Source organism: Salmo trutta, chromosome 27 (genome assembly GCF_901001165.1).
Source record: "Salmo trutta chromosome 27, fSalTru1.1, whole genome shotgun sequence".
NCBI lineage: Eukaryota > Metazoa > Chordata > Actinopteri > Salmoniformes > Salmonidae > Salmo > Salmo trutta.
In genome coordinates, this window is record NC_042983.1 from 32796240 (window position 1) to 32898077 (window position 101838).

Here is a 101838-nt window from a genome sequence, read left to right on the forward strand (position 1 = left end):
CGATAGCCTTTAGCCGTACCCTCATCCTACTCCTCCTCTGTTCCTCGGGTGATGTGGAGGTAAACCCAGGCCCTGCATGTCCCCAGGCACCCTCATTTGTTGACTTCTGTGATCGAAAAAGCCTTGGTTTCATGCATGTCAACATCAGAAGCCTCCTCCCTAAGTTTGTTTTACTCACTGCTTTAGCACACTCCGCCAACCCTGATGTCCTTGCCGTGTCTGAATCCTGGCTTAGGAAGGCCACCAATAATTCTGAGATTTCTATACCCAACTACAACTTTTTCAGTCAAGATAGAACTGCCAAAGGGGGAGGAGTTGCAATCTACTGCAGAGATAGCCTGCAAAGTTCTGTCATACTTTCCAGGTCTATACCCAAAGAGCTCAAACTTCTAATTTTAAAAATTAATCTCTCCAGAAATAAGTCTCTCACTATTGCCGCTGGCAAACGACCCCCCTCCGCTCCCAGCTGTGCCCTGGACACCATTTGTGAATTGATCGCCCCCCATCTAGCCTCAGAGTTCATTCTGTTAGGTGACCTAAACTGGGATATGCTTAACACCCTGGCAGTCCTACAATCTAAGCTAGAGGCCCTCAATCTCACACAAATCATCAAGGAACCCACCAGGTACAACCCTAAATCCATAAACATGGGCACCCTCATAGACATTATCCTGACCAACTTGCCCTCCAAAAGCAAAGGCTAGCTTTTTTAAGCAGAAATCTGCATCCTGTAGCACTAATTCCAAAAGGTTTTGGGACACTGTAAACTCCATGGAGAACAAGAGCACCTCCTCCCAGCTGCCCACTGCACTGAGGCTAGGTAACACGGTCACCACGATAAAGCCATGATAATCGAAAATTTCAATAAGCATTTCTCAACGGCTGGCCATGCCTTCCTCCTGGCTACTCCAACCCTGGCCAACAGCTCCCACCCCCCACCCACCCCCCCAGCTACTCGCCCAAGCCTCCCCAGCTTCTCCTTCACCCAAATCCAGATAGCAGATGTTCTAAAAGAGCTGCAAAACCTGGACCCGTACAAATCAGCCGGGCTAGACAATCTGGACCCTCACTTTCTAAAACTATCCGCCGCCATTGTTGCAACCCCTATTACCAGCCTGTTCAACCTCTCTTTCGTATCGTCCGAGATCTCTAAAGATTGGAGAGCTGCCGCGGTCATCCCCCTCTTCAAAGGGGTGACACCCTAGATCCAAACTGTTACAGACCTATTTCCATCCTGCCCTGCCTATCTAAAGTCTTTGAAAGCCAAGATAATAAACAGATCACTGACCATTTCGAATCCCACTGTACCTTCTTCGCTGTACAATCCGGTTTCCGAGCCAGTCACGGGTGCACCTCAGCCACGCTCAAGGTACTAAACGAAATCATAACCACCATCGATAAAAGATAGTACTGTACAGCCGTCTTCATCGACCTGGCCAAGGCTATCGACTCTGTCAATCACCGTATTCTTATCGGCAGACTCAATAGCCTTGATTTTCTAATGACTGCCTCGCCTGGTTCACCAACTACTTTGCAGACAGAGTTCAATGTGTCAAATCGGAGGGCATGTTGTCCGGACCTCTGGCAGTCTCTATGGGGGTACCACAGGGTTCAATTCTCTGGCCGACTCTTTTCTCTGTATATATCAATGATGTCGCTCTTGCTGCGGGCGACTCCCTGATCCACCTCTACGCAGACGACTCCATTCTGTATGCTTCTGGCCCTTCCTTGGACACTGTTCTAACAAACCTCCAAACGAGCTTCAATGCCATACAACACTCCTTCCGTGGCCTCCAACTGCTCTTAAACACTAGTAAAACCAAATGCATGCTTTTCAACCGTTCGCTGCCCACACCTGCCCGCCCGGCTAGCATCACCACCCTGGACGGTTCTGACCTAGAATATGTGGACAACTACAAATACCTTGGTGTCTGGTTAGACTGTAAACTCTCCTTCCAGACTCATATTAAACATCTCCAATCCAAAATCAAATCTAGAATCGGATTTCTATTTCGCAACAAAGCCTCCTTCACTCACACCGCCAAACTTACCCTAGTAAAACTGACTATCCTACCGATCCTCGACTTCGGCGATGTCATCTACAAAATAGCTTCCATTACTCTACTCAGCAAACTGGATGCAGTCTATCACAGTGCCATCCATTTTGTTACCAAATCACCTTATACCACGCACCACTGCGACCTGTATGCTCTAGTCGGCTGGCCCTTGCTACATATTCATCGCCAGACCCACTAGCTCCAGGTCATCTATAAATCTATGCTAGGTAAAGCGCCGCCTTATCTCAGTTCACTGGTCACGATAACAACACCCACCCGTAGCACATGTTCCAGCAGGTATATCTCACTGATCATCCCCAAAGCCAACACCTCATTTGGCCGCCTTTCCTTCCAAATCTCTGCTGCCAGTGACGGGAACGAATTGCAAAAATCGCTGAAGTTGGAGACTTTTATTTCCCTCACCAACTTTAAACATCAGCTACCTGAGCTGCTAACCGATCGCAGCAGCTGTACATAGTCCATCTGTAAATTGCCCACCCAATCTACATACCTCATCCCCATACTGTTTTTATTTTATTTACTTTTCTGCTCTTTTGCACACCAGTATTTCTATTTGCACATCATCATATGCTCATTTATCACTCCAGTGTTAATCTGCTAAATTGTAATTATTCGCTCCTATGGCCTATTTATTGCCTACCTCCTCATGCCTTTTGCACACACTGTATATAGACTTTCTTTTTTTTCTACTGTGTCATTGACTTGTTTATTGTGTTATTGGCTTGTTTATTGTTTACTCCATGTGTAACTCTGTGTTGTTGTCTGTGTCACACTGCTTTGCTTCATCTTGGCCAGGTCGCAGTTGTAAATGAGAACTTGGTCTCAACTTGCCTACCTGGTTAAATAAAGGTGAAAAAAACAAATAAAAAAGGGAGACCACGTGGAGATAAAGAATAACAAAATATATTTATTAACTGAAGTAAACTAAATACAATTAAAAATGGTGTGTGTAGTCAGTAATCAGTAGTGTAAGTGAGTGTTTGCGTGCATAAATGTGATAATGAGGGGTGTTGAAAGGTGCCAAAGCAAACAAACAAAATGGCCACAACAAAAATATATCAGTGTCTGCATGGAGTGAGTCTCCTCAATAAATGGGGAAGAGGTGTATTTATCCCGGGACACACCGGAGCCCAGGTGTGTCCCATTTTGCTGACGACCCTCCCGGCTCCGCCCACCGACATCCTATTAAGGAAAACAAGAGCAAAAAGAAATAATTTGGCAGACAGAGAGGGAGGGTCGTCACATACTGGTAAAACTGTTCTCGCAATGCCTCTTTGTGTATGTGGAGGAATGGCCTCGCCACCCACTGGATGCTCATAACAATTTTAGAGGATGTGGAAAGATTAACGAGATCAAGCATAATTCTGTCGAAATGACTCAGTATGTTTAGCATTTGAAAGATGCATAGATTAGTTTCAGGCACATATTGACCGGGCTACACAAACAACCATGAAACGTTTTAGGATTAGGCCAAAACTTTCTGTCTCTGCAAAGAAATACCAGCAGACCTACATGTTGTTTTTGTATGTATTTTTTATCTCAACCTTGAAAGACCCTTCGCTGATAATTATTATTAGTAGTAGTAGTATTTATTACATGAATAGCAATATCAAGTTCTTGCCGAAATAACTTTTAAGCCTGATTGATGCACAAAAAGACACTCTTTGTTTGATGTAGGCATCGAATCGGGATGCCAGTGGCTGACTGGTTAACCACCCTTTATAAATTTGTCGGTTAAGCTTATCAGTTTAATGGTTCATTTGCACTATTTATGGATGTTTGCATAAGGTAAATTGTATTAGTGAACATTGCAGGACACTGTGAAAGCTGAAAATAGTTTTGAAGACCACAAGGGGTCACAAAGGTGTAATAAGTAAGATACGGGGCAAGAAGACAGGTGAAGGGGTCTGAAGAAAGTTTAAAGTTACACTACAGCTGTTTTTATCTGAATATCAAATAATTTCAGGGAAACAATTAAGTACCTTACTGTGATTGTTGTCAATTAAAATGGTCAAAAAGAAACAAAATAGCATCTTAGCAAAAAGAGCAATTTCTCAAGCAAGAATATTGCTAGGACTGATAGTGTGGAAATATAAAACACAGAGAAATCAGGTTTTCTACTGCAGTGGGCCTTTAAGGTTCTGTAAAATTAGGCCAAGCTGCTAGTTTTGACTATGATTAAATACCTCGAATAGATATTCATTCAGGCTTTATATGCATGATATTAGTATGAGTATTCAGGGGTGATTGTGTAGACCTGAACTTTTTGGCATGGATAACTGGTTTTCAACTGTTAAAAAAACTGGGCACTCACTTACAGTTGAAGTCCGAAGTTTACATACAACTTAGCCAAATACATTTAAACTCAGTTTTTCGCAAATCCTGATATTTAATTCTAGTAAAAATCCCTGTTTTAGGTCAGTTAGGATCACCACGTTATTTTAAGAATGTGAAATGTCAGAATAATAGTAGAGATAATTATTTATTTCAGCTTTTATTTCTTTCATCACATTCCCAGTGGGTCAGAAGTATACATACACTCAATTAGTATTTGGTACTATTGACTTTAAATTGTTCAACTTGGGTCAAATGTTTCGGGTAGCCTTCCCCAAGCTTCCCACAATAAGTTGGGTGAATTTTGGCCTATTCCTCCTGACAGAGCTGGTGTAACTGAGTCAGGTTTGTAGGCCACCATGCTTGCACACGCTTTTTCAGTTCTGCCGACACATTTTCTATATGATGAGGTCAGGGCTTTGTGATGGCCACTCCAATACCTTGACTTTGTTGTCCTTTAGCCATTTTGCCACAACTTTGGAAGTATGCTTGGGGTCATTGTCCATTTGAAAGACTCATTTGAGACCAAGATTTAACTTCCTGACTGATGTCTTGAGATGTTGCTTCAATACATCCACATAATTTCCCCCCTCATGATGCCATCTATTTTGTGAAGTGCACCAGTCCCTCCTGCAGCAAAGCACCCCCACAACATGGTGCTGCCACCCCCGTGCTTCACGGTTGGGATGGTGCTCTTTGGCTTGCAAGCCTCCCCCTTTTCCCTCCAAACATTACAATGGTCATTATGGCCAAACAGTTCTATTTTTGTTTCATCAGACCAGAGGACATTTCTCCAAAAAGTACGGTCTTTGTCCCCATGTGCAGTTGCAAACCATAGTCTGGCATTTTTTTATGGCGGTTTTGGAGCAGTGGCTTCTTCCTTGCTGAGCGGCCTTTCAGGTTATGTCAATATAGGACTCGTTTTACTGTGGATATAGATACTTTGTACCTGTTTCCTCCAGCATCTTCACAAGGTCCTTTGCTGTTGTTCTGGGATTGATTTGCACTTTTAGCACCAAAGTACGTTCATCTCTAGGAGACAGAACACGTCTCCTTCCTGAGCGGTATGACGGCTGCGTGGTCCCATGGTGTTTATACTTGCGCACTATTGTTTGTACAGATGAACGTGGTACCTTCAGGCGTTTGGAAATTGCTCCCAAGGATGAACCAGACTTGTTGAGGTCTAAAAAAAAATATCTGAGGTCTTGGCTGATTTCTTTTGATTTTCCCATGATGTCAAGCAAAGAGGCACTGAGTTTGAAGGTAGGCCTTGAAGTACATCCACAGGTATACCTCCAAATTGACTCAAATGATGTCAATTAGCCTATCAGAAGCTTCTAAAGCCATCACATAATTTTCTGTAATTTTCCAAGCTGTTTAAAGGCACAGTCAACTTAGCGTATGTAAACTTCTGACCCACTGGAATTGTGATACAGTGAATTATAAGGGAAATAATCTGTCTGTAAACAATTGTTGGAAAAATTACTTTTGTCATGCACAAAGTAGGTCCTAACTGACTTGCCAAAACTCTAGTTTGTTAACAAGAAATTTGTGGAGTGGTTGAAAAACAAGTTTTAATGACTCCAACCTTAGTGTATGTAAACTTAGGACTTCAACTGTACCTAAGTATCATACATATTGATACATGTATGATGTCAATGATGTCAAAATCATAATAATATTAATTCAATATAATGTTGACATATGACATTTTGACAATAATAATGGTGGTAGGGAGGTCAATGAATAGGATCATTCTAATGTTGACAACTACCATATTAGGGCTTCATTGGCTGCTGCACTAACCTGTGGGTTTACTTCTGGTCTGGAGAGGGCTTCTTGACCTTTGACTCTGGGCTCTGGTGGTAACAGAGCCCATGCTTGCGGCTGGGCAACACATCTTTGCTATCACGCACAGCGTCCTCCATAGAGCTCATCTGGCTTGAAATGTCTGGGTGACAAACACACACACACAAATTACATGCAAGACACCCTCTCAAAGCTGTTGGTGGTGTCAGTAGTCAGAGGTGATGTATTTACTTTAAGTCAGTTTGGCTGTAAATTGATTAAGGGGGGCATTAACATGTAATTTGATATAAGGGCCATTCAGGGCCACATTCTTTGATAAGCTCATTCATTCACAATGCCAGAAAACACACCAAGGTTATGAAAAGGTTTATGAAATGTCTATAAAAAAGGTGATTGTACGAAACCAGATTACACCTACGTATACAACTGCCCCTTGAGGTTTAATTCACATGTATCAAATGACTGTGTCTAAGGTCCTATTATCCTAACCCTAACATGCTGACCAAACCGGACGCGCGCATCCGTCCATGTGCGCACTTTGATTTTGTTCACCCACACCAGAAGCGATCAGGACACGCAGGTTGAAATATCAAAACAAACTCTGAACCAATTATATTAATTTGGGGACAAGTCAAAAAGCATTGAACATTTATGGCAATTTAGCTTACTGTTGCTAGCTAATTTGTCCTGGTCTATAAACATTGGGTTGTTATTTTACCTGAAATGCACAAGGTCCACTACTACGACAATTAATCCACAGATAAAACAGTAAACCGAATGTGTTTCTCGTCATCTCTCCTCCTTCCTTAAGGCTTATTTTTCTTCTTTGGAGTTGGCAACAAACTTTACAACATTACCACAACCTACCGGAATGTGGACCTAAGTTCATCTTTCAATCACCCACGTGTGTCAAGTCCTGACCAGTAAAAGGGGTTCTTGGTTATTGTAGTTTGGTCAGGGCGTGGCAGGGGGTGTTTTTCTGTGTGTTGTGGGGTTTTGGGCATTGTATGTTCTATTTTCTATATTTTGTATTTCTTTGTTTTGGCCTGGTATGGCTCTCAATCAGGGACAGCTGTACTTTGTTGTCGCTGATTGGGAGCCATACTTAGGTAGCCCTTTTTCCCACCTGTCCTTGTGGGTAGTTAACTTTGTTTGTGGCACTTTGCCCTGTAAGCTTCACGGTCGGCACATTGGTATATGCTCCTAAAACCAAAGAAGAGCACGTTGAGCGTCACAAATAGAACCAATTTCTATTTTAGCACCTGGCCATGCAGACGCTCGCTGACGCCCACGAGCAGTGTGGGTGCAATGATTGAATAACATCTATGTGCAAATTTATTTAGCAACGCTCGCGAACGGGATGCGAGCGGTGTGGTCAGCATGTAATTCTTTACTCCAACCCGGGTCCTAACCGTAATCCTTTACTCCAACCCGGGTCCTAAACCTAATTCTTTACTTCAACCTGGGTCCTAAACCAAATTCACTTACCTGTCCTACTGTCTCCTTTGTAGAGTAAATGGGGGACATTTTTGGGAGGATGACCTCAGAAAATCTCTTGACCCCTGATGACCTCTACAGACATCCACTGACTAAAGATCTCACATTCCACACAAGCCCACGCATACACTGATAAACCATAAACCAACACATTGAAGAAAAACACAGACACACACCTAGCCATAGTCCTCTAAACCCTGTTACGGTTTCATGCTGAGACAGGGAACTGCCAGTCTCGTGATGAGTGATGGTCAGAAATGATTTAGGTCAACTGATCTCAAGGAAAGTGACTGGCCACGGTTGATGAACTGAGATGCTGAAAACCTCCCCAGGTTGTAACCACTCTGTTTCCACCTTTAAACCTTTTCCCCCTTCATCCATAGGAGAGCAGGGGTGATAATGTAGAGCCTAATTTAATGTAGCCTACATACATTATAGAATATACAAGGGGGTCATCTGGGGATGCCATAGATTTAAAGGTCTGTCATAGTCTAAAGGATAACCCCTCATCATCCCCACTTCCCTCTCTCTACCCTCCTCAGACTCCTACCCTCCTTCCCTCCCTACCCTTCCCTCTCTCAACCCTGACACTCCCTCCTTCGTTTCCACTCCATAGGTCTTTGGGTCCTAAATGTACTTCCTGTAGGAGTGTGTCATAGAGTCACATGTAGACATTTACAGAGTACAGACAAAATGACAGGAAAATTATAGGCTAGATTTCCTTTTTCCCTGACACTTGTCTGTCTGTCATCCTACTCTCTCTTATCAGGCCATAATCAAGAGGAAAGCATAAACCAGGACACTCACAGAGGGACATGGGTTAACTAGGGTCAAAACAGCCACATGGGCTTACTCTGGTCTGGTCATGTTCACAGACAAACACAAAAACACAGAAGAAGCTGGTGTGCAGACACATATGGCGACAGACTTTCATTTGAATATTCTAAAATCAGCATAAAGAAAATAGGCACAGTTTCCCTCCAGTGGTGTTTCCACGAAATGGACTTGTTGCTGAGAAAAATCAGTGTGTGATTACAAAGTACACACAAAATTTTATTTTTATGTGCTGAATAAAAATGTAAAGTCAAGCATTGATCATCATGTCACCAAAATAAGACCCTCAATATTTATTGGAAAGGAGTACCAAGCTTATCATCAGGCACTTTCCCCACACTGTGAAGTTCATTGTAACTTAATCTGTAGCCTATTAAACTGCACGGTTTCCCCAGTTGTAGTGGGAGGACCACACACCATATCATCGCGTTGACTCCAAGTTTGATACGATATGATGGTTATTATAATCCGTATTTGCGCATAAAGGCATTTCCACCACCATTTCTAGCAAAATTAACTTTACCGACACAAAACGATCCCACCATGTCGAATGAACAAATTACCTGTAAGACTTTACTTGCATGAAAACAGTGGATGCTTTATAAACACACAAACACTGCATGAGCCCGTCTGAGAATATATAGTCAGTTTGAGAATATTGAACAGTGCTAACACACACACACACACACACACACACACACACACACACACACACACACACACACACACACACACACGATAGACCGATCCATTGGACAGAGCCACCACAACTAATCCCGATGCTACAGTACAGATGAGAGAACCATGACTGTGTTGCGTTTCAAAACCGCCTGCTCCATCCCTGCTGGGTTTGGACCAGACACAAGGAGGCCCCGGTTCCCCCTGTACAGTAGAGACAGGGGGGTGGCTCTCTCTGACGCAGACAGGGGACCTCCTCGCAGGCGGACGTGCTGAACCCCTTGGAAGCAGAGAGGACTACACACGGTGGGTTTATGACTCACTGGTGAGAGCTTTCCAGGCATCCAATACCCCAGGCAATGGCGTTTCAATCTAAACCGCTGTTCAAACATCAGTGCTGTTGCCATGTGGAGTTTATGGAGCAGTAAAAATGAACATGGATAAACTTGGGAGCTCGCAGACATGGACTGGGAGAGCCTGACCTATATGTCGTCATGGTAATTCATATCACGACCTATGACATCATGAGCAGTAAAGGGAATGGGCGAAAAATGAAACCCAGTTGAACTCCCCACCCAAACTGTTGCTTGTACTCGTGGTGCTGGAGTGGACCAATAAGAGTGTTGGTCACACTACTGTAACTTAATAGAGCACACATGAATCAGATTCTACCACAGGTAGAAGCTGCTATGTCAGTGTTCCAGAACTGCACAGTGATCTAGAAAGCTATAGGTGAACCCTGTGGTTAAGAATGCTTCTTGGCAACTCTGTGGGTGTCGGCTAAGGCAAAATGACACTTCCACAGACCAATGGGGTGCTTGATTGATTGACACACAATGTCCTTTTATAGTCATACTCCAAATTCCAAATGGACTCCTAGACCCAATCCCCTATACCCCTGTGGAGATCTGAAAGGATAGGATAGGTACATTCAATATGGTAAAAGCATCTCCTTGTGTTCTGATGGGGTGGGTGAGATTTTAACAATATTTCTTAAACCTATTCAACCCTTTCAACTAAAAAACACAAGTGCATTTATTTGTGAATTGGCATGTGCCATGCTGCATCTTGGGGGAACCAATGGAAGTGGGAACCAATGGAAGAACACCTATGGAAAAAAGCTAACGTAATGATAGAGTGCCACAGAATCAACATCAACAGTGTGTTTTAGGGAAATTCATTAGTCAAGCCTTGTCATGGTGTCCAAATTACAATGAGTTTCAGTATTTGGCTGCTGTATTCATGGTGGAAAAAAATTGGAATATCAGAATAGAAACACACACACACCTCTGATGAGCACGGTGGGTGCCTGAGATGGGTGGAAGCTCTGAGGCAGGTCCTCCTCCTCCTCCTTAATGCTGTCGCCAGCCTTGGATTTGACAGTTACCCCAGTTACCCTACAGAGAGACAGAATGAGGGAGAAGAGACAAAGAGAGAGAGAGGGATCACTCACTGAGGCATCACACTTTATTTGGGGACATCATTGACATCTCTCTCAATAATTAGATATTTTTTTGACATCTGTTTATCTTTTTCTGACATTAGCAATCGATTAAAATGTAATTAAAAATCTCAACAGATTTTCCTGGTTACATAAGCAACTAAATTAAGTAAAATTCAATCCAAGACCATGAGGGACAGCAAGACAGCCAAGCAACTAAATGATGTGTAAAATCTACTATTCCGATAGTATTCCATGTAGAGCTTTCAATGTAGTATGGACTGGACTGAAGGGAGATATAAAAGTTATTAGCCACTGTCTGCTCAGTTACACACACACAGACAGAGACAGACACACACACACACACACACACACACACACACACACACACACACACACACACACACACACACACACACACACACACACAGAGCTCTGGGTTGGGCTGAGCCACTTGGGCATCTAACTAACTTCAACAGTAGGGTGGCTGTCTTTCCACTTTGGGTTGACTATGGCTACAGCTCACTCAGAGGCATGATGAAATATATATAACGTCCATCATTGTAGGTTTTTGTCCGTCAAAAGTACAACTCAATTCAACTACTTTCAGACAAGTTAGTCCCTCAAAAGACACCGATTGTACGTTTTCTTTTTTTATAGGACAATCATCATGCGGCGGCCTATGTCAGAAACTGACAAGCTGGTAAAGAGACAGGGGTGCCGGGGACATGAAGACAGACAAAACAAAGAACCTGACAGTGTGTTGGAATATGCAGTTGTTGTCCAACCGGTGGTTCTCCTGCTCTTCCACCCCCTGATCCAGCTGCTGTTGGACGTGTCTGATGGTGTCCTGCAGGGCCCTGATCTTGGCCTTCTTCTCATTGAGCAGCATGATGAAACGAGAGAACAGGTCTCCCTCCATCGTCTCCATCTCCTGGACATGCTTCTCCAGACTGGGGATCACAGGTGGTATCATCACATTAGTGGTGTGTGTGTACGCACACTATTAATGCCACAATGTCATAGAGAGAAAGAGAGAGAGAGAGAGAGAGAGAGAGAGAGAGAGAGAGAGAGAGAGAGAAAGAGAGAGAGAGAGAGAGAGAGAGACTGGAATATATAAGGTCTGAGGTCATCTGCTTTTTGCCTAAAGAGCAGGAGCCAAGACTTCACCATAAGAAATCAGAAATGGAGACATTGCCAATACTTATTTTAGACATGTCTAAAGATGCATGATATGAAAAAAATGTAGTCTATTTCAGAAGAACAGAATAGCATACTCTGAGTTGTCCTTAAGTTAGGTCCTGATCTGGCTATGCCAAATGGCTACGGGCTACACTAGTTCATTTAGCAGACAGGATTTGCTTAGAATTCCGTGACATTATTTTATTTGATAGTATGAAGAATACAATTGAACAAAGCTGAATAAAATATAAAAGCATATTTTCTCCAAACGATTTGAGGGAGTGCGCAAATGCTGCTATTCTGTGTTTTAATTTATTTAACCTTTATTTGAGCGGTTAACAAAGAAATCGGTACTCCTATATGCTTAATTTAGAGTTATTAATGTAACTTTAGTTATTCTACAAACATTGGGCTATATGTTTAGATTGTTTTACATTGTAAGGCTGTGTGATGCGACAATAATCATGATTTGAAAAAAGTAGCTTGAAAGGCATTAGCTCTGTTTTGTTTTTTTGTGCAGGCTGTACACACTTGCACAGGTGGTCTCTCATTCACAATTTGACAAGCACTTGATAATGCCTCGAATTTCACGGTGGCATCCACTTTGTGTGGCAGTAATGCACCCTAAAAAAATCCATCCCGGAGTGCTGTGTCGTGCCCTTCTCCCTGAGTGCTGCTAGCTCCGAAGCACCTCTCACTCACATGGCTTTCCCTCACGTGATCGGGTCTTTCTCACAGGCTAAAAGTGAAAACAGACACATCAGAGACGCAACAGTCCCTGGCCTTATCCAATTCTGAGGTGCAAATTGAAGATATTCATCAGCCAACAAGATGAGTAGGCCTAACAAACAGCAAAAGCACTAGCCTATGTCAATCTACTATTCCTCATAGTACAAAAGTTGACCTATTCTATTCTGTGCAATAAATAAATATTCCAAACATAGTCTGTGACAGTTGTGGGATGTGATAGATCCCAAATGAATATAATCACTAGCATCAGCAAACCTTTATTACGCAATGTGGCTGACGCAACAGATCTGAATGTTTAGCTTAAAATGTTGATAAACGATTAGGCTATTTCTTCACATTATAAGCACAGCAATGCGCACATAGCAGTAGGCTATACGTGCGAATGTTCCATTAGTGGGAAAACACCATTATCAAAAGTGACCGCAAATGCGATTATGCATGGAATGCTTTTATTATAAAGGTGCATTTTTATGGTGAAAATGTTCTTCTACAAAGTTGAAACTCATGCGCTACTTATGTATGTCAGTTAGGCTCTACACTTCTTGTAAAGCGGATGAATGTGCTTAATTTTAAGAAGTTATTTGGCCTATATAGGCCTATGGGCTAGGCTACATGAGGTGTGCAACTATGATACAAAAAAAGGCGCAAAAAAAGGCATTGTCCAATAATCTAGAGGGCGAGATCAGAGAATTCATGCAATCCGCCTCGAAACTTTCTATAGAGACTGTAAACAAGGTGGCTTTCCACCGAGTACACAGACTTGGAGCTAGGAACGACAAGACCAAGGGTTCCCCAACCGATCATCGCAAAATTTGAACACTACCAACAAAAGGAGTTGATCAAAAGCAGGGGAAGGGAGCTTTAAGGGACCAAAGTTCGTTCTCAATGACCAATTTCCAAGGGAGATAAACAAACGTCGCAAGAAACTGTATCCAAAATCAAATAAATCAAATTTATTTGTCACATACACATGGTTAGCAGATGTTAATGCAAGTGTAGCGAAATGCTTGTGCTTCTAGTTCTGACCATGCAGTAATATCTAACAAGTAATATAACCTAACAATTACACAACAACTACCTTATACACACAAGTGTAAAGGAATGAATACGAATATGTACATAAAAATATATAAATGAGTGATGGCTGAACGGCATAGGTAAGATGCAGTAGATGGTAAGAGTACAGTATATACATATGAGATAAGAAATGTAGGGTATGAAACATAAAGCGGCATTGTTTAAAGTGGCTAGTGATACATTACATCAAGATGGCAAGATGCAGTAGATGGTATAGTGTACAGTATATACATATGAGATGAGTAATGTAGGGTATGAAAACATTATATAAAGTGGCATTGTTTAAAGTGGCTAGTGATACATTTAATTACATCAAGATGGCAAGATGCAGTAGATGGTATAGCGTACAGTATATACATATGAGATGAGTAATGTATGGTATGTAAACATTATATAAAGTGGCTATTGATAAATTGATTACATCAATTTTTCCTTTATTAAAGTGGCTGGAGTTGAGTCAGTATGTTGGCAGCAGCCACTCAATGTTAGTGATGGCTGTTTAACAGTCTGATGGCCTTGAGATAGAAGCTGTTTTTCAGTCTCTCGGTCCCCGCTTTGATGCATCTGTACTAACCTCGCCTTCTGGATGATAGCGGGGTGAACAGGCAGTGGCTCGGGTGGTTGTTGTCCTTAATGATCTTTTTGGCCTTCTTGTGACATCGGGTGGTGTAGGTGTCCTGGAGGGCAGGTAGTTTGCACCCAGTGATGCGTTGTGCAGACCTCACTACCCTCTGGAGAGCCTTACGGTTATGGGCGGAGCAGCTGCCGTACCAGGCGGTAATACAGCCCGACAGGATGCTCTCGATTGTGCATCTGTAAAAGCTTGTGAGTGTTTTTGGTGACAAGCCGCATTTCTTCAGCCTCCTGAGGTTGAAGAGGCGCTGCTGCGCCTTCTTCACCACAATGTCTGTGTTTGGTGGACCATTTCAGTTTGTCTGTGATGTGTACGCCGAGGAACTTAAAACTCTCCACCCTCTCCACTACTGTCTCGTCAATGTAGATAGGGGGCTGCTCTGCTGTTTCCTGAAGTTCACGATCATCTCCTTTGTTTTGTTGAAATTGAGTGAGAGGTTATTTTCCTGACACCACACTCCGGGCCCTCACCTCCTCCCTGTAGGCTGTCTCGTCATTGTTGGTAATCAAGCTTACCACTGTAGTGTCGTCTGCAAACTTGATGATTGAGTTGGAAGCGTGCATGGCCACGCAGTCATGGGTGACCAGGGAGTACAGGACAGGGCTGAGAACGCACCCTTGTGGGGCCACAGTGTTGAGGATCAGTGGGGTGGAAATGTTGTTCCCTACCTTCACCACCTGAGGGCGGCCCGTCAGAAAGTCCAGGACCAGGTTGCACAGGGCAGGGCCGAGACCCAGGGTCTTGAGCTTGATGACGAGTTTGGAGGGTATTATGGTGTTAAATGCTGAGCTGTAGTCAATGCACAGGTGATATGGTCATGGATATGGAGGTGATATGATCCTTGACAAGTCTCTCAAAGCACTTCATGATGACAGAAGTGAGTGCAATGGGGCGATAGTCATTTAGTTCAGTTACTTTAGCTTTCTTGGGGACAGGAACAATGGTGGCCATCTTGAAGCATGTAAGGACACGACTGGGATAAGGATTGGTTGAATATGTCCGTAAACACACCAGCCAACTGGTCTGTGCATGCTCTGAGGACGCGGCTAGGGATGCCATCTGGGCCGGCAGCCTTGCGAGGGTTAACACGTTTAAATGTTTTACTCATGTTGGCCACGGTGAAGGAGAGCCCAAAGGTTTTAGTAGCGGGCCGTGTCAGTGGCACTGTATTGTCCTCAAAGTGAGCAAAGAAGTTGTTTAATTTGTCTGGTAGCAAGACGTCGGTGTCCACGACGGGCTGGTTTTCTTTTTGTAATCTGTGATTGACTGTAGACCCTGCCACATTCACCTCGTGTTTGAGCCGTTGAACTGCAACTCATCTTTGTCTCTATACTGACGCTTTGCTTGTTTGATTGCCTTGCGGAGGGACTAGCTGCACTGTTTGTATTCGGTCATGTTTCCGGTCACCTTGTCATGAGTAAAAGCGGTGGTTAGCGCTTTCAGTTTCGCACAAATGCTGCCATCAATCCATGGTTTTTGGTTAGGGAAGGTTTTAAATGGTCACAGAGGGAACGACATCTCCGATGCACTTCCTAATAAACTCGCTTACTGAGTCAGCGTAAACGTCAATGTTATTGTCTGAGGCTATCCCGAACATATCCCAGTCCACGTGTTCAAAGCAATCTTGAATCGTGGAATCCGATTGGTCAGACCAGCATTGTATTGACCTGAGCACGGGTGTTTCCTGTTTTAGTTTCTGTCTACAGGCTGGGAGCAACAAAATGGAGTCATGGTCAGATTTTCCGAAGGCAGGGCGGGGGAGGGCTTTGTATGCATCGCGGAAGATCGAGTAGCAATGATCCAGAAAGCTACCAGCTCTTGTCGCGCATTCGATATGCTGATACAATTTAGGAAGTATAGTTCTTAGGTTAGCTTTGTTAAAATCCCCAGCTACAATAAATGCAGCCTCAGGATGTATGGTTTCCAGTTTACATAGAGTCCAGTGAAGTTCTTTCAGGGCCAATGAGGGATCTGCTTGGTGGGGGGGATATACATGGCTGTGACTATAATCGAAGAGAATTCTCTTGGAAGATAATGCGGTCGGCATTTGATTGTAAGGAATTCTATGTTGGGTGAACAAAAGGACTTAAGTTCCTGTATGTTGTTGTGATTACACCATGAGTCGTTAATCATAAAGCATACACCCCCACCCTTCTTCTTACCAGAGAGATGTTTGTTTCTGTCGGCGCGATACGTGAAGAAACCGGGTGGCTGAACCAACTCTGACAACATATCCCGAGTGAGCCATGTTTCCGTGAAACAGAGAATGATACAATCTCTGATGTCTCTCTGGAAGGCAACTCGTGCCCTAATTTCGTCCACCTTTTTATCTAGAGATTGAACATTTGTGAGTAATATGCTCGGAAGCTGTAGATGGTATGCTCGCCTTCTGAGTCTGACCAGTAGGCCGCTACGTCTGCGTCTCCTGCGGCGACTGCGTTGTTTTGGGTCAGCCTCTGGGATAAGATCGCATGTCCAGGGTGGAGGTCCGAACAAAGGATTCGCTTCGGGAAAGACGTATTCCTGGTCGTAATGTTGGTAAGTTGACATCGCTTTTATATCCAATAGTTCTTCCCGGCTGTATGTAATAACACTTGAGATTTTCTGGGCTAACAATATAAGAAATAATACATAAAAAACAAATAACTGCATAGTTTTCTAAGGACCTGAAGCGAGGTGACCATCTCTGTCGGCTCCATCTTGCTGATCAATTACTAATATACTAATACTCTAAGTAAAAGTATTTATCTTCAACTCGCAATCTGTGGTTTCTATTCGATTAGATAGATTGAAATTGTACATTAAACATCATAGCATAGTTGAAAGATATATGTTGCGCAGAATTCCGAAGAGGGTGGCCAGCAGAGATAGGTGGGATGGGCTGAGGGAAGCAGAGGGTTGGGATGTGGAATTGGAGACAAGTGGGATGGGAGTTGTTGTGCGGGAGATAGAATGATGGTCAAAGATAAAATAAAAAAATAAAGTCAATGACACTAAGGGGCAGTGTTTTTTACAGCTAATGACGGTTTGCTTGAGACTGATACCGTGCAGGTGCTTGTACACATGCATATACACACACTCTCATTCAAATACACACATACACGGACACACACACTTAATAGGGCCAGACATGCACTCAAACATATACAGTTGGCATTAGTGTTATGATTTTAGTTGTCCTTGATGTCCTTTGTCTTAGTTTTTTTCTTGCATTTTTGTTTTCTGCTTTCTTTTGTATTTTTCTTTTTTCTCTTTAGTTCATTTTCTTGGTTGTTGGTGCATTGGGGGTTATTGGGGGTGGGGAATGGAATTAATTGTATTTGTCGGATGGTTGAGGGACAGCTATTGGGGAACTGTGGGGGGATCTTGGAGGGTTCGGGTCCCCGTGTTTTTGGCCTGTTGGGAGATCTGTTGATGTGCCCTTGGGCAGGGCATTGACCCTGGATGCTTCGGTATGTCGTTCTGAATGGGAGTCTGTTGGATGACTGGTGTGGTGTAGTTGTTGAGCGGCTTCACTGCAAGTATATTGTATGTTTTGGATATTAAAAAAAAAAAAGGGGAAAAAAATAAATAAAATAAATAAAGGCATTGTTTCTTGCCTTATGCTGGACATCATTCACAAGTGATAATATCTAAGTGATAGGCTAATATTGTCACCCATCAGACTATTCTTGATTTAATCTCGTCTTTACATATACTAAATAATATATGTGTGACATTTGTTTTGAATTTGAATGGACCATTATCATGCACGTCTCGAAACACAGGCAGCGTGGAAACGCTTTTCCCGTGGTTCATTTTCATGACAGCCAGGTAGGCTATACTCCTGTTGTAAAGATAAGCAACGTGCTTAATATTAGAAAAGTTGAGAAATAAAAATATAGTAGGTCTAGCCTATAGAAAGCTGATGGGATCCTCCTCTTTTTAATATCGGCCATCACTGTTTTCTCTCGCAATTGCATAGCCTACAGAAATGTTGCCCAACATTTGCTCAATTGGCTCTCATTAAATGTTTTATTAGATTTAACGATTACATTTGCATTGATGTCAGAGTGATTAGAGGGACAATAGAGTGCCCAGTACCAGGCAGTTAGCAAGTTTGGTTGGCTACTAATGACCATCAGCAGCATCAGAGCTTGGAGAAGCCTAATCACCGTGACTAAAAGGTCAGGTGGAATTTGACTGCCTTCATGACTCACAACTCGTGATCGCCGGTGTGGTGGTAATATGGTCACTGCAACAGCCCTACCCAGGGACATGTACTAGTTCATGGGGACCTAAATGCCAGAACTGGACGAGACCCTGACACCCTCAGCACACAGGGGGACAATCACCTACCTGGAGGTGACAGCATTCCCTCACAAATATGCCCCCCTAGACAACTAGGTCAAAACAACCAACAAAAATGGGTCACAACTCTTGCAGTTCTGTCACACACTGGGTCTGTACATCGTCAACAGTAGACTTCGAGGGGACTCCTATGGTAAGTACACATACAGCTCATCCCTAGGCAGTAGTACTGTAGACTACTTTATCACCGACCTCAACCCAGAGTCTCTCAGAGCGTTCACAGTCAGCCAACTAACACCGCTATCTGATTTATACCACAGCAAAATCACAATCTACTTGAACAGAGCAACCATGAGTTATCGAAGCCGAACAAACTGGGTAGTGTAGTGTAGAAACCTCCCAAAACCTCCCAAAAAAACTATTGGCCAACAACAAATTGGCCAACAATCCAATCCCTCCTAGACAACTTCCAGGACAAAATGTTTAGGAAGCCTGAACATAATATTTGACCTAACAGCTAACATATTGTTAATCAAGCAATTATTTTTTATTAGTCACATACACAGCATTGCAGATGTAATTGCAGGGTACAATGAAATGTTTATGTTCTGAGCACCAACATTGCGGGTCAAAAATAGAAGTGAAAGAAATAATAATAACCCCCCCAAAAAAATATATATTATTATATGTCCAGTGGGGGGGGGGGGGGCTGGGCAGGGTAAATTACATCTCAAGGATGATCAGTTGAAATTGGATGCACCTGAGCTCAATTTGGAGTGACATAGCAAAAAGGTGTGAATACTTATGTAAAATAGTTATTTCTGTATTCAATAAATTAGTAAAATATCAAAAAACATGCTGTTTTCTCATTCTCATTAGGGCTTGTGTGTAATCCCCACTCAGTAACACAACAAAATGTGGAATAAGTCAAGGGATATGAATACTTTCTGAAGGCACTGTATGTGGTCTGTCGTACGATATTTACTGTAGGTAAGAAACCAATTTGACATTTGCTCAGGACATTGTTTTCATTGAGGAAATGTTGGAGTCTGCTGTTGATGATACTGCAGAGGATTTTTCCGAGCTTACTGTTGATGCAGATTCCACGGTAGTTACTGTGGTCAAATTTAGCTCTACTTTTGTGAGTTTGGATGATCAGGCCTTGGTTCCAAATATTGGGGAAGATGCCAGTCCTGAGGATAATGTTGAAGACTAAGAATAGCCTATTTGAATTTGTGGTCTGTATATTTTATTATTTAGTTTAGTATACCATCAAATCCACAGGCCTTTTTGGGTTGGAGGGTCTGTATTTGTCCTGTAGCTCATCCAATGTAATTGGAGAATCTAGCGGGTTCTGGTAGTCTTTAAATATCTTATTCTAAGTTCGGCAAATGATCATGTACTGTATATGTGTCTGCGCTTGGTTCTTTGTTATATGGTCAAAAAGGTTGGAGAAGTGGTTTATTGCAAAAATGTCTAAAAACATGTTCTCACTTTGCCATTATGGGTTATTGGGTGTAGATGAGTGAAAAAAAATCTGTAACACAACAAAATGTGGAATAAGTCAAGGGGTATGAATACTTTCTGAAGGCACTGTATACACCCTACACACTCCAATTGACAAACAAACCAAACCAAAAGCAAAGTCTTCTCATGCTTAGCTGATTTCAAAAAAGCTTTTGACTCAATTTGGCATGACGGTCTGCTATACTAATTGTTGGAAAGCTGTGTTGAGTGCAAAACATACACTATTATAAAATGAATGTACACAAACAAGTGTGCAGTTAAAATTGTCAATAAACACACAGATTTCTTTCCTCAGGTCCGTGGGATGAGACAAGGATGCACCTTGAGCCCCACCCTCTTCAATATATATATATTAATGAATTCTCGAGGGCACTAAAACAGTCTGCAGCACCCGGCCTCACCTTACTAGACTCTGAAGTCAAATGTTTAGTGTTTGCAGATGATCTGCTTCTATCCCCAACCAAGGAGGGCCTCCAGCAGTGATCATCAACAAGATTCAGCCGAGGGGGGTAATTGTTTTCTTGAGCGTATGGTCAGGGGGCCGGAACATTATTACAAATAATTTGTAGACTAACAATTGACCGCAAGAAGCCCAAACAGATATATTTCACTAAAATGTAATAATTTCAAACCTTGCTTACATTTGTATACGATCACATATCACATCTTTTATGCGTGGCAATACTTTGGAACAGATTTCCGAAATTAAATCATTTGGAGCTGATTTGCTGGTGTTTTTAACACTATTTTATGTCCAACATATTCACACCCCATTTTTTTGGGGGGACAAATAAACTTGGGGGGCCAAATTTGATCCACGGGCCGCCAGTTGGGGAACTTTGGCCTACAGCATCACCTAGATCTTCTGCACATATTCTGTCAGACTTGGGCCCTGACAGTAAATCTCACTAAGACAAAAATAAAGTTGTTCCAAAAAATGTCCAGTTGCCAAAAAATGTCCAGTTGCCATTCTATCTAGACACTTTTGCCCTAGAGCACACAAATAATTATACCTATCTCGGCCTAAACATCAACACCACAGGTAACTTCCACAAGGCTGTGAACGATCTAAGAGACAAGGAAAGAAGGGCTTTTTATGCCATCAAAAGGAACATAAAACTCAACCTCCCAATTAGGATTTGACTAAAAATACTTGAATCAGTTATAGATCCCAGGGCTCTACAGTGCGAGTATTTCACTCGCATTTGCCCCTAAAAATAGATATGTGCGAACCGGAAAAAATATTTACAAGCACAGTGTGCGATTAAAGATTACAACCTACCGTAAACTATTTTTCCCCCACTGCTATTTGTTTCAAAACTACAAGTCCCACATTCCACAAGCGGCATGCGCCAACCACAGTAGAGTTTTCTGTGATGACGCAGTCCAGTCAGAGAGAGAAAGGTGAACACTGGAAAATAGTATCGGTATAGGCTATAAGTTAATGTGCAGACATCGCTAAAAATGAAGCCCATTCAATGTTATTTTAAGCGAAGAAGAGACGAGGAGAAAGAGGAATCCAGCGAGGGGGATTCGCAAGGTTCAACTAATAAAGCCTCTTCACAAGGAATACCTGAGGCGGCTAACGTTGACATGGCGGCTAACGTTAGCAAAGCTACCGTGACCCCCGCTGTCACTTCAACATCCACTGTAGCCGGTGGAGGGAGAACATATAGATTCAATGCGAATTGGCTCAAAATGTTCCCATGGCTAGAGTTCGAAAACAACGTCATGTTCTGCAAATATTGTAGAGGGCAGAAACAGGCGGGCAACTCATCCTTCGTGTCAGGAAACCCACATCTGAAAAGAGATAGCGTAGCGAAACATAACATATCGTGGCGGCATATCCAGTGCAGAGATCTGTACCTGTTGAGACAGGAGAAACCATCATGCACGGTGTCAGCAGCCTTGAGGAGGCAAGTGCTGCTGTCTGGGGAGGAGAAGAGGAGGCAGCTGAAAATAAAGATAAACATCGCATACTTCATTGCGAAAGAAGAAGAACCTTTCGTCAAATTTGGGCCGTTTATCAGACTCCACTACAAACGGAGTTGACATTAATCCCACATACGACAATGATGTAAGATGTGCGGAGATGATCGGTCAAATTGCTGATATAATGAGAGAGAGCCTGTCAGCGAAGGCCGCAAAGTATCTTGCCGTTCTAATAGACGGAGACACTGATATATCCAACAACCGAATGCAAGATTGTCTACGTACGCTTGTTGGAGGATGGGAAGCCAGTCAATCTCCTGGGCGGACAACAGACCCTTGAGCACTCTCATGCCATTGGTAAGTTGTTCCTCTTTATAGGCTTTATTCTTGTGTAAAGTTTAATCATTATTCATAATGGAGATAATTGAATTTAGTTTGTCAGAAATACTTTTGAAAAAAAAAAAGTTTTTTTGTGTTGTCATTCGAGGTGTTTTGGATGCAACCAAGGCCACATTTCGTGCTGTTTGCCCAGAGGAGGATGGCGGGTCATGGGTGAAGAAGTGCATCTGCTTCGGGGCAGATGGTGCCTCTGTGAAGGCATATAATCCCAATCCACTGTATGCCACATAGGTTTGTAACTAATACATTCTCTATGAATTAGTTTTATTTGCTAGCAGAGAATGTTAAACAATACTGTGAGTGTGTGTGTCTGTGTGCGTGCGCTAAGTGCTGGAATGGTTAATACCACAGAATTATTGTTTTCTGTTGGCACAAGAGACAGGGGGGAAGGAGTCGGTGAATTGTTTGAAAGATTCTGTTCTGACTTTCACAGACTAGAGCTGTCGTTCAGAGTGCTAAACCCTGACACATGGCCAGAAGACCAGGCCAGCCTTCTCACCTTTGGCGATGATGGTGTGGCATACCTGATGAGGCATTTCAAGGAGCCTCTAGAGAGGTAAGAATTTATTTGACACTGCATTGCCATATGAGACAATGTTATGTTTGCATATTTGCAAACTCACTTGCTCTGTTCAATCCTGCAAATTGGGGTGTAACATGGCTGCAATCCAGGATGAGTGGCAGGGGCTGAAAATCCTGGTCAGCCACAATTTCAAGGACAAGTCCTAAAGTGGCCTGTGGGAGGCCATGTTGACAAAGGACCCCTACAGGCACGATTACAAGGTAGACTAACAGTCCTGAGTGGTTATGTATGGTATCCTATGGTTGGTTTTGATAAGTTAATGGTAAGAGTTTAACCTGTCTGGGCTAGGGGGCAGTATTGAGAATTTTGGAAAAAATATGTTCCCATTTTTAACTGCCTCCTACACCAACTCAGAAGCTAGAATATGCATATTATTGTTCAGGTTTGGATAGAAAACACTCTGAATTTTCTAAAACTGTTTGAATGGTGTCTGTGAGTATAACAGAACTCCTATGGCAGGCAAAAACCTGACAAGGTTTCAAGCAGGAAGTACCCTGTCTGACAAGGAGTCGTGCGTCTTACATCTTTTTATTGAAAAGTAAGGATCTTAGCTGTAACGTGACAATTCCAAGGGCTCCGATAGGCTCTCAGAGCCCGGGAAATAACTGAAGGTTTACGAGGGAGTCTCAGGCTGAAACACATTATCACCTTTTGTAAGTGGCTGCTCCGAGGACCTTTGAATGAGGCGCGTGCACGAGTCGCTTCTGAGGAGACATTTTATTCGGCTGTTTAGGCTCAATGCATACTCCCGGTCGGAATATTATCACTTATCTACGAGATAACTGGCATAAAAATTGGTTTTAAACAGCGGTTGACATGCTTCGAAGTACGGTAATGGAATATTTAGACATTTTTGACACGCCAATGCGCCATGCGCGGGACCGTGAAGAAGCATTCTGATAGTGTCTAGAACTCACGAACAAAACGTCGCTGTTTGGATATAACGATGGATTATTTGGGACCAAACCAACATTTGTTATTGAAGTAGAAGTCCTGGCAGTGTATTCTGATGAAGAACAAGCAAGGTAAGAACATTTTTCTTATAGGAAATGTGATTTTGGTGGAGGCTGACCTGGGTGGGTATCTAAATAGCTAGCCCTGTAATGCCGGGCTATGTACTTAGATTATTGCAAAATGTGCTTCATCCGAAAAGCTATTTTAAAATCGGACATATCGAGTGCATAGAGGAGTAATGTATCTATAATTCTTAAAATAATTGTTATGCTTTTTGTGAACGTTTATCGTGAGTAATTTAGCAAACTAAATTCCCCGGAAGTTTGCGGGGGTTATGCTTTCCTCTGTCGAGGAGTTGGATCCCACTCCTGCCGTGGACCGCTGGCTGACCTCTAAGCGTGCCAGACGGCCAACATACAAAAGCAGCTGGACAACTGATATCCTTTGCGTCTAGTAGGCATGGGTCAATGTGTGATTTTGGTGGTATGTGCTGTTCCACAGATGTGTGTCCCTTAGTACATGCAAACACACTCACACACGCAGTATAAATATGTATGTAATACATTTTTGTTAATAAACTCTGTGTTACATTTTTCACTATGCTCCTAAATTTCTTTTTGTGCTCCTACATTTTTTCATTTAGGAGCGCATGTACTCCTTGGGAAAAAGGTTAGCGTAGAGCCCTGGAACCCATTGCTCTCTAAGGTTCTGAGGTATGTGGACCACTCACCAACCAAGAATTCCCAACATGGGGAAATTATCATTCATGTACAACGCAAAACACCAAACACTGCATGCACAGAGCAGAATTAGGACTATACCCGCTAAATATTAAAATCCAGAAAGAACTGTTAAATTCTACAACCACAAAGCTCCCACCTACAGAGAGATGAACCTAGAGAAGAGACCCCTCAGCCAGCTGGTTCTAGGGCTCTGTTCAGAAACACAAACAGACCCCACAGAACCCCAGGACAGCAACACAATTTGAGCCAACCCCCCAAAAAATATATAGAAAAAATAACTATTTGACACACTATTTGGAAAGAATCAAACAAAAAACTGAGCAAACTGGAATACTATCTGGCCCTAAACAGAGAATACACAGTAGCAGAATACCTGACCACCGTGACTGACCCAAAATTAAGTAAATCCTTGACTATGTACAGACCCCGTGAGAGAGGCCGCCATACCCTTTCTTCTCTAGCCAGGTATGCCTATGTGCCCACTGCCCAAATAAATGAGATAGAAACTGATCTACACTTCCTTACCAATTGCCAAAGTTATGACCATATTACAGGCACATATTTCCCACAGATCACACAGATTCACAAAGAATTTGAAAACAAATCAAACATTGATAAACCACCATATCTGTAAAGATAAATACCGCAATATGCAATCACAGCAGCAAGATTTGTGACTCATCACCATGAAAACAGGGCAACCAGTGGAGCACAAACAACATTGTAAATACAACCTATATTTATCTGTGTACTTATCTTCCCCTACTATTCGTACTACAACTACGTACACATTGTTAAAAACATTGTACAAAGCTGGTAATAATACTTTTGAAACATTTATCTGTGTAGCTGTGAATAGCCCCCATGATATGCAACTTTTTAGGAAAGTTAGGAACAAATATACACAGGCAGTTAGGAAAGCTAAGGCTAGCTTTTTCAAACAGAAATGTGCATCCTGTAGCACAAACTCAAAAAAGTTCTGGGACACTGTAAAGTCCATGGAGAATAAGAGTACCTCCTCCCAGCTGCCCACTGCACTGAGGCTAGGAAATACTGTCACCAACGATAAATCCACTATAATTGAGAATTTCAATAAGCATTTTTATACGGCTGGGCATGCTTTCCACCTGGCTACCCCTACCCCGTCAACAGCCCTGCACTCCCCACAGCTACTCGCCCAAGCCTCCCCCATTTCTCCTTCACTCAAATCCAGATAGCTGATGTTCTTAAAGTACTGCAAAAACTGGACCCCTACAAATCAGCCGGGCTAGACAATCTGGACCCTCTCTTTCTAAAATTATTTGCCGAAATTGTTGCAACCCCTATTACTAACCTGTTCAAACTGTCTTTCGTATCGTCTGAGATTCCCAAAGATTGGAAAGCTGACGTGGTCATCCCCCTCTTCAAAGGAGGAGACACTCTAGACCCAAATTTCTACAGACCTATATCTATCCTACCCTGCCTTTCTAAGGTATTCGAAAGCCAAGTTAACAAACAGATTACCGACCATTTCGAATCCCACCGTACCTTCTCCGCTATGCAATCTGGTTTCAGAGCTGGTCATGGGTGCACCTCAGCCACGCTCAAGGTCCTAAACAATATCTTAAATAACCGCCATCGATAAGAGACATTACTGTGCAGCCGTATTCATCAACCTGGCCAAGGCTTTCGACTCTGTCAATCACCACATTCTTACTGGCAGACTCAACAGCCTTGGTTTCTCAAATGATTGCCTCGCCTGGTTCACCAACTACTTCTCTGATAGAGTTCAGTGTGTCAAATCGGAGGGCATGTTATCCGGACCTCTGGCAGTCCCTATGGGGGTACCATAGGGTTCAATTCTCGGGCCGACTCTCTCCTCTGTATACATCAATGATGTCGCTCTCGCTGCTGGTGATTCTCTGATCCACCTCTAAGCAGACGACACCATTCTGTATACTTCTGGCCCTTATTTGGATACTGTGTTAACTAACCTCCAGACAAGCTTCAATGCCATAGAACTCTCTTTCCGTGGCCTCCAACTGCTCTTAAATGCAAGTAAAACTAAATGCATGCTCTTCAACCGATCACTGCCCGCACCTGCCGACCGGTCCAGCATCACTACTCTGGACGGCTCTGACTTAGAATATGTGGACAAGTACAAATACCTAGGTGTCTGGTTAGACTGTAAACTCTCCTTCCAGACTCACATTAAGCATTTCCAATCCAAAATGACATCTAGAATCGGCTTCCTATTTCGCAACAAAGCATCCTTCACTCATGCTGCCAAACATACTCTCGTAAAACTGACCATCCTACCGATCCTTGACTTCGGCGAAGTCATCTATAAAATAGCCTCCAACACTCTACTCAACAAATTGGATGCAGTCTATCACAGTGCCATCCGTTTTGTCACCAAAGCCCCATATATTACCCAGCACTTCGACCTGTACGCTTTCGTTGGCTGGCCATCGCTTCATACTTGTCGCCAAACCCACTGGCTCCAGGTCATCTACAAGTCTCTGCTAGGTAAAGCCCCGCCTTATCTCAGCTCACTGGTCACCATAGCAGCACTCACCCGTAGCACGCACTCCAGCAGGTATATCTCACTGGTCACCCCCAAAGCCAATTCCTCCTTTGGTCGCCTTTCCTTCCAGTTCTCTGCTGCCAATGACTGGAACGAACTGCAAAAATCACTGAAGCCTGAGACTCATATCTCCCTCACTAGCTTTAAGCACCAGCTGTCAGAGCAGCTCACAGATCACTGCACCTGTACATAGCCCATCTGTAAACAGCCCATCTATCTACCTCATCCCCATACTGTATTTATTTATTTATCTTGCTCCTTTGCACCCCAGTATCTCTACTTGCACATTAATCTTCTGCACATCTACCATCCAGTGTCTAATTGCAATATTGTAATTACTTCGCCACCATGGTCTATTTATTGCCTTACCTCCCTTATCTTACCTCATTTGCACTCACTGTATATAGATTTTAATTTTTTTCTACTGTTTTATTGACTGAATGTTTGTTTATTCCTTGTGTAACACTGTGTTGTTGTATGTGTCGAACTGCTGTGCTTTATCTTGGCCAGGTTGAGAACTTGTTCTCAACAAGCCTACCTGGTTAAATAAAGGTGAAATAAAAAAATAATGAAAACATATTTATCCTTTTGAAACCTTTCTGTGCAATGTTAACTGTATATTTTTGTAATGTTTTTTTATGTGCTTTTTTGTTCCTTCCCACTTTTGTTAATGGTTTATTTCACTTGCTTTAAAGCCACTTTGAATTGAATTGAGAGAGAGAACTTTGGGTGGGTGTTTTTGGGATGATGATGTGCCCCACCCTGGCCAGACATGAGCCACTCTACTGTCTGGCTTTTTCAGCTACTCAAGGGATCAGGGAGGGAAAAAAAAATGTTAAGAGGAAAAACAAAACAAATAAGAAATTAATTAATTAATTGAAGTCAATTCCCAGAAATCCCCAATAGCCTTTGTGGCCTGGACGTGGAAAACCCTCTCCTCTCACTTGGGCGGCTAGTGATGATGTTATTGAGTGATGATGCCATTGTTGAGTCTCTGGGGAAAGAGGGATAGGGAGTAGACCTAAGACGAGGAGCACGGGCACAACAACCCACAGACAAGTGGACTGCATCGTAAAAGTGGGAAGTTACTTCCTTTTTTCGTGCCCTCAATCTAAACATACACATGCACGCGTGCACACATACACAGTCCTTACTCTGCAAGGAGGTGCTGCCGCTCCTGCCGGAGTGTCTGGTTCTTCTCCTGCAGCCGTCTGTTCTCTGCCTCCAGGTCAGCGCTGTGCTCCAGAGTGTGGGCTATCATCTCCCTGTTGAGATCCACAGGGGCAGGGTGCAGCTCCACTGCACCCATGTTCACCTACACATAGAGACATACAACAGACAGAGAGATGGTTGGGAAAGTAGAGAGAGAGAGAAACAGACAGAAACAGACAGAGAAATGGTTGGGAATGTAAAGGGAGAGAAAGAAACAGACAGAAATAGACAGAGAGACGGTTGGGAAAGTAGAGGGAGAGAGAGAAACAGACAGAAACAGACAGAGAGATGCTATACTTTCAGGATCTAGGACTCGGTGGCTTGAAGACAAGATGTAAAGTTCCAAAGCTCCCTCTCTCTTGCTTCATCTCACTTCCTCCTTTGTGAGAGGGAATGATGTAGGGAAAGAGAGGACAAAGGCAAGGAGGTGAGATTGAATAGGTAAAATAAATCTTCCAAGCTTTTTCTCGTCTCCTCTCTTGTCCCCCTCACCATCCCCACTCCTTGTAAACAAGGTATAACAGTCAACTTAATTCATCGGTCCAGACACATCTAGCTACAGTACTGTACCTCCTAGGGGCTCTTGACTGACGTGTCATTATGGGACATCCCATAATCGTCATTCTCTGTTTTTATACACTAACAACACAGGAATGCCTGTACATGCGAACATCCATTGATCTGAGCGCATAGACAGAGAGCAGCCAAATATAGGGAGCCTTTCAAAAAGGATAAGAAAATAAGTCATCAAATGGTGCCAAGGTGAGGTCATCAGACAGAGACAGGGTGGGAGTTGGTTTACTGCATTTCCCTCTCTTTCTGTAACATGTTGAACCTTCTAAGCTTCACTCTCTCAGGTAATGAGGTAGCCCGCTGTGTGTCTGCTGTTGTTTCCTGAAGGAGACAGACTGGTGGTACAGTGAGTGTTCCTTATAAACCTGTCAGCTTGAGGGGGGCTGTCTCCGCTTCTGGCTAGCCGTCTCCCATCTTTCACCCTCCTACGAATGGGCACTTGTCTGGGTCAAATCTACTAGCCTATAAGCATCCAAAAAAGTACCTTTAAAATCTGTATGGCAAAGTGACCTGTGATGGTCCTTACTAGTGCATGTAGCTATAACAAAGTGGAATTGTAGCTACAGTAGTAACTCAATCACATCAATTGGGTTATGCTAGCTAATATGTTGTCAAAGATTGTGATGTTGTTGAGGTCAAGGTGGCTGGAGTAGCTAACTGAATGACATAATGCACAGCTCCACCCTCTCTCTCAGTCACTCTATCCCTCTCTATGAAGTGGTCTAAATACCGGATGGAGCTAGCTGGATGAATTAGCTAGCTAGCTATGTTAGCTAGTTAGGCCATGGCTAGTAGTACCTTTTATTGGTTTCTCGCAGTCATAGACTTAATTGTACATATACTTACAATTATAAAATCAATCATAAATAATGATCAAATTGTAAAATTCTAAACCAGCAAAACACCTGAGTAGTCAGGGTTTGAGTGAGGCCAGGGTGCCAGGGACAGCATACTCCAGAACTGGTTTTACGTAGCAGATGTAGATGGACAGTAGGTCTACTGTGGTTACAGAGAAGTGCTTAATGCGCTTGAGGAGGAACTGCTTCCTGTTGGTGCTTGTGGTCATGGTGTCAACCTGGCCGCTCCTGTGCAAGTCCTGCTGGACAGTGAGACCCAGCACCCTGAACTTTGATGTCTCTGACAGGGGGACACTGTTGATGAAGAGGGGTGGTGCAGGCTGGGTTTTCAGAGAAGGTGACATGCATCACTACACATATATTCTCATTGAGAAGCATGTCATTGGTAGCGGTCCAGGTGCTGAGATCATTCAGTTGCCTCTGCATTGATGATGGTTGCTGCAGTTTCGTGATTTCAAGCAGATTCATGTCATATTTCCACACGGTTGGCAGCTTCATGTGAAGCATCATTGATGAGGGCAAGGAAAATGACAGGGTCAAGGAGGGTCCGAGATTAGAAGGTCAGCTAGCAAAATTGCAACAAGGATGCATCCACCAGATGCGGTAGCAATTGAGCCTAGGGACGAGGTTATGGTTAAGGATAGGTAGCTAACAGGCTAATACTTCATTAGCTAGCTAGCTAGATAGATAGACTCACAATATTTCACTAGTAAACATAGCTAGCTTTACGTAACGTTCCCTCGAGCTATCAAGCATTGTTTCATGATAACATTTGGTAGCAAGAAAACCAGAGAAGGCTGGTGGGAGGAGCTACAGTATAGGAGGATGGGCTCATTCTAATGTATGGAATGGAATAAAAGGAATGGTATCAAACACATCAAATTAATTGAGGCTATTCTCAACCGTATCTTACGGCAAAAAAAAGCTTCTGGATATCAGGACAGCGATCACTCGCAATCTCTATTGCACTCCACTGCCCTTTCCCACCTGGACAAAAGGAACACCTATGTGAGAATGCTATTCATTGACTACAGCTCAGCGTTCAACACCATAGGACCCTCAAAGCTCATCACTAAGCTAAGGATCTTGGGACTAAACAGTCCCGTGTGGCTCAGTTGGTAGAGCATGGTGTTTGCAACACCAGGGGTGTGGGTTCGATTCCCACGGGGGACCAGTACGGGAAAAAAGAAAATGTATGAAATGTATGCATTCACTACTGTAAGTCGCTCTGGATAAGAGCGTCTGCTAAATGACTAAAATGTAAATGTAAATGTAAACACCTCTCTCTGCAACTGGATCCTGGACTTCCTGATGGGCTGCCACCAGGTGGTGAGGGTAGGTAGCAACACATCTGTCACGCTGAACCTAAACATTGGAGCCCCCCAGGGGTGCGTGCTCAGTCCCCTCTTGTACTCCCTGATGGGACCGAGCACGCCCCCATCCTCATCAATGGGGCTGTAGCGGAGCAGGTTGAGAACTTCAAGTTCCTTGGTGTCCACATCACCAACAAACTAGAATAGTCCAAACACACCAAGACAGTTGTGAAGAGGGCACGACAAAGCCTATTCCCCCTCAGGAAACTAAAAAGATTTGGCATGGGTCCTGAGATCCTCAAAAGGTTCTACAGCTGCAACATCGAGAGCATCCTGACTGGTTGCATCACTGCCTGGTACGGCAATTGCTTGGCCTCCGACCGCAAGGCACTACAGAGGGTAGTGCGTACAGCCCAGTACATCACTGCCTGCCATCCAGGACCTCTACACCAGGCGGTGTCAAGGAAGGCCCTAAAAATTGTCAAAGACCCCAGCCACCCCAGTCATAGATTGTTCTCTCTACTACCGCATGGCAAGCGGTACCGGAGTGCCAAGTCTAGGACTAAAAGGCTTCTCAACAGTTTTTACCCCCAAGCCATAAGACTCCTGAACAGGTAATCAAATGGCTACCCGGACTATCTGCATTGTGCGCCCCCCTCCAACCCCTCTTTTATGCTGCTGCTACTCTCTGTTTATCATATATGCATAGTCACTTTAACTATACATTCATGTACATACTACCTCAATTGGCCCGACAAACCAGTGCTCCCGTACATTGGCTAACCGGGCTATCTGCATTGTGTCCCGCCACCCACCACCCGCCAACCCCTCTTTTACGCTACTGCTACTCTCTGTTCATCATATATGCATAGTCACTTTAACCATATCTACATGTACATACTACCTCCATCAGCCCAACTAACCAGTGTCTGTATGTAGCCTCGCTACTTTTATAGCCTCGCTACTGTATATAGCCTCGCTGCTGTTATTTTTCACTGCTATTTATTTCTTTACTTACCTATTGTTCACCTAATACCGTTTTTGCACTATTGGTTAGAGCCTGTAAGTAAGCATTTCACTGTAAGGGCTACACCTGTTGTATTCGGCGCACGTGACAAACTTTGATTTAATTTGAAGACAAAAGAAGAGAGGTCAATCTTGAGGATAGAGCTTGCTCAAAAGGGGTGCTTGCAAGTTAACCGTGCTTGCTCAATAACTATTTTGGCTTGCCAGATGGTGTATTCATGACAAGTCGGAAAATCTGAACCTCAGAGTTAAAATTAAGTTATTTGCGTAGAGCTTCCAATTGGTTGATTTTGATACTTTCCTAGTGGGAAACTCAGGCCTCACAGCCATAAAGTCATAAACCCCACCTATTTCTACATTTTATCTTCTTGAAATCTGATTTTATCTAACCCTAACCTTAAATCTAACCCTAAACTTAACCACACTGCTAACCTTATGCCTAACCCTAACCTTAAATTAAGACCAAACAGCAAATTTTTGTTTTCATAAATTTATTTAGGATATAGAGCCCTACAGTGGAGGTGTCATAATACCCATAAAACCTAGCGGTCAAACAGGGAAAAGGTTCCAATCGTTTTTCTACCATTAATTTTTCCCATAGGGAATTTTAGAAACGCTTAAAATAAGGGCTGTGTTTCGTGTATCCTTACACTGGCATGACGTTTTGATAACCATGTAAATCTCTCGCAGACAAGGTGACTTTTATCAATTTATTCACCTCTATTTACTCTCAGATTCAAAAATGCTAATAAGCATCAAAGTAGACATCATGCAAAACTACAAATCCCTGCAAGCTCCTGCACGTAATCTCTAGCTGACACCTTTGCTAACAGGTATTGTGTCAATTTAAAAGATAAACAAGATAGTTCACAGAATTGTCCATTTAAAGAAATGTAGCCAAATGCTTACTTGCAGGTTCCTTCTCGACAATGCAACAGCAATTACAAATGAAAAAACATAAGAATACGAACATAAAGTAAATGGCTCGGTAGAATAGAATAAACCTTTTATCATAAGTATAATACAGGAAGGCACAATATTTACAGATCTCAGGGAAGGGGGGATTGGGGGGCAAGTGTTTAAATTGTTCAGTATTAACAATAGTAAGTAAGAGTCTGGTAGCAGCAGTTGTGATGTGTGTGTAGCAGGAATGTATTTGTGTGTGTGTGTGTGTGTGTGTGTGTGTGTGTGTGTGTGTGGGTGTGTGGGTGGGTGGGTGGGTGGGTGGGTGTTATATGACTGGTTTCAAATTTGTTTCACCGACTATAAGTTAAAATAGATCTAAAACAAGTGTCATTTTGTGACGACCCTCCCGCTCTGTCTGCTGTATTTTCTCTCTTTGCTCTTGTTCCTTATTAGGATGCCGGTGGGCGGAGTTGGAAGGGTCGTCAGCTTGATGGGAAACACCTGGGCTCGGGTGTGTCCCAGGATAAAGACACCTCTTCCACAGTCATTGAGGAGACTCTCTCCATGCAGACACCTTGTTTTTGGTTGTGCTAGTTATGGTATCGAATAAATATATATTTTTAATACTCCTTGTCTCCACGTTGTCTCCCTTTTGTTGCGAACTCTGAGCCGGTTCGTAACAATTTTATATTTACAATCCCCTTATCCAAACAGATTAGTCATTTACCTAGGTCTTATTAATAGCTCTTATCAAGTTGTAAATTACAGTGCATGGAGAATGGTGTTTTTTCTATCAGAAAAAAGAAAGTTGATGTTTTTCCACTTGGAACCGACAGGTTGCTGGACCTTATTCATGGTTTCCTCACGTGTAAAGGTGGTGGAATTATGAGAGAATTAATACATGCATTTCCCCATGCTCAAATTCAAGAGGGAAGTGTGTGAAAAAGGAATTAAGTTAATTTTACGTATGCATACCTCAGGTCTGAGGATGCAATGCCTCATGATGAGTTGGGAAACCAGATGGTAGTGAGGTGCTAAATCTTTGCTGGGCTGTGTTGGGGTCATTGACCCACTGTAATAAAGGCTGGCGTCTTCAAAAGCTCTCATTAAATGCTTGTAATTTTTGTCTAGGCCAGAGTTGTCCTGGCAGGCCACACAGCTGTTTTCTCCTGGCACGGTGAACCTGATCGTGTCAAAGTAGACACTCCTCATCATCACCGTCCTCTTTACGTTTCCCTTCCTGCTCTCTGTTGGTCTCTTTCTCCCTGTGTATTCCCTCTCACAAAGAAGAAGAAAACAGAAGCAGAAATCTGACTTGTGAGAACCTGCACACCACACTTTTCAGAAAATACTCAGGCCTAGTCACAGTAAAATTAAGGAAACCTGAACACAAGTTTGTGAGAAGTTATATGTGTACAATGTTCCTAATTTTTACTGTGACTAGACCATGCTAGTTCACTCTTATACAGTATTTAAATAACTTGCACAATGCTAGTTTATTCTGACTTCTGCTAGTCATTTCAATTTTGGAAAAACATAATGATTGTTTATTTCATTTTGATATAATGCAACTATTGTCCAATACTTGACATTTCTTTCCACCAGTGTTTGTATTTCATGGTACTAAAATCAATGTTTAATTCCTGTAAGGATTTCATTGTGTTTGGAGATCACTGATTTGGTTTATATGTTATTCAATACTTTGGCTTGCAGAATAGGGCCCTTTAAACAGCTCTGCCTCATTAATTTCTCAATAAACAAGTTATGCTCTTCTGTTTTCAATATACGGCATAATATGTTATTGTTCACTAACTATATAGCTTTCAACACTCAAAAACATGACAATACAAAGCTAAAACACCACAATGCACATTAACCCCCCTCAGACTCCCTGTCCTTGTTTTGTGTGATTGCTAACCTAAGCGCTGCCATCCGCCTTGGTGTTGCCAAACAGCCGATGTACCGGCTGTGAAAGAGCCCCAACAACGAGGGCTGATTACGACATGGCCATGTAAATCAGTACTTTAACAATGCACTAATGGCTTCAGGATTCGCAGGAGACCACCCAGGTTATATTGAAAGACAGCTTCCCAACCTCGTAAAAATAAGACCAAAATGAAGATGTTTCTGACTGATCCTATGCAGGCTGAGCCTCACAGCCTGAGAGTCTATGAAACTGTAGGCGTGCTTAATAAGAGATGATAAAAGTAATGTGCAGAGTTTCAAATGAGAGAGCTGTTTAACTAGAGGGTGTTTGTACACAGGTCTGTGTGAGTGACCGTTACATGTTTGAACGCGCCAAGGTGAATCTGAGCAAAGGTTTAGAAAGTGTACGTGTGTTCAGGTAATGATGTGTCACACTGAGTCCCACTTAAGTAAGGCTTTGTTCTTACTATAACTCCAACCCCCTTCACTTCTTCCCTCAGATCTCCCCCTTCACACCCATGCCAGGGCAGAGTGTCAGTCAGCTCAGTGTAGCTAATCACAGGTCAGTCTATCTATACTGTAAAGTACATCTCTGTGACCCCGTGGTTCATCCCTGGTTCACATTACTCTGCCTGTATGATGTGCTGTTTCATTTATCACTATAATGACAGGTTAGGGGAGTAGAAGAGGTCATAATAGCATGGGGTAAACTATAACCCGCCTCACCCAACGTGGCGTGGATCTGTTTTTTTTTCTAAAGTATTTCTATTTACTTCGGATCTGGAATCCCTCAACTGAAGCTAGCCAGCTAACTACCTACCAGCTATCAGTTAGCAAACCCCTGCTAGCGGTCATCAGCTAACCTTTAGCTCGGAAAGCTCTCGCCAGTTCGTACAACGTGACTCAAACCAGAGCATAACGGACCTATTTTTTTCTCTCCATATCCCCGGATTCCTACTGCAAACTCTGAACCTTTTCATCTGGATCTTCGCAACTAGCTAACTGCAATCCCGGGTGACTACTCCTGGCTAGCGTTTTCATCCCGGAGCAAGCACCAATTAGCCTGAAGCTAGCCCGGGTAGGGCTCCTGTGCTACCACTGAAGCCCACTCCTGGGCTACAATATCCGGACCCCTTCTACTGCCGGTACGGGGCACGGAACCCCGCCGATCCTCTACGACTGGAATACCGACATAATCTACCCGAGGATTCCAACAGGCCCCTCAGGCGCGACGTCCACTGAAGGCCCATTCTGCTAACCGCGGCCTGCTAGCTACCTAGAGCTACTTGGAACCCTACTAATCCACGTCTTGTCTATCGACGTCACAGCACAAAGAGGCAACTGCTTGCTTGGTAACCCGGTCTGCTAACTGCTAGCTTGTTTAGCCCCGGCCTACTAACTGCTAGCTTGTTTAGCCCCGGCCTACTAACTGCTAGCTTGTTAGCACCAGCCTGCTAACTGTCTGAATCGCGGTGTCCCCAACCAGCCCAACCACTCACTGGACCCATATGTTCACTTGGCTACGCATGCCTCTCTCTAATATCAATATGCCTCGTCCATTACTGTCCTGGTTAGTGATTACTGTCTTATTTCACTGTAGAGCCTCTAGCCCTGCTCAATATGCCTTAACCAGCCATGTTGTTCCACCTCCTACATATGCGATGACATCACCTGGTTTAAACGTCTCTAGAGACTATATCTCTCTCATCATTACTCAATGCCTAGGTTTACCTCCAATGTACACACATCCTACCTGTCACGTCCTGGCCAGTAAAAGGGGTTATTTGTCATTGTAGTTGGTCAGGGCGTGGCAGGGGGTGTTTGTTTTGTGTGGTTGGGTATTGTGGGTTTAGGTTTTAGTTTTGTCATTTCTATGTTTATCTAGCTTTTCTAGTTCTATGTGAGTTTTGTCAATGACCTCCAATTAGAGGCAGCTGGTTGTTGTTGTCTCTAATTGGAGGCCATATTTAGTTGTGTTTGTTTTCACTGGGTTTTGTGGGTGGTTGTTTCTAGTATGTCTATGCACCTTACTGGACTGTTTTCGTCGTTTGTTTTGTATTGATTAAGTGTTTTCTTTAATAAAGAAGAGGATGAGCACTTTACCCGCTGCGTTTTGGTCCCCCTTCAACAACGAGTGTTACACTACCTTACCTTTGTCTGTACACTATGCCTTGAATCTATGCTATCGTGCCCAGAAACCTGCTCCTTTTACTCTCTGTTCTGAACGTGCTAGACGGCCAGTTAGTATAGCCTTTAACCGTACCCTTATCCTACTTCTCCTCTGTTCCTCTGGTGATGTAGAGGTTAATCCAGGTCCTGCCGTGCCTAGCTCCACTCCCACTCCCCAGGTGCTCTCATTTGTTGACTTCTGTAACCGTAAAAGCCTTGGTTTCATGCATGTCAACATTAGAAGCCTACTCCCTAAGTTTGTTTTACTCACTGCTTTAGCACACTCTGCCAACCCGGATGTCTTAGCCGTGTCTGAATCCTGGCTAAGGAAAACCACCAAAAACCCTGAAATCTCCATCCCTAACTATAACATTTTCCACCAAGATAGAACTGCCAAAGGGGGTGGTGTTGCAATCTACTGCAAAGATAGCCTGCAGAGTTCTGTATTACTATCCACGTCTGTACCGAAACAATATGAGCTTCTACTTCTAAAAATGCACCTTTCCAGAAACAAGTCTCTCACTGTTGCCGCTTACTATAGACCACCCTCATAGCAGCACCCACTCATAGCACGCGCTCCAGCAGGTATATCTCACTGGTCACCCCCAAAGCCAATTCCTCCTTTGGTCGCCTTTCCTTCCAGTTCTCTGCTGCCAATGACTGGAACGAACTGCAAAAATCACTGAAGCTGGAGATTCATATCTCCCTCACTAGTTTTAAACATCAGCTGTCAGAGCAGCTCACAGATCACTGCACCTGTACATAGCCCATCTATCTACCTCATCCCCATACTGTATTTATTTATTTATCTTCCTTCTTTGCACCCCAGTATCTCTACTTGCACATTCATCTCCTGCACATCTACCATTCCAGTGTTTAATTGCTATATTGTAATTACTTCACCACCATGGCCTATTTATTGCTTTAACTCCCTTATCTTACCTCATTTGCACTAACTGTATATATAGTGAGGGAAAAAAGTATTTGATCCCCTGCTTATTTTGTACGTTTGCCCACTGACAAAGAAATTATCAGTCTATAATTTAAATGGTAGGTGTATTTGAACAGTGAGAGACAGAATAACAACAAAAAAATCAAGATAAACGAATGTCAAAAATTTACTAAAATGATTTGCATTTTAATGATGGAAATAAGTAATTGACCCCTCTGCAAAACATGACTTAGTACTTGGTGGCAAAACCCTTGTTGGCAATCACAGAGGTCAGACGTTTCTTGTAGTTGGCCACCAGGTTTGCACACATCTCAGGAGGGATTTTGTCCCACTCATCTTTGCAGATCTTCTCCAAGTCATTAAGGTTTCGAGGCTGACTTTTGGCAACTCGAACCTTCAGCTCCCTCCACAGATTTTCTATGGGATTGGCCACTCCAGGACCTTAATGTCCTTCTTCTTGAGCCACTCCTTTGTTAACTTGGCCGTGTGTTTTGGATCATTGTCATGCTGGAATACCCATCCACGACCCATTTTCAATGCCCTGGCTGAGGGAAGGAGGTTCTCACCCAAGATTTGACGGTACATGGCCCCGTCCATCGTCCCTTTGATGCGGTGAAGTTGTCCTGTCCCCTTAGCAGAAAAACACCCCCAAAGCATAATGTTTCCACCTCCGTGTTTGACGGTGGGGATGGTGTTCTTGGGGTCATAGGCAGCATTCCTCCTCCTCCAAACACGGCGAGTTGAGTTGATGCCAAAGAGCTCCATCTTGGTCTCATCTGACAACAACACTTTCACCCAGTTGTCCTCTGAATCATTCAGATGTTCATTGGCAAACTTCAGACGGGCATGTATATGTGCTTTTTGAGCAGGGGGACCTTGCGGGTGCTGCAGGATTTCAGTCCTTCACGGCGTAGTGTGTTACCAATTGTTTTCTTGGTGACTATGGTCCCAGCTGCCTTGAGATCATTGACAAGATCCTCCCGTGTAGTTCTGGGCTGATTCCTCACCGTTCTCATGATCATTGCAACTCCACGAGGTGAGATCTTGCATGGAGCCCCAGGCCGAGGGAGATTGACAATTCTTTTGTGTTTCTTCCATTTGCGAATAATCGCACCAACTGTTACCTTTTCACCAAGCTGCTTGGCGATGGTTTTGTAGCCCATTCCAGCCTTGTGTAGGTCTACAATCTTGTCCCTGACATCCTTGGAGAGCTCTTTGGTCTTGGCCATGGTGGAGAGTTTGGAATCTGATTGATTGATTGTTTCTGTGGACAGGTGTCTTTTATATAGGTAACAAACTGAGATTAGGAGCACTCCCTTTAAGAGTGTGCTCCTAATCTCAGCTCGTTACCTGTATAAAAGACACCTGGGAGCCAGAAATCTTTCTGATTGAGAGGGGGTCAAATACTTATTCCCCTTATTCGCATTTTTGACATGCGTTTTTCTGGATTTTTTTGTTGTTATTCTGTCTCTCACTGTTCAAATAAACATACCATTCAAATTATAGACTGATCATTTCTTTGTCAGTGGGCAAACGTACAAAATCAGCAGGGGATCAAATACTTTTTTCCCCTCACTGTAGACTCCCCCCCCCCCTACTGTATAATTGACTGTATGTTTGTTTATTCTATGTGTAACTCTGTGTTGTTGTATGTGTCGGATTCTATGCTTTATCTTGGCCAGGTCGCAGTTGCAAATGAGTGTAACTGACAATTAACCTGTAAGTCTATGTCATTGTTTTTTGTTTGAATTGTTTAAGTGTTTGCTATGCGGGGGAAATGATAAGACAAGCGGAACTACGTAGCTAATAACTGTTATAGCGGGGAACATTATTGTAGCAACACACCTTTGGAGGGAAGGCAATCCCGCGCTGTTAGCTAAGTTTTCATATCATCGGGTGTAGTTCGTAAAGGTTGAAGTGTGTATGTTAGGATGGTAATGTTATAATAATTAAGGATGAAGTGTGAATTCATGCCAGGAATAATAAGTGTGAAGTTTGATTTCCTCCCTTCTGTAATAAGCAGCCAATGAGGTATTTTTCCTTTATTCATGTCTTTAATCTGATACTGTTATAGCTCCGGCTAAACTGTTTATGTATGTAAGCACTTCAGCGTTATACTAAGCTAATAAGTCACTCGTAAGATAAGAAGGTTGTAAGAGTGTGCTTAACTGTATTTTCATTTACTTTATAGTTCTCACGGAAGGTGATAATTCTGACTAAACTACAGAATAAAGCCGCCAGTAAAAAAATCAAGGAACGGTTGTGCTCGTGGTTACTGGAGGGAGCTACAATGAGAACTTGTTCTCAACTAGCTTACCTGGTTAAATAAAGGTGAAATAAAAAACAACCCTTGTGTACACTAACACGCTGAGCATTGCTGACAAGTCACAGTGAGCCCTGAACTCGACTGCAGCTTGGCTACTCCTGTTCTGGGCCTCTTGTATTCAGTTGGTTTTGCAGCTCATTATATTTCGAAGATCATTATGTGCACATTTGTTTCTCTGCTCTCATTCTGACGACAAACTGTTTCCTTGACACAAGTCCTTCTTGCCAGTGACCAACGTAATGTGTTTAGGCTATGTTGGGTCCATATTGTCCTGTGAGTGGATGTTTAAAGCCCTGGGGGCCAGTCACTGGGCATCCTGGGACCCCTGTCCAGGTAGAAAGAGGGAGGGCTGGGGGGTAAGAAGCGCTGTTAGCAGAGGCATAAAGAATCTATTTATGAAGTAGGGCCGGCTCCATCTAAGACATTTTGAGACAAAAGGTCAGTTACACAGGACTAATGCAAACAATGAGTATGGTTACATAATGTGATTATTGTGGAAAGTCAGATGAATATAATAGTTCAAATGAAAACGTTTACATGCTTTGGAAGAAGAACGATTTCCTTAATATTCCTGTTTACATGGACACATCTGAAATCAGGCTACCTGATGGCACTCTGATAAATGCCGAAAATCGCCAATCAAACTAAACGTTCTACCACAGCAACCATGTTATTTTTGGGACATATAAAGCTTGTATGTGAAAACTACTTCTAAGATGCATACATTCAGTTGTTCTGAACTCACTTTACTCACACTAGAGAGGGAGGCTCGCTCGGCTGGTGCCAACACATAAGCAGATCAAATACACTGCTTAAACACCGATTAAGGTGTTTCTATGTCCTAATAATTCGAAAGACTGCCCTGAAAACCAGGTGTTTTAATCGGCGTAAGTTTACTTTGATTTTGACCTTACGCCGATTAGATAAGCAGAGTAAGATGTCTACATGACTATTGCATAATCAGTTTATTATCGAATTATTACTGTGCATGTAAACGTACTCAGTGTGTGTGTGTGTGTGTGTGTGTGTGTGTGTGTGTGTGTGTGTGTGTGTGTGTGTGTGTGATGCACACCATGAAAAACAAAACATATTGCAGACTTGTTGAGCAGAACAGCCATTCTTTCAGGAACTGTTGATTTCTCCATCTCAGAAAATCCCCAAAGGATCACCACATCGTATTATAATAGAAGAGGTGCAGAAAGACGGACAGCATGAAGTCTCCGTGGAAAGACGGACAGCATGAAGTCTCCGTGGAAAGACGGACAGCATGAAGTCTCCGTGGAAAGACGGACAGCATGAAGTCTCCGTGGAAAGACGGACAGGATGAAGTCTCCGTGGAAAGACGGACAGCATGAAGTCTCTATGGAAAGACAGACAGCATGAAGTCTCCGTGGAAAGACGGACAGCATGAAGTCTCTATGGAAAGACAGACAGCATGAAGTCTCCGTGGAAAGACAGACAGGATGAAGTCTCCATGGAAAGACGGACAGCATGAAGTCTCCGTGGAAAGACGGACAGCATGAAGTCTCCGTGGAAAGACGGACAGCATGAAGTCTCCGTGGAAAGACGGAGACTGTGTGACCGATATAGGCTACCCTTTCACAGAGAGCTGGAGTATTGAGTCCGCAAGGTGAAACCCCATTGATTGCTTAATATACAGTACACATTACAACAGACAGGACTTAGTAGGCAGAACAAATTATTACAACAGACAGGACTTAGTAGACAGTACACATTATTTCAACAGACAGGACTTAGTAGACAGTACATTTTATTACAACTGACAGGATTTAGTAGAGAGTACACATTATTACAACAGACAGGACTTAATAGACAGTATATATTATTACAACAGACAGGATTTAGTAGACAGCATATATTATTACAAAAGACAGGACTAAGTAGACAGTATACATTATTTCAACAGACAGGACTTAGTCAGACAGTACACATTATTACAACAGACAGGATTACTGTTGGAGCCCACGCAACCATTAATCATAGCCATATCCCCCTTTCCTAGCTCAAAATGGCATGTATCTCTGGAAAACAATGATGTGTGTGTGTGTGTGTGTGTGTGTGTATACGTGCGTGTGTGATCGTATAGCACTGTATGTGTGTTTTGGGGTGGGAGGGGGTCTTTATTATGGGAAGCGTGGGCATCTAGCGGAAAGCTTGCCCTGTCAGCAGCAGATCCACCTAGCAGAGGCTGTGAGGAAGATAATGAGACGGAAGTGAGAGGCGGCAATGCCCTGATAAAGACTGACCATTTGAGCCTTTCTAAACAGTTTAGTGTGTGTGTGTTAAACAGGGGGAGGACATGCAAGTCTCTCCTGTTATGCGTGTAATATGCCAGCAGCCACAGAAGACCTGTTTCTCTTAAGAATAGATCTTGCCATGGAACATGATGACACTATTGGGTGGTCACATTTCTGATTGTACCAGAAAGACTCCAGCAAGATTGTGGGAGAAATCTGCACGTCAAAATTAATGCAGTTCTTTAATAAATACATGTAAGTGCAACTTGTGCAAACAGATAAAAAGATGAATGATGGACACCCAGACAGACCACATGGATTAGCCCTAAATTGTATCCTCCATCTTCATTTTCAGCTTTCTTCCAATTGTCATACAGAACTGGCCGTCTCAATTTCTTTGTAATTTGCAAGCAAATACACAATTTGTGTTGTATTAATTGTCCTACTTTTCAGTCACTCTGGTCCCTGTCTGCTTTTGTTGGTTTAGCGATTTAACACAAATTAGCGTCATCGCACCACTTCACAAAACTGTGAAAATGGAAACACAAAACAGGATGCCATTATTTCTTGGAGAGGATACTATTGTATCCGAGAGGGGTCTGGCATAAGACTGAAATGATTCTGTTATTCACCACTACTTGTTCTGCCCAACACTGAACATGTTCAACACTGAACATGTTCTTAATAAGACATTATCTACAGTTCTTTAAGTAAAACAGACATCTAGACATTTTCCCTGCAGTGTTACCTGTATCAGAGATTGTCTGTTTCAGTTGGCAAGCTCAAGAGTCAAGTCACCCTGCGTATCTATCAATGCATTCTGCCTAACAAAAGCCACAGCATCCTAGACATGGGCACCATTATATGACTGTTTGCCAACAATGACGTGTCTGTGGTATTCACAGACGTGTTTGGTTTTGGGCTGGGTGGGGACAATTCATTTTCATTTCAATCACACTGTTTTCTTTAGTTTCCTTCGCTGTTCTTCCTCTTTTCTGCCACAGAAGCAGGCATTGGAGCAGCTCCATGCCCAGTAGAGACAGCGGTATCATTGGTACAGAATGGGTTGGACATTATATGGACCTTTAGACAACCTACAGTAGTACAATAGCATGGATACTGGTAACACAGTAAGAAAGGCCATGTATAGTCTAGTCATAATATAGATAAGTACAATCTTTAATGTGAGTTAATGTAGCGCAAAGAAAAGGACAGGGAACTTTCCTAGTCCATATTAATCCAATAGGAAGCATCATAATCCGCAAAAAAATAAATACAAAATTATGTTTTTCCTCTCAGACCAAAGGTTGAGAGAATGCCAAGAGTGTGCAAAGCTGTCATCAATGCAAAGGGTGGCTACTTTGATGAATCTCAAATATAAAATATATTTTGATTTGTTTAACACTTTCTTGGTTACTACATGATTCCATATGTGTTATTTCATAGCTTTGATGTCTTCACTATTATTCTACAATGTAGAAAATAGTCAAAATAAAGAAAAACCCTTGAATGAGTAGGTATGTCCAAACTTTTGACAGGTACTGTATATATATAAAAAAAGATTTGTCTGACATGGTAAAGCAGTTATCCCACAGCCTGATAGTTCTCTAGAACACCTGACAGAAGATGTCGCTGACAATATCCTGACAGTATCCAACTTCACCTCAACACCAAACTACCACATCTCTATTCGTTCAAGTATTACTTTCACAGAGGAGCATCAACGAGTCAACTGAAGATCCAAACAAGAGAACCTGAACATGTGTCAAGTGCAGTGTACTGTAGGTATTTATCTAAATATATGGCTCTGGGCAATGCATGCAAGTGAGCGGCTGCAAGAATGCCCTTGCCACAAGTCATGGGTCAAATCAAATCAAAGTTTATTTGTCACATGCGCCAAATACAACAGCTGTAGACCTTACAGTGAAATGCTTACTTACAGGCTCTAACCAACAGTGCAAAAAAGGTATAAGGTGAACAATAGGTAAGTAAAGACATAAAAACAACAGTAAAAAGACAAAAAAATAACAGCAGCGAGGCTACATACAGTAGCGAGGATATAAAAGTAGCGAGGCTACATACAGACACCGGTTAGTCAGGCTGATTGAGGTAGTATGTACATGTAGATATGGTTAAAGTGACTATGCATATATGATGAACAGAGAGTAGCAGTAGCGTAAAAGAGGGGTTGGCGGGTGGTGGGTGGCGGGACACAATGCAGATAGCCCGGTTAGCCAATGTGCGGAAGCACTGGTTGGTCGGGCCAATTGAGGTAGTATGTATATGAATGTATAGTTAAAGTGACTATGCATATACGATAAACAGAGAGTAGAAGCAGCGTAAAAGAGAGGTTGGGCACACAATGCAGATAGTTCGGGTAGCCATTTGAGTACCTGTTCAGGAGTCTTATGGCTTGGGGGTAAAAACTGTTGAAAAGCCTTTTTGTCCAAGACTTGGCACTCCGGTACCGCTTGCCATGCGATAGTAGAGAGAACAGTCTATGACTGGGGTGGCTGAGGTCTTTGACAATTTTTAGGGCCTTCCTCTGACACCACCTGGCGTAGAGGTCCTGGATGGCAGGCAGCTTAGCCCCAGTGATGAACTGGGCCGTATGCACTACCCTCTGTAGTGCCTTGTGGTCGAAGGCCAAGCAATTGCCGTACCAGGCAGTGATGCAACCAGTCAGGATGCTCTCGATGTTGCAGCTGTAGAACCTTTTGAGGATCTCAGGAACCATGCCAAATCTTTTTAGTTTCCTGAGAGGGAATAGGCTTTGTCATGCCCTCTTCACGACTGTCTTGGTGTGTTTGGACCATTCTAGTTTGTTGGTGATGTGGACACCAAGGAACTTGAAGCTCTCAATCTGCTCCACTACAGCCCCGTCAATGAGAATGGGGGAATGCTCGGTCCTCCTTTTCCTGTAGTCCACAATCATCTCCTTAGTCTTGGTTACGTTGAGAGATAGGTTGTTATTCTGGCACCACCCGGCCATGTCTCTGACCTCCTCCCTATAGGCTGTCTCGTCATTGTCGGTGATCAGGCCTACCACTGTTGTGTCGTCTGCAAACTTAATGATGGTGTTGGAGTCGTTCCTGGCCATGCAGTCGTGGGTGAACAGGGAGTATAGGAGGGGACTGAGCACGCACCCCCGGGGGGCTCCAGTGTTGAGGGTCAGCGTGTTCCTACCTACCCTCACCACCTGGGGGCGGACCATCAGGAAGTCCATGATCCAGTCGCAGAGTGATCCTTAGCTTAGTGATGAGCTTTGAGGGTCCTATGGTATTGAACGCTGAGCTGTAGTCAATGAATAGCATTCTCACATAGGTGTTCCTTTAGTCCAGGTGAGAGAGGGCAGTGTGGAGTGCAATAGAGATTGCATCATCTGTGAATCTGTTTGGGCGGTATGTAAATTGGAATGGGTCTAGGGTTTCTGGGATAATGGTGTTAATGTGAGCCATTACCAGCCTTTCAAAGCACTTCATGGCTACAGATGTGAGTGCTACGGGTCTGTAGTCATTTAGGCAGGTTGCCTTTGTGTTCTTGGGAACAGGGACTATGGTGGTCTGCTTGAAACATGTTGGTATTACAGACTCAATCAGGGACATGTTGAAAATGTCAGTGAAGACACCTGCCAGTTGTTCAGCACATGCCTGGTGCACACGTCCTGGTAATCCGTCTGGCCCAGCAGCCTTGTGAATGTTGACCTGTTTAAAGGTTTTACTCACGTCGGCTACGGAGAGCGTGATCACACAGTTGTCTGGAACAGCTGATGCTCTCATGCATGCCTCAGTGTTGCTTGCCTCGAAGCGAGCATAGAAGTGATTTAGCTCGTCTGGTAGGCTCGTGTCACTAGGCAGCTCATGGCTGTGCTTCCCTTTGTAGTCTGTAATAGTTTGCAAGCCCTGCCACATAAGACGAGCGTCGAAGTCGGTGTTGTATAATTCAATCTTAGCCCTGTATTGATGCTTTGCCTGTTTGATGGTTCGTCGCAGGGCATAGCAGGATTTCTTATAAGCTTCCGGGTTAGAATCCCGCACCTTGAACGCGGCAGCCTTACCCTTTAGCTCAGTGCGAATGTTGCCTGTTATCCATGGCTTCTTGTTGGGGTATGCACGTACAGTCACTACGGGGACGACGTCCTCGATGCACTTATTGATAAAGCCAGTGACTGATGTGGTGTACTCCTCAATGCCATCAGAAGAATCCCGGAACATGTTCCAGTCTGTGATAGCAAAACAGTACTGTAGTTTAGCATCTGCTTCATCTGACCACTTTTTTGTAGACCGAGTCACTGGTGCTTCCTGCTTTAATTTTTGCGTGTAAGCAGGAATCAGGAGGATAGAGTTGTGGTCGGATTTACCAAATGGAGGGCGAAGGAGAGCTTTGTACACGTCTCTGTGTGTGGAGTACAGGTGATCTAGAATTTTTTCCCTCTGGTTGCACATTTAACATTTGGGAGAACTGATTTAAGTTTCCCTGCATTAAAGTCTCCGACCACTAGGAGCGCCGCCTCTGGGTGAATGGTTTCCTGTTTGCTTATTTCCTTATACAGCTGACTGAGTGCGGTCTTAGTGCCAGCATCTGTCTGTAGTGGTAAATAAACAGCCAGGAAAGTATAGCTGAAAACTCTCTAGGCAAGTAGCGTGGCCTGCAATTTATCACAATATACTCTACTTCAGGCGAGCAAAATCTAAAGACTTCCTTAGATTTCGTGCAACAGCTGTTGTTTACAAATATGCACAGACCGCCCCCCCCCCTCGTCTTAACGGAGTGTGCTGTTCTATCTTGCCGGTGCAGCGTATATCCCACTAGCAGAATATCCATGTCATCATTCAGCCACGATTCCGTGAAACATAGGATATTACAGTTTTTGATGTCCCGTTGGTAGGATATTCTTCATCGTTCCTCGTCTAATTTATTGTCCAATGATTGCACGTTGGCGAGTAATATTGACGGTAATGGCAGCTTTCCCACTCGCTTTCTGCGGATCCTCACGAGGCATCCCGCTCTGTATCCTCTGTACCTGCGTCTCTTCCTCTTGCAAATAACTGGGATGTTGGCCTTGTCAGGTGTTAGGAGAATGTCCTGTGCGTCCTGCTTGTTGAAGAAAAAAATCTTCTTCTAATCCGAGGTGAGTGATCGCTGTCCTGATATCCAGAAGCTCTTTTTTGCCGTAAGATTTGGTTGCAGAAACATTATGTATAAAATAAGTTACAAATAACGCGAAAAAAAACATATAATAGCACAATTGGTTTGGCGCCCGTAAAACGGCTGCCACTTCTTCCAGCGCCATTTTTCAATGTGTATGAGAGAAGTGACTCAACACGCAAAACCTCCAAACATTGGAGAGCCTCCATAGGAAGCCTCTGGGAATTCCCTGGGACTGGATGCTCCTGGACCTGCCCTGTCCTCTGGGAGGAAGAGGAGCAGTGACAGTCAGGGTGTTCCCCCCTCAGCTAGGCTAGCCAACAACATCAGCCACACATCAGCCTGTGGTCTGTGTGGAATGGTGACAACTCAGGCAGGCCTGTCATGGGGGAACATAGTGTGGAGTGTGTGCCATATACAGAACATGGGGGTGCTATTTCCCCAGGCATGGCAGTTTGTGCGAATGGGGAAAAAGCATACAGTGCTTAGTGCATTGTGTAGAAGGGGAAAGAGTGATTCATAAGGTAGGGAGGCTCTACAAGAGGATAGTCCAACATACCGTAGTACACAGCACTCCTTTACTGAAGCACAACAAATCAATAGGTATTGTGTTGATTGCATATGAACGCATTCACAGTATGTGTAACTATGCTTGAAATCAATGCAAGCAATGGGTGACAATGCTTAAGAAGGAGCGTAGGAAACTAAACAAAATACCTAAATCACTAATCAATGTGCTTCAGAAAAAGGCATTAACACCTTCAGGAAACTACCCCAGAAATGGAACTGTCCTGTAGGTGTTTATAAAGCAGGAAGGGAATCCCAGACAAGGTATAGTCATGTTTAACTAGCCTATACAGTATGCTACTGTACAAAACCATGAGTTGGTGTCTGTTGAAATGAAGACCCTCATCATCCCTTCTACCCTATGTGATAATCTACTGACATCTACAATTCAACGAAGCATGTAGTATGTCAGTATAATCTGCACTCATACACTATATGACCAAAAGTATGTAGACACCTGCTCGTCAAACATCAAAATCATGGGCATTAATATGGAGTTTTGCTGCTATAACATCCTCCACTATTCTGGGAAGGCTTTCCACTAGATGTTGGAACATTGCTGCGGGGACTTGCTTCCATTCATCCACAAGAGCATTAGTGAGGTCGGGCACTGATGTTGGGCGATTAGGCCAGGCTCGCAGTCGGCGTTCCAATTCATCCCAAAGGTGTTCGATGGGGTTGAGGTCAGGTCTCTGTGCAGGCCAGTCAAGTTCTTCCACACCGATCTCGATAAACCATTTCTGTATGGACCTCGCTGTGTGCATTGTCATGGTGAAACAGGTAAGGGCCTTCCCAAAACTGTTGCCACAAATTTGGAAGCAAAGAATTGTCTAGAATGTCACTGTATACTGTAGCGTTAAGATTTCCCTTCACTGGAACTAAAGGGCCTGGCCTGAACCATGAAAAACAGCCCCAGGCCATTATTCCTCCTCTGCCAAACTTTACAGTTGGCACTATGCATTCGGGCAGCTAGTTTTCTCTTGGCATACGCCAACCTCAGATTCGTCCGTCGGACTGCCAGATGGTGAAGCATGATTCATCACTCCACACACCACTCTTTATAGCTATCTGTCACTGTTCTCATTGTCAACTAGACCATACTACTGAGTACTGTTGTTAACTTAACATTTACAGGCAATGTAAAATGTTACACATTTTACAGAGATAGTCCCCTATTCAGCAGAGACTGGGTGTGTGCGCCTATAGATTAATAGATTGTGTGATCAGCGTTCCTGATCCTAGATCAGAGTTTACGAGCATAGTGAATGTGATAGCAATAGCACCCAGGTTGTTTCTTTTGCAAACACTCTGACTTTACATAGCTATATCATAAAAATCACTAGTGTGAAGGGACGCTGTGTTGACATAATGATTGGGCAAGCTGCTGTGGACATTCAACCCAAAATGAGGAATATCACCTGGTGCCACAATGCTACCTCAGACTCTGAAGCAACAGGTGTAGACTGTTAACCACCTGGCAAGACACAGAGGGACCACGCTCAACCAGTGCGCGCATCTCTCTCTCTCTCTCTCTAACAGTGATTTAACTCAAGCAATATCAATAGCATACTGTATCATGAACTACCAATATAACAGTATTAAAAAAAAGATGCGCCTTAGCCTACATTGCTAACACACAATCTTTTCCACCAGCAACGGTAAGGCAGTAAAATGCACCGTTAGGGGTTTAATGTCAGAGTAAGTCATCTAAAACACAGGCTTAAGAGCAGTTTAACGGCAAAACCGTATATTATATATAGTGTATCATTACAACTTCTAGGGGTCATGTGCATCAGATATTAATGTCAGGTTAAGTTCAACACCTGTTTTGTACTCTTTCTTCTCCTTTCTTCTGCTCCCGAAGGAAACTTGCCTCATCTTAGTCACTTTTGTACCCTAAAATTATCTCGCTAAGAAGACATGTTACACTTTTCAACTTCTGTGTGTGTTGAAAAAGAATGAGAGAAAAAAAGCTAAGAAAAGAAGCAGGTGATAACCCAGCTAAGTTGTTAAAGTTTAATGCAAACAGACCCCAGGAATCCTCAATAAAGGTCACACACACACACACACACACACACACACACACACACACACACACACACACACACACACACACACTTTATATTAGTCCTCTGTAACTGACCTTTTGTCTCACATTGTCTTAGATGGAGCCGGCCCTAGTTCATAAACAGGTTATTTATGGCCCCTGCTAACAGAGCTTCTTACCCTCCAGCTCTCCCTCCCTCTCTCTACCAGGACAGGGGTCCCAGGACGCCCAGTGACCTGGCCCCCAGGGCTTTAAACACCCACTCACAGGACAATATGGACCAAATCCTACCTTGAGATCTGTGCAAAGACTAAGAATGTTCTCACAAATCCCCCATTGATTTCAATGCATGATTTACGCACAGGGACTAAACCATTCCGTTCTGATAAGATGGGTAATAAATTGCCAGATTGTTATCTTGGTTTCTCCTCAAGTGGCCCTCAAGGGAACACAACCTTCTTTATCCTGGATTGTGGAGAAACAATACATCTTATCTTTAAACAGCCCCTTGTAAACCCTCTTAGTGACTTCCTGTACATTTCTTGTGTGTGGCTAGAGACCAACGTCCTTGGGGCATCATGGGAAATGAAGTGTGTGGTCAAATTGAGCCGCACATAAGAAAAACCTATGGGAAACCAGAAGACTAAAGGATCTTGCAATGAGAGCCATTAGGCCTAGTATCAGTTTACATTTGGGGACATGTTCACAGGCCCAGATTAAGCCTACTTTCAAATCCTTGACTAAAAAGAATGTTGAATGGAAACTCTCCATTGGTCCAGGATGTAGGATCTTAATTTGGACCAGTTTGCTACAGCAGGAAAATAAATCTGCAGCAACAGGAACTGTGAATTATAATAAATTGACATTTTTGTAGGGGTGGATACATTTTTCGTAAGGTAAAATCAAGTCTGAAATTTCAAAGTGGAAATTACGAACAACAGAATACTTTTTAAACCTGAAATTAACTATATGTTTTAAATGTCCTGTATTGCAGGAAAGTTATCCTGCAACAGTGTGATCAAATTCATATCCTACATCTGAATGAGTAAAACAAGCAGTGGATTGGGCTACTATTCTACCTGGTATGTTAGCATAGATATTGGGATGTAGCCTGTATCTCCATCTGAAAGGGAAGGAGTCATGTGGGGTGTCATGCTATAGTAGCCATGGCTGACACTTACCAAAACACCTCTCTGGGTCTTCTTGTCATACGACAGACAACCGTGGTCAGAGGAGAGGTGGAACAGGGACTCCTCCTTTTCTGCCACTCCTCCTCTTCCTCTTCTGCTTTCTCCTCCTCCGGTCAGTGCCTGATGAAGATCTTCCACATATTTCTCCCTTTTCACTCCCAACTCTGTGGCTTTCCTCGTCATCTCCTCCTCTGATACTGTAAGAGTACAAAGCAGGGGTTAAAACAAGAAGACACAACTTTAGTCCCCAAGGTTTCTTCTGGCATTGATCCTCACTTTTCAATCAGAGACTGATTTCTACTTAGCTACCTACATGTAGGTGTGTGGACTGGCCAGTCAATGATATTGATGCCAGTAAATAGGACTGGAGTTGTATAAAATCGCTGACGTGACTATACTGAAGTCTCACTGGAAGGACAATGCATACTTTAAATGCATGTATAAAGGAGGCTTAAAGATTAGGGGAAAATTTGCATTAGGGGAAACAGCGCCACTGTTCGCCCCAGCGCCTTTGCTATTGTTTTTGTTTTGTTGATGAAAAACAATGTAGAGGAGCATTCGGCAGCGTGAAAAAAATCTAAAAATCAGTGCACTGCTGTCCTATCCCGTGTGCAACGATGTCAGAGGGAGGGAAAAAACGGTTAATTTTTCAGTAAGTTCTTTGTTGTTGTAATATCCCAAACAGACGTGGCAGTCTCACCAATTAAGAATTCCAGCTTTAAGGAAAGCATGCAAGGAAGCCAAGAAGAAGATCATTAGCTGGTGCACAGCTGCTCTCTAAGGGGCCAGGGGCCCAATTAACACAGGTTCAAACACACACACTCACACATGCACGTGCATATCTGTCACAATGCCGTTACTGCCTGTCATCTCCCAGATGGACAGCTAGAGAAGAGAGTAGCTATGTTCCATGTGTACATGAAAGCAAACATAGCAGTGCTTTGTTGCCATTCCTAAATGACACAAAACAAATGGTGCACTAAGTAACTTCTTAGTTGAAAGACACAGTGTGGCATTCACTCGGACACCCCTCAACACACACACACACACACACACACACACACACACACACACACACACACACACACACACACACACACACACACACACACACACACACACACACACACACACACACACACACACACACACACACACACACACACACACACAAAGACAGGCCTTGTAAGGCTTCATCAATGTAATACACCTGTAAGCTGCACCATATGAGTGAATATGGATGATGAAACAAGCCCGCTGCTGTCCCTCTGGCTAACAGACCTGCAGTCACAGTGCTATGAGTCGAGGTACATAGTTGGGCCAGGTGCCTACTTAAGAAGCCTCATGAAGAGAACCCCAAACACACCTGGTGACAACACAGTCTGGAGGATGGTGAAGGAGTCGGGCCTCTACCATGGACTTACTTTGTCTGTGTGTGAGTGTGAGTGTGAGTGTGTGTGTGTGTGTGTGCACGTATCTACATCCATGCTTGTGTAAGCCACATCTAGCCCTTACCTTCTCCGATCCAGGACGAGCTGCCGTCACTGAGGGCGAGAGTGAACCCAGCACCCAGGTCTTCGGCCCAGTCCACCCGCAGGAAATAGGGGATGCTCGGGTCCAACACCACACTGATCTGACGGACCGTACCACTCATGCCTCCCAAATACCTTCTAGCTCCAGATCTGCAGAGATAGAGACCCAAGGGACCGACTTTAGACAAGGACAATCTTCATCAAGGTAGAGTATAGTGTCCACTGTACATAAAACACTCTTGATGTGACAACTTAAAAATAATTGTACTTTTTCTGTTATGAATTTGGATTATTAACAGTGGTTGCATCAATGCCGGGCATTGTTTTATAGCTCATGGTTTACTGTGAATACAAGCCCCCATGCAAATTCACTCAGGGATTGGGCAGTGCCATACAGTGTGTTTCAACAATGGGCCTTTTAGGAGGTTGAATATATATGTGTGTGTGTGACGTTAAAACCACAGGGGATATCCATGGGGTCTGGCATTGGGGTTTTGGCTCTCTAACCACCAACAAAGTGCAGAATAAAAGAAAAGAGCACAACATCCTGGTTGTTTAACAGCTAACACAATTAGAATGTTGTGTATCAAAACATATAGGTTAGGCCTAGGCTGAATCACTTGAATCCCTGCAGCTTTTGCCAGACAAAGATTTATCCTCAATCACAAAAATGATAATCTGAGGTTTACAAGCCAATCTCAGATTCCCCTACCTGCAACATTTCTTCAAATCTCCCATTACAGAAACCATTGATGAATTAGAAATGTAGTGGAAAATGTGTTTTCCTTGACAAAGCCAGGGAAACTTTTACTTGATTACGAATGTCCATGCCAAAAAGCATGATTACAGCTTCCAGGTGAAGTGAGAGGTGAGATGGACTATTGCCTGCCAAAGTATAGGGCTGAGTGAAAAGAACTGCTTCATTGGCAGTTGGCCATTTGGACACGTTTGAAGAAATGAAAAGGAGCCCATTCGGAGAGGGAGCCAAAAGTTATGTGTCCACACATTTTTTTCTCTCCCTAAAGAAGCCCAAGGAGCAGGTCAAGGTGATTCAAAATCAGTGGTACAGCTGAGACCTGTCCTCTCTCACACACACACACACACACAGACACACACACCCGCCCCTCTCAGCAGATTAAAGTTGACCATTTGTGCTCTGAGGAGGGTTTGGTTAGGCAGGATGGAGGGGTAAAGGATAAGGAGAGAAGGGGGTGGGGTCAACTTTAACCTCATAAAGAGAGCCCAGCTTCTCATTAGTTACTGTAACATCTGTCTGAAGGGACGATGACCCTGCAGTAATGACAGAAGGACACTCCAATTAAATAAACACTGTGCTGACTCTCAGGAATGGAGCAATGCCCATAGAGCTTCAAAGCCAATGCTGGAATTCTGGCCATGTCATCCTCATATCCCTTAAACACAATCATCCCTGTATCCCTAAATCATGACACAAACTCCCTCCCTTTCACCTCCAGCCCCTCACTCCTCTATTCTCCTCTCACTAACTCTGTAATTCTTTGTTCACTCCTCCCCTCTTTCCCAATGCTATGTTCTGTCCTTTCTCTTCTGAAGCACGTTTGACAGGGTCTCAATGGTTGAAGTCTCAACGGTGCAGTACCCTAATGTAGGGGTCATCAAAAGTTACCGCAGCCACAAAGTATACCCTCCCTATATCTTCAATTTCTCATCTTAAAATTGTATTTTAAACCTAACACTAACCTTAACCACACTCCTAACCATATGCCTAACCCTAACCTTAAATTAAGACCAAAAAGCTAATTGTTTAAAAACAATTCTAATAAATGCAACAGTCGGAAAATCGTCAAAGATACTCCAAACTTTTGAATTTTTATAATCCATCAGATATTGACTAAATTATAGCAGACAAAGAATATTTTACTGCCGCGAACGTAATGTTTAGGGATTTTGGTTGGAATTCATGTGTAAAATGTATTGTCAAAATGTATTCTTAGAATGAAATCATATATACATTTTCTTATTGTATCAGGTATATTTTTTTTTATATATTAGTGTAAAAAAAAGATTATATGTTCCTCATTTCCATAAATACACAGGGTATATTTACATATATGAACACATTAGCAAAAAAGGGGTGGAACAGGGCTGCACCCAGCACTCACCTCTGAACTGCCTAAACTGCCTCAATTACTTATTCAACAAGTGTGTCAATAGCAGGATACCCTCAGAGTAAAAATCAACACGCTTGATTACACCTATCTAAACATCAAATCAAATTGTATTGGTCACATACACATATTTAGCAGATATTTTTTTTAATTACGGGGAGCCGTTATTGCGGGTGTAGCTAAATGCCTTCCATTGTTTGCAAGTTTAGACATAATAATCACTATTATCATTTTCGGAAGTTGCTTTCATTTCAGCACATCTAATTTGTAAACATTTCAACCAATTTCGAATAATGTTTATAAAAACGTTACCTTGTCTATTAAGACAAAAAACAGGGGGTAAATAAAAAAAGGGGGGGAATACATCTTGTGAATGAAATATTTTGTCATGATGAAATCTTGGAAATAAAAACAATGAAATATTTTTGGGGGTTAAATCCAACAAGCACTTGTTCTTTATAATAATCACTGTAACTTGATTCCTGAATAGACCACACTGTGTTTTTCGTTTTTTTCCCTTCATTTTATTATTTAATTTTTTATTTGGTTGAAAACTGTTTTCTGCCCCTCCCAAAAGATAGAATTTGTAGATAATTGGCCCTCTTTCTGGGACTCACCCACAAACAGGACCAAGCCTGGCCTGTTGAGGAGTGACGGACTCCATCCTAGCTGGAGGGGTGCTCTCATCTTATCTATGAACATAGACAGGGCTCTAACTCCTCTAGCTCCACAATGAAATAGGGTGCAGGCCAGGCAGCAGGCTGTTAGCCAGCCTGCCAGCTTAGTGGAGTCTGCCACTAGCACAGTCAGTGTAGTCAGCTCAGCTATCCCCATTGAGACCGTGCCTTTTGCCTTGGGCAAAATTAAAGATGGCGGTGTTCGCCTTAGCAATCTCACTAGTATAAAAACCTCCTCCATCCCTGCCATTATTGAAAGAGATTGTGACACCTCACATCTCAAAATAGGACTACTTAATGTTAGATCCCTCACTTCAAAGGCAGTTATAGTCAATGAACTAATCACTGATCATAATCTTGATGTGATTGGTCTGACTGAAACATGGCTTAAGCCTGATGAATTTACTGTGTTAAATGAGGCCTCACCCCCTGGTTACACTAGTGACCATATCCCCCGCGCATCCCGCAAAGGCGGAGGTGTTGCTAACATTTACGATAGCAAATTTAAATTTACCAACAAAAAAACCAACAACAACGTTTTCGTCTATTGAGCTTCTAGTCATGAAATCTATGCAGCCTACTCAATCACTTTTTATAGCTACTGTTTACAGGCCTCCTGGGCCATATGCAGCGTTCATCACTGAGTTCCCTGAATTCCTATCGGACCTTGTAGTCATCGCAGATAATATTCACATTTTTGGTGACTTTAATATTCACATGGAAAAGTCCACAGACCCACTCCAAAAGGCTTTCGGAGCCATCATCGACTCAGTGGGTTTTGTCCAACATGTCTCTGGACCTACTCACTGCCACAGTCATACTCTGGACCTAGTTTTGTCCCATGGAATAAATGTTGTGGATCTTAATGTTTTTCCTCATAATCCTGGGCTATCGGACCACCATTTTATTACGTTCGCAATCGCAACAAATAATCTGCTCAGACCCCAACCAAGAAGCATTAAAAGTCGTGCTATAAATTCTCAGACAACCCAAAGATTCCTTGATGCCCTTCCAGACTCTCTCTGCCTACCCAAGGACGTCAGAGGACAAAAATCAGTTAACCACCTAACCGAGGAACTCAATTTAACCTTGCGCAATACCCTAGATGAAGTTGCACCCCTAAAAACTAAAAACATTTGTCATAAGAAACTAGCTCCCTGGTATACAGAAAATACACGAGCTCTGAAGCAAGCTTCCAGAAAATTGGAACGGAAATGGCGCCACACCAAACTGGAAGTCTTCCGACTAGCTTGGAAAGACAGTACCGTGCAGTATCGAAGAGCCCTCACTGCTGCTCGATCAGCCTATTTTTCCAACTTAATTGAGGAAAATAAGAACAATCCTAAATTTATTTTTGATATGGTCGCAAAGGTAACTACAAAGCAGCATTCCAATTTGTAAGTCGCTCTGGATAAGAGCGTCTGCTAAATGACTTAAATGTAAATGTAATTCCCCAAGAGAGGATGGCTCTCACTTAAGCAGTAATGAATTCATGAACTTCTTTGAGGAAAAGATCATTATCATCAGAAAGCAAATTACGGACTCCTCTTTAAATCTGCGTATTCCTCCAAAGCTCCATTGTCCTGAGTCTGCACAACCCTGCCAGGACCTAGGATCAAGGGAGACACTAAAGTGTTTTAGTAATATATCTCTTGACACAATGATGAAAATAATCATGGCCTCTAAACCTTCAAGCTGCATACTGGACCCTATTCCAACTAAACTACTGAAAGAGCTGCTTTCTGTGCTTGGCCCTCCTATGTTGAACATAATAAATGTCTCTCTAACCACCGGATGTGTACCAAACTCACTAAAAGTGGCAGTAATAAAGCCTCTCTTGAAAAAGCCAAATCTTGACCCAGAAATTATAAAAAACTATCGGCCTATATCGAATCTTCCATTCCTCTCAAAAAAAATTGAAAAAGCTGTTGCGCAGCAACTCACTGCCTTCCTGAAGACAAACAAAGTATACGAAACGCTTCAGTCTGGTTTTAGACCCCATCATAGCACTGACTGCACTTGTGAAGGTGGTAAATTACCTTTTAATGACGTCAGACCGAGGCTCTGCGTCTGTCCTCCTTGATCTTAGTGCTGCCTATGATACCATTGATCACCACATTCTTTTGGAGAGATTGGAAACCCAATTGGTCTACATGGACAAGTTCTGGCCTGGTTTAGGTCTTATCTGTCGGAAAGATATCAGTTTGTCTCTGTGAATGGTTTGTCCTCTGACAAATCAACTGTAAATTTCGGTGTTCCTCAAGGTTCCGTTTTAGGACCACTATTGTTTTCACTATATATGTCATTCGATAACATTATGTTAAATATCACTGTTATGCGGATGACACAGAGCTGTACATTTCAATGAAACATGGTGAAGCCCCAAAATTGCCCTCGCTAGAAGCCTGTGTCTCAGACATAAGGAAGTGGATGGCTGCAAACTTTCTACTTTTAAACTCGGACAAAACAGAGATGCTTGTTCTAGGTCCCAAGAAACGAAGAGATCTTCTGTTGAATCTGACAATTAATCTGTATGGTTGTACAGTCGTCTCAAATAAAACTGTGAAGGACCTCGGCGTTACTCTGGACCCTGATCTCCCTTTTGAAGAACATATCAAGACTGTTTCAAAGACAGCTTTTTTCCATCTACGTAACATTGCAAAAATCAGAAACTTTGTATCCAAAAATTACGCAGAAAAATTAATCCATCTCTTTGTTACTTCTAGGCTGGACTACTGCAATGCTCTACTTTCCGTCTACCCGGATAAAGCACTAAATAAACTTCAGTTAGTGCTAAATACGGCTGCTAGAAATCTGACTAGAACCAAAAAATGACTCCAGTGCTAGCCTCCCTACACTGGCTTCCTGTTAAGGCAAGGGATGATTTCAAGGTTTTATTGCAAACCTACAAAGCATTACATGGGCTTGCTCCTACCTATCTTTCCGATTTGGTCCTGCCGTACATACCTACACGTACGCGACGGTCACAAGACGCGGGCCTCCTAATAGTTCCTAGAATTTCTAAGCAAACAGCTGGAGGCAGGACTTTCTCCTATAGAGCTCCATTTTTATGGAATAGTCTGTCTACCCATGTGAGAGACGCAGACTCAGTCTCAACCTTTGTCTTTACTGAAGACTCATCTCTTCAGTAGGTCCTATGATTAAGTGTAGTCTGGCCCAGGGGTGTGAAGGTGAACGGAAAGGCTGGAGCAACGATCCGCCCTTGCTGTCTCTGCCTGGCCGGTTTCCCCTCTTTCCACTGGGATTCTCTGCCTCTACCCCTATTACGGGGGCTGAGTCACTGGCTTACTGGAGTTCTTCCATGCCGTCCCTGGGAGGGTGCGTCACTTGAGCGGGTTGAGTCACTGACGTGGTCTTCCTGTCTGGGTTGGCGCCCCCCCCCCTTGGGTTGTGCCGTGGCAGAGATCTTTGTGGGCTATACTCGGCCTTGTCCCGGGATGGTATGTTGGTGGTTGGAGATATCCCTCCAGTGGTGTGGAGGCTGTGCTTTGGCAAAGTGGGTGGGGTTATATCCTACCTGTTTGGCCCTGTCTGGGGGTTTCATCGGATGGGGCCACAGTGTCACCTGACCCCTCCTGTCTCAGCCTCCAGTATTTATGCTGCAGTAGTTTATGTGTCGGGGGGCTAGGGTCAGTCTGTCACATCTGGAGTATTTCTCTTGTCTTTTCCGGTGTCCTGTGTGAATTTAAATATGCTCTCTATAATTCTCTCTTTCTCTCCTTCTTTCTTTCTCTCTCTCGGAGGACCTGAGCCCTAGGACCATGCCTCAGGACTACCTGGCTTGATGACTCCTTGCTGTCCCCAGTTCACCTGGCCGTGCTGCTGCTCCAGTTCCAACTGTTCTGCCTGCAGCTATGGAACCCTGACCTGTTCACCGGACGTGCTACCTGTCCCAGACCTGCTGTTTTCAACTCTCTAGAGACAGCAGGAGCGGTAGAGATACTCTCAAAGATCGGCTATGAAAAAGCCAACTGACACTTACTCTTGTGTTACTGACTTGTTGCACCCTCGACAACTACTATGATTATTATTATTTGACAATGCTGGTCATTTATGAACATTTGAACATCTTGGCCATGTGCTGTTATAATCTCCACCCGGCACAGCCAGGAGAGGACTGGCCACCCCTCATAGTCTGGTTCCTCTCTAGGTTTCTTCCTAGGTTTTGGCCTTTCTAGGGAGTTTTTCCTAGCCACCGTGATTCCACACCTGCATTGCTTGCTGTTTGGGGTTTTAGGCTGGGTTTCTGTACAGCACTTTGAGATATCAGCTGATGTAAGAAGGGCTATATAAATAAATTTGATTTGATTTACTTTTCTTTTCTACACGTTTGCTCTGCCTGTTCATTGAAAGGTATGGTAATTCTATATGTAAAATACACCTGTAAGATTTTTTTATGTATATATATATATATATATATATATACATACAAATGTTTGGATGCACCTGCTCATTCAAGGGTTTTTCTTTATTTTTAATATTTTCTACATTGTAGAATAATAGTGAAGACATCAGCACTATGAAATAACACATTTGGAATCATGTAGTAATCAAAAAAAAGTGTTAAACATATCAAAATATGTTTTATGAGATTCTTCAAAGTAGCCACTCTTTGCCTTGATGACAAATTTGCACACTCTTGGCGTTCTCTCAACCAGATTCCCCTGGAATGCTTTTCCAACAGTCTTGAAGGAGTTCCCACATATGCTGAGCACTTGTTGGCTGCTTTTCCTTCACTCTGTGGTCCAACTCATCCCAAACCATCTCAGTTGGTTTGACGGCGGGTGACTGTGGAGGCCAGGTCATCTGATGCAGCATTCCATCACTTTACTTCTTGGTCAAATAGCCCTTACACAGCCTGGAGGTGTGTAGGGTCATTGTCCTGTTGAAAAACAAATGACAGTCCCACTAAGCGCGAACCAGATGGGGTGGCATATTGCTGCAGAACGCTGTGGTAGCCATACTGGTTAAGTGTGCCTTGAATTCTAAATAAATAGCAGACAGTGTCAACAGTAAAGCACCCTCACACCTTCACACCTCCTTCATGCTTCACAGTGGGAACCACACATGCGGAGATCATCCGTTCACCTACTCTGCATCTCACAAAGACACAGCGGTTGGAACCAAAAATCTCAAATTTGGACTCATCAGACCAAAGGACAGATTTCCACCAGTCTAATGTCCATTGCTCGTGTGTTTTGGCCCACGCAAGTCTCTTCTTATTATTGGTGTCCTTTAGTAGTTGTTTGTTTGCACCAAATCGACCATGAAGGCCTGATTCATGCAGTCTCCTCTGAACAGTTGATGTTGAGATGTGTCTATTACTTGAACTCTGCGAAGCATTTATGTGGGCTGCAATTTCTGAGGCTGGTAACTCTAATGAACTTGTCCTCTGTGGCAGAGGTAACTCTGGGTCTTCCTTTCCTGTAGCCCCGCCGATCCATCACAACTGGTCTGCCGATGTAATCGTCCGATGTGGTTTCAACAGGCTTTTCCGTTGCGATGTCGCTGAAGACCCATCTGCTAGCCCCAGACCGCTAGCTTTCTGAACGCCGTGCCTCCCACTCGCCTAGCATAGTACCTACTACCGAACGGCTCCCTGACTCACCTAATGCTGCTCAGTGGACCGTATGATCACTCAGCTACACATGCCTCTCTCTAACGTCAATATGTCTTGTTTTCTTCTGTTTCGGTTAGTTATTATTGCTTTATTTCACTGTAGAGCCCCTAGTCCAGCTCAATATGCCTTAGATTGCTCTCTTGCCACACACCCCATTTATGGGGTGACCTCACCAGGCTTAACTGGTGTCTCCAGAGATGCAAGCTCTCTCATCGTCACTCAATGCCTAGGTTTGCCCGAATGCCCCAATGCCAAGGTTTGCCTCATCGTCACTCAATGCCCCACTGTAATCACATCCTACCATACAATTGTCTGTACATTATGCCCTGAACCTATTCTACCAAGCCCCGAAATCTGCTCCTTTTATTCTGTTCCCAACGCACTAGACGACCAGTTCTTAAAGCCTTCAGCCGTACCCTTATCCAACTCCTCCTCTGTTCCTCTGGTGATGTAGAGGTTAACCCAGGCCCTGTATTCCCCAGCATTACACCTATTCCCCAGGCGCTCTCATTTCTTAATTTCTGTCACCGTAAAAGCCTTAGTTTCATGCATGTTAACATCAGAAGCCTCTTCCGTAAATGTGTTTAATTCACTGCTTTAGCACACTCCACCAACCCGGATGTCCTAGCCATGTCTGAATCCTGGCTTAGGAAGGCCACCAAAAGTTCCGAAATTTCCATCCCTAACTGTAACATTTTCCATCAAGATAGAACTGCCAAAGTGGGCGGAGTTGCAATCTACTGCAGAGATAGCCTGCAGAGTTCTGCCATACTATCCAGGTCTGTGCAAAAACAGTTAGAGCTTCTACTTTTAAAAATCCACCTTTCAAGAAATAAATCTCTCAGCGTTGCCACTTGTTATAGACCCCCCTCAGCCCCCAGCTGTGCTCTGGACACCATGTGAATTGATTGCCCCCCATCTATCTTCAGAGTTCGTACTGTTAGGTGACCTAAACTGGGATATAATTAGCACCCCGGCCATCCTACAATCTAAACTAGATGCCCTCAATCTCACACAAATTATCAAGGAACCTACCAGGTACAACCCTAAATCCGTAAACATGGGCACCCTCATAGATATCATCCTGACCAACTTGCCCTCTGAATACGTCTCTGCTGTCTTCAACCAGGATCTCAGCGATCACTGCCTCATTGCCTGCATCCGTAATGGCCCCGGAGTCAAACGACCACCCCTTGTCATTGTCAAACGCTCCCTAAAACACTTCAGCAGGCAGGCCTTTCTAATAGACCTGGCCCTTGTATTCTGGAAGGATATTGACCTCATCCTGTCAGTAGATGATGACTGGTTATTCTTTAAAAGTGCTTTCCTCACCATCTTAAATTAGCATGCCCCATTCAAAAAATGTAGAATTAAGAACAGATATAGCCCATGGTTCACTCCAGACTTGACTGCCCTTGACCAGCACAAAAACATCCTGTGGCGTTCTGCATTAGCATCGAATATCCCCCACGATATGCAACTTTTCAGGGAAGTCAGGAAGCAATATACACAGTCAGTTAGGAAAGCTAAGGCTAGCTTTTTCAAGCAGAAATCTGCATCCTGTAGCACTAATTCCAAAAAGTTTTGGGACACCCCGTAAAGTCCATGGAAAATAAGAGCACCTCCTCCCAGCTGCCCACTGTACTGAGGCTAGGAAACACTGTCACCACTGATAAATCTACGATAATTGAGACTTTCAATAAGCATTTTTCTATGGCTGGCCATGCTTTCCACCTGGCTACCCCTACCCCGGCCAACAGCTCTGCACCCCATGCAGCAACATGCCCAACCCCCCCTATTGTTGCAACCCCTAATTCAAGCCTGTTCAACCTCTCTTTCATATCGTCTGAGATCCCTAAAGATTGGAAAGCTGCCGCGGTCATCCCCCTCTTCAAAGGGGGAGACACTCTAGACCCAAACTGTTAAAGGCCTATATCCATCCTGCCCTGCCTTTCTAAAGTCTTCAAAAGCCAGCTGGTCATGGGTGCACCTCAGCCACGCTCAAGGTCCTAAACGATATCATAACCGCCATCAATAAGAGACATTACTGTGCAGCCGTATTCATCGACCTGGCCAAGGCTCTTGACTCTGTCAATCACCACATTATCGGCAGACTCAATAGCCTTGGTTTCTCAAATGACTGCCTTGCCTGGTTCACCAACTACTTCTCAGATAGCGTTCAGTGTGTCAAATCGGAGGGCCTGTTGTCCGGACCTCTGGCAGGCTCTATGTGGGTACCACAGGTTTCAATTCTCGGGCCTACTCTTTTCTCTGTATATATCAATGATGTCGCACTTGCTGCTGGTGATTCTCTGATCCACTTCTACACAGACAACACCATTCTGTATACATCTGGCCCTTCCTTTGACACTGTATTAACAAACCTCCAAACAAGCTTCAATGCCATACAACACTCCTTCCGCGGCCTCCAACTGCTCAGCGCTGATCCCGTAATCGGGATCAACATCCAGCGGAAAATCTGAGCGCCATAATCATAACCAAATATAATAATTTCTGTTTGTCAAACATAGGACTATTTTACACCGTTTTATAGATACACTTCTCCTGAATCGAACCACGTCCGATTTCAAAAAGGCTTTACAGCGAAAGCAAAACATTACATTATGTTAGGAGAGTACATTGTCAAAATAGCCACACCGCCATTTTCCGACCAACCACATGCATCACAAATAACCAAAAAACAGCTAAATGAAGAACTAACCTTTGACAATCTTCACCAGATGACACTCCTAGGACATCATGTTACACAATACATGCATTCTTTTGTTCAATAAAGTTCATATTTATATACAAAAACAGCATTTTACATCGGCGCATGATGTTCAGAAAATATTTTCCCTCAAATGCATCCGGTGAATCAGCACTACAATTTACTAAATTACTATTCGAAAACATTTGTAAAATGTAATATTGTCATTCAAAGAATGCAACCGCATTGCCAGATTTAAAAACAACTTTACTGGGAAATCACACTTTGCAATAAACGAGGTGCTATGCTCAGAAAAATAGGCTAGGCGATGCAGGTTAGCGCCATCTTGGAACCATCTAATATCAAATATACTATTGTAAATATTCCCTTACCTTTGATTATCTTCATCAGAAGGCACTTCCAGAAATCCCAGGTCCACAACAAATGTAGTTTTGTTCGAAAAAGTTAATAATTTATGTCCCAATAGCTCGTTCTTGTTAGCGCGTTACGATGGCTACACAAAATGTACTGAAGTGCGCGGGACTTGTCGTCACGAATGTGCAAAAAATATATATTTACGTTCGTTCAAACATGTCAAACGTTGTATAACATAACTCTTTAGGGCCTTTTTCAACCAGAGCATCAATAATATTCAAGGCGGACGATTGCATTGTCTTACTAAACGTTTCGGAACGAAAGGGTACCCACGGGCGCCCGCGTCATAGTAGTAATGGCCCTCCCCCTATGACCAACTTTCCAGGCCTCTCGTTCGGTCAGTTTCTACCGGAGAAGACTCAAACCACTTTGTAAAGACTGTTGACATCTAGTGGAAGCCTTAGGAAGTGCTCAATGAATTCTAACTCATGGTGTGTTTCATAGGCAAAGACTTGAAAGTGATTCCACAAATCAGATTTCCACTTCCTGTTAGGATCTGTCTCGGGGTTTTGACTGCCATATGAGTTATGTTATACTCACAGACACCATTCAAACAGTTTTAGAAACTTTAGAGTGTTTTCTATCCAAATCTACTAATTATATGCGTATCCTAGCTTCTGAGTTTGAGTAGGAGGCCGTTTAAAATGGGCACGTATTTTTTTCAAAATTCGCTATAGCGCCCCCTTTCCTTAACGTGCGTCAAGAGGTTAAATGCTAGTAAAACCAAATGCATGCTCTTCAACCGATTGCTGCCCGCACCCGCCCGCCAATCATCACTACTCTGGACGGTTCTGACTTAGAATATGTGGACAACTACAAATACCTAGGTGTCTGGTTAGACTGTAAACTCTCCTTCCAGACTCACATTAAGCATCTCCAATCCAAAATTAAATCTAGAATTGGCTTCCTATTTCTCAACAAAACCTCCTTCACTCATGCTGCCAAACATACCCTCGTAAAACTGACTATCCTACCGATCCTTGACTTCGGCGATGTCATTTACAAAATAGGCTCCAACACTTTACTCAGCAAATTGGATGTACACTACCGGTCAAAAGTTTTAGAACACCTACTCATTCAAGGGTTTTTCTTTATTTTTACTATTTTCTACATTGTAGTATAATAGTGAAGACATCAAAACTATTCAATAGCACATATGGAATCATGTAATAATCAAAACAGTGTTAAACAAATCAAAATATATTTTATATTTGAGATTCTTCAAGTAGCCATCCTTTGCCTTGATGAGAGCTTTGCCCACTCTTGGCATTCTCTCAACCAGCTTCACCTGGAATGCTTTTCCAACAGTCTTGAAGGAGTTCCCACATATGCTAAGCACTTGTTGGCCGCGTTTCCTTCACTCTGAAGTCCGACTCATCAAAAAAACATCTCAATTTGGTTGAGGTCGGGGGATTGTGGAGGCCAGGTCATCTGATGCAGCACTCCATCACCCTCCTTTGTGGTAAAATAGCCCTTACACAGCCTGTTAGGTGTGTTTGGTCATTGTCCTGTTGAAAAACAAATTATAGTCCCACTAAGCCCAAACCAGATGGGATGGCGTATTGCTGCAGAATGCTGAGGTAGCCATGCTGGTTAAGTGTGCCTTGAATTCAAAATAAATTGCAGACAGTGTCACCAGCAAAGCACACCCACACCATAACACCTCCTCCTCCATGCTTTACTGTGGGAAATACACATGCAGAGATCATCTGTTCACCCACACTTCGTCTCACAAAGACATGGCAGTTGGAACCAAAAATCTCCAATTTGGACTCTAGACCAAAGGACAAATTTCCACCAGTCTAATGTCCATTACTCGTGTTTCTTGGCCCAAGCAAGTATCTTCTTCTTATTGGTGTCCTTTAGTAGTGGTTTCTCTGCAGCAATTCGACCATGAAGGCCTCATTCACGCAGTCTCCTCTGAACAGTTGATATTGAGATGTGTCTGTTACTTGAACTCTGTGAAGCATTTATTTGGGCTGCAATTTCTGAGGCAGGTAAGTCTAATGAACTTATCCTCTACAGAAGAGGCAACTCTGGGTCTTCCTTTCCTGTGGCGGTCCTCATGAGAGTTTCATCATAGCACTTGATGGTTTTTGCGACTGCACTTGAAGACACTTTCAAACTTCTTGAAATGTTCCGTATTGACTGATATTCATGTCTTAAAGTAATGATGGACTGTCGTTTCTCTTTGCTTATTTGAGAAGTTCTTGCCATAATATGGACTTGGTCTTTTACCAAATAGGGCTATCTTCTGTATACCCCCTTACCTTGTCACAACACAACTGATTGGCTCAAATGCATTAAACTGTTAGGGCTAGGGGGCAGTATTTACACGGCCGGATAAAAAACGTACCCGATTTAATCTGGTTACTACTCCTACCCAGTAACTAGAATATGCATATAATTATTGGCTTTGGATAGAAAACACCCTAAAGTTTCTAAAACTGTTTGAATGGTGTCTGTGAGTATAACAGAACTCATATGGCAGGCAAAAACCTGAGAAGATTCCTTACAGGAAGTGCCCTCTCTGACAAGATCTTGTTCTTCTTGCCTCTGTTTATTGAAGACTGAGGATCTTTGCTGTAACGTGACACTTCCTACGGCTCCCATAGGCTCTCAGAGCCCGGGAAAAAGCTGAATGATATCGAGGCAGCCCCAGGCTGAAACACATTTGCGCTTTTGGCAAGTGGCCAATCAGAGGACAATGGGCTTAGGCGCGTGCACGAGTCGACCCCGTGCTTTATTTTCTTTCGTCTTTTTACCTAAACGCAGATTTCCGGTCGGAATATTATCGCTTTTTTACGAGAAAAATGGCATAAAAATTGATTTTAAACAGCGGTTGACATGCTTCGAAGTACGCTAATGGAATATTTAGAAATGTTTTGTCACGAAATGCGTCGTGCTCGTCACCCTTCTTTACCCTTTCGGATAGTGTCTTGAACGCACGAACAAAACGCCGCTGTTTGGATATAACTATGGATTATTTGGGACCAAACCAACATTTGTTATTGAAGTAGAAGTCCTGGGAGTGCATTCTGACAAAGAACACCAAAGGTAATCAAACTTTTCTAATAGTAAATCGGAGTTTGGTGAAGGCTAAACTTGCTGGGTGTCTAAATAGCTAGCCCTGTGATGCCGGGCTATCTACTTAGAATATTGCAAAATGTGCTTTCACCAAAAAGCTATTTTAAAATCGGACATATCGAGTGCATAGAGGAGTAATGTATCTATAATTCTTAAAATAATTGTTATGCTTTTTGTGAACGTTTATCGTGAGTAATTTAGTAAATTGTTGGTAAATTCGCCGGAAGTTTGCGGGGGGTATGCTAGTTCTGAACGTCACATGCTAATGTAAAAAGCTGGTTTTTGATATAAATATGAACTTGATTGAACAAAACATGCATGTATTGTATAACATAATGTCCTAGGTGTGTCATCTGATGAAGATCATCAAAGGTTAGTGCTGCATTTAGCTGTCTTCTGGGTTTTTGTGACATTATATGCTAGCTTGAAAAATGGGTGTCTGATTATTTCTGGCTGGGTACTCTGCTGACATAATCTAATGTTTTGCTTTCGTTGTAAAGCCTTTTTGAAATCGGACAGTGTGGTTAGATTAACGAGAGTCTTGTCTTTAAATAGCTGTAAAATAGTCATATGTTTGAGAAATTGAAGTAATAGCATTTCAAAGGTATTTGAAAATCGCGCCACAGGATTCAACTGGCTGTTACGTAGGTGGGACGAATTCGTCCCGCCGGTCCTAGAGAAGTTAAGAAGGGAAGAAATTCCACAAATTAACTTTGAACAAGGCACACCTTTTAATTGAAATGCATTCCAGGTGACTACCTCATGAAGCTGGTTGAGAGAATGCCAAGAATGTGCAAAGCTGTCATCAAGGCAAAGGGTGGCTACTTTGAAGAATCTCAAATATAAAATATATTTTTATTTGTTTAACACTTTTTTGGTTACTACATGATTCCATATGTGTTATTTCATAGCTTTGATGTCTTCACTATTATTCTACAATGTAGATAATGGTAAAAATAAAGAAAAACCCTTGAATGAGTAGGTGTTCTAAAACTTTTGACCGGTATTGTAGTCTATCACAGTGCCATCCGTTTTGTCACCAAAGCCCCATATACTACCCACCACTGCGGCCTGTATGCTCTCGTTGGCTGGCCCTCGCTACATATTCGTTGCCAAACCCACTGGCTCCAGGTCATCTATAAGTCTTTGCTAGTTAAAGCCCCACCTTATCTCAGCTCACTGGTCACCATAGCAACACCCACCTGTAGCACACGTTCCAGCAGGTATATCTCACTGGTCACCCCCAAAGCCAACACCTGCTTTGGCCGCCTTTCCTTCCAGTTATCTGCTGCAAATGACTGGAACGAATTGCAAAAATCACATAAAATGTACATCTCCCTCACTAACTTTAAGCATCACCTGTCAGAGCAGCTTACCGATCACTGAACCTGTACACAGCCCATCTGTAAATAGCCCACCCACCCAACTACCTCATCCCCATATTGTTATTTATTTTTTTGCTCTTTTGCACCCCAGTAGCTCTACTTGCACATCATCGTCTGCACATCTATCACTCCAGTGTTAATGCTAAATTGTAATTATTTCACCACTATGGCCTATTTATTGCCTTACCTCCCTAATCTTACATTTGCACACACTGTACATTGATTTTTATTTTGTGTTATTGACTGTACGTTTGCTTATCCCATGTGTAACTCTGTGTTGTTGTTTTTGCCACACTGCTTTGCTTTATCTTGGCCAGGTTGCAGTTGTAAATGAGAACTTGTTCTCAACTGGCCTACCTGGTTAAATAAAGGTGAAATGTAAAAAAAAATTAAAATCAACATTACAAACTGTTGTATGCAAATCTCTTTTGATACAAGGGAAATGATTTTGTCAAAATCAAAACAAATGTACCAGAAATAAATAAAGATTATGGGCATGTGACACTCTGTATAGGGCACATTGAGCTGCCTGAAAAATGTGAACTAGGCCTAGGTGATAAAAGGTAATTCTCCATAGAGGATGAGTTATGGAGGATGTGAAGTCAAACAACCCCAGCCACTAATTCAAGGTGCTTCCAAGAGATAAGTGATTCTCTAATTACATATACCCAAGTCACTGCAGCCAAGGCCTGGACAACCAGCAGTGTAATTAACTGACATTCCCAACATGCTCTGCACTTGCAAAACTGATGATTTGCCTATGGGCAGAAACATCAGAGAATAATTTTGGCGGCATGACAACAGCACTGTGATATATTAGGACTTTGTTTTGCTACTAGGCCTATTTCATGAAGTCGCCCGCCCCTCCCCCAACAGTCCTTCATGATCAGCCCATGGGAGTTTGAACAGATTGGGCATGATTGAAAAATATGGTGTCTCAATATTTTTTGTTAAAAGTGACGCTTCAGGGCATATCAAGTGGCACTGAAACCCATGTAAATGGGCATTACATTGGCAGGTGAATTGTCTACATGGTATATAGTCCCACCTGTCCATGGCTTGCACAATGTTGTAGATATGCTCATTAACTATGGATATTACTTTGTAGCTTCCTTTTTGCATATCTAAATCATGGAAAATGAAAATATTTAATTGTGTAGGCCTAAATACATAAACCACGAGACATCACAGTTGAAACGAGAATTTGTACCAACACTGCAACACTTTATTTACCTGACTAATTGTGTAACATACTAGTCAGTGGAACACCAGGTGTGTATTCATTAGTCGCACACCGTAGCAAAACTTTTGGACCATAGCGAAAGGTTTTGCAATGAAAACTCCTATTGGACAAATTCCAGTAGGTCCCTCCCCATTTGGTTCCTAATGAATACCCCCCTGGGAACTTTGATTATTGTTTCTTGTCGACTCATGACCAGGACCTTAAATGATTTAATCAAGGACATGTCTTTTTAATATGAATAACAACTAGGTGAAGAAGGCTAGTGTGCAGTGTGTTATTTAAAAGAGATTGAATTACAACAAACATTCCAAATCCGATTCAAATAAACACTTCTGGAGCTAACAAGTCTCAACTCCAAGAAATCATGACCAAATTCCCATCTGCATTTTACTGTAGAACACAGTTGATTTATGTGTGGTTTCGATTCAAAATTCTTGCATTAATGGTACATTAGGAGTGTCTAAGAGGCAGGCGTTTGGGAGATCATAAAACATGGTTTAAATGCAATCATGTCAAGATGTCTTCTAGGTATGGTCGGAGGGAGGGGGCATATTGTGAAAACTTGTGACGTGAGGAAATGACCACAAACATGTCGAACGTCAGAGAAAAAGAGAGCACATCATTGCCAGTAACCTTCAATGTAGTAATTTTAGTAATGTCCAATTGTTAAACTTCTTCTTCCCTGCCTACATGATTGTAAACTGTCGGGAAAACTGTCACTGTACGCTGAGAGCTTTACTATAAATAATATAACCTATGACTGTGTTGTATCGAACTTTTGGTAACTAGTTAGTATCGTTCACTGTTTTTCCTCCATTGAAATGTATGTTGTCGTAGCTCATTTGATATTGACCACCACATCTTCATCAGGAAGTAAGCAAGCAATTTCTCAATCAACTTTGCACGCATTCATTATGAATAAAAACATTTTCCGATATACATCACATGTAGCCTACATGACCCAAGAGAAACAAATCTTACATGAAACTTGCCTCTTATGAATGAGTTCACCTCAGAGTAATACCTTGACTTCCGCGTTTCAGAAGTAGGTTAGGTATTGTCACTGTCTCTGGCGTTTAAACTGTACACCACTGAAATAAATTATGCACTGGCTGCATGTGTTTTCGACACTAAAGAAACCAACCGAAGTAGCTAGCTAGCTATTGCCCACATACTTTAAATACTACACTTCAGAGAATCAACGCATGTTTTGAAAGCAAAGATATTTGAAGTTTGATAACTAAGCCCACAAAATGTGTGGTAAATGGTTAGCCAATCAGGGAAGGGCTTGTGTGAGTACGTAATGACGCACTAGTAACTAGGTCATTTCTGAGGACGAAGAGGAAGTGTGATGTGGCTTTGAGAAATTTAGCTACAAAAATGGTAAGAGTGAGAGTTGTTTAACTTTTCAATATCAATTCGTGACAATGGTTGATATAGGTTTTCGTATATAGTATCCAATTACCTCTATATGACATGAGTAGCTGGTAAATGTTTCTGCAGACAGTATGTTAGCAAACAGTACTGTAACGTTAGCTAGCTTTGCCAACAAGGGCAATAAATCAAGACAAAAACATCTCGATCTGTGTTGTCTCAGTTTCTCCTATCATACTGACCTAACTGTTTCATTTAATGGCCTATTTGTTAGATGTTTCATTTAGATATCGATTGCATATCCACATGGTAGATGCCAATCAGTGTAACAGTTCGCAAACTCGACGAAATTGTGCCACGTCTGGTGCTTTAAAGACAACCGGGTTTGGGAACTCAAAAAGAGGTCAAATGATGACGTCAGTGATCTTCGGGTTGAAAAGTGGGAACTCTAGAAAGAGGCCCAAGTTTCCGGCTTGTAATTTCGAGTTGGATGACCGTTCAAAAGATTTTTCCCATTCGGAACTCGTTTTTTTCCGATTTCCCAGTTGTTTTCTAACGAGGCATTAGCCTTTCCGTTCCGGGCCACCAATGTAGCATGCATTTGTGTTTCATGCCGCATTCATGTGCTAGTCAGAACTTGAACATTTCCGACTTTCTAACTGGTTATATTTATACACGAGCAGCGTTCAACGAATCAGCAAGTCGAAAACGTCCGAGTTTCCCAGTTCCGACTAGCATGTGAAGGCGGCATTATACGCCGTTTACATCGTGACCTATTTCATTACGCCTTACATCATCTTCACTGACTCTTTGCCTGTGTTTAGAATTACGACTTACATGATCTTCACTGAGTCATTGCCTGGTGGCGTAGTCTTTGTAACGCAATATGGAGGAGAGTCTGTCTCATCAGATAGCGAAATATGTGGCAGGTTCCAGCAGGAATCTGTCAAAAACTTCGTAAAATACAAGGTTGCCAACAAACAACGCATACAAAGTAACATGATCAATCCACCTAGCTAACTAGCTGCCGAATAGTCATCAAGATATTCTTAGTTTGTCGATAGGCTACCAGAGTGAGTACAGGCATTTTTCGGGAATAAACATTGTGAGTAAAAAACGTAATTAAATAGCCCAATCCCTACCCCGGTATTTTATTCTGCCGCTATACAACTTTGTGTGCGTTGTTTGTTGGCAACCTTGTTATTTACAACGTTTTTGGAACGGATTCTTGTTGGAATGTTCCACAAATTATACCCACCGCAAAATATGACTTTTTCGTTCAAGACAGGATGCATATTGTTTCAGGTGAAAATATAAAATGTTTTGTAAAGTTACTTTTTTCTCAACTTGTTTATAAATGAAATTAAAGAAACCTGGTGGTTTGATCCCTGGATGCTGATTGGCAGAACATATGACAAATTACTTTTTACTCTTCTAATTACATTGGTACAACTAGTTTATAATCACAATAAGGCTCCTCTGGGATTTGTGGTATATGGCCAATATAAAATGGCTGTATCTACGCCGTATACCACAGCCCTAAGCTGTGGTATATTGGCCACATACCACCCCCTTGGGCCTTAACGTTTAAATATAGCAAGTCAAGCTAGCTGGCTAAAAGGTAGGCTAGGTTGAAGATTCCATTGTAGCTAGCGACCCCCCCCCCCCCCCCCACCACCACCAACACCACCACCTAATAATTAGCATCAAAAACGTCATTACCATCACATTAAACTTAAACGGGAGGCAACAGTCATATAATTGTCTTAACAGCCAATGCATATTATTTAACATTACTATTAAAATGGTACTTATTTATAGGAATGGTTAATTGTTTACAAGTTGCTAGCTATCCCATAAAGCCATCACTGAAAACCACATATTTTCATCTTCTGTGGTTTGGTAACTTCCTGTTCTTCAACAGTCTGGCTGGACTGAAGATGATGCAAAGTTTGGAAAGTTTCCAAGTATGCAGCCTCAGTCTGGCAATGGAGCCTTCCATTTTCACTCTGTTGTGGATGTCCCCGTTGAAATGCATGACATCCGGCGCAACATAACTGAGTGCTTATGGGTAATGGGAACGAGGCTTGACATGCTGACTATACCGGCCATGCGCGCCATCATGCGCATGTGTATTTTGTCTATCCCCACCAGACACAATCATGACGTGCAGGTTAAAATACCAAATTCAACTGTGAATCAATTCTATTAATTTCTGGGCAGGTCGAAACACACATTCAACATTAATTGACATTTAGCTAGCTAGCTGTTGCTAGCCTGTTTGTCCAGGGAGATTAACATTTGGTTATTTTACTTGATATGCATATGGGACCCCCTTTTAGTTGGTTATTTGTAGAATTTTGACCTGGAGTCATACAAATTGTGAGTTTCTCTACTCCAATGCTTAATCCACATATGTTTTATATTAGGCTATTATTTTTGTTTCATTCACTTCCCTTTGACCTGCACTGTTGGAGCTCGGCGCATAAAAATCTCATTGTACCCTACAATAACATCTGCAACCCTGTGCATGTGACTCATAAATTCTGCAAATCTAAAAAAGAAAAGCTTTTTAGTTCTCTTTTAATCTCGTCTTATTTGTCTTTCAAGCATCCACATGGGTTTATCTTCCTGAAATCCAGTAAGGAGGGGACTTGTGGAGCGTCTCAAACAGACCCAAGTTGTATTCTAGCGATGCCTATGCAAATGCTCGTTCACACGAGCGAGCGGTGTGGTTAAAATTATTGAATAACATGTATGTGTTAAATATGCAGCACACGCCACATGTACGATGAGGTTTGCACGTTATGTTGTCTACAGGAGGATGCCCAACTGCTGAACGTTTTTGAGAAGGTCCTCAGCAAAGGCAGCCACTAGCTAATGTTAAAGGCTTAGGCTAGGTTTAGAGCCTTTATACCAGATCAAACTTTATTTCAATATCTCCTTCAAAAAGTGTATGCCCATTTGTTGGGATGCTAAGAATTTGTTTTAAATGTTAATTTTTTTAATTTAAATACCTGTTTTCTTTGAAAATTTTAGTCTGATACATTTCTTTCATTTGTCACTCTCTCTTCTTGCAGTCTGCCATTTTCAACTTCCAGAGTCTTCTGACTGTGATTCTTCTGCTCATCTGTACATGTGCCTACATCAGAGCTCTAGCCCCCAGCCTGCTAGACAAGAACAAGTCAGGGTAGGTACCATTTGAGTCCAGTTTATACATTTAAGGGCAACTCGGGGTGTTAGCCCATGTTACAGACCTCGATGAACAAGGTCTATGAGTATATCACAAGCAAACCATGCAACTTAATTCCCGACCAGTGATTGTACTGTTTGCGACAAGTTCTGATTTTAAAAAGGCATTATTTACAGTGCCCAATAAATAATGAAATCCAATTGTTAGATGCTACCAGGGCCTAAAATGTACTTTTTGGACCACCAGCCACTGTGGCAGGTAGATTTTAAACAATCTAGAAGCCACTCAGATTTTTTCCCAGACAAAATATATTTTTGTCATGCATACATATTTTTTGTCATGCATACATCAAAGAACAAACTAAAAGCAGATGACCATGCTTTGTAATGTTTCTAAAACAAGACATTTCTTAGTAAAGACACGAGCCTACCAGACGAGCTAAATTACTTATATGCTTGCTTCGAGGCAAGCAACACTGAAGCATACATGAGAGCATCAACCGTTCCGGATGACTTTGTAATCACTCTCTCCGTTGCCAATGTAAGACCTTTAAACAGGTCAACATTCACACGCATTGCCAGGGTGTGTACTCTGAGCATGCTCTGACTAGGGCGTCTCTTTGCTGTCAGTGGAAGCAGAAGACTCAAACTAGCATTGAAAACAACCAAGCTTGTGAGCAAAACAATGTAAATAGCAAAGAAACACGAGGACAAAGTAACTTTGTAGACTTGCACATAAATTAGACCCATTTTTATGCCTGTGCGCAGCACCTCCAACAATCTATATCAGCACTTCGCGGGATTTTTCTGTTAGCGTCTAACAACTGGATTTAATACTTTTTTGTGCACTGCTCAGTGATGCCAATTTAATAACAACAGCCTACCGACTATCGATATACATTCTAATGTGGGACGCATCTCCAATGTTATTCCCTAAGACGGAATGTTACTGTTGTAATAACTACACTGGGCTACCAGATATAATGCAGTTATAAGGACAAAGCAGTGTACCATACATTTCAGCTAGAAGAACAAGACTTCTTCTATTAACCTGCCTCTAGATAGCCTTGTTTGTTAGCTATTGACAGTGACACATTAATACTTGTGTTAAACTATTTTGTTTTATTTCTCAACAAATAAACAACTTGTCAGAGAATGTTAGACCAGCCTATTCTCATCTCCATTGGGTCATTATTTTTCTTGGGAGAACACAGTCCATGATTCACTTTAATGAGGCTGAGGTAACCTAGTTTCACGCAGCTAGAGCTAGGAGGGACGCAGTATTTTGCTCAAGAATGATTTGTTGGCTTGAGTGTTTTTGGTTGTGATGTGCCACAGCAAATGTTTCATCATGGGTCCAATGCGTGTTGCGATTGATTGAATCTCTGAGGCTACCATCACGGCTACATCGACCAATATCCTTATCTCTATAAAAAGGATGTTGGTGATAACCTAAAAGAACACTTGTTTCCTGTACTACACTCTTTCAGTGGCAAAATAAAACAATCACTGGAAAACATTCTGTTTGCCCCAAAAACATTTCCTTCAGATACATGAGCTAATTTATTTCACAGTGCAAGAGTTTAGAATGGAAAAGCCTGCTCTGGTCATTGAGGGATTGAGTTGGAGAGGTGCTGTTGGCCAACTAGCACACACACACACACACACACACACACACACACACACACACACACACACAGGAGCATAATCTGTCTGACCACACACACACCTAAATATTCAATATGTGGATGAAAATGCAGTCGTAGAAATGCCAGTTGTGGAATTCAAATCAAATTGTATTAGTCACATGCGCCGAATACAACAGGTGTAGACCTTACAGTGAAATGCTTATTTACGAGCCCCTAACCGACAGTGCACTTTCAAAAAATATGGATAAGTAATTTAAAGAGGATCAGTAAAAAATAACAATATATACAGGGGGGTGCCGGTACAGAGTCATTGTGCGGGGGCACCGGTTAGTTGAGGTAGTATGTTCATGTTGGTAGAGTTAAGTGACTATGCATAGATGACAACCGAGAGTGGGGGGGGGGGCAAATGTGAATAGTCTGGGTAGCCATTTGACTAGATGTTCAGCAGTCTTATGGCTTGGGGGGTAGAAGCTGTTTAGAAGCCTCTTGGACCTAGACTTGGTGCTTCGGTACCGCTTGCCGTGTGGTAGCAGAGAGAACAGTCTCTGACTAGGGTGGCTGGAGTCTTTGACAATTTTCATGGCCTTCCTCTGACACCGCCTGGTATAGAGGTCCTGGATGGCAGGAAGTCTGGCCCCAGTGATGTACTGGGACGTTCGCACTACCCTCTGTAGTGCCTTGCGGTGGGAGGCCGAGTAGTTGCCATACCAGGCAGTGATGCAACCAGTCAGGATGCTCTCGATGGTGCAGCTGTAGAACCTTTTGAGGATCTGAGGACCCATGCCAAATCTTTTCTCCTGAGGGGGAATCGGTTTTACAGGGCCTTCAGAAAGTATTCACACTCCTTGACTTTTTCCACATTTTGTTGTACAGCCTGAATTTAAAATGAATTAAACTGAGATGTTTTGTCACTGGCCTACACACAATACCCCATAACTGAAAGTGGAATTATGTTTTTTAATTAACGGAAAAGCTGAAATGTCTTTGAGTCATTAAGTATTCAACCTCTTTGTTATGACAAGCCTAAAATAAGTTAGAGTAAAAATGTGATTTGCTTATCAAGTCACATAAGTTGCATGGATTCACTCTGTGTGCAATAATAGTGTTTAACATGATTTTTGAATGACTACCTAATCTCTGTACCTCACACAGACACTTATCTGTAAAGTCCCTCAATCAAGCAGTGAATTTCAAACACCGATTCAACCACAAAGACCAGGGATCTTTTCCAATGCCTTGCAAAGGGCACCTATTGGTAGATTGTAAAAAAAACATTGAATGTCCCTTTGAGCATGGTGAAGTTATTAATTACACTTTGCATGGTGTATCAATACACCCAGTCACTTCAAAGATACAGGCGTCCTTCCTAACTCCATTGCCGGATTTCACCATGAGGCCAATATTGACTTTAAAACAGAGTTTAATGGCTGTGATAGGAGAAAACCGAGGATGGCTCAACTGCATTGTAGTTACTTAAGGATCAACAACATTGTAGTCACAATACTAACCAATTTGATAAAGTGAAAAGAAGGAAACCTGTGCAGAACAAATATTCCAAAACATGCATCCTGTTCGCAACAAGGCACTAAAGTAATAATGCAAAAAATGTGGGGAACATTTATTTGTCCTGAATAAAAAGTGTTATGTTTGGGGCAAATCCAGTATAACACATTACTGAGTACCACTCTCCATATTTTCAAGCATAGTGGTGGCTTCGTCATGTTATGGGTATGCTTGTATTTGTTAAAGACTGGGGAGTTTGTATTTGTTAAAGAATGGGGAGTTTTTCAGGAGAAAAAATGTATTCACCTTTCAGCAGGACAATAACCTAAAACACAAGGCCAAATCTACACTGGAGTTGCTTACCAAGAAGACAGTGAATGTTCCTTAGTGTTGACTTAAATCTACTTAAATGTCTTTGGCAAGAAAATGGTTGTCTAGCAATGATCAGCAACCAATTTGACAGAGCTTGAATAATTTTGAAAAGAATGTGAAATGTTGCACAATCCGGGTGTGTAAAGCTGTTAGAGACGTACCCAGAAAGACTCACAGCTGTAATCACTGCCAACGGTGCTTCTACAAAGTTTTGACTCAGAGGTGTGAATACTTATGTAAATTATATATCTGTATTTCACATTCAATAAATGTGCAAACATTTCTACAAACATGTTTTCACTTTGTCATTAAAGGGTATTGTGTGTAGATGATGAAGAGAAAAAAAAGATTTTGATTTCAGGCTGTAACACAACAAAATGTGGAAAACTTTCTGAAGGCACTGTAGGTGTCTAGTCCTGCTGTGAGTATAATTAATATCATGGAGCTTCTTCAGAAAGGAGGCGCCATTGCCTCCTCTTCTACCGCCACGATAAGAGCCCGTACATATTCACGGATGTGAACTGGCTGGCCTGTCTGTGTCTCCTCTGTGGAGATAACACAGGAGAGACACTGGACAGGAGCATTATCACACACAGTGGAGCTGTGAAAGAGGCCTGCCTGGTTGCCACCTCATGGCTCAGTAGCTCATCCTCAACCCCTGGCTATAGGCCCCCTACAGCAGCAGGGATGTGATAGGACTTGGCCGCTATCTTCAGACTCAAGTATTTCTGTCCTTCCTTTTGATGTGGCTTAGGGGAAAGGCACGAGGAGGGATTGTGTAGGGTTTGGCCACCATGTTTAATTATAAAGTTATACATTTTTTATTGAGCTGTTGAATTAAATATATGTTGTTCCCTTTCAGAATTTTGGGAATATTCTGGAAGTGTGCCAGAATAGGTAAGCTATGTACAGCCTTTTTTTCTTAATTGTTAAGATGATTGCTAATATGTCGATTTGCTATATAAGAGTAATTGTGACCGAACACAGTCTTATAACTCTTCCTTTTTCTCTCTTGCCCTCTTTTTTTTAGGTGAACGTAAGAGTCCCTGGGTGGCTTTTTGCTGTGTCTTGATGGCTTTCAGTATCCTGTTTGTACAGTAGCACACCAGACGAGGAGGGGAGAAGAAGAACGAGAAAGGAGAAGAAGCATCAAATGGACTGTATGATCCACAAGGCACAGCAGAACCTGGATAGAGAGAAAGGAGAAACCCATCTCCACCATAGTAATGGATAGAGCGAGGGGTCTGTGTATGAGGCTGGGGTAAAGTCAGTGGTTGTCCCCTCGCCCATAAGGAGTGTGTGAAATTCACCAGGTACTCTAGTCAGTGTGTGTAATGTTTACTCCAGTCATGGGGGGGGGGGGGCAATATCTCCTCCACTGTTCAGTCAAATGCTTTAATGACTCAGTTTCACCCTCTCTTTGTTCATGGGATCAAAACATAGTTTCCTCTCTTGTGCTAGAGGTTGGTCATAGAATTTCAAACATATCGTGAAAGACAGTGGTTTGTATTTTGCCTTGATTGGGCACTAAACTAACTTTACTGTGTTTTTGTAATTGAGACGGGTCGTTTTTTTGAGGACATGTATGCTTTCCCCATGAAAATGATATTGCGATCGGGGAACACCTGTTTCATGGGGGATTTTATATTTGTTAATTGAACTGCAACGTGGAGAGTTTATAATGCATTTACAACACAAGCTCATAGTCATATCTTCTTTATATTACTGAGAGGTTATTGTTGGAAGTCAATGTGATCAAAATAACATGACACCCAGCAGACATAAGGCTGATTGTCTTAACTACATGTCAGTTTCACAGAGCGGTGTATTTTTTTGTGTTGTAATGGGTCTATTTATTAAATAACCTTTTTTGAAACTGTTTGAGGTGCCCAGTTTGTTACATACGTCAAGTACTTTAAGATCCATGCATCTATGCTTATTTCATATTTGTACCTGTTTCCTCCAGCATCTTCACAAGGTCCTTTGTTGTTCTGGGATCGATTTGCACTTTTCGCTCCAAAGTACGTTCATCTCTAGGAGACAGAACGTGTTTCCTTCCTGAGCGGATTTGTCTGTTAACAATTGTTGGACAAATTGTGTCATGCACAAAGTAGATGTCCTAACCGACTTGCCAAAACTATAGTTTGTTAACAAGACATTTGTGGAGTGGTTGAAAAACAAGTTTTAACGACTCCTACCTAAGTGTATGTAAATTTCCACAGTATGTCCATTGTAATGTTTACAGTAGGGTCATATGAGGATAATGTGCTTACCCTATCTGAGCTCCTCTGGATTCTGTCCTGACTGAGGGAGACAGTGAGGGGATTTTGATGCCCTTGTGTTTTCGGCTATGACCTCACATTCATCACTCTTCTATTGCTAAGGTTGTAGCACTCCGGTGAGGATGACAAACGATACAAGACGCCACTTTTCATTTCTGCACCCTTAATGCAGTAGTGCTCTGTTCCTGTTTAGTCTTCTACTTTTAAAGTGCAGAGGAAACTTTTTCTCAATTCGTTTTGAACCTTTGGAGTTTGCTGAAGCTTGTCTGTGAGACCAACTACTTGTGAAAAGTTTAAACACTACATTTCACTAGGTATCTCTGCTGAAGCCTGTCCAGAACACACAAGTTTTCCCACGCTATTTCACCATCGTCAGTTGTTACAAAAGTGTCAACTGTGGTAACTTAACCGGCAGAAGTGTCAACATACAAGAACCATGGTAGCCTAACTGGCAGCGTCCATCAATAGAATGCCCCGGTCCCCATATTGGTGCGTATCTGTTTTGGCATATTCTGATTAAGATGACCCATCAAGCAGAGCCTGCCGGTAATGCAGTGATAATCAGGCCGTGACGCAGATACAGGAGCCACTGAGGAGTAGTGGTCTCAGTCATCACTGCTGCTATCTTAAAGAGAACCGATATGGGACCTGAGAGACAGTGTTGGGCTAGTGGACCAAGCTGTCTTGGTTGAAGATGAAAGGGTAAACTCGGGTCTGTTTTTCTCTGTGTGATGGTAGTAGCAATGCCATTATGGAGGGAGAGGGATAGTACTGATTATGAAAACAAAATTAAGGAGTCCTCAGTGCTTATTCAGTCTAGTATGGCAGGACTGAGATGAGACTGATGTGAATTATCGACATTGAGCTTGGCTAATACTTAAACAGTTTGGCAAATGTCAACTCTTGTGAAAGTGGAGATGTGCTTTCTTTTAATTGCTCTGTTCATTTTAATCTGCCTAAATCCTCCTACTCAATTAATAACCATTGACAGAAAAGACTACCTGGCGAACAACTCTAGAGTAGGTTGTCCAAAACAACAGTTCACCCATTCATGTCGATAATAAAATAGTCTTTCCTGATTCTTGGTAATATATTTCAGTTGGCTGCTCTGAATTTACCCACGGGGATGCCAAAGGGTAAGGACCAGAAAAGATTTCCTGTTAAACCTGTCAGTTGGATTTCCAAATCATTGGTTTTGCATCATTACCCCCTCCCCGCACACACACACACCACAGGAGGTTGGTGGCACCTTAATTGGGGAGGACGGGCTCATTGTAATGACTGGAGCGGAATAAATGGAATGATATCAAACACATGGTTTCCAGGTGTTTGATTCCATTTGCTGCTTTACGGCTATTATTATAAGTCATTATCCCCTCGTCAACCTCCTGTGACACACACACTTCGTGTGAAAACCACACATCACAACAGACTTGTCCTGACATGGCACCAAGAGTGGGTCTCAATTCACTCTGGGAAACACCAACACAAAACATTCCACGCTCTGCTATTCCCCAGGTCTCAATCCCCACTGTGACAATACACAGAGTTAGCTTGACAGGAGCAACTAACCATTTAACGAAATGGTCAATCATTTCTTGATATTTGTGTCTTTGGCACTCAGGGATCATGAAAGAGATATATATTTTTGTTTTTTATTTAGTTATTGTGCAATTAGACAGGCTGACCCGAAACAGGCTAATTGTTATACAGCCAGTCCCAAACTAAATGGAGTATTAGTCAAGCTAAACTAATGGGATGAATAGCTTAGCTGTGTATAATGCTTTCACCTCTACTGTGGCACACAGACAAATGATGACAGAGTCATCTCAGGAAACAAAGCCCTGTCTTTCATTGCTGGGCAAAGGCTGCTTCTCCGGATTCCCTGGATAGTGTTTTAAAGGATAAGCACTCTATATTCATTGCTGTGTTAAATAGTTACTGTGTAGCCAATAGCATCATCATTATCACAATGTATATCCCCAATTGGTTTTGACTGGTCTTGGTTTACCATGTTCGCTTCATGGTTGGCAGTTGTTGGTCCAGCACCTAACTTACTGTACTACAGTTTTTAAGAATACGGTTTCAAATAAAGTTTTTATTTTGATTGTAATTTGGTATGTTTTGGGATAAACCCATATAACCTCTACATTTATGAGGTATAAAACAGAAGCCCAGATGTAAGTGACTCCATGAAGTGGCACGAAATTAAGATTTCTGATCCAAAACACCTAATTTAATTCGCTGGTCAATTTAATGCGCAATTAATTCATATGAATAGATATGGTTCATGTCAGGCCTGTTCTAATACATGTATTCCCTCTCCTTAGAAAGTTGAAATTGATGGATGGTTGGTGGGAAAGCATAAGACAACAGTACAACAGTGAGCTTGGCTCATTTGGTTTAGTTTCTGTCCTCTAGATTTCCTGTCTACATTAATGACTGGAAAAAGCCTGTCATATTGAGCATTGAGGACATGTCTATTGAGAAACAGCACAGCAGACGTATTACTGGTTTTGAGGTGGAATGGGTTCATCATGTATTCCTCTTACTGCTTTCAGAGCATGTTGCGATGATCAAATCTTCAACTGAGGCCCTGCATGGTAGGACCAGACAGACCATGTGCTCCTTTGATCGTTAGCATGGACTCGTTTGACATCTTCAAAGGCAATCAAGCAAAAACTGTCCACGACCGGACCACAGGAGTCACACAGGAGACCTAACAGACCTTTCAACATGTTAGCTAGGGAGGAGAGAGACGGCTTATTGATGAGAGAGATAGGGAGGATGTTACAGTAGGATGTTAGAAAGGCAATATGCATGGCTGGAGTTAGTTAGAATGGGATTATATTGGATATTAATACATTTTTGTTATACAGAGTTAGTTTCTCACTTATTACCTTCTGTCTGACCCCATGTTTATCCATGGCCTTTTCTGTTTGTTTAATTGTTTCTCTTTAGTTTATTGAAGCTTTAGAGGCCAAATCTGTTATTGCTGTGGTGTCACACAGAGCAACCACAGGCAGCTAAGCAAGCCCCACTGTAAAGAACACAACATTCTCATTCCTGAAGTCTTCAGTCTTTTTCCCTCCAATGAGAAAGGATTACAAAGTGAAAAATGATACCCTCATAATGTAAATGGTTGACGCCATAAAAATCACCTGTCCTCGGTTGCAACACTCCCCAACATCAGCACAATAACTGTTCATCTGGAGCTTCATGAAATGGGTTTCCATGGCCGAGCAGCCGCATGGAAACCTAAGATCGCCATCCGCAATGCCAAGCATCAGTTGGAGTGGTGTAAAGGTTGCCGCCATTGGACTCTGGAGCAGTGGAAGCGCATTCTCTAGAGTGATTAATCACTCTTCATCGTCTGGGGCTGTTTTTCATGGTTCGGGTTAACCCCCTTAGTTCCAGTGAAGGGAAATCTTAATGCTACAGCATACAATGACATTATAGACAATTCTGTGCTTCCAATTTTGTTGCAACAGTTTGGGAAAGGCCCTTTCCTGTTTCAGCATGACAATGCCCTCGTGCACAAAGCAAGGTCCATACAGAAATGGTTTGCCGAGATCGGTGTGTAAGAACTTGACTGGCCTGACCTTAACCCCATCGAACACCTTTGGGATGAATTGGAACGCCGATTGCAAACCAGGACTAATTGCCCAACATCAGTGCCTGACCTCACTAATCCTCTTGTGCCTGAGTGGAAGTAAGTCCCCACAGCAATGTTCCAAAATCTAGTGGAAAGCCTTCTCAGAAGATTGAAGGCTGTTCTAGCAGCAACGGGGGGACCAACTCCATATTAATACCATGATTTTGGAATGAGATGTTTGACGAGCAGGTGTCCACATACTTTTGGTCATGTAGTGTATAAAGTGGCTAAAATACTATGTAACATTATTAAAGTACCCCATGTTCAATTACTATGTACAGTGACGGGAAAAAAGTATTTGATCCCCTGCTGATTTTGTACGTTTGCCCACTGACAAAGAAATGATCAGTCTATAATTTTAATGGTAGCTTTATTTGAACAGTGAGAGACAGAATAACAACAACAAAAAATCCAGAAAAACGAAAGTCAAAAATGTTATAAATTGATTTGCATTTTAATGAGGGAAATAAGTATTTGACCCCTCTGCAAAACATGACTTAGTACTTGGTGGCAAAACCCTTGTTGGCAATCACAGAGGTCAGACGTTTCTTGTAGTTGGCCACCAGGTTTGCACACATCTCAGGAGGGATTTTGTCCCACTCCTCTTTGCAGATCTTCTCCAAGTCATTAAGGTTTCGAGGCTGACGTTTGGCAACTCGAACCTTCAGCTCCCTCCACAGATTTTCTATGGGATTAAGGTCTGGAGACTGGCTAGGCCACTCCAGGACCTTAATGTGCTTCTTCTTGAGCCACTCCTTTGTTGCCTTGTCCGTGTGTTTTGGGTCATCGTCATGCTGGAATACCCATATACGACCCATTTTCAATGCCCTGGCTGAGGGAAGGAGGTTCTCACCCAAGATTTGACGGTATATGGCCCCGTCCATCGTCCCTTCGATGCGGTGAAGTTGTCCTGTCCCCTTAGCAGAAAAACACCCCCAAAGCATAATGTTTCCACCTCCATGTTTGTTCTTGGGGTCATAGGCAGCATTCCTCCTCCTTCAAACACGGCGAGTTGAGTTGATGCCAAAGAGCTCCATTTTGGTCTCATCTGACCACAACACTTTCACCCAGTTGTCCTCTGAATCATTCAGATGTTCATTGGCAAACTTCAGACGGGCATGTATATGTGCTTTCTTGAGCAGGGGGACCTTGCGGGCGCTGCAGGATTTTAGTCCTTCACAGCGTAGTGTGTTACCAATTGTTTTCTTGGTGACTATGGTCCCAGCTGCCTTGAGATCATTGACAAGATACTCCCGTGTAGTTCTGGGCTGATTCCTCACCGTTCTCATGATCATTGCAACTCCACGAGGTGAGATCTTGCATGGAGCCCCAGGCCGAGGGAGATTGACAGTTCTTTTGTGTTTCTTCCATTTGCGATTAATCGCACCAACTGTTACCTTCTCACCAAGCTGCTTGGCGATGGTCTTGTAGCCCATTCCAGCCTTGTGTAGGTCTACAATCTTGTCCCTGACATCTTTGGAGAGCTCTTTGGTCTTGGCCATGGTGGAGAGTTTGGAATCTGATTGATTGATTGCTTCTGTGGAGAGGTGTCTTTTATACAGGTAACAAGCTGAGATTAGGAGCACTCCCTTTAAGAGTGTGCTCCTAATCTCAGCTCGTTACCTGTATAAAAGACACCTGGGAGCAAGAACTCTTTCTGATTGAGAGGGGGTCAAATACTTATTTCCCTCATTAAAATGCAAATCAATTTATAACATTTTTGACATGCGTTTTTCTGGATTTTTTTGTTGTTATTCTGTCTCTCACTGTTCAAATAAACCTACCATTAAAATTATAGACTGATAATTTCTTTGTCAGTGGGCAAACGTACAAAATCAGCAGGGGATCAAATACTTTTTTCCCGTCACTGTACATAGGGCAAAAGTCTCTAAGGTGCAAGGTAGAGTACCGTGTGGTCGATACACTCACTGTAGGCGGTCTCATCGTTTTTGGTAATCAGGCCTACCACTGTTGTGTGTTCAGCAAATTTGATGATTGAGTTCGGAGACGTGCGTAGCCACACAGTCATGTGTGAACAGGGTGTACAGGAGAGGCCTGTGGGGGTCTGGGGTAAGGTTAGGGTTAAGGAAAATATGATTTTGAATGGGAGTTAATTGTTTGGTCCCCACAAGGATAGTAAAATGTGTTTGTGTGTGCATGTGCGTGCGTGCGACTTAGGTCACTTTCACCCCAACAGATGCAATCTGTTACAGAAAACTAACGAGAGAAAAAGAAAAGCAAAGTCCTGCTGGGCAACTCCCCACGGCCTCAGAAACTGGGGCACTGTGTTTCCTTTGAAGATGGCTTTCGCTCCGAGGGCGGTTCATTACGCTCTCGACAGCCCTGGGCGGAAGTGGTATGTAACAGGCTATTCCCACATGGCCCTGGGAGCCCACTCCCTGTGCCCAGATAGCTGAGTCAGCCATAGCTAGGATGTGCTGTTAACCGTGGTCCTGGAAAGGTTACGTAAAACCAAAGCTCTCTCACTTCAAAGAACACCTGGATTCAGGGTCATCAAAGCTCCCCAATCTGGGTCATAGGCCCAGGTCACTAGATTATAACCAGGTCTGAAGGTGGACAATATAATGATTAACTCTAACTGTCTTATAGTTCTCCATCTGGTTGAATCTCTGTGTTCATTTTAGATACAGTATATTCCTGTTCAGTAGTTCAATGTCAAACTGGCAGCATTACCTATGGGAAGTATTGGTGAATGTGTTGAAACATGCAGGTCTTGCAATGAGGTTTTGGCTAGCCTAGACTACAGTCAGAATGATGAATAACCCATTGATAACATGCTGAGTCATCTAACTCTTCTTAATCTTTCTGAATAATCACTTTTTGACTTATTTTCTGAGGAATCCTGTTTTCACCAGTTCCCATAAAAAAAAATGCTCACCTTCATGGGTGGATAGACAAATTGTCATTGCCAAAATATCTAGTCTCTTATCTTTGCTTATCAAACCACAGTTAGAATTTCATATTACTGACCCAATGAGGCATTACTTTCTACAAACATAGAGTGAATATTAGATCTCAGGTTGTCTTCTATATTTCCACCTAGACACGTCTAGCTTGGGCAAGTCATGCATATTATAACCATCATTTGCATAAACAACCTTTACTGTTGATCCCATAGATAAACGCCTTTGGACGTGTGGACATAGTAACAAGAATGGTAATAATACATCAACCATTTACAGTACACTATAAAAAGAAAAGGTTCCTGGAGTATCCTTTAGGGGTTCTTCAAATTGAAACTATGGGGGAATCCCTATAAGTTCTTCAAAAAACCCTTTAAAAGGTTCCTTAAAAAACAAACTTTTAATGGATCCTCAAAGAACCTTTTGAAGAACCCTTTGGGCTTAATTTGACAAAATCCAAATATGAGGTAAACTCCCAGCAGAGCCCCAAGTCCAATGCTGGGTATATCCTCTGTTGTGTTAATGTAATTCCATAGCCAGAATTACTTTGCAGGGCATGATGATCGAACAGGTTTCCTGTTATATTCATCAGAGGTGTAGTCTGTGAATCCAAAAATGTGTAATTATACAGATGATTAACAAAACATACGCACAACACTATTCATACCTTGGTTTTTGTGGTAAATGTGAATGAAAAAAATGTTTTGATAATTCTTTTCATACACATACCTTGTCCATAATGTAGAGGCCTATTGTCACGAGCGTCTAGGACCAGTGGATGTATGAAATCAGGAGCAGGAGACAGAGGGCCGGAGCAACTGAGTTTTAATAGGCAATACCAGTCGCAATAGCCGTTGGGGCACAGGGCGAGTGGCGAAGTCCGCCAGGAGAAAACACTTTTCTCAAAAAAAAGGAAATCCAAGAAGCGCACAAAAAAAACAAACAGCGCGCGGGGCGCAGCCCGGCAATATAATGAATTCCTAAATCGGAGATAACACAACTGTCCTTCATGAACAAACGAACAATCCCGCACGAGAACCCCAACTGAAAATACACATTAAATAACCCCCCACTAATGAAAAACACAAAACAGGTGCGGGATCAACAGACAAAACCAACAGACACAGAAACAATGATCGGTGGCAGCTAATAGGCCGGCGACGACGACCGGCGAGCGCCGCCCGACCGAGGAGGGGCGCCACCTTCATTAGATACTGTGACAGTACCCCTCCCCTGACGCGCGGCTCCAGCCGCGCGCCGACGCCGGCCTCGGGGACGGCCCGGAGGGCGAGGCGCCGGCCGATCCGGACGGCGACGGTGGAATTCTTGTAGCATCGGTGGATCTAGAATGTCCGCCGCCGGAACCCAGCACCTCTCCTCCGGACCGTACCCCTCCCAGTCCACGAGGTACTGCAGGCCCCCTACCCGACGTCGGGAGTCCAGGATGGTTCGGACTGTGTACGCCGGGGCCCCCCCGATGTCCAGGGGGGGCGGGGGGACCTCCAGCACCTCACCGTCCTGTAGTGGACCAGCTACCACCGGCCTGAGGAGAGACACATGAAACGAGGGGTTAATGCGGTAATATGTAGGGAGTTGTAACCTGTAACACACCTCGTTTATCCTCCTCAGGACTTTGAACGGCCCCACAAACCGCGGACCCAACTTCCGGCAGGGCAGGCGGAGGGGCAGGTACCGCGTCGAGAGCCAGACTCTGTCCCCCGGATTATACACGGGGGCGTCACTGCGGTGGCGGTCAGCGCTCTCCTTGTGGCGTTCAACAGCTCTCCTTAGGCACTCCTGGACACCATTCCAGGTCGCCTGAGAGCGCTCCACCCATGCCTCCACCGCAGGAGCCTCCGTCTGGCTCTGTTGCCATGGCACCAGGACCGGCTGATATCCCAAGACCACCTGGAAGGGTGACAGGTTGGTAGAGGAGTGGCGCTGAGAGTTCTGGGCCATCTCGGCCCATGGCACGAACTGCGCCCACTCCCCTGGCCGGTCCTGGCAATATGACCGCAGAAACCTGCCCACCTCCTGGTTGAGGCGTTCTACCTGCCCATTACTCTCGGGGTGGAAACCCGAGGTCAGGCTGACCGAGACCCCCAGCCTCTCCATAAACGATCTCCACACCCTGGACGTAAACTGGGGACCCCGATCAGATACGATGTCCTCGGGCACCCCATAGTGCCGGAAGACATGGGTGAACAGGGCCTCCGCGGTCTGCAGGGCCGTAGGAAGACCGGGCAAAGGGAGCAGACGGCAGGACTTAGAGAACCTGTCCACAACGACCAGGATCGCCGTATTCCCCTGGGACGGCGGGAGATCCGTGAGGAAATCCACCGAGAGGTGAGACCAAGGTCGCTGCGGAACAGGGAGGGGCTGTAATTTCCCTCGAGGCAGGTGCCTAGGAGCCTTGCACTGAGCGCACACCGAACAGGAAGAGACATAACGCCGAACATCCTCAGTCAAGGTGGGCCACCAGTACCTTCCCTTCAGGCCCCGCACTGTCCGTTCCACCCCAGGATGACCCGAGGAGGGTAGAGTGTGGGACCATCGGATCAGTCGATCGCGAACACCAAGCGGAACGTATTTCAGACCCACGGGACACTGCGGTGGAGTGGGTTCTGACCGACCTGCCCGCTCGATGTCCGCATCCACCTCCCATACCACCGGCGCCACCAGACAGGAGGCGGGAAGTATGGGAGTAGGATCGATGGTCCGCTCCTCGGTGTCGTAGAGACGCGACAGTGCGTCAGCCTTCCGGTTCCGGGAACCTGGAATGTACGAGAGAGTGAAGTTAAACCTCGTAAAAAACATGGCCCACCTTGCCTGACGGGGATTAAGCCTCCTCGCTGCCCGGATATACTCCAGGTTACGGTGGTCGGTCCAGATGAGAAAAGGGTGACGTGCCCCCTCAAGCCAATGTCTCCACACCGTCAAAGCCCTGACCACAGCTAACAGCTCCCGGTCCCCCACATCATAGTTGCGCTCCGCCGGGCTCAGCTTCTTAGAAAAGAAGGCACATGGGCGGAGCTTCGGAGGAACGCCCGAGCGCTGCGATAGCACAGCTCCTACCCCAGCCTCGGACGCGTCCACCTCCACTATGAATGGCAAAGAGGGGTCCGGGTGCGCCAGGACAGGTGCGTTGGTAAACAGAGCCTTCAGACGAAGGAAGGCTCTGTCCGCCTCTGCTGACCATCGTAGCCGCACCGGCCCCCCCTTCAACAGTGAGGTAATGGGAGCCGCCACCTGACCAAAACCCCGGATAAACCTCCGATAATAATTAGCGAACCCCAAGAACCGCTGTACCTCCTTCACAGTGGCTGGGGTTGGCCAATTACGCACAGCCGTCACGCGGTCACACTCCACCTCCACCCCCGAGGTGGAAATGCGATATCCTAGAAATGAGACGGCTCTTTTGAAGAACTCACATTTCTCCGCCTTGACGTATAGGTTATGCTCCAGCAGCCGCCCAAGCACTTTACGCACCAGGGACACATGCTCGGCGCGTGTGGCGGAGCAAATCAGGATGTCATCGATGTACACCACCACACCCTGCCCGAGCATGTCCCGAAGGACCTCGTCCACAAAGGATTGGAAGACAGCGGGAGCGTTCTTTAACCCATACGGCATGACGAGGTACTCATAATGGCCCGATGTGGTACTAAATGCGGTTTTCCACTCGTCTCCATCTCGGATACGCACCAGGTTATATGCGCTCCTGAGATCTAATTTCGTGAAGAAGCGCGCCCCGTGAAATGACTCCACTGCCGTAGCAATGAGAGGTAGTGGGTAACTGAAACCCACTGTGATAGCATTTAGACCTCTATAGTCAATGCACGGGCGCAGACCTCCCTCCTTCTTCTTCACGAAAAAGAAGCTCGAGGAGACGGGGGATTTAGAGGGCCGAATGTATCCCTGTCTCAAGGACTCAGTGACGTATGTATCCATAGCCACTGTCTCCTCCTGAGACAGAGGATACACGTGACTCCTAGGAAGAACCGCGTCGGCCTGGAGGTTTATCGCACAATCCCCTCGTCGATGGGGTGGTAATAGAGTCGCCTTCGTCTTACTGAAGGCGATAGCCAAATCGGCATACTCTGAGGGAATGTGCACGGTGGAGACTTGGTCTGGACTCTCCACCGTAGTCGCACCGATGGAAACTCCTATGCACCTACCTGAGCACTCCCTCGACCACCCCGTCAGAGCCCTCTGTCTCCACGAAATCTGAGGGTTGTGCGTAGCCAGCCAGGGGATTCCCAGTACCACCGGAAACGCTGGGGAGTCAATGAGGAACAGGCTGATACGCTCCTCATGACCCCCCCACGTCTGCATCACCAGTGGCACTGTGACCTCCCCTACCTGGCCTGACCCTAGCGGTCGACTATCTAAGGCGTGCACGGGGAAGGGGTGGTCCAGCTGAACCAGGGGAATCCCTAACCTCTTAGCTAACCCAAGGTCCATAAAACTCCCAGCTGCACCTGAATCGACTAGTGCCTTATACTGGAAGTGAGGGGAAAAATCTGGAAAACAAACCGAGGTGTACATGTGGTCGACAGGGGGCTCTGGGTGTGGTTGGTGCGGACTCACCTGGGGTTTCGAAGTAGTGCTCTGCCTGCCCTCCGAACTCCCGGGGGGATCACTCCAGCACCGGTCCACAGTGTGTCCTCTGCGTCCACATCGGGTGCAGGAGAGACCCCCCCCTCCGGTCCTCCTCGACGCAGCCCCCCCTATCTCCATGGGCTGTGGAGCGGGGGAACTGGGAGGCGGAACGAACAGGCCCCGACTGGAACGTCCCCGGGAAGCCAGCAGGTTGTCCAGTCTAATGGACAAGTCCACCAGTTGGTCGAGGGTGGAGGCGTTGTCCCTACAGGCCAGCTCCCGGCGGACGTCCTCGCGAAGGCTACACCTATAGTGGTCTATCAAGGCCCGCTCGTTCCACCCCGATCCAGCGGCGAGAGTCCGGAATTCTAGGGCGAAATCCTGAGCGCTCCTCGTCTCCTGTCTCAAATGGAATAACCGCTCACCCGCCGCCCTGCCCTCCGGGGGATGATCGAAAACCGCCCGGAAGCGGCGGGTGAACTCTGGGTAGTCGCCCCGAGCCGAGTCTGGGCCATCCCAGACCGCATTGGCCCATTCTAGGGCTCGACCCGTGAGACAGGAGACGAGGACGCTCACCCTCTCTTCGTCGGAGGGGGGGGGGGCGGACGGTCGCCAGGTAGAGTTCCAATTGGAGCAAGAACCCCTTGCACCCAGCGGCCGTCCCATCGAACTCCCGGGGAGGAGTAATCCGGATACCACCGACGCCCGCTTCAGGGGGTGTGTGTAGGGGCGCAGGGTGAGGGACCGGAGCTGGTCCAGCTGGGGAAGCACCTCTCTCCCAATTCTCCAACCTGGCCAACACCTGGTCCATGGCCGAGCCTAGGCGGTGGAGGAGGCTGGCGTGTTGAGACACCTGCTCAGCCATGGACGGCGCTTCTGCTCCTGCTGATTCCATTTTATAGGTGCGGGATTCTGTCACGAGCGTCTAGGACCAGTGGATGTATGAAATCAGGAGCAGGAGACAGAGGGCCGGAGCAACTGAGTTTTAATAGGCAATACCAGTCGCAATAGCCGTTGGGGCACAGGGCGAGTGGCGAAGTCCGCCAGGAGAAAACACTTTTCTCAAAAAAAAGGAAATCCAAGAAGCGCACAAAAAAAACAAACAGCGCGCGGGGCGCAGCCCGGCAATATAATGAATTCCTAAATCGGAGATAACACAACTGTCCTTCATGAACAAACGAACAATCCCGCACGAGAACCCCAACTGAAAATACACATTAAATAACCCCCCACTAATGAAAAACACAAAACAGGTGCGGGATCAACAGACAAAACCAACAGACACAGAAACAATGATCGGTGGCAGCTAATAGGCCGGCGACGACGACCGGCGAGCGCCGCCCGACCGAGGAGGGGCGCCACCTTCATTAGATACTGTGACACCTATGGGATATTCATGGAAGAGGTAAGGGAGGATGATAAATGTGATGTGCATAACATACCAATCAATACCAATTGACATACCTTTGTATGCCTCATCTGTTTACCTGCAGACATAGACACAAAAGTGAGCAGTTCAGTCATCTGCACCCAATACAACTAGCCTTCAACATATTCTTATAGCCTACATATTCTTACCTCTTTGTTGATTGATATCCATTGAATTGTGCTCATGTTCTGTTTTAGAAAGATTTGCTTAAATTTGAAAAGATAGATAAGATCATCGTGAATCAATATGAATTTAGATCATACAAGGAACAAACCTTACCTTAAATTGAGGAGATCTTTACATTTTCCAGTTAAGTGCCTGCACCTGCTGTCCTTTCAAATTCAAATCCAAATGTTTCAGTTGGGCAGTTAGGTTCCTGCAAGAACCCCCATCAACTAAGGAGGTTCCTCGATGAACCCCACCTCCTATGGGGTTCTTGGAAGAACCTTTTGGGGGCAATGTTCAGTGCCAAGAACCCTGGGGTTCTTCTAAGAACTTTGAGGATCTTAGAAGGACCTTTGTTGAACCTCTCATTTTTTAGAGTGTAGCTACAGAGTCTACTACCTACCTTCTTTTATTTTTTCATATTCTATCACATGTTCCCTTCCAATAATCCATGACCCTCATTCTCGAGTGGGTGTTATGTTGTGTATTTTTATGAATCCATTTCTGTCTAAGTGTTAGACAGTAACTAACTCTTACCATATCAAAGGAGTATGTCCCAAATGGCCATTCACTCCAAGCCTGTTCCCTGCAGTTACAGGTCAGTGCTCTACAATGCAACATGTTATGGGACAAATGGAATCCCTGACAGCCAATTAGACCTTTGATCGAGCAGAAGGGGACTCTTAGAACCTTTTACTCCTGGGTGCCTGTTGCCATAGCATTGACACAATGAGTTCCATTACAGCCTTGACTCCATATGATAGGCTGTCAGATGATAGATAGAGATACTATAGAAAGGCAACTAATTATTGGGGTTGAAATGACAGGGGAAAATGTGTCTGGAGGGGAATGATTTGGACAGGCACTGGTGTTTCCTAGCAATTGTGGACCAAACATGTTAACATGCCATGCTAACGAGGGAGCACAACCAAAGCCCGGTCTTGTGTAAATTAGACAAAGCAAGTCAACTATTTTGCCAACTCTGATTGCTAATTAGAGGGTGTTGACATGTTTTGATTTGGTCTGCGTCACAATCCATTGCATTAGCAGAACAGACAGATTGAAGAGATCATTCTACTATGATGAAAATAATAACCCACTGGGCAGACACTGGTTGAATCAACATAGTTTCCACATCATTTCAACGAAATTACATTGAACCAATGTTGAATAGACGTTGAATTGACGTCTGTGCCAAGTGGGAAGATATTATTACAACCCCTTAGAACACAGTTGCATTAGCCAAAGGTACAACGCTTTCAAAGTGTGTAGACCAAGTTTGACACAGAACAATTACTAGTAAAATGTAACAACTTCAGGCTTACAGAGAGCAGTGTCTGTGTATCCTCAACTCCTGACAGAAGCCTTAATTAAATGACACTAAAGTAGCTCACAGAGTGTTATACAGGATAGGATGTTTTATTAGTGCCATCCAATCACATTTTCCATTTTAAGACAAGCCTATTGAAGTTTTACAGGCGGGACTATCAGTAACTTTATCCTCTTTGAAACAGAGTGTTTCATCTTCCACTGGTCCTCCCACCATCCACATTGTTTCAATTGTATCTGTGTGTGTTTCTCTGCAGGGTGGTGTTGGGTTTAGTAGGTCAGCCTACCTGATCTATAGTTGCTTAGTGAAAGTGGGGCAGGGCGATGGCCAATATGTACATGGGCATCTAATGTAAGATGCTTTTAACAAGGATGGCCTCTCAGACAAACTCTTGCTGGGGTTTCTGCTCGATTCACCTTCAGTCATCTTAGGCCCATGGAGTTGGATAGAGGGCACATCTTTGCATCTTGCCATTATGGCTTCTTTGACAGCATGGGCAGCGCCATTGAGGGCTATCTGAATTTTAAAGTACTCAATTTATTGTTCTTGTACTTCGAGTCTATGGACAGTCAGTAAACAGACTGAAAGGGTGCATACTACCACCTGAAGTCCGTTGTCTGAACAGGCAACAAAGCCTAGGTTGTTGATTTACTGCCACCTGCCGTTATGGAATGTTTTCTCAGGACTCAGGAGCACATTCATTGTCTGACCTCTCCTGCTGAGATCCTTCAGGATGTCCTGCCCAATTGACTACTTTAAAATGGTGAAAGTCTTCAATGGCGCTGTGCATGCAAAAACAGGCTTTGTGTCAAGAGCACCCTATTGAATTCCATGCTCATTACACGTTGCATTGATTGTTTTTGCGACATTGCTTTTGTCGAATAAACCTGGGTCCATGGAAACTTGCTTTGTGATGCGTTCTGTATAATGACACAGAAAATAAGTAATCTTGTGTAAATTACCTCACTGCCAGTGCTCAAAGTTTCTGTCTCCCTTCCAGGAGGCCTGAAGAGTGTTTCCACTCAGGCACTTGAGATAGACGCCCGAGTCCAGCAGGCAGGGTTCCAAACATGAGCTTGGAGAAAGCTGCTGGAGTAAGTCAGATCAAGGGATTTCTGTCCTTCTTCCCTTTCTTGCCTCATCCGTCAGACCTTCTATACTGTATAAACAATGTCAGCTCAGGGAACAACACAACATGCTCAATCATATGCTCACTCAACTTGCTCACTCATATGCCTGAGTGGAGCCAGCTGATCGAGGATAACAACCATCTCCATTTAGATACTCTTTGACTTTCTCTTCAGGTTCTTCCCACCAGTGGTGGAAAAAGTATCAAATTGTCATACTTGAGTAAAAGTAGATACCTTTATAGAAAATGACAAGTGGAAGTCACCCAGTGTCAAGCGGTGGGTGTAGCTGGTGCATGAAGTTAGGCGCAGGAGAACAGAGATGAGTGAACAACGCACTTTACTTAGGAAATAGCACACAGTAAAAATAACAATGTGTGAATAATAACGGTTGTCACAAAACACGGGTGAAAACAGCAGCTGGAAAAAAACAGCTAGAAACGTACCGACCTGAAAAATAAACAATCACACACAAAGATATGGGGGAAACAGAGGGTAAATACATGGCCAGTAATTGGGAAATGAAAACCAGGTGTGTGGGAAACAAAGACAAAACCAATGGAAAATGCAAAGTGGATCGACGATGGGTAGAAGACCGGCGACGTCAATCGCCGAGCGCTGCCCGAACAAGGAGAGGAACCGACTTCGGCGGAAGTCGTGACACCCAGTAAATTACTACTTGAGTAAAAGTCTAAAAGTATTTGGTTTAAAATATCAAGCTGAAGTTGGAAGTTTACACACATCTTAGCCAAATATATTTAAACTCAGTTTCACAATTCCTGACATTTAATCCTAGTAATAATTCCTTGTTTTAGGTGAGTTAGGATCACCACTTTATTTTAAGACTGAAATGTCAGAATAATATTAGAGAGAAGGACCCTTGCTCGCACACGCTTTTTCAGTTCTGCCCACAAATCTTCTATAGGATGAGGTCAGGGCTTTGTGATGGCCACTCCAATACCTTGACTTTGTTGTACTTTAGCCATTTTGCTACAACTTTGGAAGTATGCTTGGGGTCATTGCCCATTTGGAAGACCCATTTGAGACTAAGCTTTAACTTCCTGACTGATGTCTTGAGATGTTGCTTCAATATATCCACATAATTTTCCTTTCTCATGATGCCATCTATTTTGTGAAGTGCACCAGTCCCTCCTGCAGCTAAACACCCCCACAACATGATGCTGCCACCCCGTGCTTCACGGTTGAGATGGTGTTCTTCGGCTTGCAAGCCTCCCCCTTTTTCCTCCAAACATAACGATGGTCATTATGGCCAAACAGTTCTATTTTTGTTTCATCAGACCAGAGGACATTTCTCCAAAAAGTATGATCTTTGTCCCCATGTGCAGTTGCAAACCGTAGTCTGGCATTTTTTATGGCGGTTTTGGAGCAGTGGCTTCTTCCTTTCTGAGCGGCCTTTCAGTTTATGTCGATATAGGACTGTTTTACTGTGGATATAGACATGTTTGTACCTGTTTCCTCCAGCATCTTCACAAGGTCCTTTGCTGTTGTTCTGGGATTGATTTGCACTTTTCACAACAAAGTACATTCACCTCTAGGAGACAAAACGCTTCTCATTCCTGAGCAGTATGATGGCTGCGTGGTCCCATGGTGTTTATACTTGCGTACTATTGTTTGAACAGGTGAACGTGGTACCTTCAGGCGTTTGGAAATTGCTCACAAGGATGAACCAGACTTGTGGAGGCCTACAATTCTTTTTCTGAGGTCTTGGCTGATTTCTTTTGATTTTCCCATGATGTCAAGCAAAGAGGCACTGAGTTTGAAGGTAGGCCTTGAAATACATCCACAGCTACACCTCCAATTGACTGAAATTATGTCAATTAGCCTATCAGAAGCTTCTAAAGCCATGACATAATTTTCTGGAATTTTCCAAGCTGTTTAAAGGCACAGTCAACTTAGTGCATGTAAACTTCTGACCCACTGGATTTATGATACAGTGAATTATAAGTGAACTAATCTGTCTGTAAACAATTGTTGGAGAAATTACTTGTGTCATGCACAAATTAGATGTCCTAACCGACTTGCCAAAACTATAGTTTGTTAACAAGAAATTTGTGGAGTGGTTGAAAAACGAGTTTTAATGACACCAACCTAAGTGTATGTCAACTTCTGACTTATTTAAGTATCAAAAGTAAATGTAATTGCTAAAATTTACTTAAGTGTCAAAAGTAAAAGTATAAATAATTTCAAATTGCTTATATTAAGCAAGCCAAAGGCATCATTTTATTTAGATTTTTTATTTATTTTTCCTTGCCACTGTGCTTCTACACCTGCATTGCTTTCTGTTTGGGGTTTTAGGCTGGGTTTCTGTACAGCACTTTGTGAAGGGCTTCATAAATAAATGTGATCGATTGATTTACAGATAGCCAGGGGCACATTCCAATACTCAGACATAATTAGCAAATGTGTGTTTCATGAATCTGCCAGATCATAGGCAGTTGGGATGACCAGATATGTTCTCTTGATAAGTGTGTGAATTGTACCATTTTCCTGTCCTGCTAAGCATTGAGAATGTAATGTGTACTTTTGGGTGTCAGGGGAAATGTATGGACTAAAAAGTACATACTTTTCTTTGGGAATGTAATGAAGTAAAAGTAGTCAAAAATAGGAATATTAAAGTAAAGTACAGATACCACAAAAAATTACTTAAGTAATACTTTAAAGTACTTTACACCACTGCTTCTCACTGGACCATCAGTATAATAAGTAAGTCATTTATTTAAACATTTGTTACCATTTATATCAGGGATGGGTAACTTTGATGGTGGTGGGGGCCACAAAAAATCTGAACTCTTCATGAGGGGCTGCAGTGGCTCGCAGGTCTGTGTACGCGCATACCCACACATGGCCTAGCCTTTTGGGGGCCCTAAGTGACATTTTGTTGCGAGCAAAACATTTGAGGGGCTCGGCAATTCTACACTTGTACAATGGGATGTAGAGAAAATGTTTCAGTTTTAAAGCAAGTTTGCTGCAATTCTACAAGTTTTGCCATGGGACAGAGAGAAGACTTCGCAATTGTATAACTAACTTCATTTTGCCATAGATTAGAGAGAAATGTTTGCAGTTTTGAATATGATATCTGAGTGACAGTGACGAACAAAATCAGTGGGGGACCCCACAGTCAGTAATTTAGCCATGATTACTACAAGTTTTAGATAGCTGGCTAGACTAATTTACCAGTCTAAACATTTCGAGATGACACAGGCTAATTGAGTGAATGTCAGTGACTGATATAACAAGTGAAATTTCGAAATTTCACCTGGTGTATTCTACTATTCTAACTCTCAACATTAAGTGGAGAACCTCGACTGATCCCCCCCCCCCCCAAAAAAAGAAGTAGATTTAGATATTGGCGTAGGGGGAGGAGAGAGAGAGAGAGAGGAGTACAGGTCTCTAAGGACACGTGCCCCATGACTGCTCTCCACACTTTCTTCTACTCCATCCAAGTCCCCTTTTTCTTCGAGCTTTCACAGAACAAGGTCACTTCAGTCCAGGCTTTTCTTCTTGGAAGCAAAACAATGGTCCCTTTCACACAGCGCATATTGATCAATAATCTCACAGAAACATAATACCACAAGCTACGTGCTATGCTGATATTCAGTGAAATGTTAACTGATTTGACTGGTCATGGTATAATTTATTGACATAAATGTAATTAGACAATCACATACAGTACCAGTCAAAAGTTTGGACACACCTACTCCTTCAAGGGTTTTTATTTATTTTTTACTATTTTCTACATTCTTGAATAATAGTGAAGACATCAAAACTATGAAATAACACATATGGAATCATGTAGTAACCAAAAAAGTGTTAATAAACAAATCAAAATATATTTTATATTTGAGATTCTTCAAAGTAGCCACCCTTTGCCTTGATGACAACTTTGCACACTCTTGGTACATTGTTGTCTTTTGGGGGGTTTTGTTTGGCAATTAAAGCATTCAATAGGGTATTTATCTAAAGAACAGTACATTTACATGTAGGAAATGCTTGTTTATGTCACTAGACATAAAGACAAAAGATTATTGTAGTATCTTAGAGAAATGTATAAAGCTGGTTGTTTGGATGCTGATTGGTCAAGCAGCGTTCCAAGCCGTGCCGTATTGGCCTTTACAGGCACGTCACTATGCCAGTAAAAATTGTCATTGCGTCTCAAGAATATAATGGTCATGTTGCTGTCCAAATCATCTATTGTATTTTTCTCAACTTACACATTATTTCCCCTTGCTTCCACGCTAGCGTTTGGTACAGCATGGGCTAATATAACAAATAAGCCTCACTATCTGCCTGTCCGACCTCGGAAACATTGTTTCACTTTAGAATTTCGATAAGCCTCGCTATCTGCCTTTCCTACCTCAGAAACATTGTTTCACGTGGGAATTTCGATCTCTGTACCATACATGGACAGTGAATGTGTCCATACAAAAGAGGGCTTGCTGTTGACGTACAACGCATCCTGGAGGCCATGTTGGAAGACCACCGCATTAATTCTTCTGACAACAACAGCCAAGTAGCTACCCTTGAGTTTCACGTTTTAAGGGAAGTAGTTTCTTCACCATAAAAATGCCCCTTTATGACAAAGGATTGCATGCCTCTAGCATCGCATTTGCAGACTATTGTAAGCCTACTATTCCTCATGTGATGAGTAGATTGGATGGTGATAATTTAGGCTATTAATAATCGCGTAGTGGCATAGGTTTATAGGCTATATCAGAGATGCTTCTTTCCTTTCCACAGGAAAAATGTGGTATTTGATTAAAAAAATACATGCAATTCAATTACCATTTATATGACTGGAGACATTAGCAGAAGCTTTTTTAATACGATGGTAGTCTTGGCCTACTCTACTGACACTGACAACAGATCAATAAAAATGACCACGCCTTGAAGCAACCATGTAATCTAGGCCGAAAAGGGGTCCTGGCTCAAAGCTTTTGTCAAATTATTGTAAAAAGTAATATTTGGGGATTTTAGCTAACACTAACATTTTTCCTAACCTAAACTTAATTCTCCTAAACTGCTGCGGAAAATCTCCTAATATGCTATGAAATAGCCCTCCGTAAGGCAATCAAATAGGCAAAATGTCAGTATAGCGACAAAGTGGAGTCGCAATTCACAACACGTATGTGGCAGGGTCTACAGACAATCCCGGACTACAAAGGAAAAACCAGCCATGTCGCGGACACTGACGTTTTGCTTCTGGACAAGCTAAACACCTTCTTCGCCCGCTTTGAGGAAAACACAGTGCCACCAACCCGGCCCGCTACCAAGGACTGTGGGCTCTCCTTCTCTGTGGCCGACGTGAGTAAGACATTTAAACGTGTTAACCCTCGCAATGCTGCCGGCCCAGACGGCATCCCTAGCCACGTCCTCAGAGCATTCGCAGACCAGCTGACTGGAGTGTTTACGGACATATTCAATCTCTCCCTATCCCAGTCTGCTGTACCCACTTGCTTCAAGATGTCCACCATTGTTCCTGTACCCAAGAAAGCAAAGTAAAACATTTTATTTAACTTTTATTTAACAAGGCAAGTCAAGTCAATGACGACTTACCAAAAGGCAAAAGGCCTCCTGCGGG

General features: G+C 43.3%; 2 protein-coding genes and 1 long non-coding RNA gene across 7 annotated transcripts; 2 read left to right on the forward strand and 1 right to left on the reverse strand.

Moving 5' to 3' along the window:
* Positions 1–3027: 3027 nt before the first annotated feature.
* On the reverse strand, positions 3028–72935 carry LOC115164909 (DNA repair protein XRCC4). Of its 5 annotated transcripts, none has more exons than XM_029717830.1 (8): positions 72847–72935; positions 53294–53460; positions 51770–51975; positions 28463–28623; positions 11424–11624; positions 10518–10627; positions 6219–6363; positions 3028–3260 (listed from the first exon to the last, which is right to left on the reverse strand). In XM_029717830.1, the coding sequence occupies exons 2-7, from the start codon at positions 53430–53432 to the stop codon at positions 6227–6229; spliced, it is 954 nt and encodes a 317-aa protein (XP_029573690.1). In that variant the 5' UTR covers positions 53433–53460; positions 72847–72935; the 3' UTR covers positions 3028–3260; positions 6219–6226. The 5 variants fall into 5 exon arrangements, with proteins under 5 accessions (XP_029573690.1, XP_029573689.1, XP_029573688.1 ...); XM_029717829.1 differs by lacking the exon at positions 72847–72935 and adding an exon at positions 71617–71842; XM_029717828.1 differs by lacking the exon at positions 72847–72935 and adding an exon at positions 71628–71840.
* Positions 40196–40484, forward strand: LOC115164911 (uncharacterized). The gene is made up of 2 exons (XR_003870025.1): positions 40196–40273; positions 40434–40484. It is a non-coding gene; the product is annotated as an uncharacterized LOC115164911 (long non-coding RNA).
* On the forward strand, positions 71923–80601 carry LOC115164910 (protein kish-A). The gene is made up of 4 exons (XM_029717833.1): positions 71923–72018; positions 75090–75199; positions 79588–79622; positions 79756–80601. Exons 1-4 carry the CDS (start codon positions 72016–72018, stop codon positions 79824–79826), a joined length of 219 nt encoding a protein of 72 aa, XP_029573693.1. The 5' UTR covers positions 71923–72015; the 3' UTR covers positions 79827–80601.
* Positions 80602–101838: the final 21237 nt, after the last annotated feature.

Excerpts from the sequence above, each read along its gene's own strand:
- LOC115164909 (XM_029717830.1), bottom strand. The coding sequence starts at position 53,432 with ATGAGTGGTACGGTCCGTCAGATCAGTGTGGTGTTGGACCCGAGCATC. Across the intron at positions 51,976-53,293 it reads CTCGTCCTGGATCGGAGAAG|TATCAGAGGAGGAGATGACG; the intron begins GTAAGGGCTAGA and ends GTACTCTTACAG. Across the intron at positions 28,624-51,769 it reads AGACCCAGAGAGGTGTTTTG|GTGAACATGGGTGCAGTGGA; the intron begins GTAAGTGTCAGC and ends CTCTATGTGTAG.
- LOC115164910 (XM_029717833.1), top strand. Across the intron at positions 75,200-79,587 it reads CTAGACAAGAACAAGTCAGG|AATTTTGGGAATATTCTGGA; the intron begins GTAGGTACCATT and ends GTTCCCTTTCAG. Across the intron at positions 79,623-79,755 it reads CTGGAAGTGTGCCAGAATAG|GTGAACGTAAGAGTCCCTGG; the intron begins GTAAGCTATGTA and ends TCTTTTTTTTAG.